At 44.5% G+C, this 129,298-nt stretch overlaps 3 protein-coding genes and 1 long non-coding RNA gene across 8 annotated transcripts; all 4 read left to right on the plus strand.

Moving 5' to 3' along the window:
- Positions 1–5,141: 5,141 nt before the first annotated feature.
- Positions 5,142–34,087, plus strand: SLC39A14 (solute carrier family 39 member 14). 2 transcript variants are annotated; one of them, XM_081843916.1, is made up of 9 exons: positions 5,142–5,272; positions 14,871–15,147; positions 16,512–16,698; positions 19,624–19,793; positions 23,967–24,089; positions 26,574–26,756; positions 27,372–27,579; positions 28,958–29,142; positions 30,212–34,087. In XM_081843916.1, the coding sequence occupies exons 2-9, from the start codon at positions 14,881–14,883 to the stop codon at positions 30,356–30,358; spliced, it is 1,470 nt and encodes a 489-aa protein (XP_081700042.1). In that variant the 5' UTR covers positions 5,142–5,272; positions 14,871–14,880; the 3' UTR covers positions 30,359–34,087. The 2 variants fall into 2 exon arrangements, with proteins under 2 accessions (XP_081700042.1, XP_081700041.1); XM_081843915.1 differs by lacking the exon at positions 19,624–19,793 and adding an exon at positions 22,223–22,392.
- Positions 34,088–40,050: 5,963 nt separating this feature from the next.
- LOC309331624 lies at positions 40,051–44,744 on the plus strand. The gene is made up of 3 exons (XR_014151910.1): positions 40,051–40,393; positions 43,773–44,243; positions 44,648–44,744. It is a non-coding gene; the product is annotated as an uncharacterized lncRNA (long non-coding RNA).
- Positions 44,745–45,291: 547 nt separating this feature from the next.
- On the plus strand, positions 45,292–114,958 carry PPP3CC (protein phosphatase 3 catalytic subunit gamma). Of its 4 annotated transcripts, XM_081843914.1 has the most exons (15): positions 45,300–45,456; positions 78,975–79,172; positions 79,472–79,596; positions 91,567–91,678; positions 94,225–94,370; positions 96,569–96,708; positions 98,014–98,091; positions 98,188–98,282; positions 100,886–101,011; positions 102,631–102,708; positions 104,096–104,122; positions 105,080–105,161; positions 106,480–106,577; positions 112,175–112,204; positions 114,243–114,958. In XM_081843914.1, exons 1-15 carry the CDS (start codon positions 45,402–45,404, stop codon positions 114,416–114,418), a joined length of 1,566 nt encoding a protein of 521 aa, XP_081700040.1. In that variant the 5' UTR covers positions 45,300–45,401; the 3' UTR covers positions 114,419–114,958. The 4 variants fall into 4 exon arrangements, with proteins under 4 accessions (XP_081700038.1, XP_081700037.1, XP_081700039.1 ...); XM_081843912.1 differs by lacking the exon at positions 112,175–112,204 and having other exon boundaries at positions 45,292–45,456; XM_081843911.1 differs by lacking the exon at positions 104,096–104,122 and having other exon boundaries at positions 45,299–45,456.
- Positions 61,121–61,557, plus strand: LOC309331479 (CDGSH iron-sulfur domain-containing protein 1-like). Its single transcript, XM_081843689.1, has one exon. The coding sequence runs from the start codon at positions 61,162–61,164 to the stop codon at positions 61,357–61,359; it is 198 nt and encodes a 65-aa protein (XP_081699815.1). The 5' UTR covers positions 61,121–61,161; the 3' UTR covers positions 61,360–61,557.
- Positions 114,959–129,298: the final 14,340 nt, after the last annotated feature.

Consider the following 129,298-nt stretch of genomic DNA (forward strand, 5'->3'; position numbering starts at 1 on the left):
GCCGGCGCCACAAGCGTCCGTCTTCGAGTGCCACCTGGTACGAGCGAGGTCCAGTGACTCCCACTACTGTGGCTGGCACCCAAGAAATGTCCCCCACATAGTTCCGGGCAAAGACCTGGTTTCCTGGGACAAATGACCGTGGCGCGTTGGCACAGCCTGGGGGTTCAGCCACGGCAAAGTCCGGGTGTAGCCGGTCGAGCGGTGACCTGAGGCGGCGGCCCATAAGCAGTTCAGCAGGACTCCTCCCTGTGGCCGCATGAGGGTTGATTTGTTGCATGAACAAGTATTCGGCGACCCGCTCGTGCCAGTCTCCCCGGTCCAGGCGCGCCAGTGCCTCTTTTGCCGAGCGCACCATTCTTTCCGCTTGCCCGTTGCTGGATGGATGAAAGGGTGCCGTTAGGGCATGGCGGATGCCCAGTCCCAAAAGATACCGCTCAAACGTGCCTGACGTGAACTGCGGTCCGTTGTCAGAGACAAGGACATCAGGACACCCATGCGTTGCAAACAGGCCTCGCAGCACCTGGATGACAGCTTCGGTAGTGGTGGAGGGTATCAGGGCGACCTCCAGCCATTTGGAATAGGCGTCCACCACTACCATAAAGGTCCGGCCGTGAAAGGGGCCAGCCAGATCGATGTGCACCCTCGACCAGGGTGTCTTTGGCGTCTCCCAGGTGTGTCCCTTAGCTGCCGGTGGTGCAGGTCTCGACTCTTGGCACGCTTGACAGGCGGACGCCCAGGCAGTGATGGCATCGTCCATATTAGGCCACCAGACGTAACACCGAGCCAACGCCTTCATTTTGACAATTCCCGGGTGGTCAACGTGCAGAGCCTCCAGGACGCGCTGACGGAGTCCCTGGGGAATCACGACGCGGTCTCCCCACAGCAGACAGCCGCGATGAGCTGAGAGTTCATGTTGTCTGGTTGCGAAGGGCTGGAACTCCGATGCAAAAGGCCCTTGTGGCCACCCCCTCCACACCCAGTTGAGCACCCGGCTGATGGTGCGATCCTGGGCAGACGCGGAGGCCACAGTGGCAGCCGATACAGGCGCTGCCGGAAGATCCTCAATCAGAAGGAGCGATGAAGCTGGAGCCGGGTCTTCCACAAATGCTGGAAGAGGGCAACTGCTGAGGGTGTCGGCATGGCCCATCGATTTCCCCAGGCGATGGATGAGCCGGTAGTGGTAGGCAGCCAGGAAAACAGTCCATCGCAGCATGCGTGGTGAGAGGACCGGTGGAGTTGGACGATCACCGGCGAGGAGGCCCAGGAGTGGCTTGTGGTCAGTGATGAGGTCAAAAGTCCTGCCATAGAGGTATTCATGGAACCTCTTCACTCCAGCCACAAGTGCCAGTGCCTCCTTGTCGAGCTGGCTGTAATTCCATTCCGTCAGAGATAGCGTCCTGGAAAAGTAGGCGAGCGGTGCTTCTCTTCCGTCTGGAAAACGGTGACTAAGGGCAGCACCGATGCCAAAAGGTGAGGCGTCGCAGGCAAGGACCAGCAGCCTGGATTCACTGTACTGTACCAGCACACTGTCTGATGAAAGGAGAGCCTTGACCGCGTTGAAGGCCGCCGTCTCCCGATGACCCCAGGCCCAAGGCGTCTTAGTGCTAAGGAGTCGGTGAAGAGGCTCAGCCACTGTGGCTTTGTGGGGCAGGAACATGTTATAAAGTTCAGCAGCCCCAGGAACGCCTGCAACTCCGTCTTGTTCTTTGGGGTGGGGGCCTGCTGGATAGCGTGGATCTTGGATGTGGTCGGGTGAAGGCCGGAGGCATCGATAAGATAGCCCAGGAACTCTACCTGTGGAACGGCGATCTGGCACTTCTCCCTCTTTACCTTGAGCCCGGCCTCTTGGAACCTGGTCAGCACGGCACGGAGGCGCTCGAACAGCTGCTGGTGTGAGTCTGCAGACACCAAGACGTCATCAAAATATGGTACCATATGGTACCATAAGGCTTTGGAAGATGCCAGGAGCCACACTCACCCCGAACTGCAACCGGCGGCAACGGAATGCCCCCCGGTGGGTGACGATCATCTGGGCTTCAGCAGTGGCATCATCGACTGGCAGTTGTTGATAGGCTTGGGCAAGGTCCAGCTTAGCGAAGACCTTACCCTCACCCAGGGAATGCAGCAGGTGTTGGACAACAGGAACCGGATAAGCGTGCTGCTGAAGTGCCTTGTTGATCGTGCACTTGTAGTCAGCGCAGATTCTCACCGACCCATCTGGCTTGACAGGCGTGACGATGGGGGTTTCCCACTTGGCGTGGTCAACCGGCTCCAAAACTCCTTGGGCGATCAGTTTGCCCAGTTGTTCGTCCACCTTAGCCTTGAGAGCAAAGGGAACCCGGCGTGGCTTTAGCTTGATGGGGGCGACTTGTGGATCAAGGCTAAAGGAGATGGGCGTACCTGTATATTGCCCCAAGGTGCCGTCAAAAACCTCGGCAAAGTCTTTGACCAGACCCTCAGTCTCTGCGTTAGAGATGCAGTTGATGCCGGTGACTTCCAGGCCGAGGGCATCAAACCAGTCTAGCCCTAGGAGGCTTGGCCGCTGACCTTCGACCACCACCAACCGGAGCAGGCCCGAAAAATCCTTGAAGGCAATCCGGAACCGGCCAACGCCTACCACGGGAATGTCGTTTCCCTGGTAGTCTCTCAGGTGTACGCGGTGAGAGTCGAGTTGCCTTTTGGACACTCTGGGTACCAGTCTTTTGATGGTGCTCCATGACACGATGGACACGGCAGACCCGGTGTCGATCTCCATGTCACATGGAGCTCCTTCAATGAGCACCGTGACGTTCAGCTTGCGTCGCGTAGGCGAGTCGGTTTGGCCAATCGTGGTTCCAGACGGGCAGCGGCAGTTGGTGAGAGCGAAACAACTTTCCTTGGCAGACTGGAGTGAAGACTTGGACTTGCGAGTCGATGAAGGGGGGGTGTCAGACGGAGCCGATCGGCAGACCTTAGCGATGTGGCCCCTTCTGGAACACTTCCTACAGATGGCGTCTCTGAATCGACACTTGGCACGGGAATGGTTGCCTCCGCAGCCGGCACATTCCGGTTGGCCCTTGGACTTCTGTTGGAACTTCCTGCGCTCCCGCTTTGTCTGGTGCACGTCATTGTCTTCACTGGAGGATGCCTCATCACTGCTGGCCTCTTCATGATGCACCAGAACTGGCTCCCTAGCAAGACGCGGGCTGCTGGACTTGCGGATCTCCTGGGTGGAGCGTTCAGCAGCTTCTGAGGCCACAGCCTCCTCAGTGGCTTCCTGTAGCGTGAGGTCTGGCTTGGCGAGGAGACGCCGTTGCAGATGGATGTCCCAGACCCCGCAGACGATTCGATCCATCAGGGCATCGTCTAAGTCTCGGAACTCACAGTGCATCCCATCCTCGTCGCCAGTGTTAAGTTGTGGGTTGACATAGCAGACGACACAGCAATTTCTCCAAGTAGCTCTTTATTTTGTAAGCTGGAATAGAACTGACTGCAAACAGCTCAGCCGGCCTGCTTTTATAGGCAGCCGGCTGTCAACATTGTAGCAACAACAACCCAGAGTTTTCCCGCCTAAAATAACTGACGTGGACCTGAGTGAAAACTATCTACAGACCTGAGTGAAAACTATATACAGTATCCCCCTGCTGGCCCAGGGTGAAACTTCACTACATAACAGTTGGGTAGCTCAGCTGGCAAAGAAGGATACTCTTAATCTCAGGGTCATGGGTTTGAGCCCCAGGTTGGGTAAGGAGATGCATTTTCCAGATAAACTAAGTATTTCACAGGCTTAAACACAGTAGTACAGGCACAGCTCCTGTTAAACTTCCTTTACTCAAAATCAGTTGTTACACTTCAGTTTCTGTTGCTCCTTTCAGTGGTAAAGCTGCATGCTCCGGCACGGGGGTGGGGTGGGGTGGGGGTGGGGGGCAGGTGGGAGCGTGGCTGGCATGCGCCCCGGGGCGTGGCATGTGTCCTGGGGGCGTGGTGTGCTGCTTGCAGGGGGTGGCGCTTGGTGCAGTGGGGGTGTGCCACACCCCCAGGATGCATGCCATGCCCCCACGGGGTGTGTGGCTGCGATGGTACCCCCCTCCCCGTTGGTGCTGGGGGGGTTGAGCTCCCCCCGCCCCTCCGCCAGTGACTCCTTTCTAGGTCCTCACTCTTAGGTCAGGCAGATGCTTCAAGTCAATGCTTCTAACAAAGATGAAATTCCACTCCTGAGGTGCCCCAGTTGGTATAAGACCCAGGGGTTGCCCTCGCCCAAAGGGGTCTTCTGTACCTAGAAGCACTCTCCCCTCCTGGCTAGACTGAGAGTCAGGGGTCCTATATTCCCACAACTTCTCCCTCTCCCACTTTCTCCTTTTGTTAGTCACTTTGTGTTGGACATTATTATTATGGGATAGCTTGGTCAGTAGAGGGTCGTGGGTTTGAGTCCCACACTGGCCAAAAGATTCCTGCTTTGCAGGGGGCTGGACTAGATGACCCCTCCTGGTCCCTTCCACCTCTACAATTCGGTTATTCTATATTTAATTATTTACAGCCCACCTTTCCCCAGACCTGGACTCAAGGTGTATTATAACATAAATAAAATACAAAAACCAAAAACCATGTAAAATGGTTTAAAAAGCAATTAGTAGGATTTCAGCAACATAAAATCAGATCTACTAAAATGCACAGCACTGTGAAATGCGCTTTTTTTCTTTTCTTTTCTTTTCTTAAAAGGCGTGACGACAAGAGCAGCCTCTCCGCCAGGCGCCCCCTCCGCCCCGGGGGACAAGCCCGGCGCTTGCGGGAGGCCAGGGCTGCTGCGGCCCCGGGATAGATGGGGGGCGCGGGGCGAGGCAGGCCTTGGCATCGGGGGGGGGTCCTGGGAGGCGCCCCCCCCCGCAGCCTGCCAAGGGACCAAAGTCCAGCGCCTTTGTTGGGTAAAGCAAAGTGCCGCAAAAGATGATGGTGATGATGATGATGATCATTATCATTATCATAAAAAGCGGCCCCCCCGCGGCCCCGCCTCCCCTGGAGGCGCCACGCGGGACCGGCTCTCCGAGTGGGCGGGGCCCATGCAAATCAGAGCCCGAGTTCCCGAGCCGACGAATAGGAGCGGGGGGGGGGGGCAGCGGAGGCGGGGCGCCCTCCTCCCTCGAAAGGCGCATGCGCGCCGGCGGCCCGTCAGTCTCTCCTCCGGCCCGTCAGGCGCCGCTTCTTCTCCGCGCGGCCTTCGCTGAGGGAGCCGAGCGGCCGGCGGGACACGCGTCGAGGGCTGGCCGTGCTGCGGGGACGTGACACGCGTCGTGAGGTAGAGCGGGGCGGGCGGGCCAGGGCCGAGGGGAGGCCGGGCGGGGCCCTTCGCCTGGGCTCTTCAGACATGCCCGCATCCATACACGTGTCATGCTGCCCCCGGGGCCTTCCCTCGGGGTCGCGCGCTCCGGGTCCCTTGGGCGAAAGGTTTCCCCAGAGTGCCAGGTCAGCCCCCTCCCCCCCCCCGAGGCAGGAGCCCCAGAGCCCGCCCCCCGCCCCCCCCCGCTCTGCCCCCCCCCAAGATCTTCCTGCCCGGTCCCCTCCCGACCCCCTTCTCTCTCTCCCTGGTCTTGCCCCAAAGACTCCCCCCTCCATTCATCCTCAGGTGCACCGAGGAGACCCCCCCCCCGTCTGCTCCACACAAATGTCCTTCCATCCCGGCTACTCGACCCGCGTCCAGGGAGCATCTCCTTTCCCACGGCCCCTCCACGAAGGCGGAGTGAAGGATCCCGCCCCAAAGGGCAGCCACGCACGGGGGGTGACATATTCAGACAGGAGCCACCACCCAGGCTGCTAAGAACATATTCTCCAACCCTAAGGCTGCTTATTTAAATGTACTGCCTGCTCCGTGGTCACTGAATACACTGCCATACATGCTGCCTGTAGGAGATTCCTGCCCCCCCCCCCCCGTGCACACTGGTCTGCCGCTTTTTGAGATCCCCTGCTCTTGTTGCACAAGGACTTCATTTCAGCATCTCATCTTCTCCGCTTCCTCTCAGGACTCTTCATGCTCCTAGTGCCCAAACTTCTTTCAAAGAGGGCCAGATCTGATGAAGTGAACACGTGTTCACTTCAAAGTTGTTGAGCTTTTTTTACAATTTTACCCCAAAGTTGTTGACCATGTATGTGTCTGACTTTCCCATCCATTGTTATCTCCAAAGATTCCACAAGCCTTGTATACTTACACGCTGCTTCATTTTTGTACCATAACCCAGGCCCTGGGCAGGCAAACTGAGCCCCGGGGGCCGGATCTGACCCAATTGCCTTCTAAATCTGGCCCACAGATGGTCCGGGAATCAGCGTGTTTTTACATGGCTAGAATGTGTGCTTTTATTTAAAATGCATCTCTGGGTTATTTGTGGGGCATAGGAACTCGTTCATTTCCCCCCCCCAAATATAGTCCGGCCCCCTGCTGAAAAAGTTTGCTGACCCCTGGCCTAGGCAATCTCTTCCTAACATACCCAGATCCCCCTTAATCACCTCAGCAATTATTCCCAGCAATTTAAGGTGTTCCCAGATGCTAGATGTGAATGCACTGCTGCTCCCTATCTTGCTGCCTGCTTGAGCCTTCACTTGCTGGACAGGATTGAATAGTGCATAACTCGCATGAAAGATGTGGGAAATGTTGTCACGTCATGGAGGTTTGCCTCTGAGACAGAGTTCTGATTTGTGGGAGGGAATCTGTATACTCTACCAGCTGCAGTGTCAAAACAAAATAAAAAAATTCCTTCCAGTAGCACCTTAAAGACCAACTGAGTTAGTTCTAGGTATGAGCTTTCGTGTGCATGCACACTTCTTCAGATACACTGAAACAGTGTGCATGCACACGAAAGAAGTGTGCATGCACACGAAAGCTCATACCTAGAACTAACTCAGTTGGTCTTTAAGGTGCTACTGGAAGGAATTTTTTTATTTTGTTTTGACCATGGCAGACCAACACGGCTACCTATCTGTAGCTGCAGTGTATTCATCAATCGCTCTCTTGTAAGGGTAGCCAACCGTTGTGGTTCCATAGGCACAGTTGCAATTTGGGTAAACTGCTGTGTGCACCATGCACACACATGTGCACTCATCACAATCACATACATGCATATTCATTATCCCCCTGGCAACAATTGCACTTGAAAAAAGCCTTCTGTGGGCTAAAGTGGAAGGGCTCTTTCAAATATTATTTTTGAGGAGGAGGAGGAGGGGGCAGAAATGAGACGCTGCAAAACACAAGGGAAGGCCTCTGAGGGCACTGTGTTGGTAATGCATGTGTTAGCGGCTAACTGCACATTACACAATAAAAGCAGCTTTGGAAAAATGGGTTTTAGAGGAGAGAATCATGGCAGAAGCATTCCTCATCCAATGTTTCTCTGCTGCAAACTGCTCCACTGCAGCTGTTCATGACTCCAAAAGCATTTTTGCTAGGGCAAAAGTACTTTTCAGCTTTGAAGGGGAGGGGAAAGTCACTTGTAGAAGCAGATACAAATAGTACAGGGAAAGGAGTCCTCTGCAGAAGCTAGTTTTGATTCACCTTACCTTTCCCATATTTTATTTATTAAAATGTTTAAAGCACACAGTGTCAAGTGTTTCTGCATTTCAAAACATAGAGCAACAATGTCCTGAATCAAAATAATAAATAAAAATCGAATAATAAAAGGTAAATAAAGTTAAATGGACAGTTAAGTCCAGTCATCGGCAACTATGGGGTGCAGTGCTCATCTCGCTTCAGGCCAAGGGAGCCAGTGTTTGTCCGCAGACAGCTTTCCAGGTCATGTAGCCAGCATGACTAAACCACTTCTGGCACAACAGGTCACCATGATGAGTGCCAGAGCGCACAGAAATGCCGTTTACCTTTCTGCTGCAGTGGGACCTATTTATCTACTTGCACTAGTGTACTTTTGAACTGCTACGTTGGCAGGAACTGGGACAAAGCAACAGGAGCTCACCTCGTCGTACAGATTCAAACCACCAACTTTCTGATTGGCAAGCCCAAGTGGCTCAGTGGTTTATACCATAGTGCCACCCGCTCCCTATCAAAATAATACTGTAAGTCAGTGCAGTGGTACCTCGGGTTACAAACGCTTCAGGTTACACACCCCGCTAACCCAGAAATAGTGCTTCAGCTTAAGAACTTTGCCTCAGGATAAGGACAGAAATTGGGCTCCGGTGGCAGCAGGAAGCCCCATTAGCTAAAGTGATGCTTCAGGTTAAGAACAGTTTCAGGTTAAGAACGGACCTCTGGAACGAATTAAGTACTTAACCCGAGGTATCACTGTAAATGCACATCCAACATAGATGCTGTTTAGATTGTTTGGAAGTCTGGTTCATATACGTGCAACAGAGAAAGAAAATTGTGTGACAATTTCAAAATGAAACAAAACACCCATATACTTTTTAACTTTTTATGTGATTTTATTATTGCCAAAAAATGAAATTCTCTGTCTTTTCCCTAATTAAGGAGAAGTATAAGTAGTGCTAGTTTTCTGTAACTAGAAGACAGAAGTTTAGCAGCACCTTTTATAGGCAGTCATAATATGCTAAATGTATACTATGGAATTTTTCATCCATATCATGCCAAATATTTTGCTAAACATCTGTATTCTACTGGTTGTTAGATCCATCTGTCTCAGGAGACAACGGAAGAGTGCACCTTCAAGGGTAAAGTCAAACCATTTTGGAGAGTGAAGTGTCTCTTCTGTGGCTTTAGGTTAATGGAAGGATGTATACAGAATTGTGATATTGCCTCAGGTGAATTCTCCATTCTGTCATCTGATGGTCTCTGTGGCGTCTCACTTAAGTGTCTGGATGATGCAATGCAGAGTAGTTTATTGGGTGGGACAGGGTTCAGTATAGGAAGCCTTGTGACCTGATGGAGGCTGATGCTGAGTTGCTGATGGCAGCTTCTTGGCAAAGCAAGTGGTGTGAAGAGGGTGATGCTTATTAGCAGCTTAGTCTTAACTTCGTGGATGCATCATGAATAACTCATTTCAGTGTGTGGACAGGAAATTCTTCTGTGTGTTGTGAAGAATCTGGAGAGACTCATCTAGCTAAATTGTTAAGGTCTGTTGCTTTCTTACTTCATTGCTAGTGGCAAAGTAAAACGAAAATGCTTAATGAAACATTGCCTCCTTTTATGCTTATCAGAGGTTGTGTCAGGAGTTCTTATATAAATACTCCTTTCTTATGATCCTTATAGGGTGGTTGTAAGGAGTGTGCTGAGCATTTTTAAATAGGAAAGTGGGATAGAAATAGTTTAAATAAATAAGATAATGTATGCAGTTTTTTAAACACTTGAAGTGCTGTACAAATGTCAAATATTATTTTCACACCTTTGGTGTCTCTTGTAGCAACCATGACATGATAGTGGTAGAAAGTTTTTAGCCTTCCTAATGCAGGGATCATTTCACATTGAACTGCTTTACTGTAGCTTTCCTGGGTCTTAAACGGCTGTAATCTGGGGAGAGGGGCAGAGCTGATCTTCTAATATTACATTGTTATAGCAACACTTTACCTTGAAGTGCACAGAATGCTATTGACCCTTTATCTAAGGTCAGCACTTCTCATTTCAGTTTTATCTCTTCCTTCTCATGGAATTTTAAGCTCCGGTTGTTAAAAAACACCTTTATAAACTCTGAATTTGTGCAGGTGCCTATGCACAGCTGTGACAGGCGGCAACACCTTGTTCCAGTGCCAACCCAGGAAGGTACCCCACTGGCAACAGGTGCACTGTTGTGCTACACTCCTCTTGCCACCAGCTGCTTATTTGTCCCCCAGGGCAAAAAGTATAGAATTTCCACTGCTTCATGGTGATCTACTTGGGAGTAGGGCTGAATTCCAAGTCTTCTGCCTGGCAGCTTTGGCCTGTCACCTCTCCTGACCACCCAGGTGCTTTAACCCAGCAGCTTAGCTCAAGCAATCCACCCTTGAGTGTGTTCAGCAAGCAGCCCAGTCCAGAAATCCCGTAAAGCAGTGTATTTAAACAGACTATTAAAAGAAAGGGAAAGGTGGAGAAACAGTAAGCCACATTCAGATGGGAAATAAAACACCAAACCAGTTACAGATAGGTAGCCGTGTTGGTCTGCCATGGTCAAAACAAAATAAAAAAATTCCTTCCAGTAGCACCTTAAAGACCAACTGAGTTAGTTCTAGGTATGAGCTTTCGTGTGCATGCACACTTCTTCAGATACCTGAAGAAGTGTGCATGCACACGAAAGCTCATACCTAGAACTAACTCAGTTGGTCTTTAAGGTGCTACTGGAAGGAATTTTTTTATTTTGTTTTGACCATGGCAGACCAACACGGCTACCTATCTGTAACTGGAACTATGGAAGGCACCACATTGAGCCGCATGAAATGGAAGTACACCAAACCAGAATAGGGATGTAGCTAATCCAATACTAGGCAAGCTTATACAACAACATTGACACTTTCGGTAGCCTTTGGAGTTGGTTGAGGGGGGGGGGCAAAGTATACAGGCATGATGCCATGTCCTATGCTCTTTGATTGGGTTGATCAAGGATACCTCACAGAAAGCATCATGATATGGAGTCTGCTATTCTAACCAACTCTAGGAATTTTTTAAAAAATAACCACCTGGGCAATTTTGAGGGTCTTTGGCACATTTCAGGTATGCTACCTGTAGTATGTCAGGAAAAGGAGGTGAAGGATGTATTCTTCTTTTTACTGTTAGTGCATACTGCCCTTTATCTATAGATCACAACATAAAAATACAAAATGAAAACACAAAATACTTTCAAAAAAACCCCAAGCAAACCAGTAACCCCCATCCCACAAAACATTTAAAAGGCCATATTTTTATTATTGTATGGTGAACCTTGATATGAGGTTATGACATCATGGGTAGGTTTTATGAAGCTGTGAAGTAGATTTGGCTCCCCTTGAAAAAAATTGATATAGTGTCTGTGACTGAAAAGGTGCACAGGTATAAGCCTGCAAATTTCCATTGAAGGAAAGGGCTCTGGTGTTTTGCGTGTTTTATACTGTTTTTATACGTATTTGTGGCTACATTTTGTTCACTTCTTTGACATTTTAAAATATGGCTTATATATTTTCTAAATGTGAATGTTTATTCATAAAATCTGTTTAAAAGTGAGTTATAAAGTTTGATGGATCACAAGAGTACGTCATCCTTCTGTGTACATAATTGTCTGGAGCAATTTGACCCTAATTTAATCTTGTGGCAATCTAGGTTAGGCTGCCATGTGGCCATCTGTTTGCACTCCTCTGATGCTGTAGCCCCCACGCAAAAGTTATTGCTATAACAGTGATAAAAATGGTTTGGATAGTGTGCCTTGTGACTGTACTTGACAATGTCATTTCCTAGGTTTTGGACCTGAGCCAAAGCTATGGGGCAGGATTTCGCCCAGTTGTTAGGCAAGAGACCACCTGTCCTCCTTCCTTGTTAATATGCACATGCATGCCTGTATCCAGCTGGTGCTGCGTTTTCTTGTGGACTTTGGAACTTTTATCAGGCGTGTTCCTGGTCTCTGGACTGCCTGATCTGATAGGGCCTAATCTGCACTTGACCAATTAAAGTGTCCCCTTAAAGGTGCTAGTAACTGAGGTCTTTAGCACAGTGTCTGCCATAAGAGCAGCAAATAACTGGTTGTTTCTCTACTTGTAAGAGGATAGTTGTTTTCCACATCCTCTGTCTATGGGCTGTGTGTATCAATACACACGTCTACCATTTCAGTGTGCTGTACATTCTGAAAGTTGCATATTGTTGAAAGGTTGACAGGAAGAAGAGAGAACGTATTTTGTGTGCCACTTGTGTGCCCCTCTTGGATTGGCCTTTTTCATTTAAATATAGTTCTAGTGGGATAATGACTTGTGTGCCACTGAGAGCACAGATTGTGATTTTTCACTTATGCAGCACTATAGACATACAAGGCTCTTCACCATATAATGCAAGGTAAAAAGATATGGTCCTGCCCTAGAGGCCTTACAGTGTAAATGACCAAATATCACACCACCCCAGATCAGCAAGACATTTACATTTTCACTAGCAGCTGGTAAATGTACTTCATGTCTCCTTCAAATTCCTTCAAAGGATGAGTCTTAAGGATTTGAAATGGGGTGTTGATTGGCAAGGATGTGGTGTTACTTTTTTTTAAAAAAAGACACTGAAGTGCATTCCTTGCTAAGAAGACATTTTGGTTCTATTAAAGTTAATGTTAAAGATAGCTGAGCTAATGGGAATCTTGAGTTGGTGACTCTAGGGTGAGAATCTGCCTGTCATTTCCTCAGAACCAGCAAGTATCCTAATGAGATAATTGTACAGTTGCCGGGTGGCCCATAATAATTTGAACAAATGCATGCTATACAGCAGAGAAACAAGAGTAACTGTTTCTCTCATACAATACCAGAGTTTATATGAGCGCAGCTGGAAAAAGATGGAAGTTCTTGAAAAATCCCTGTTCTGTTGAAATAACTAACTTGTTTACTCTAGCAGTGGTCTTCACTTAGATGCAGTGTTGGTGAGTGCCCTGACTATCCACTCGTTGTCTCTCTACGCACCTATCAATTAATCCTCTCATCTAGTGGGACCATTGTCTCTTTCTCTGTCTTCCTAGAGTAGTGATTCTCAAGTCCAGGCAACTCCCCATTTACGCATGATTGGCATGCATGTGCTGTTTTTGGCACCACAAGGGGGCGGGTGGGGTGGGTTTGCGCTTGTCCTGCTGATGCATGCAGTGCCTCAGAACAATGCCTCCCCCTCTGTGGGGAGTTGCCTGCACACTCCTCTCCAGCCCCCCTACCACTTCTGCAGTGTTATCCTTCAAAGGCTGCTGTCTCCACTCCAAAAGTTTAAACTGTAGACCTGCTCACAGCCAAATCCCATTCCATTGAGAGAAGGAGAAAATATCCATCCAAACGAATATAGTAGCAGAGGAAGATACCTTTTACCAGATCTGCCTAGTTATTGATCTAGCCCAGTTTTGCTTATTTTGATTGGCAGCAGAGGTCCTTCCCATAACCTGATATGCCTGTTTTTTTAACTGGAGGTGCCTGGGATTGAATCGGGGGCTTCCTGTACTGCTGATCTATGGTCCCTCCCCCATAAATCTGAGCTGGCTTCCCATCTACAGCGTGGCAGGAAGTGTGTGTGATTCTGTTTCTGGTCAAATATTGGAATTAAAAGAAAATCTAGTTTAGCTTTTGAAAGTATGGAGACAGACCACTCGTTCACTTGTTCATACTGGCTGAGAATTTTTCTTATCCTTCCATTGTTATAATCATCAGCTACTGAGCCAAGTTTAAGGTTTTGTTGCTGATATTTAAAGCCCTAAACAACTTGGGACCAGAATACCGTATTTTTTCGCTCTATAGGACGCACCGGACCATTTCAAGACTTTTTCCTGCATTGTTTTCAGACGTGTGTGTGTGTGTGTGTGTGTGTGTGTGTGTGTGTATATATATATATATATATATATATATATATATATATATATGACCTTAAAATTATTATAACAGTTTCTTAGTATGTTTCCACTGAACATTTGGAAAAGCAGGTCTCCCCATTCATACTTCATGCGCTCACTGCAAAACCTGCCAGTGTATCTGTGGCGCAAACAGTCTGAGGAAGAGCCAAGAATAGAATGTGGCTTTAACCCAAGCCTCTCGCTTGGTATTGTAGCCTCCTTTGGAATTTGGTCCTCCTCTTGGAGCTACAGAAAAGAGGAGCATATCACTATGTACATCGTTATGGAGCTAATAGTGTATTCCGAAATGCTTCACTAGGTTCAGCCACCTTGCCTAAAAAAAAGAAAATGGCCAGAGGCAATTTAGGAATACAGGAATTTAAACTGACCCATCATTCCACCTAAGGTCTTGTTTGTACAAAGAACTTAACTCCTCCCACCCCCCCCCCAGCTGACTTCATTTCTTAAGGAATTCCTGACACTTTTGTGAAACAAAGATCTTGGAGTTGAACTAAGCTCTTAAGACTATGAGAATGTCTATCCCCTTTTAATAAGAAAGCAGTGAACAGTTGTGCCACAGCACAGGGAGTGGGAGCCCCTGCTCAGTTTTTCAGGATTGTGTTGGGAGAGGTGACTCCTAACCCCTTCCTTTCCTGTCTTGCTGTGCTGCGGGGGAAGATGAGGTCTCCCTGGTGGCCAGATCAGTCCTGGTGGGCATTGCCACTTCAGGGATAGCTTTGACCACAATCTGTCTGGCTGTGGTACAATGCTGCTCTGGGTCAGACTCCAGGAGACTAAAGTCTGCTGCATATCAGCAGATATGTTCAATATGGCCATGAGCCTAGTGAATGGGTGTGGAAATATTACTCTTCTCTAGTTCAGAGGCAGTGTGTTTTGCAAAGCGCACAAACTTCCAACAGACACACATGTCTCATGAATTTAGCATTTGATTCATCTCATCAGATGGTGTCCTGTTAAGTTTTGTATCCAGTTTTGTGTTGCTTCCTCTAAGTGAAATTCTGTGACACTATTTCTCTTTTTGCTCATTTCTAATGCCTTCACCATTCAGAGGAATATACGAAGCTGCACTTTGCTGAATTAGAACATGGTCCATCTAGCTCATTGGTCTTCATCTGGCGTTCTGGGATGCACTGCAGGGGGTCTAAGATGGGTTGAAACAAATATGTGGTAAAAATTAAGATATGAGTCTCCAAATGAAGGTTTGGGTTAAAGATTGGTCCAAAGTCTGCATGATTCTGGCACTCTATAATCAAGGGGACTTGATAGTTGTTGCAAGTAGGATTTGCTGGAACTGGGTTGCTTGCAATTAGGATATCTAATTATTAATTTGGTAGCAGGAGATAAGAGATTAGTGTGGCTGGAATTGGCTTGTATATTGCACTGACTGATACGTACTGATCCAAGTGCACGTGTCTCTCTTTTCAGAATTTTTGCCATGTTTTGGAATGTGGGTCCTTGGAAATGTGTCTTGCCCCTACAGCTTTGCCTGCTGGGTTTTGCATGCTCTGTGTGGGCCAGCTCAGGAGACTTGCAACAGACTTCTATCACAGCAGATTCCTTCCTGCAAGACCTCTTCCTCCGGTATGGCAAACATGACAAGCTCACTTTGCAGCAGCTCAAATCCCTGTTGAATCGCCTTGATGTGGGAGTTGGAAGGAACAACATTAGTCGCACAGAGCAGCAGCGTAGAAACATCTCCTGGGTAATGTATTGTATTTATATAAGCTATTTCTCTCCTGCTTTTGAAGGTAGTGAATGGGTCCACAAATCACCCTACTAATGCTAAAAACCTGGCTGTTATAAATGCATTCCACTGAAAAATATTAAAATGATAAAACCTAAAGGGTCTATAGTGGGGCACCTTTAATTAAGTCCACTCAATTGATCTTGAAAGCTTTCTGAAATAAAACTGTCTTGAACTGACACCTAAAAGTTAACAGAGAAGAGGCAAAAAAGATGAACCTCTCTGGGGAGCAAGTTCTGCAATGTTGGTGCTGCCCCTGAGAAGGCCCTGTTCAGCATCACTACCCTCCTTGCTTCTTTCTAGTGGAGGAGGGGCAGGGTCTCCCTCTTATAGGTAGGTTTATATAGGGAAAGATGGTCTATGACATGCCCAGGTCTGGACCATTTAGAGTGTTAATGGTCAAAATCAGCACCCAATTATGGTTTAGTAGTAGTAGTATCCATATTACTTTATTATTCATTGCAGCTGCTATCTTAGAAATTATTATTATTATTATTATTATTATTATTATTATTATTATTATTATTAATTTGTGCTTTTATCTTGTATTTTTATCTCGTGAACTTCCCTGAGATCATTAGATGAAGGGGGTGTGGGGGTGTATACCATATTTTTTCGTGTACAAGATGATGTCTCTCCCTCCCCCCCCCCATTTTTCAGTCAAAAATTGGGGGTCGTCTTATACACAGATTTATATCTTAAGTCTTGGGTCAGCTGGCAGCTCCTGGCATCTCCTGTGTGGAGTGCGCTGTATTCAGGGCGCTGGCTGGAGAGGTGACGCAGTTCCCAGGTGAGGAGGGAGCTCAGCCGCAGTGCCACCAGCTCTCACCTGCGGAGGCGAGGCAACGCCAGATGCAGGCTGGAGAGGTGAGGCAAGGTGAGGCTGTGCCGAGATGTGGGGTATCGCCCCCCCCCCAAAAAAGCAATTTCCCTCAAAAGCAGAACAACTTTAACAAACTGATTTCTTAATTTTGGGCTCCCAAAAGTAGGGGTCATCTTATACATGGGGTCGTGTGTATTGCAGTTTTAGTAGTATTAGGACATATTCACCCTACCCTCCAGCTGAAAAGCCTCCTGGAATGGTTATATAAGATCTATACAAACAAGTCCTTGCCCTCAAGCATCATAAAACTGCTTGAATAAAAACAGTTCAGGGAGTGCAGGAGCCAAAGGGAGCTAGAATGGTGACAGGAGGCAGTGCATAATTTGTGGTCTTCAGCAAGTATGGGTCAGTCAAGCTCACTGGGAAGCCTTCAGGATGTGAATGCTAACAAAAGGCACAGCTCTGGGATTTTCACCACGCCTTGCTCTCTGTCCTATAGTGCTTCAGTTCCTCAGAGCTCTTTTCAACCCACAATCTGAGTGAAGACTCCAGCCTTGGCAAGAGTGAATTCCGAGAGTTCTGCCCAACCATCCTGCAGCAGCTGGAGTCAAGGGCATGCACGTCTGAGAACCTGGAAAATGAGGAAGATGAGAGGACAGAGGAGGGAAAGCCCAGTTCCTCAGAAGGTGTGTGTGCAGTAATAAGCCAGCCAGCTAGGCTAGCAAAAGTTCAACAGCTAGTCTTTTAAAGCAAAAGCTTCCTGAGAAATGCCTTCAAATCCTGACCATCCTTGTTCTCCTGCAAGTTGCTGTAGAAATGGAATGCCAACCAGAACTGTAAGCTATTGTTCTTAATGGGGTTTCCTTTTCCAGGTACAGGTTGACATAATGCCCCATACAGCCTACCCTTCTTGTGTCCTTGCCTAGGAAAAGTCAGTTGATCCACCCCCCTGGTATGATTTCATTGTGCTCCAGATTGAGCTGTCAGTGCTGTCAAGGCAGCTCCATGCATATGCTGGCTGCTGCATACTTACAGGTGAAAGTGGGCCTTTGGAAGTACAGGTATTGCTCTCAATGAAAGACAAAATTAGAATTGTTTAGGCTGTGGAGAAAAAAGCATGAGGTTGTATTCAGTGTTAGTCGTGCTCAGAGCAGACCTATTGAAGCTTAAGGGTATGACTAACTTAGATCTATTAATTTTAGTGGATATTCTAAGTAGAACTTAGCTTGATACCACCCATGGTGTTTACACCTTTACACACAATGGAACAGCCTATAGGCTGACTCTCAATTTTACTCCTGTCATTCACAAATTTGTGAATTCACAAATCTTCCTGTTTGTGGACAGGAAATGTGGGTCCACAATTAATGAACCATATATAACACACTTTCCCCTAGTTAAGGAACTATGCCAACCACCAGGTCCTATACTTGCTTACCTGAGAATAAGTCCCTTTAAACTCAGTGGAATTACTTCTGAGTAGACACATACAGGATTGCACTGTATGACAAAATAGAGAACTTGGAAATAGTATCTATTGAGAAGAAAAAGCTCAGTATATAAATAAGAGGTCGTCCCTGCTGGTGGGTATTTGCAGAAGAGCCAGTGATTACAACCGCTTTTGTAGATCTTAAGATGGGTATGAGTCAGCATTGAGGTGTTACAGGAATATTAAACAAAAAGGCAACAGGATAAGAAACAGACCCAGGCCAACACTATTTTCAGTTGCAAATACAGGCAAAGATGAAATAGTGTTTGTAGTCCCTTCTGAATCTACTTGGTGCTTTGTATTCACTTTGGAGTCACCCATTTTTAAAAGGCACAAATAAATTTGCACAAGTTTCAGTACAGAAAAGGCGAATGGATGGTTGCCTTAGTTGCTCCTTCACAGCAGATCCTGACCTAGTGTTTCACTTCCAGGTTTGATCCACGGAATGCCAGTTTCTTGATGGAGAGATTTGCTTTTCTGGGGTGTTTTGTGCAACACATGTTATGGGAACAGGTGGACCTTTGCCTGTGGATCTACTCATGAGTAAGCACTCCAACCTTGACTCCTCATGCAAGAGTCAGATCTGCATGTGTGAAGGATTCAAGTGCGCCATTTCAAGAAGCAGGCTGGATCCTTCATAGTCAGGTTCCAGTAGATCTAATTATGATGAAACACTTCAGTCTTGCTCCTGAGTAGTATTTTTTTTCTTAGTGGATGTAAATGTTACAGCTGCAAAGAATAGCAGGAGAACATTGCATCCCAAGGACAGGTGTCTCGCCTCTCCTGCTCTTAGAAGAACATATTTTGCCAAGACATGATATAATTTTTTCAAATCCCTACAAGAGCAAAACAGGTTTAGGCAATATAACCAGAAATGTCAATAGAACAGGTGCAACTGTTATGGAGGCTCTTCAGAATAAGACGGGTTGGAATCAGGTAAGGTATCTGGGAGGCTGCTGCATTGAAGGTGATGCCTTGATGACCTCTGAGGTCTCATCCAGCTCTGATTCCAGCTGGGTGTACTTTAAATATGTATGTGTGTGTTTGTTTGAAAAAAGGATTTGCTTAGCGCATACATTTTCACTGTTAAGTTTCCACTTTTATTTCACAGACTTTTTGAATTTGGGAGGAGGGGTTCCTTCTACACTTCCTCTGCCTGCTGTGGCTCCTCAACCCAGCACTGGCAATGTGTCTCACAGGCAAATATGCAGAAATCCAGACATTCGGTTGTTTACATACAAACTGCTGCTGCATATAAGGATCTGTGGATTGGGGAAGTAATTCTGCACTATGGTTAGAAGAGGAAAAGAGTTGGATGTCTCAGACCCTCTCAAAGCCCTCCATGAAGAAACATGATAAGAAAGCTTCACCTGCCTCAAGATCACCTCCCTTGCTGGAATCTGGTGCACAAACCTTCCAGATATGGCCTGTCACAGATTCTGAGTAACCTCGTAGATGTATACACACAAAAGGAGGTCAAAAATGACCCTAAAGAGTCTATTGTTGACATTCCAGAAATAAGGAAGTGAGATTAATGTAATATGATTATTCTTTTCAGCTTTCTGCGTTGCCTGAAGCCAGAAAATTTGGGTCTGCAGTTAATGAGCAACATAGATTGCACACGTTTTATCCAAGGAGCTTTAAAAATGGTTAATCTAAATCTCTTATTGCCAGTCAGTGAGTGATGGCAAATTTCAACTGGCAACATCCTGGGTAATCTAAGCAAATTCCTCACTGATGTAACCTGCATGGCAGCATACTCTGATCAGTTTTTGTCTTATGAACTTTGTTTTGTATCAAATTGTGATATTTTTAAGCTACCTGAAATCCTAAATCACAATTCCTGCTGCCTCTACATCATGTTTTCAGTTTCTTAATAGATCCTGATACTGAGTTGGTATTGAGTATAGCTCTCAGTACCAAATTTGAGAAGAACTCAGAGGCTGCGCTTCTGTCTTCTGGCTATCCTGGTGCTGTACATCTTAAACTCCTAGAGAATTGCAATAAAACCTTATTTCCAGTGAGATCAACTTCAGCCTTCGCAGCTTTGGCTGTCTATAGAGGCCCCTTCCTGTTTTCAATTATTTGGGTAAACTGGCCCTCCTTTCTATTTGTTTCACAGTCTGGGGCTTTGGATTTCTCAGTGTTTCACTGATTAACCTGGCCTCCCTACTTGGCGTCTTCATCGTGCCCTGCACCAAGAAGGTCTTTTTCGCCCGAATCCTAACGTATTTCATCGCGCTCTCCATCGGGACATTGTTCTCTAACGCACTGTTCCAGCTGATCCCAGAGGTGCAGTAAGACACAGACACATGGACTGAGTCACAATCTACTTTTCCTGTCACTAAGTTCTCTGCTGATAGGCTGCTCACAGTTTAGAGCAGGCATCCCCAACCTGCGGCTCTCCAGATGTTTTGGCCTACAACTCCCATGATCCCTAGCTAACAGGACTAGTGGTCAGGGATGATGGGAATTGTAGTCCAAAACATCTGGAGGGCTGAAGGTTGGGGATGCCTGCTCTAGAGAGGGGGAAGCTTGCCCTGCCCAGTGATTCCTTTTGAGGATGACATTTTCTCCTCTGAGCATCAGGAAGCTTCCTAAGATCAGCTGAGAGAAAAAGAGCAAATTCTCCTGCATGGTCCCTGTGTAGGCACATACATGAGTTCTGTGCTTGCTCAGAGCACATCTTGGGAATTTGCTTGAGCCATAATTCATGTTTCCTCATTTCAAGGGCAGAAGCTTAGCACCACTCTCCTAGTCCTTGTTTCTTGCCATTCACAGTCCAAAGCAGCAGTGTGACTTTAAAGTGCACCTTGTGGGTGTTGCCAGCGCTGGGAGGATTTTGCCTCTTGACTTCCATTCCACCATTGATGGAAAGGGGTTGATTGTGCTTTTAGTGAGAGGTTTCTTCAGTTGTGCAAAAGTGTGAAAAGGAATGTTGGTTTTTTTGGTCATTTCTGCTAACTAGCACAATATTTCTTTGGGAACGTTGTGAGGGCAACTTCACTGAAACAATGGAAAATAGTACCTTTTACCTAAACCTAGATGTTGCCTAGAGTGACCTGGAGGAAGAGGTATACATTAATCTGGATCTATGTGTGGACTGTTTCTGTAGGCTGAGTCTTTCCAGTAGTCAAGTTCATTCACTGGCCTGATGAATGAGAGTAGGTAGGGGGGAAAGTGTGGCTGTCAGCTTCAGAGACTGTTTTGCAAAGAAACACCAATATTCTGGAGAAAGATCTTTTATGTTTTTTCTTGGCTTCTCTTTCAATAATTGATCTGATTTTACCAACAACAAAAAAAGAGGTTTCTTGAGCAGTGTTGAACTTTGCCAGATTTAATCTTGACATAATTTTGTTTGAATTGCATGTTCTGGGGCTGCCTAAATACAAACAAGAACACTCTACTTCCTGATTTTGGAGTTTGTAACTCTTGTCTCCTTCACTTGCTCTGTTTTTGTCTTCCATTTTGACTTTGCATATTGTGGTAAACATTTGGGGGACAGTGTTTGCATTTCCGCAAACTTCTAAAATTGTGGGCTGAAATAAGACATTGGTTTTGTCCATGGTATGAAAGAGCCACCCTTTGAACCCAGGACCACCTTTGCTGTCTGTCCTGGCCACCTCACCAACTGGCTTCTTCCATTGAAAAAGGCTAAGGTCACAAATCTTAGCAATACTATCCAGAATTTTTGAAGCTCCTATGTTGTATAGCTAATTTACTGCCTGTTCAAGGCATGACGTACTGTATTCCCTCTTGAATTTATGGTATTTTCAGCTCCAAAACTGTGCATCTGATGAAGGGGGAGGAATTTGTTGCTTGAAAACAAAACTATATTTGTGATCAAACTGTAACAGAAATTACTGTATATGCTTCACCTCCATGGTTAAGTTGCCTGCCCTGGAAGAACAACTGGTGTGCAATTGCATCACTCACTTAGTTGGATTTTGGGGACTTTCTGTAGTTGGGCAGCAGAGACTCTGTACAGATGCCCATCTGCTAGGTAGGTATGGCCACATGCGTATCATATGTACAGGCAAGTAACTGTTCACTCTGGCCAGGCAACAGACCATGATGGTAGGGGGTGTAGGGTGCTGAGAGTAAAACAGGTGCTCTTCATGACACTGGAACTCTGGCATTGTCCCTGTGCTAGAAAAAAGAGGGAAAATGTGACTGGACAGCCCCACCAACAGCCTGGAGAGCTAGGGACGTTAAATGCTCTCGTCAGCTATGGTATGGACGTCTTACAGTTGTGATCTGAAGCATCACTTAGGGACGGCTTGAATGGAATTACAAACTTATGCACAAACTAATGTGCATTTATAGAGGCCATTTGTAGCAGGACTGTCTACAGAATACATGAGATATGGAGAGATCCCACTCTATAGAAAGCGGAAGTCTCCACCTTGCTTGTGAAGGGACTGGTCTCCTCCATATCTCATATGGGTGCAAATGTCCCATGATGAAACTACCACCTATTGGAAGTGCACAATTGTCTTTGCTGGAGTTCCAGAGCCAGAGTACACCAGGTACTCCCAGCATGCTTAAAGCCATATCCAATTAAACATCAATCACTAATGAAAGTCTCCTCTCTCCCTCCCACCCTCTCTCCTCTCTCTGTGATTTAAATTCATTTCTGCGTATTCCTGTGTCCTGACTTCCATGGCATTCATCCCACCTGTGATTTCACGGGGGGCGGGGGGCTGGCATTCACACCGCAGTCTGGGGTTATGGTTTCCTCTGTGTGACTGTCATCTCCCTCTGCTCCCTGGTTGGAGCCAGTGTGGTGCCTTTCATGAAGAAGACCTTTTACAAGCGACTGCTCCTCTACTTCATAGCTCTGGCGATTGGTACTCTCTACTCCAATGCCCTCTTCCAGCTCATTCCTGAGGTATGACTAGGGCCTCTTGGCCTTCCTTGTGTGGCTGTTTTTGTGTCATCTGTGGTGAGAGGAATTCTAGTAGAAGAGTGATATTGTGCTGGTGGTATTAGTCTCGGATGAGTTGTGAACTATTTGGCATTTCCCTGGGTTTTCACTCTTTAGAGTAGTGGTAGCCAGCGTGCTGCTCTCCAGAGAATGTTGAAATCTAACTCCCATTATCCCTGACCTGCTTCAGAAGTTAAAAACGGCTTGGAAGCTAACTCACACCTGACTGTAACAGTCTGAAAGCAAGGGCCAGTTATAAGATAATGACAGAGTCCCATGCGGAGAGGTCTTTGTCAATCTCATGCCTTTAAAGACAAGGCTCCTGGGCTAGTACATAAGGCTGCACAGATGACACCTGCTGTCAGGAGCATGTGGAGATTGCAGCTGTCCTCTGTGCTGCTTCCTGAGTGGTGCCATCCAATGCAGGGGGAGGCAGGCTAGAAACGAAGCTGTGGGGGAAGCCATGGGGTTTGGAGCCTCACAGTGCTTCCATAGCCAATATAAAGAGCTGGGTGCTGGTCCCTGGCTTGCACGCTGGGAGGCAGAGAATAGAAGGGTGAGCAGAGCAAGCAAGGTAAAAACAGAATAAAGGGAGGGGGAAATAGGAGAAGAGCAGGTTGCATTGTCCTAAGGAAACTGAGGCTGAAGGAAAAGACAATATGAAGAATGGAAAACGGAAAAGGACTGCTCATCCTAATCCTAAACCAAAATAAGGGGTGGGTGATGGTCGAAGAAGGTAGTTGTGTGTGAGGGTCTAGTTATGGTTTAGGAGCTAGACAGGAAAGGGAGAAGCCATTGGTGGTTGCACGGTGTCTTTGTGGTGCTCGTTTCCTCCTCATAAAATACTTGACTAACTTCAACATTCAATGGCATGTTCTTGGGATGTTTTCCTTTGTAATGAAAGTGTTTGAGACAAAGGAGCATATCTTATCTAGAAAGGGGAGGGAAAGTGGCCTTCACACAATAAGAAAAAAACTGTATAAGATAGTCTGAGTCATAGGAGGCAAGTCAATGAATCAATGGGTCATAGTGGAATCCCTCTTGTTCTTACACCAGGTGAGATACAAATGAGCTCTGGTCAGATGATCTTCTGCTTTAGGAAGTGGTAAAACCTATGCACCACTTTGCGGATGTGGATTTACATGGCTGAATACTACTACATTTTTTTTAATGCACCACATATAGAAAACTAGCCAATCAAACAGCAAGTTTCTAGCCTTGCTGACTTCTGTCAGACATGGTTTCTGTATGAAAGGAGCATGTGCCTGTGGAGAAGCATTCAACAGTGTGAACCCACATCTCACTTGGCACAGCCACGACACAGGTTTATTGCTGTCATAATGTGAATTCAGGGAGCAGCCAGCTGCCATCAAGATATACTTCTGTAGGTCAAGTGATAAATTCCTGTGCTCTGCAGCTTTTTACTTCCTCTTAGGCCTTCTCTTAGATTGAAACAGGTGGGAGGCAATGTAAACTGCATAAATGTGCTGTTATTTAAGTATACTTTTCACTTACCTTTTCCTGCCCCTACTCCACAGGCCTTTGGATTCAATCCTCGGGAAGATGATTATGTCTCCAAATCGGCTGTTGTCTTTGGGGGCTTTTACTTGTTCTTTTTCACAGAGAAAATATTGAAGATGCTTCTCAAGCAGAAAGACACGGTGAGGGAGGAACCAAAACACTTGCTGATGAGAACTACTTCTGGTGCAAATCTCCCATTACTTTTCTTTTAAACAAATATTTGAATATTGTTTGGCATCAGATGTAACAATGTCATAATTTTGAGGGACAGAAAGCTAAAGAAAATAAGACAGTAGTTTTCCCTTTAAATATATTAGAAGCAGAATTCTTTCCAGAGAATCAGCAGTTTAAGATGGTAGTTTGCAAACTTTTATATGCAGTGAAACTCTTTTCCACATTGACCTGCCTGTTGAAGAGCCCTGATGGATCCAGTACCAACCCTGCACCTCCAACTATTTGGCGATGCATTTTTGAGAGTACCCTGGTTTTGTGTGTGCCAGAATATATCCAGTACTCTCTCACGGCTACATATTTCAGGGCACTGTTTGCAGCCAGCTGTTTTTCAGGGAAGCTTATTTGCCAATGCTGATTCCTCCAGAGCATTTGCAGATAATGTGAACCCACACCCAAACTAGTAGGATGCCATGCTTCTCTCTGCTTCTGACCAATAGCAGACAGCAGGGTGAGGCAGCGGCACTCACCTTACAGTTGCCTGCATCAGGGCTGGATGCCAAGAGAGGCAAGACGACAGCAAGGTCAGCACAATACGCATGCGCTAGCAGAGCCTATCGAGCGCTCCTGCCACCGTGTGAGCTCGCCAGCCCCTCAGCAGCGGCAACCAGGTCAGGTGAGAGTCTCTGCCTCATCCTGCCATCGTCCACTGACTCTCATCTCTAGCTCTCAAGGGATCTAGATTGGAGAATAAATGTTACTGCTTCTTAGTCTCAGAAGCCCAGAGTCCATCCTGCAATCTGTCTTGCATCTGTTGAGGCTATTCCAGCTAAATCTGCTCTTCCTTTCCATCTTTAGAGTGCTAAAAAAACCCTGCAGACTTTGTGGCGCCATCATAATGCCTAGCCTTTTCTCCTCCCCTTGCCCCCAGCACTTTGTTTAACATCAAGCTTGATATAGAGTTCCAAGGGACTTGCAAGCTTGCTCACAGTGTTCTGACATTTTGGTTGATGCTAAGAAAAAAACATTACCATACCATTACTATTCTGGATTTTATTTTATTTTGACCTAATGGACCAACATGGCCAGCTACAATTTTAAATGTTAAATAGTAAGTCACCAGGACAGAGCTCTGAAATAATACAAAATAGGATTTTGCTGAACCCATGACATTAGCATATATAGCATCCCTCTGCCATCCTCGCTAATGGCAGTAATAGCAATCTTTACAAAAGCCCCCAAAGGTATTCCAGAGAGGCTTCCTTTTAGTACCATTCAAGTCTGTCAAAACGATAGTGTAAAATAAAACACTATAAACGGTTTAGAGACAATCCAGTTCCTAACCACTTCCCTTCCTGTTCACTTCCTTCTCATGCACGCAGCCTTGTTTAGTGGTCTTCCAGGCCTTTCGGTTCAGTCCTTGGACTTTCAAACATTTGGTGCCAATAATAGCAGATTCAAAACAACTGTATAACATTTGAGTTAGGGTAGTTTGCTCAGCTGCTTTAATGTTAACTGATAATGTATGGAACAGTCAACAAGGATATTGCAGTGAGAAAGCATATCTCATAAACAGGGTCATGTCATTGAATATAGACGCAAATTAAAGTTGATACAACTGATTCCAGTTGAAAAAAGGCTTTTTATAGCCTACATAGCTAACATACTAAATAGAAAGCTCTTTTATGAATCAGTAGGCACAGAGTTACTTTTCATGATAGAGAAGTCAGCAGTGAACTACCCTAAAATTACTATATTGTGGTGTCTGTGAACTGTGAGATCATAAAACTTGCAGATGTGTCGTGGAATTCAGAAAGTTACTAAAGAATTATAAAGAAGTGTGGTGTGTAGTGCCTTACTGGTGAAAAGCCAGTAAAATTTAATGAGAGGAACTGAAGCAGCTGACAGTGGGGAGTATACCCTAAGCCGTGTTGGTGCAGTGTGGGGTGAAAGGTTACTTGCTGATCTGGCTGGCTTGCCCCAGCCATTCTGGGTGGCTTCCAACACAACAACATCAAACATTAATAGTAACAATCTCATCCGTTTAATAACGTACATCAAACAAAGCAACATTCAACAATGCATCAGAATCTTATAGTAAACAGTAAAATTAAACACCAGCAAATAATAATTAAACAGTTCACACTTATCAACTCCAATAAAGAATTACCAATCTATAATCAATAAAAATAACAGCAATTCACATTGCATAAAATACCACAAAACATACAAGACCATCTAAAAGGATCAGACTGAGAAACAAAGACACGCAACTTATAAAACTATTTTTTAAAAATATCCCTGAACTCCTCTCTTCTCAGCTGCTGTCCTCAAAGTCATAGCCTGGGAAGGGCTGGGTGGGGGGTCAAGGCAGGTGGAAACGCCATTGCCTGATAAGGAACAGAAAGTCTCTCTCCCCCCCCCTTCAGTTCTTCCATCTTTGTATCCCCCAGAGTCATCATGGGCACAGCCACTACAGCACTGAGACCCTTCCTTCCAAGAAAGACCAAGAGGAGGGGGTCACTGAAAAACTGCAGAATGGTGACTTGGATCACATCATCCCTAACAAGAATAGTGACCTGGAATGCAAGAATCCATCTGTTGATGAGAAGATTGTTGGCTCCTTGTCTGTTCAGGTACCTACCTATACTACTAATGTATTGCTTCCAGCCCAGCTGGAGATAAGTTGTCTTACTTTGCAAGAAATAGACTTAATGGGAAGACTGATCCAAGGTAAAGCACCTCGTATGTATCTTAGTCTGCTTTTGTTGGGAAAGGGTAGAGGGAGTCTGCCTTTGGCCCATGCAGACATAACATCTTCTGCTTTCATAACCAGTTAGGAGATTGGCAGTGTGCTGTGACAGCTCCTGACATCTGATGACTTATTTCTGCAGAAGCAGATGGATATTGGCACAATCATAGGTGGGTGGTTTGCACTGATGTACTGGCAGAACATGGAAAATAGCAGCAAACCTGATGCCACAAAATTGCCAGGCAAACAGCTTGCTTGGGTAGAGTGGGGAGGTGAGATGAGGCAACGTTGGAAGTCTGTTTTGTTGGTTAGGACATTGCTACTTTAAATTCCTTGCTCTGCTCCACATTTCCCAAAGCATCAGTGTGCTTTTGTATCTCCAGTTGTAGGCACTAGGTGGCAGTGTGTGCACATTGTATGATGCAGGCTCCATGCAAGTGTGCTCTTGTACTGCAGGAGTTGATGAGAGAACTCAAGCACTGATCTGCTGCCTTTTCAGGACCTGCAGGCTTCTCAAAGCACTTGCTATTGGCTGAAGGGCGTGCGCTACTCTGACATTGGCACCTTGGCTTGGATGATCACCCTGAGTGATGGCCTCCACAATTTCATTGACGGCTTGGCCATTGGTGCCTCCTTCACTGTGTCCGTCTTTCAGGGGATCAGCACTTCTGTGGCCATTCTCTGTGAAGAATTTCCTCATGAGCTAGGTATGTGCTCCTCAAACTCTGAGATAGGACTGAAGCAAATGCCAGGCGTGTGGTGTCTGGAAATTCTCTTGATGTCTACAGGACAGAACCATGTATACAGCCTTTTCTAAACAGAGGTGCAAGTGGGAGCACTTTCCCCATGCTTCAGAGGGATGGCTGGGCCCAGTCCTGTGAGACTCCCTCCCTCCCTCCCTCCCTCCCTGCTGAACTTCAGGCTCTTGACAATGACTTTCCGGCTTCAGGTGGCATTTTAAGGTAGCTTTCTGATTCTGGGATAACTTTCAATTGTTCTTATTCTTTGTATTTTTTAAATACACCTTATTCTGAGTATTAAACAGGATATAAATACCTGAAGTAAATTAATAAGGAGGTTGCAGAGTAGGGCTATTGAGGGTTGTGACCCAGGAATCACTTAATTTAGTGTTGGGTGGGGGAAGTCCCTTGAACAGTTAGTTAGTAGCTTAATATCTGTAGCAGATGGGTCAGAGGGGGCAGGGGAACAAAAGATACAGACGTGTGGGCCAGATTCAGTCAACAAGTCACACAAGCGGAAGCCCACACTTGTCTCAGAATAAGGGTAGTTGAAACAAGTCACTACTCTCAGGCACAAATGGCTTTGTGGGCAGATTATTTGGGTGGAGGGCGCAGTGAAATTCTGTGTGCTGTCAAAGGATGCTGGAGCTCCTATTAACCATGTGTCAGAATACCATGGGGAAGCAGGCTTAACCCACCACAACACTGCAGGAACCTTGTTATTTTCTCCAAGTGTAGAGAAAACGAATGTGGCCCTTCAGGCATCTCCTTTCTCTGGCGGTCACAAGGAATTCATGGTAGTGTTTGAGCAGCCTTCACCCACCTGGCACCTGCCACTCCCATCAGCATGGGCCACGTTTGTGAAGGCTTTGCTAGAAACTAGTTTTATGTACTTGTGTCCCACTGTGAACCGATCCCTTGAAAGGAGGATTAAACCAGACCAGTCAGGTGCTTGGAGGATTGTTAGAGTGGTCAGCAATGCTTCTGTTGGCCATGTAAGCACTGAGTTGTAATGGGACTTGAGAGACTACAGCTCTCTTTGCAAGCCTTCCAGGTAGTTACCCCCCCCCCCAGGTTATCTGGTGATCTAGTTGAAGGAGGTGGTTGAAGTGCTTTAGTGAATTTGAGGTGTCTGAACTGTATATCGTATATAGAGTCATTAGGGTTTAATGCTTAACCAACACTTTTGTGCATCACCATAAACCTGAGAAAGTATATCAAACAAATATTTTTGATTTGCATAATGCTATTGTTGATTGAACAGGAATCTGATTAAACTTTGATCCCACTGACCTGATGCAATCTCTCCTTTTTCACTTCCTCCCCATTGCCCTTGGTCGCGCAGGTGACTTTGTCATTCTGCTGAATTCTGGAATGTCCATCCAGCAAGCGCTGTTCTTCAACTTCATCTCTGCTTGCTGCTGCTATGTGGGACTAGCCTTTGGGATATTGGCGGGCAGCCACTTCTCTGCCAACTGGATCTTTGCTTTAGCTGGTGGAATGTTTCTCTACATTGCATTGGCTGATATGGTAAGTCCTCAGTTTGGTACTTTCCTGTTCAAAGGAATCTTGATTCATCCCTGATCAAATACTGTGTGGTCTTCCACCACAGTTGGACCAAATGTGCCTGCAGTTTCAAAAAAATTGGTGAGTCCTTGTCTAACCATTGCACAACATTGTTATATCCCATAATTAAAGAAATAGAGGCATTGCACATAGCATCTGGTAGATGCTTCCTCTGCAGACTTTGTAGTCCTAGCAGGTGCCCAATACTGAAGGAAGGCCCTGGCTAGCTGACACAGGTAGGGGCTGTTAACAGAGGGGGCATGATCCCTCGGCTGAGTTAGAATACTGTGGGTCAAACCTCAGCTGCCTTTGTGGTGGGGGGGGGGCAGGGAGGGAGTTGTAATCAAATCTGGCCCTATCTGACCCATGTGAAGGGCTGCCCTGCCTTCAGGGGGCCTCAGCTGGGTGGGCAAAATAGAAGGGGACATTGTGTAGGGGAGGGGGCTAAAGCGGCACAATCCCACCATAGGAAAATGGCTGGAAAAGCGGTGTCCCAGTTCCCATACCTACTCTTTCCTTTTTTATTATTATTTTATTTTATTTTATTTTACTTCTTTATTTCATGAGAGGGCATTTATGTGATTTTCGCTTATTCCTGGAACGTAACACCTGCCTAAGTCGGGAGTCACCTGTATCTATTTCACATTCCCATGTTGTGTGCTTCCCTTCAGATGGCAGGCAGACAAGCATAGGAGCTCTAGCTGTGTTATGAATTAAATGGCATGTGGGTGTCCACATTTTCTGTAATACATCTCTCTGACTAATTTTGAAACTACCAGAATGCAGAGTTGTATCTTGTTGGTGGTGAGCCTCAATCCAGCTAAATTTGTGGCTAGGTTGAATTCAAACCAGATTAGTCATGGGTAATTGTCACAATAAAAGTTGGATAGATTGGAGCTCTCTGTCTTGAAAAGACTTGGTCCTGCATAAAATTAAGTTTTTATATCTGGTAGGAAATACTGTATAGTCTCTTGGAAGATATGGCTTTGTGTTTGCTACAGAACTAAATGTAATTTCTTTCTTCTCCCTATAGTTCCCAGAGATGAATGAAGTCAGCCGAGAGGATGAAAGGAGTGGTGGTGCTCTGATTGCCTTTGCCATCCAGAACGCAGGACTGCTGACAGGATTCACCATCATGGTGCTGCTTACCATGTACTCGGGTCAAATCCAGCTTGGATAGAGACATGCATCTTACTAATGGAAGGTGTATGGACTGTGTAAAGCACAGAATCTTCTCCAAAAATTACAAAAAGAGGCACTTTGATTAAGCCTGCTTCATGGATTCCTTCCTGGCTGACTTGCAGTGACTGATGAAACTTCCCACTGTTGGGTTAAGTGACCTAAGGGCCACTTTATCGTGCCGCAACAGCATTCCCTCCTTCATCTTCTGAAGAACTCTGGAGGTGGAGGAAAGCTTCTAGCTTCTTTTTACCTCCTTAGGGGACTCAACCAGAGGGGTTCAAATACCCCATCATTCTTGGGCTGACAATAGACTGCTGCGTACACAGGTCTGTGGCAGTGTGGTTTTCAGAGCAGAGACCTCTTCCCACCTCCACATGCCCAAATTGCTTGAAGTTAGTAGATTAGAGTTTTAAATGGAGTATTGATGCTTAGTCAATTGGTTAGTTGGTTAGGTTTAAAAGATGGCTCAATTTTAAAAAGGGTAATATGGCTCCAGACTTCAGATAAAATAAATAATACAAGAACTTACAAAAATAATGGGTGACAGGTATCTTCTTAGAGAAGGCATTTGAGAGGGAGGGAGAGAATGTGCTTGCCATGGAGCGTGCATGTATGATCTAAACATGTAAGAATATTTTTATTCTAAAATGCTATGCTTCATACAAATTATGCAATATGAGTAAGGTTTGTATGACTGACCTTAGATTTCTTTAATCAGGTAGCAGTGTTAGTTGTAAACTGTTAGGGACATATGAATGACTGTCCCCCTGGTTTAGGAGTCCTTCTTAACTCCCTCCGCTATGTTTTTAAGAGTGCCCCTTTTCCTTGGACACTGTGGGGCAAGATCAACCTTCCTCTTAATCTATTCTGTCTTCCTTTTGTTAGCCCACTGAGTTGCTTCTCTTGAAGGTGAGCTTCTGCAGGGCAAATGTGGCCGGGGTGAGTGCATTTATGCCCAGCAATGACTGAGACATAAAGCAGTTGTTTTGCATCCTCTGGTTTATGTGAAGGCCTTGGAGCAGTCTATGAAGTGAACCCCAGATTTGGAGAGGGGGTCTTAGGAGCTTTCCTCCATGATTAGACTTTCCCAGAGTCACTAGGTGAACCAAAGTATGATTATCATATTGATAATATCAAGTCCTTCAGCTTAAGTGTAGTAAATTTTCCACCTCACAAATTCTCTTTGAGAATTTGTGAGTGTGTCTTATCACCAAAAGGAAAGCCTAGTTCTTTAGCAGAGCACAGCCATTCCTTGGTATGACTCCTAGAGTTTTTAATCTTTTGGGGCAATGCCTCTGTATCACCCTGTCTTGATGCGTAACGGAATGAATGTTGTCCTCTCTCTTTTCCTCTGAAAGGGGTTTGAGATGCAGAAAACAGTTGGATCACTTCCAATATGTTCCCCTATTATGGAAAGACTGTATTGGGGCTGGATTCCACACCCACCAGGCCCAATATATTGTGGTGCTTGAGGTGGCAAATCCAAATTCCTCTTCCCTGGCAGCCACAGGAATGTCCTTCTGCACAAATGATTGGAAGCTTCCCAAGAGCCCTTAATATGATGCTCAGATTTGCTTACATGCTTTCTTTCATTGTAAGGCTACCTCTCCCTTCTTACCCATGAATCAAGAAACTGAAACACCTTTATACTATTCTGAGGTCTAACAAACGCCTCCTCTTTCCAAGTAGAATGCGAATTGATTAGAAGATAGTAAGCGTTACCAATAGTCATGCAAGATTGGGACAGGATCCATGGGTAGAATATAGCTTTTGCATTTCCAGTAAGGGGTGGGTTTACTATGCCAACCAGGCTTGGCAGTTCTAACCGGCAGGCAGAATCATTTGCACTGTCATTGGGCAGAGGCGGGAAGTGACTACTGAGGATGTCTCTCTCCCCACCCCCGGCCTTTTGAACGCTCGGCTGTGATGACGGCTCAAACACCCACCATGTTTTGAAGGCTGCTTCTCAGGGCTTAATAGCTCTTGGTTTGTTGTTTGTGCCAATGAGCTTGGAGAAGAGGAGTCGATTCCCTCTTTCTGTTATAGGGCTCTTAAGGCCCACATGGGTGGGGCAGGGGGAAAATGGGACTGATGTTAGAAACACCATAAGCAAGCTTGGCCCCCCTGAAAACATTTTAATACTATGGATTTTGATGTTTTTGCAGTACTTTTTTGTGATTCTGCAAATGTAACTATTGATTAAAATTGCTGTTCAAACTTGGAGCATGCCTAAAAGTTGAGGCCCATGATAGCACAATATGGAGAGCATTTGCTGGGGCATTGCTTATTGTCATAGTTAGGGGGACACCAATTTGAGTTTTCCCATGGAGTTCTATTGCATAATGCTGCATTAGCTTTTAGAGGCATTGTGTATTCATTTTTTTATTAGGACAACTCACCGTAATATAATAATGAGTTACAGTTTCCTGCACAAAGAAAGTAATGTTTACTACTCTGCTGTGACCCTTGTGGTTATTTTGAAAAAACAGATGTAGAACAGAACTTTACAATATACCTGCATGATCAAATAGTCATTATGTCTTGAACCATCTTGCGTTGCTAAAAGGCATTAGCAACATTTCATTCAACAATCCATTAGTTCCATTTAATTCAATAATACTATTTCCCCCTTATTGCTGCCACATTATTATTTCTAAGGCACCTTATATATATTTATGATTGTTATAGGATAAAATATTTTTGATCATCACTTTTTAGTTTTGACTTGTCTGTGTGTGAGTCACTGTGAACAGGGAAATGCTCATTCAGACCTCCTGGTGGGGTTTGACTCCTCCCCTCCGTGGTACATTAAAAAAAAATCAGACCAAAATGAAGGTCCCCCTTTGTTCCTTAAAAAGTCAGAAATGAATTGCCCAGTACCCACTTTACAGTTCTCTATTTTTTTCTTGACAGCAAATTTATGAGGTCTGAAGTGATCATTCCAACATCTTTCTTCATGGTTTTCATCCAGGAATTAACTGCTTTGAACAAATACAAAAAAAAATTTCAGACTAGTAGCAGGGAGGTGATTTTCTAGCCATTAAGATAGTTTTGGCATCCCTAAATGCAATAGTATGCATGTTAAGGTTCCTCCCGAGATCAGTCCAGTATTTAATCTGGATAGGATCTCTGTCCAGTATCTTCATCTCAACAATAATAGATTCCCCTTTGCAGCAGCTTTTCACTGTTTAATTCAGTTGTTTCTGTAGCCTCTAGCCTACTTTCTGTGTGAAGCTAATTAAATTCATTTTGTAGCAAAGGGGTGTTGGTCTGCTCTTGACAGCTGGAACAGTATATGAAAGTAATTATGAGATCATGTGCAGCTGGATCCTCAGAAGTTGGTCCTCCTGAGTTCAGTAGGGCCTGCTCTCAGGGAAGTGTGTGTAGAACTGCAGCCTTAACTCCTACGGACCTTAAGGAGGCTGTGGATGCCATTATTGTACATGTAATTTTGAAGAATGGAAAGAGAAGGTACCCTGTCTGTAGGTTATGCCAGAATGATTTGACCTTTGAGGGGAAAGGTTTTGAGAGGAGAGAAAGCAAAACTGACCAAACTTCAATTTGTATTTGTTTCTTTAATGTGCTTGGTTTTCTAACATAATTTTCCCATCTCAGTATTTGAATAACTCAGGAGTTGTAAGAAAGTTTGTGGAAACAAAGAACATAACTTATGACACATGACTTGTAAAGTTATTTGTAAATTCCATAAATAAACTATATTCTGTAATGATATTGTGAAGTGTGTCCCGTCCTCCCAGATAATAATAATAATAATAAATTTTATTTATATCCTGCCCTCCCCAGCCGAAGCCGGGCTCAGGGCGGCTAACAACAATAAAACAGTACAACAGTACAACACAACACGACACTCTAAAATCATTCATTATAAAATTAATTCAAATCAAACCAATGGCGATGGCAACCATTGGGCCAGAGCTCCACGCAGATTGCCGAAGGAGGGAGTCAGGCTGTGCCCTGGCCAAAGGCCTGGTGGAACAGCTCTGTCTTGCCGTCCCTGCGGAAAGATGTCAAGTCCCGCAGGGCCCTAGTCTCATGTGACAGAGTCTTCCACCAGATTGGAGCCACAGCCGAAAAAGCCCTGGCTCTAGTTGAGGCCAGCCTAACCTCTCTGTGGCCTGGGACCTTCAAGATGTTTTTATTTGAAGATCGTAAGTTTCTCTGTGGGACATACCAGGAGAGGCGGTCCTGTAGGTACGAGGGTCCTAGGCCGTATAGGGCTATGAAGGTTAAAACCAGCACCTTAAACCTGATCCTGTACTCCACCGGGAGCCAGTGCAGCTGGTATAGCACTGGGTGAATGTGATCTCGCAGCGAAGACCCCGTAAGGAGTCTCGCTGCAGCATTCTGCACCCACTGGAGTTTCTGGGTCAGTCTCAAGGGCAGCCCCACGTAGAGCGAGTTACAATAATCCAGTCTGGAGGTGACCATCGCATGGATCACAGTGGCTAGGTCAGGGCGAGAGAGGTAAGGAGCCAACTGCTTAGCTTGGCGGAGATAGAAAAATGCCACCTTTGTTATAGCTGCAATCTCCGCCTCCATGGAAAGGGAGGTGTCGAAGATTACACCCAAACTCTTAACGGACGGTGCTGGCACTAATTGCGCTCCTGCAAGAGATGGGAGTTGCCCCCTCAATCCCATATCGTCCCATCCCAGCCAAAGGACCTCTGTCTTCGAAGGATTTAGCTTCAACCGGCTCCCACGTAACCACCCAGCCACAGCTTCGAAACATCTACTCAGAGGAGAAGCCTGGAAGAAAGTCATTGGTGCTTTGTTACCTAGACACTTAAAAATGATGATTCTGGTCCCTGTAAATGTAAAATATTTTCCCAGCTTTGTTACTGAACAATGAGAAAAATATTCCTGTAGATACCCACTTGAGAGAATAGATTTAGAAAGTTGCATTTGGTGATGAACAAGTTCCCTGAAGGGTTTCTTTAATTTCACATTTATTTATTTTTGGCACAAACATTCTCAGGAAGGCTAATAATAAAATAAAATCATTTAATAAAATGGCAGAAGACAGGCAGGAAGAGCAGAAAATGTTACAGTGATTTTAAAGGGCAAAATAAGATCTTAAAAGTCTGGGAGAATAAAAAGGTGTCTGAATGGTACTGAAGAAGAGGTAGAGCCTCTTTGGGGAGGGTATTCCAAAAGTAGGACATCAAATGGAAAAAGCTGTCTCCCCTGCTGCTTCTTGCTTCAGAAGGTAGGAGATGGTGACCGTGGTGGGCATGCAGATTGCTGCTGGGAGTATTATCCAACTACAGTACTGAATTGTGGATGGGACCATAGCTGATGCCATGTATATCACATGTACCAGGCTCAACACTTCAAAACTCCAGTCAAAATGGTCCGATGACAAAGACCTTTGCCTAGAGGGGCTTAAGGAATTCAGTCTTTGTAAATTCTAGTATTAACTGATTTTCATAGAATCATATAATCTTCGAGTTGGAAGGGACCCCAAGGGTCATCTAGTCCAACCCACAGCAATGCAGGAAAGACTTTGACCTGTGCCTCCTAATGTGTAGGCCAAAACATAGTTATCTTTCAGATTTCTTACTTCTCTAAATCTTGCAATGCAGTTTTCAGCTCAAAGAATGTGTCAAAATGCATGTTTTGAGATAAAATAAGTTCACAAATGCATTTTTGGGGATAGATTTTTTTAAAAAAACTGCATATTAATGTGGAAATAGGGCTGAATGGACTTATGAGCACATTCAGAACTGCAATTAACTGAAAATAGATTGTTCCACGCATCACTACCCTTGCCTCAGGCCGTGTAGAGTCACTGCCAATCAGTGTAGACAATACTAGGATAGATGGACTACTTTATAAGACCTGTTGTAAGTCGGCTTTCAATGTTCCTAACCACCAGTGTTTTGAACTGAGCTCAGAAACTGACAGGGAACCAGTGTGCTGAAGCAAGCAGTCTTGCATTACCTGAGTGTACAAAGTGGTAGAACTTTAATAGTCCATTTCTGCAGCCTTTATTATTAGTTATTTACTGCCCATAAGGAAATTGGCTTTGGTTGTAATACTATGGTTTAAACAAAAGATGGCAGCAATGGCTGTGTCTTAAAATCCATGTCCTTAGAGCATGAATTGCTGTTTACGTGCACACTTGTGTCATGTATTTTATATATTGAACAGATGGTAGAGTATTACATTGAATACCAATTGCTTGTTCTAAGGATGCTTCCAGATTTTCAGGTAACTGCTACATCAACATAGTGGAATCAGCAAATACTGTCCAGCATTTCAGATAGTAAGAGGAATGCTCTTTTGTACTAGTATTGCCCCTGTTCTTACAAATGGACATGGGGCCTGGTCTAAACATGCTCTTGTTTCCACCTCAGAGAGTGAAAGACTAGAGTGGTATCAGTAGTTCCAGGAACCCAGTTTGTTGTGAGATTTCAGGGCGGTGTGTGTGTGTGTGTGTGTGTGTGTGTGTGTGTGAGAGAGAGAGAGAGAGAGAGAGAGAGAGAGAGAGAAAGAGAGAGAGATCTGTGAATTTGTTTGGGACCTGGGTTGAAGCCAGGCTGGATGGGTAATATGTAAAAGGGAAATACGTCAGAAGAAGGAATTTATATCAGCATTTATTACTTATTAATTTGTATTAATAGTTGTGTATAGTTGTAACATTTGTTGTTGCTTTCAGTTTGCTGTATACCACTTTTATAGATTAAGCAGAACAGAAACTGTCTAAATAAAGAAGACTCCCATCACTCCTGGAGAGGTCAAATGGGCCTTAGAAAGCACTGCTAATAACAAGGCCAGTGGAAGTGATGGTATTCCAGCTGGACTATTTAAAATTTTAAAAGATGATGCTGTTAAGGTGCTACACTCAATATGCCAGCAAGTTTGGAAAACTCAACAGTGGCCAGAGGATTGGAGAAGATCAGTCTACATCCCAATCCCCAAGAAGGGCAGTGTCAAAGAATGCTCCAACTACCACATAATTGCGCTCATTTCACACGCTAGCAAAGTTATGCTTAAAATTCTACAAGGCAGGCTTAAGCAGTATGTGCTTAAGTTCTGGAGAACTCCCAGAAGTGCAAGCTGGATTTCAAAGGGGCAGAGGAACCAGAGACCAAATTGCAAACACGCACTGGATTATGGAGAAAGCTAGAGTGTTCCAAAAAACATCTACTTCTGCTTCATTGACTATGCAAAAGCCTTTGACTGTGTCGACCACAGCAAACTATGGCAAGTTCTTAAAGAAATGGGAGTGCCTGATCACTTCATCTGTATCCTGAGAAATCTCTATGTGGGACAAGAAGCTACAGTTAGAACTGGATATGGAACAACTGATTGGTTCAAAATTGTGACAGGAGTACAACAAGGCTGTATATTGTCTCCCTGCTTATTTAACTTATATGCAGAATTCATTATGCGAAAGGCTGGGCTGGATGAATCCCAAGCCGGAATTAAGATTGCTGGAAGAAATATCAACAACCTCAGATATGCAGATGACACAACCTTGATGGCAGAAAGTGAGGAGGGATTAAAGAACCTTTTAATAAGGGTGAAAGAAGAGAGCGCAAAATATGGTTTGAAGCTCAACATCAAAAAAGTAAGATCATGGCTACAGGTCCTATCACCTCCTGGCAAATAGACGGAGAAGAAATTGAAGCAGTGAGAAATTTTACTTTCTTGGGCTCCATGATCACTGCAGATGGTGACAGCAGCCACGAAATTAAAAGATGCGTGCTTCTTGGGAGAAAAGCGATGACAAACCTAGACAGCATCTTAAAAAGCAGAGACATCACCTTGCTGACAAAGGTCTGTACAGTTAAAGCTATGGTTTTCCCAGAAGTGATGTATGGAAGTGAGAGCTGGACCATAAAGAAGGCTGGTTGCCAAAGAATTGATGCTTTTGAATTATGGTGCTGGAGGAGAGTCCCATGCAAGAAGATCCAACCTCTCCATTCTGAAGGAAATCAGCCCTGAGTGCTCACTGGGAGGACAGATCCTGAAGCTAAGGCTCCAATACTTTGGCCACCTCATGAGAAGAGAAGACTCCCTGGAAAAGACCCTGATGTTGGGAAGGATTGAGGGTACAAGGAGAAGGGGACGACAGAGGACAACATGGTTGGACAGTGTTCTCGAAGCTACTACTGCGGGAGGCAGTGGAAGACAGGAGTGCCTGGTGTGCTCTGGTCCATGGGGTCATGAAGAGTCGGACACGACTAAACACCACCACCCTATGCCATGCTACTCTGGTGCTGATTGGAGTTGGAGGCACACAACATCTTAAGATCTTCTGGGATGTTTTGGAGGAACATTTCAGAGCCAGGTATTGATTCATCTCAGCAATGTCTACATTAACTGGCAGTGGCTTTCCAGGAATTCAGGCAGGAGTCCTTTCCAGCCCTACCTGGGGATGCTAAGGACTAAACATGGCACCTGTTGCATGCAAAGCGCGTGCTCTACGACCAGCAGAGTGCCCTAGGCCATGTTGCCAAAAACTCAAAATGAACCTTGCTAGCTGCAATATATGAAATGCACTACATGGGCCCATAGTATCACATACAAGCATGTGCGTTAGAAATAAAATGTCTGTCACTCCATACTTTCCATCCCAATATATAATTCCTTGGGAACTAAGTGTGGAGACTGCTATCTTCAGGTTTAAATCTAATTATTTTTAAAGGGCTTATTTCAAAGGCAAACAAAGGAGCGAGAATAAGGCTGTGTACACACTATACATTTTAAAGCACATGTGAAACATATTCTTTTCCTCAAAGAATTATGGGGACCTACTCTTACAATTCCCAGCAACATTAACAAACTACAGTACCCAGAATTATTTGAGGGAATGTTATTTGAATGTGTTTTAAATGTAGTGTGTGTACACAACAAAAAAGAAAGGGGGAAGGGCCAAAACAAACAAGATGAATTTTAACAGGGAGAAATGTAAAGTATTGCACTTGGGCAAAAAAAATTGAGAGGCACAAATACAAGATGGGTGACACCTGGCTGGAGAGCAGTACATGTGAAAAGGATCTAGGAGTCTTGGTTGACCACAAACTTGACATGAGCCAACAGTGTGACGCGGCAGCTAAAAAAGTCAATGCAATTCTGGGCTGCATCAATAGGAGTATTGCATCTAGATCAAGGGAAGTAATAGTGCCACTGTATTCTGCTCTGGTCAGACCTCACCTGGAGTACTGTGTCCAGTTCTGGGCACCACAGTTCAAGAAGGACACTGACAAACTGGAACGTGTCCAGAGGAGGGCAACCAAAATGGTCAAAGGCCTGGAAACGATGCCTTATGAGGAACGGCTAAGGGAGCTGGGCATGTTTAGCCTGGAGAAGAGGAGGTTAAGGGGTGATATGATAGCCATGTTCAAATATATAAAGGGATGTCACATAGAGGAGGGAGAAAGGTTGTTTTCTGCTGCTCCAGAGAAGCGGACACGGAGCAATGGTTCCAAACTACAAGAAAAAAGATTCCACCTAAACATTAGGAAGAACTTCCTGACAGTGGAATTTGCTGCCAAGGAGTGTGGTGGAGTCTTTGGAGGTCTTTAAGCAGAGGCTTGACAACCATATGTGAGGAGTGCTCTGATGGTGTTTCCTGCTTGGCAGGGGGTTGGACTCGATGGCCCTTGTGGTCTCTTCCAACTCTAGGATTCTATGATTCTATGATTCTAAGGGATCAAGCCCAGGACAGCATGACTATTAGATGTTGGGATTTATTTTTATTTATTAATTTATCTGCCATCTCACTTTTCATACAGATATTATGATTCCCAGAGCAGCTCATATTTCTTTATTTAGAGAGAGGCTGTGTCCTAAGGCTGACAAGCTAAAAAGCCAAAAAACACAACAGATCGGAAATGGAAGGAAAAGGTAGAAGAGGAGTTTGAATAAACTATTCCTATCAGGCAAGAACATAATTTCAGAATAAGGCACATAGAAAGCTGAAGGTTTCCCCGCTGCAACAACAAAATGAATTTTGTTAAATGAAACCGATACTGGGTTTTTTCCTCCAATGTGTTTTAAACGTGTTTTTATTGTTTATTTTGTTGAACCACCGTGAATGGTGGTTTTTATCTATGTAATTTTGTTTTGTTTCATCTTGTTTTGTTTTGGGGTGGGATATTGAGTGGGGTGGGGATTGGTTTTTGTTTGGGCATAATTGTTTTTTGGTTGTTTTGCTTTTCTATTTTTTAAATGGAGGTTATTATGAGGCTTGGGATTGCTACCGTGGAGGGGCGAGGGAGGTATGGCGGTGGGGGCAGATGTTATAGGCGAAGGGGATCGAGATACGGATATGCTCGTACCCCTTCCAATCTGCGCCCCATCCCAAGAGACGAGGGTAGGGTGAGCAAGGATTACTCACCTCCTTCACTGGTGTTGTGCAATGCCAGGTCTATAGGCAACAAAACCGCCACCCTGCGAGATTTCTTTACCTCGCAGGGGGTCGACCTGGCTTGTGTGACGGAGACCTGGCTGCGCGAAGGGGTAACTGTTACCTTACGAGAGATGGCGCCCCCGGGTTTCTCTGTCCTCCACCAGTCACGGACTGTGGGCCGGGGGGGGGAGGGGTGGCATTATTAATCCGGGAAGATTGTTCTTTCAGGGCTCTACCATCGCCATCGATCCCCGGCATTGAATGTGTTGGCCTAGTGTGGGGCTCCGAGGAGAGCTTGGCTGTCTGGCTGGTGTACCGGCCACCTAGCGCACCAGCAGCCACCAGCAGCCACCCTGTCAGGTCTGCTGGAGGCGGTGGCCGGCTGGGCCTTGGAGTTCCCTAACCTATTGGTATTGGGAGACTTCAACTTCCATGCTGATGCCGCTCCCTCCTCACAGGCTCTGGACCTGGTGTCTTCCATGGCAACACTAGGGCTCTCCCAGTTTGTTTCGGGCCCCACACATCAAGCAGGCCACACGCTGGATTTGATCTTTGGTGCCGGTATAGATGTGATCATGTCTCCTTCGATGAAGGTGCCATGGTCTGATCACTACGCTCTGAAAGCCAGGATTGACTTTCCACCCCCACCCTGCTTAGGTGGCGAGCCGATTTGGGCTCGCCCGCAGAGGCTGATGGACCCTGATAGATTCCGTCAAGCCTTGCGGGACCTTGCTCCCCCTAGCGACTCATTGACTGAGCTTGTTGAGGGCTGGAATACCCAGCTCCTGGCAGCCATCGATGAGATCGCACCTAAGCGCCCTCTGCGACCCCGCAGAAACCGGGCTCCCTGGTTTACCGAGGAGCTTCGGAAAATGAAGCGGGACCTCAGACGGCTAGAGCGAGTATGGCGGGGTGCCCGTGACGGAGCCTCAAGAACATCTTATAGGGTTTTTATGAAAACCTATGAGATGGCTGTGAAGGCCGCTAAGAAGTCTTACTTCTCGGCCTCCATTGCATCCGCTAGCTCTCGCCCGGCGCAATTATTTAGTATAATTCGGTCTTTAACGTCCCTTGAAGGAGGGCCAAATTTAAATAACAATCTGACACACAGCTGTGAGGCATTTGCGAGCTTTTTTGCGGAGAAGGTCCTGTTGCTCCGCCATGACCTCCCTGCCAATTTGGATACAATAAAGGAACTGGAGGCCCCTCGACTGTCCTCCGGTCCAGTATTGGACCATTTTGACCGGATATCTCCAGCCGATGTGGACAGACTCCTCCAAGCTGGAAAGCCCACCACCTGTCCTCTTGACCCGTGCCCGTCATGGCTGATTAGAGCGTGTCCAGACGAGGTGCGGGCCCCCCTGGGGGATATCATCAATTTGTCCCTTGGCACCGGGATATTCCCAGGGGAACTGAAGGAGGCAGTGGTGCGTCCGCTCTTAAAGAAAACATCATTAGATCCCTTAGATCTATCCAATTACCGCCCGGTCTCGAATCTTCCATTCCTGGGTAAGGTGATTGAGAGAGCGGTTGCTGAACAGCTTGGTAGGTTTCTGGATGAAACATCTGCTCTGGATCCATTCCAGTCCGGCTTCCGTGCTGGTCATGGGACCGAGACGGCTCTGGTCGCCCTAACAGATGATCTCCATAGGCAGCTGGATCGAGGCGGGTCGGGGCTGCTGATTCTTCTAGATCTGTCAGCAGCCTTCGACATGGTCGATCACGAACTCCTGGACCACCGCCTTGCCGACGTGGGGATCCAGGGCACAGTCCTTCAATGGCTGCGCTCGTTTCTCTCTGGTCGGGGACAGAGGGTGGCGCTCGGGGGGGAATTGTCATCGCGCCACTCCTTGGTGTGTGGAGTGCCTCAGGGTGCGATTCTCTCCCCGATGCTTTTTAACATCTTTATGCGCCCCCTCACCCAGCTTGTCCGGAGTTTTGGGCTGGGTTGCCATCAGTATGCCGATGACACCCAACTCTATCTGTTGATGGATGGCCATCCTGACTCGGCCCCGATACACTGGCGAGATGTCTGGAAGCTGTGGCTGGATGGTTACGTGGGAGCCGGTTGAAGTTAAATCCTTCGAAGACAGAGGTCCTCTGGCTGGGGCGGGACGATATGGGATTGAGGGGGCAACTCCCATCTCTTGCGGGGGTGCAATTAGTGCCAGCACCGTCCGTTAAGAGTTTGGGTGTAATCTTTGATACCTCCCTCTCTATGGAGGCGCAGATTACAGCTATAACAAAGGCGACATTTTTTCATCTCCACCAAGCTAAGCAGTTGGCCCCTTATCTCTCTCGCCCTGACCTAGCCACTGTGATCCATGCGACGGTCACCTCCAGACTGGATTATTGTAACTCGCTCTACGTGGGGCTGCCCTTAAGACTGACCCAGAAACTCCAGCGGGTGCAGAATGCCGCGGCGAGACTCCTTATGGGGTCTTCGCTGCGAGATCACATTCATCCGGTACTATACCAGCTGCACTGGCTCCCGGTGGAGTACAGGATCAGGTTTAAGGTGCTGGTTTTAACCTTTAAAGCCCTATACGGCCTAGGACCCTCGTACCTACGGGACCGCCTCTCCTGGTATGCCCCACAGAGAAACCTACGGTCTGCAAATAATAACATCCTCAAGCTCCCAGGCCTCAGAGAGGTTAGGCTGGCCTCAACTAGAGCCAGGGCCTTCTTGGCTGCAGCTCCAATCTGGTGGAACGCTCTGTCACAAGAGACTAGGGCCCTGCGGGACCTGACATCCTTCCGCAGGGCCTGCAAGACAGAGCTGTTCCGCCAGGCCTTTGGTCAGGGCGCAGCCTGACTCCCTCCTCTGGCAACCTGCTTAGAATCTTGCTTAATTAGTTGCCATTAATTTGATTTTAATTGATTTTTATAATGAAATATTTTTAGAATGTGTGAATATCTGATTGTTTGATTGTTGATTGTTGTTAGCCGCCCTGAGCCCGGCTTCGGCTGAGGAGGGCGGGATATAGATAAAATTTATTATTATTATTATTATTAATGTGGCCCATGCCAGAGGGAAATAGGATAGTCTTGTTAGTCTGCTGTAGGGAAAATGGCAGCAGTCTGTGACAGCTCACAGTGTAATATTGCTGGTGTAAGCTTTTGCTAAGCCAGAGCCCATTTGGGCAGATGCCACCTCTGTGGGGTTACAAGGAATTACCACTGATACATGTCAGCAGGAGCAGATAAGTGGAAAGCCATTTTGCAGATGGGTAGCCCTGTTAAGTCTGTTACAGCACAAACACAAAAGGCATCTTCATGGGGCAGCAGCGTTAAGTCTGCGGCAGCAAAAGAAATGAAGTCTCATGGCACTTTAAAGACTTGAATTTATTGTGGCATAAGCTTTGGTGGACTGCAGCCCACTTCACAGCTTAGCAGACTTATTCAGGCACCCATTTGTGGACTAGATCCTGTTTTCTCAGCATTTGATTCTCAATTTGGTGCCTTTGTGTTATGTATCCGGAAGCACTCTCCACCAGTAGCAGTCAGATTCAATCTGATCTGGATGGTGTACCTCACATCCATGGCTGCATCAGCCTATTCAATGAATAAAGCACAAGAAACCAGTAATTTGTAAACTAAACATGCTTCTTTACTGGGGCATCAACTTGAATAAAATATGGGGGGGGGGACTTAACTCCTGCCCCACATAATCGACCACATGACACACATCAAGGGGGGCTCAGCACCCTCAAATATTTTATGGGGGGGCCTGAAGACCCCTAGGAGTCGGCTCCCATGCTTCTTTATATGTGCAATGATATATATATGTAATATAGAAACTCTCTCCCCGAGCGTCTATCAAACAGGATTGCCAGCATCCTCAGCAGCCTCGAACCAAAGTCGAGCAACCATTTGCAGCTCCCCCCCCCCAAGTTCCACGCGCAGTTCTCGCAGACCCACCTCGGGCGGCAGAGCAGGAGCCCGGAGCCCTGCGCGGCTCTGGGAAAGGGGCCTGGAGCGGAACGAGGCCCGGGAGCCCCGCCCTGGCCTGACGGAGGAGCGCCGCGCCGCGCGGGTCCAAAGAAAGAGAGCGGCGCCCGGCTTCTGGCCAGGCCCTCCGAGCGCGGCTTTCCTCGCGGCTCCGGCGGCGCGTCTCCTAGCAACCCTGCTTCCCTTCAAAATGGCGGCCGGAGGGAGGGGAAACCCGGGGCCGCAGCTTCGTCACGTGACCCAAGGAACCCGCTCCGGCCGCCGCGCAGGCGCGAGCGAGGCCAATCGGAACGGGGGCGGCGGGCCCAGGCCGGGGACTGGCAGGGTGGCTGGGCGCATGCGTAACGGCGCTGGGTGCGCGCTGGCGGGGGCGGGCGAGAGAGCGAGCCGGGAAGGAGCGAGGGGGTCTCCTGCGCCTGCGCGCCAGACGCCGAGAGACGGCGGCCTTGACAGCTTGCGCCTTGTGTGCCGTAGAAGGGGCGGGGGAGAGCGAGCGCGCATGCGTGGTAGGGGCAGCTTCGGGGGGCTCGGGTGGAGACAGCCGCCGCCGCCGCCGCCGCGGCACTGAGAGGATTCCCCCGTCCGCGCCTCCCTCCGCCCGCCCGCCTGGGCCTGCTCAGCCGCTGCCGTTGCCGCCGCCGCCGGAGTCCCGGCCCCTCCCGCGGGGAGGCACGAAGGTCCCGGGAGCCGCGACGGGGCAGGCGGGACCATGTCCGGGCGCGCCCAGAGCGGCAAACTGTCCACGACGGAGCGCATCGTGAAGGGTGAGGGGCCGGGGGGGGTTCGGGGGGGGCCGGACTCGCCGCCTCCCCGCTCCGTTTTTGCCGGGGGGCATTTGAGGGAATGGGAATAATAAGCCGGGATTAATCACAATAATCGTTCGTGAGGAGCTGCAGGATCCTGTGGCGATGGGGGCGGAAGGGCGGCCCTGGGCCTGCGCTGTGGGGCAGCGGGGAAGGGGGCGGGCGGCGGCGGCAGCAGCAGCAGCAGCTGCCAGACCCCCCCCCCCTAGCGATGGGGCGGAAGGGCAGCCGGTCCCTCGCCCCACAGAGCTGCAGTTTCCCCATTGCTCAGGGTGGGGGATAATGGGGCAGCTTATTGATCCTGGATGGGGCTGCTCTGTCGAAGCCACAAAGCAAAGAGGTGCGGGGGTGGGAGGTCTCGGGTGTCCTTCCGCTCTCAGGCAAGGGAGCTGCAAGGGGGGCCGAGGAATGGGCTGGCTGGAGGGAAAAGACTGCCCGCCTCCCTGCCTCCCTCTGGGGAGTCCGGAGCGGTCCCCTGCGAGGATGCGTGGAGGAACAAGGAGGTGGAGCTGTGACATAAATTAGGGGGGCAGGAAGGGCTGATGCAGAACTAGGGAGCTGCATAGAGACCGGACTGAGGGCTGGTGGTGACACCCTTGTGTGACAGTGACATTTCAAAGCCCTGTGCTACTTACAGCAACCTTTTTCTTTTTCATGTGCTTGTGGGGTGTTTGTGCAGCTGTTAAATGGGTACATAGGAGCAAAATGTGAAAACAATCTGTGTGGCAGATAACAGCTGGGATGGGTGGGTGGGTGGGTGTGCGCTCAGGTGGGGTCATCAGGTCCCCTTTACCAGTTGACTATGGTGCTTACAGGCATACTGCAACCTTTCTTTGCTGTTACTCTTTAAACCTTCCAGCTTTTCTTCAGCATGCTTGTTAATTTAATGGTCAGTGACCACCTAAACCCCCCTCCCCCATTTGTGTGCCTGAAACAGCACATACTGTTTTAAAATAGCCAGTGATACTGGAAACAGTTAATAAGCAGGAGGGCAAAATGTTAATCGAGAAGCTGTTGGATTAGTGGAAGGCTTTTACAATGTAGATTTAGCTGTCCTAATTAATCTAATGCCAGCTATCATACCCCACGTATTGGGAAAAGATCTTTCATACACTTATTTGTTTAAATGTGCACGCTGCACCCTGCTAGCTGTTCAAGATAAACAACTTCAGCAATGCAGGTACTAGGAGAACTTGGACATCAGAAATTGTTATGATCAGTCAGTTTAGCTTTGATCTCTTCTGTTGCAGGTGTTAACTAGATCTCTGCCATGTTGTCTTGTAAGTGTTGTGGTTCATTATTCCAAGACTCCTATTGTTATCTGTTTTTCAAGTCCCAGTTTGAATGCTTGTATTGTATACAAGGTGTTCACCTCTGGTAAACAGTATTTTGAAAGATAGTTGATTGTTGTTGAGCTGATGGGGTCTTGCAGTAATGCTGTAGTTGGCCAATAGGTGCAGAATTCCAGATAAAGGACCCCCCCATTCCACTTTTATTTCTGATCCCCAGTCTCCCCTCCTTCCCCCCTTCCTATCATATGCTTATGAAGATTTTTTTACACTTTTTTTACACTTTACTTTTTGTGCTGCTGATGAGTGAGTAGTAGAAATTCAAGACTAATTTTGAGTATGTTCATTTGTTCTTACCATAGAATTTGGAGCTCTCACTTCAACATTGATTGAAAGAATTTAGAGGTGGGGAGAAAGAGAAATATGCCATTGAGCCTTGTTGTATTCACCTTGCTTGTGTAAACAGAGGATGGCTTAAGAGTGGCAAGAACTAACTACCGTACTTTTCCGTCTATCAGGCACCCCCATGTATAAGACGCCCCTATTTGGGGGGACTCAAATTTAAGAAAATGGGGGGAGATGGCACAGAGTTGTTGAACTTTCTTGTAGAGGATTGCCCAGAGTTGTTGAGCTTTTTTAAGGGGGGATTGCCGAAAATCGCTCACCCGCACACGTTGCTAAATCCGCCTCCTATCTGTCCCTGACGCAGCAACCAATAACACGCACAATAGCCGCTGACAGCCGTGGCAGCAACCAATCAAACGTCCACCCTATGCATCATCCATGTATAAGACAACCCCCACTTTTTAGCATGATTTTTAAAGAATAAAACATAGTCTTATACACGGAAAAGTACGGTAATTGCTTTGATGTGACTCTGAGAGCTGTTTTGTGTAAGACCATAGGAGAATATAATACCTGATAGACTTGTCCTATGCATTCATGTTTGGAAATAAGTGTCAGTGAATGCAATAGAGGTTACTTCAAAGTTAGCATGCACAGGATTGAGCTCTAAGGATGTGAACTTGGAGCTGGGAAGCCTCTTGTGTGGTGTTGGGGAGACAGAATTTTGGACTTGGACCAGAGATATAAGTGTTCAAATCCCCACCCACTTACCCGCTTGGTGGTCTGGGGTAGTCGACAACTCTTGGCCTAACTGCTTGTAAAAGGAAAATGGAGAGGGAAATAGACTGCAGTATAATTAACTTTAGTCAATAAGTTTATGACCAGTTGTGGCCTGATATATGTCTAATGCAGGGGTCAGCAAACGTTTTCAGCAGGGGGCTGGACTATATTTTTGGGGGGAGGGGAATGAACGGCTGAGGCTAAGGAGAGATGGCGGCTCCGGAGAAGCGGCACCAGGTGTGTGTGACTGGACTTTGGCGCTGGGTAAGCCCTGAGCCGCCACCACCAACACAGGTGCCTTCTTGCAAAAAGGGAGGCAGACTCGCAAGTCCCCCAGAGACTCCTTTGACCATATCCACCCCTGACCTTTACACACTCAGAAAAAGGAAGAAAAAAACTAGGACTTCTTTAAAGCTGCTGCAACATGGGACTGCACGGCTCCTTCTGCAAAAAGTAGATGAGGGTGAGAGAGCGGCCAGGTGAAGCTTGAGGCACACATGGGAAGGTGCTTTTTAAAAAGCCCCAGTAGAGAGATCCCCACCCCCTCCTGCTTGCACACAAGTAGGAATGTGATTGGGGCTGCTCTGATAGGCAGCGCGAAGCCTCCCTTCCCAGCTGAGGGATCCCAACCTGAGAAGCCATACGCACATCTCCGCCTCCTGAGACGCCAACAGCTAGAGCGGCGGTGCCTGCGATGTTTCCTGCGACGGAAAGGGACTTGGGGTCTCTGGCGCCCACCTGCGCGCAGCCCCTCCCAGGAAAGGCCCTCCCCGCCCTGAGTAATTCCTGACTTCGAGTAATTCCTGACTCCTCAGCGAGGCTGCATACCACATAGAGCCGCCTGAGCCAAAACGATTGCACCCCCGCTGCTCACTCCTCTGTAGCACCTGGGCAATTGCCGGGCGCCAGATTTAGAACCCTGCTGGGCCTGATCCAGCCCGGGGACCATAGTTTGCCGACCCGATATAGTATATTAAGTAGTTCCAGAATTCAGTGAGAAAAAAATCACTATACAAGTGTACAGTGCGGAATGAGTGAAGCAGCATTTGAGAGATAGAAGCATCTTAATGTTTTTTCTGTCTTCATCATGAGTTCCAATGTGATGAGTGTTTTGGTTCACACTCCTTCCTTCCAGTGTTGGCAGCAGACCCTATTTGAAGTAATTTTGGATGCCTGGGGCTCTATTTCTTTTAAGGCAAAATGATTGCAAGGTAATTTACTGTATCTGCTAAACTTATATTTGAGTTCTGGGGAGAAATCCAGACTTTGATCACTTTCTGGACTGAAAATTCCAGTTACAGATAGGTAGCCGTGTTGGTCTGCCATAGTCAAAACAAAACAAATTCCTTCCAGTAGCACCTTAAAGACCAACTAAGTCAGTTCTTGGTATGAGCTTTCGTGTGCATGCACACGAAGAAGTGTGCATGCACACGAAAGCTCATACCAAGAACTGACTTAGTTGGTCTTTAAGGTGCTACTGGAAGGAATTTGTTTTGTTTGGACTGAAAATGTCCGTCTTATTAAATATACAAGACTGTATTTGCTCCATATATTAATTTTTGCAAGTGACTTTGCAAACATTAGATCTTCTTTAAGCTATGCTATTTCTATCCTTTATGAAAACCAACACTTCCCCCATCAATTTACTTGGGCCCCTTTTCACATTTCTCATTCCAAGCACTGACCTTAGAAAATTCCATGCTGAGGGTCAGTATCTTGTTTTACCATTGTCTTTATTTTAAAAAATGTGAAGGAATATCTCTGAGGAGGTTTTTGGGATCTGACTCTTACAGAACTGATTCTACAACCTTGATGTAATTCTTGCAAACTTGACACTAAAAATATCTGACTTGCTGAACACTGAATAGAAGAAAGCAGCTCAATAAGAAACTTAATGCTGATTTCTCCCTTCCCACCATTAGTCCTGTGGACACCTAAATCTATTTATACATCCAAATCATTTGTGAAATTTGGTGGAACCTTAGCACAGTTGCAGAAACTTGCAAATGCAAAGGACTAGCAACATATGTAAGCCAAGTTAAAATAAGTTTAGTAATGCCAGATGATAAAGCCACTGTCTTCATTCATCCGTTCATTCATTTCAAACATGGGGCTTAAAAACTGAATAGACCATGAGTATGGAGTTTCCTCCCCAGTTGATAACTGCCCTCCTCCAGGTGAGAAAAGAACATCTCCTTATGGATTGTCTTATGACAATCTCAGTGTATGATAGCCATGGTTTTAGGTTAGTGTGTGCTGAATTCCAGCCACATTGGTGCACAGCAAAACTGTCTGAAAGGGCAGGGTTTAATCCGTTTGACTTTTCATGTGTTTCTACAGGCATTGTCCTTGACCCAACTGTCTGCAAATCAGAGATGATTGCATGAGGAGACATTTACATACAAGGTGGACAAGAGCACAAGATAGAGCAATAAGCATTACATCCAACCTGGGAATTGTGGTTTGTTGCACTGAAACCACAGTTGAAAACCCCAGAACAACCCCTGGCTTTGCATAATGGTTTGTTTAGAAGGAAAGAAACCACGATCTTCATTTCAGATGTACTGTAATACTAAGTTAGGAATTGTGGTCTGTTAGGGGAGGAGCAAAGCAGGAGCCATCTTGGCACTAACTATGGTTTACAGTGACATGCAAACATAGTCACTGGTTCGCCAGAAGTGGATTAGTCATGCTGGCCACATGACCTGGAAGCTGTACATCAGCTTCCTCGGCCAGTAAAGCGAGCTGAGCACAATCCCAGAGTCGTCCACGACTGGACCTAATGGTCAGGGGTCCCTTTACCCTTTACCGTAAAAGGGCACTTTTGTGTATAACTCCTTCGCTTATAAAACATGAGATATATTCTGCAAATTAGATTACTCATGGTATTGGTTTTCATATGCAATTGTGCAAAAGCAGATGAGAGAAGATTGAAATTCCATCCATGCTGCAACATCTCAAAGCAGTTTTACTTGTAAGTTTTGTAAACTTGCAAAAGTATTGTGTTTTGCTTGGTCATAGCTTAATTATCAAAATATGAAAGGCTTGATTCTTTATCAGTTATAGTAGGCTTCCAGTAATTCATTGTAAAACACTGGGATTTGGCTGCTATAGGCAAATGCTGTATCATAAATTGATGTTATAAGACATCTACTGTAACAATTACGTTTGAAACCAAAATTATTCCAAGTACCACTGCTTAGCTAGTGAGTTTTAGTTTTTAAGCTATTCTGACGGCCTTTTTCTGTAATACAGCAGACCTTTAGTGAGCAAATTGGTCACCTAAAATATAGTTCCATATTACAATGGAGCTTAAAAATGGCTTTTTTGGAGCATACTTGATTGAGCAATAACACCAAGTTTCCATTTGCTGTCATTTCAAATAACCCGTGAGGGGCTCTTGATTGAGTTGGGAGAGGGTTGGGAGTCCCAGATATTAGAACCAATCAAAGAATCATAGTCAGAAGAGATATTGGAGATCATCTAGTCACCCAGCTGCTCAGCACAGAGCTGGAATCTTTTTATTGTTTGATTTATTTGAAGTATATATACACAGGTCTTCAGTCCAAAAAGAGCCTTAACAATGATCAATAAATAGACGTATGGTCTTGAGTGTATAATCTAGGCACAACACAAAGGGATTTACAGAGGTAGCAGGTACAGTGGTACCTTGGGTTACAGATGCTTCAGGTTACAGACGTTTCAGGTTACAGACTCCGCTAACCCAGAAATAGTACCTCGGGTTAAGAACTTTGCTTCAAGATGAGAACAGAAATCGTGCTCTGGGGGCGTGGCGGCAGCGGGAGGCCCCATTAGCTAAAGTGGTACCTCAGATTAAGAACAGTTTCAGGTTAAGAACAGACCTCCAGAACGAATCAAGTTCTTAACCCGAGGTACCACTGTATAAATCAGATTTAGACTCTAATTCTACTCTACTTTTGCTTCATAATTTAGAATGCTATAGTGCTAGACCACCCTTTCTAGGAACATTGTGGCAAAACTGAAACATTTTGTGATACCGGTTAGTGGTGCCAAACTGAGGGTCATTGAAAATCAAAAGGGATGCCCAAAGGCCCATTTCCTGCCTTTTCACCTGACAGGGACTCAAGGTGGCTTACAGAAAAAAATAGGAATAGCTATGACAGCCTTTTGGAACAAGAAAGTCTTCACCTGCTAGTGGAAGGACAACAAGAAGGGAGCCTATCAAACTTCTCTATGGAGGGAACTCCAAAGTCCAGGAGCAGCCACCGAGAAGGCCCTCTCCTGCATTCCTACCGAGTGTGCCTGTGAGAGTGGTGGGACTGAGAGAAGGGCCTCCCTGGAAGATCTCAGAGCCCAGGCAGGATCATATGAGGAAATAAGCTCTTTCAAATAGCCTGGGCCTACGCTGTATTCTTCTTTTTCTTTGGTGATCACTTGTAGCCGAGTAAGATTGTCTTCTATGAACACAGTCTTAACGGTGTGTCCGCAAGTGACTGTGGAGGCCAATTCTGGATCCACATGTCCTTCCACAGTGGGGACAGAGGTGCCTTCATCTCAGCTCCTTTCTTCCTTTTGTCCTGAATTTGTGCTTCTTCAAAGTCCATGATGCCTTTGGTAGAGGCTGTTCTCCAGTTGGAGCACTCACAGGCCAGTGTTTCCCACCCAATTATCTGTGCTTATACTTCAATTTTAAAGATTTATTTTTATTTAAAGACACTTGGGAGTGTCTTTAAACCTCTTTTGCTGTCCACCAGCATTTCACTTTCCATTCTTAAGTTCAGAACAGAATGCAGTTGTACCCAGGAGCTTCCTTCAGCCACTCAGAAGCTGCGCTTTGGTTTTCGAACGTTTTGGAAGTTGAACTGACTTCCGGAATGGATTCTGTTTGCCTTCCAAGGTATGACTGTAGTTGCTTTGGAAGGCGATAATCAGGCATCCGAACAACATGAGCAGTCCAACAAAGTTGATGTTGAAGAATCATTGCTTCAACACTGGTGTTCTTTGCTTTTTCCAGTACACTGACATTAGTTTGCCTGTCTTCCCAAGTGATATATAATTTTTTCCAGAGACCCCGTGGATGGAATTTTTTGAGGAGTTGGAGATGGCATTTATAAGTGGTCAGTGTCATAACCAGCACTTTAAATTGTTCCTGGAAGCAGACCAGTAGCCAGGGGAGCTGCTGTACTGAGTGACTGGGATGCTGCCTACAGCCAGCCCTGGCTAACAATCTGGCTGCAGTTTTTTGAGCCACTTGAAGTTTCTGAGCACTTTTCTAAGGCAGCCCCAGGTAGAGTGTGTTTCAGTAATTCTAACGGGATATAACTAAGGCATGTGTCACTGTGGCCAAACTGTTTCTATAGCAGTGTTTTTACATCACATTGTTAACCATTCACCCTGGTGCAGATCTTAGACCCTAGATTTATAGCTAGAAATGAGGACAGAATTGCGATTATATATGACTAAATTAATAACAAGCAGTACTTTTAGGGCTTGAGGTTGGAAAATTACATATAAATGTTGCAAAATACAGAACAACTTTGTGTATTTGGTCCCGTCAGACAATGGCTCACTTGCAATGGCAAGGATATAACCAACATGCTACCCTGCTGTCGAAAGAATTGCATTGGCTACCAGTTAGTTCAAGGTATTGGTTTTGGTGTATAAAGCCCTACACATCTTGGCACCAGATACCTGAAATGTTGTTTCATTCACCCCGAACATACTCAGTTGATCACTGCATTTTAAAATAAAGGCCTCTTGCAGGTGCCATCTTATAAGGAGGTCTGTTCTGCACAAGGTTAGAATCAGTCCATTAGTGTTGTGGCATCTACCCTTTGGGATTCCTTCGCCTTGAATATTAGTCATGTTCCATCTGTGTTGTCTTTTTAGTGCCTACTAAAGACCTTCCTCTTTCAACAAGCCTTTTAAGCTGTGATCTTTTCCCAGTCTGCATCTGTACTGAATTATTCTTAAGATTTTTTGTGTTTGTTTGTTTTTTATTGCTTACAGTGGTGCCCAGCAAGACAAATGCTTCGCAAGACGGAAAACTCGCTAGACGAAAGAGTTTTCCGTTTTGGAGGTGCTTCGCAAAACGAATTTCCTATGGGCTTGCTTTGCAAGTCGAAAATGTCTTGCGAGTTCCTGCGGGTTTTTCCCCCCTTTCCCCCCCTTTTTCTAAGCCGCTTATCCGCTAAACCGATAAGCCGCTAAAAGCCGCTAAACCGCTAATAGCGCTAATCCGCTAAGCCGTCAATGGGCTTGCTTTGCAAGACGAAAAGACCGCTAGACGAAGAGACTCGCAGAACGGATTCTTTTCATCTTGCGAGGCACCACTGTATAACAAAATCCTTTTGGAGGAATGGGAAATCCTTTTGGAGGAATGGGAAATAAATAATCTGTCACTCTCTCTCAGCCCAAACTAGAATGCTTATGAAAATAAAATGATAATGGAGAGAACCACAAGTTATTGACAGAGGAGCAAGATAAATATATTTGTGACAATGAACAGAATAAAAAAGTTTTGGCGATGATTGATCATATGTAATGAGATGGATTGGGATATAAATAAAAAACGGCTTCAGGATACACTATTTTGTCTAGTTAATGACATTTGCTGTGTATGATTATCTAGTATTGAAGAGGTCAGTGGTGATAAAACTTAACCAAATATCCATGGATATATTGCTACTCAATTGCATGAAAACCTTGTTTATTTCTGGGGGTTTTCTGTTTCCATTAAATAATGTTGAGGGTACTGAAAATCCAAAAAGCTGCTTTAGTTCTGATTTCTTTTTTATGTTTTACAAATTCCTTGGGATACAAGTTCCTGTGCCATATGACATAATGCTTTTAGAACTTTTTTGAAACCAAGAAGTTCTATAAGCAAAATGCCGTATGGCAACTCAGGTGGAGGGCAGCGATTGAGGAGATGGAGGAGACAACTCACTTTAAAAAACCCCCACTAGACTTCCTTAACTGTGAAGGACTATTTCTGTGATGCTTTGAATTCTGGATAATAAAACTTTCCTTTTGTTTGCTATCTTAAAAGATGACAATAGAAACCATCTTTCCCCCTCTATTTTCCCAGCTGGCAAAAACAAAGGCATCATTGGATTATCTTTAAACCACAGCAGTTTGCAGCTCTGTCTCTAACACTGGGTATATATTTAGTCATTATTTGAATGTAGTTTTACTTTTAAATTTCATAAATATACCACACAGTACAATTTTATTTGCTACCTCAGTTACTACTTAAAGTAGTAGTTGTGGTTTGATAAGAAAGTTTTGCTTACACTTCAGTTTTTAACAAAATGTCTGTGTTGGGTCCCCCCCCCTTATTATTATTATTTTGATATTTGATATATTTATGTGTAGTACATTAAAACTCCTCATCACCACCACCTCTGACTACTTGACATGCTTCCCAGTGTGCTTCAGATTATTATCCTGGGTCCAGAAAAGAGATTTTTTACTTGCACTGTGAAGCCAAAGTAAGAAAGAATTTCTGCATGATGCCTTGAATTTAGCATTTCCTGGAAAACGTATCGGGTAGAAATGGGAAGCTTCTAACATAGCCTTCCCAAACCTGATGCCCTCCAAGTGTGTTGGAATGCCATCCCTAATCATTGGATGTGTTGGCTAGGGTGGTGGGAGTTGGAATACAAAACACCAGGAGATGCCAGGCTTGGGAAGGCTGTTCTAAACCGTATCTAGTGATGCTTGGTGGGCTGAAAAGAAAATGCCAAAAGGGCAAGCAGCTCTAATCTTTCATTAGCTGAAGGAAAAGGGAAGTCCAAGTAACCCACTTCAGCTGCTGAGAAGAAAAGGAGTAGGAAATGCCCCCAGGGGAAACTGAAAGCCGCCGTTTTTTTGTTTGCAGATAACACTGATTTTGAAGTCTATAAGAATTCCACAAACATGGTGTAATAAAGGCAGAGTATAAACTTAAAAATATTCCAGTAATAAAGGGCTATGGGCTTACCCAATATTTGCACCGATCATCAGACGGCAAGGCTGGTACCCTGTCAGAATGGTGTAGAACAGGCTGATGTTGGAACAAAAACAGTCTGAGATTATACTGTGCTATCAAAAGGAGAAAAAAGGTTGGATAGATTTATTAATTAAATTAGGTTTTATCCTACTCTTCCACTGAAGGACCCGAAGGCAGCAACAAAAGAACAATAAAAGCAATACAAAATTTAAGAACAAACCAAAAATATTCACAACTATTATGTCAAAGTTGTTGGAAACAGTATATTCAGCCCTAAATACTGAATAAACTGGAATCTTTGTAGAACAGTTGTTTCAAAGACTTGGAATGTTAGGGTGAGCCCAGAATACCCCTTCTCTATTCAGGAGTGAAATAAATAAATTTCCTGGATGATACTGCCATGTAGGAAGAAGTCTATTTATAGAGTATTATTATTAACAACAGTAAGTAGTAATAAATAATAAAGAAAGTGCAGGGGAAATTAAATGTAATGCTTGCTTCATTTTTGTTGAGGCTAAAGCACTGTGTAAATGTGAAAGGTATGGGCAAGGACAATCCAGGGGAAAAACTTTGAGGAACTGGAAGGTTAGCTGAAAAGGGTTTAGAAAATCTACAGCTTTGGTAAAAACATGAATCAGGATTTGGATTAATGTTCACAAATTAATGTATGAAAGAGAAGTTTAATCTTACTAGAGTTTTAATGTTAAACAAGGGATATAAAAAGAAAGTCCTGAAATTGGGATATATTCCTGGATAGGTAACTTGATGTGATTTTGTAACTAAACATATCATAAATTCAAAACAGGCAGTAGAAGACACTGATACTCAGTTTTCTAACAAATTTAACTGGTATAAAAAGACAGTTTCATGTTTGTTGAAAACTGGAAAGCATCAGCACAGAATAGGAAACAAGATTATTGTTGCAGTGGTGAAGCTAACAGATTAGATAGAAAAATAAGAAGAAACACAAAAGCAGACAGATTTGTGTGAGCTTCGTGTATCAAAATAATTGAGTGCCATTTAATGATGGCCTTAAACATTTGTAATAACTTTTTATCATATCTATATGCAGTATATTAATTAGTGTACCACAAGTGTAGTATAGAACTGGTGACTGGCTTGATTTTTAGTTTTTGGGAATGTTGGAGTAACGAGCCAAGCTCTGTAAATATTAAATTTATCTATACTGGATTAATATTTGTATATTTACTGTTCCGTTTGTGAAACAGAGAACCAAGTTGTATGGTCAGTTTCAGTGGTAGTGAAATGAGATATGGTTTGCTTGAATTGGTGCTACTTGAACAAGAAGGCTGGTGTATTGGCGGGACTCTGATAGCTGTGTGAACACAAACGTGATTTTTTTCAACTACAGTCGTATCTTGGAAGTCAAACGGGATCCATTCCAGAAGTCCGTTCGACTTCCAAAATGTTCGAAAACCAAAGCATGGCTTCTGATTGGCTGCAGGAAGTTTCTGCAGCCAATTGGAAGCCCCATTGGACGTTCGGCTTCCAAAAATAGCAAACTGGAACAGTCACTTCCGGGTTAGCGACGTTTGGGAGCCAAAACGTTCAGGACCTAAGCTGTTTGACTTCCAAGGTACAACTGTACCTTTGAGAGCCAGTGTGGTGTAGCGGTTAAGAGTGGTAGTCTCGTAATCTGGGGAACCGGGTTGGCGTCTCCGCTCCTTCACCTGCAGCTGCTGGGTGACCTTGGGCCAGTCACACTTCTCTGAAGTCTCTCAGCCCCACTCACCTCACAGAGTGTTCATTGTGGGGGTGGAAGGGAAAGGAGAATGTGAGCCGCTTTGAGACTCCTTAAAGGGAGTGAAAGGCGGGATATCAAATCCAAACTACTACTCTTCTTACTCTTCTTCTTCTTCTTCTTCTTCTTCTTCTTCTGTACAACATAGAATGCCAGCATGAATAATGATAGATCTGGATGTAAATGTGTACAACAGATTTCTTCAAAGTGGAACTTTTCAGATGTTTTGAACTCCCAACTCCCCACCAGTCCCAGTTAGCATAGCTATTGGTCAGGGATGGTGGAGTTGTAATCCAGCTGTCTTTGGAGGACACCATGTAGGCAGAGGCTAGCTAACAGGGCTGATACCAAGGCCTGGGGTGAGAAAGAAAGTAGTTAGACTGATTTACAGACCAAGAGAGTGTCTGTTCTTAATACATTAGTTGCCAGTAGGGCATCTGGAAGGCACATGTGTGGCCTTCCCTAAATCCTGAAGGGTCAGCTCCCTGCCCCCCCTCCCAGCTGAAGAGAGGCTTGAAAGTAGTACAGCATTCAGTGTTAGCGCAGTGTGTGCATGGTGCCCACAATAGTAAACTGTGTTTTAACAGCCAGCTTGTTTTAGCTAGTGCCATAGCTGTCAACGTTTTCCTTTTTTTAAGGGAAATTCCCTTATTCTGAATAGGATTCCTCGCAAGAAAAGGGAAAAGTTAACAGCTATGGCTAGTGCTTGTGCCCATGCTTGATGAGACCATTGAAGAAGTCAGGCTGTCCGCTGCCATGTTTTAAGCCAGCTGGAAGTGCTTCCTAAGACCCATGCAGTAGTTTTTTGTAATAGCTAGCATCTTTCACAAACTGCTCTTGCACAATATAATCAGTGGCTGATTATCAAGACATTTTTCATGATGGAGAAAAGAAAACTGTTGGTGGTTTGAAGGAGATATGCATTTTAATGCATTTAAAATCCACTATGTCAGAGACCATAAGATTTAGTTGGGGAATCTCCTAGGCTATTTAACTGTATGTAGTAACAGCAACAACAACAACAACAACAACAATTTATTATTTCTACCCCGCCCATCTGGCTGGATTTCCTCAGCCACTCTGGTCTGCTTCCAACAGAATATTAAAATACAATAGTCTATTAAACATTAAAAGCTTCCCTAAACAGGGCTGGCTTCAGATGTCATCTAAAAGTCTGGTAGTTATTTTTCTCTTTGACATCTGGTGGGAGGGTGTTCCACAGGGCAGGTGCCACTACCGAGAAGGCCCTCTGCCTGGTTCCCTGTAACTTGGCTTCTCACAGTGAGGGAACCGCCAGAAGGCCCTCGGCACTGGACCTCAGTGTCTGGGCAGAACGATGGAGGTGGAGACGCTCCTTCAGGAATACTGGACCAAGGCCATTCAGGGCTTTAAAGGTCAGCACCAACACTTTGAATTGTGCTCGGAAACGTACTGGGAGCCAGTGTAGGTCTTTCAAGTCTGGTGTTATGTGGTCTCGGTGGCCGCTCCCAGTCACCAGTCTAGCTGCTGCTTTCTGGATTAGTTGTAGTTTCCGGATCACTTTCAAAGGTAGCCCCACATAGAGCGCATTGCAGTAGTCCAAGCGAGAGATAACTAGAGCATGCACCACTCTGGTGAGGCAGTCTGTGCCTCCATGGACAGCTGTGAGTCCAAAATGACTCCCAGGCTGCGCACCTGGTCCTTCAGGGCCACAGTTACCCCATTCAGGACCAGGGAGGTTTTTTTTACATTGTTTTTATTACATTTATATCCTGCCTTTCTTTCAAGGAGCCCAAAGCAGCATATGCTTCCTTCTCCCCATATTTACCCTCAGAGCAACCCTGTGATGTAGGTTAGGTTGAGAGGTATTGACTGGTCCAAGGTCTTCCAATTCACTTTATGGCTTAGTGAAGACTTGAACCTAAGTCTCCCCCATTCTAGTTTGACACACTAACATTACACCACACTGGCTGTTTTAGTGAGCTAGGACTGTGTGAATGCTCAGGCTCTTCACACATAGAAGGAAAGAGGGCCGGGCACCATTCATGTCATGTATTGGCACGTGGTTTGGCCAAGACAGGTATGGAATCCCGGAGTCCTGGTCTGCAGAGCAGGATCTTCTGACGGCTCCAGCTCAAGCCCTCAGTTCAGTGGCTGATGGGAGGGACTTTGATTGCGCTCTGACATGGTCTTTCACTTCTGAGGAAGACAAGGCATCCCTTAACAGTTGTTTGGCAGCTAAAGGGCAAACTTCTTACATGTTCTGCATGGCCCCAAAGTGTTTGAAGAGTCCTTCCTAGTGCTGCCAATAATTTTAAGAAGCTCCTTTCTCGCTCTTCTTACAGTATTGTGAAAAAAATTGGCCAAAAAATTAAAATGCATTCCGCAGAAGCAATAAGGTCACATGATAGCCAGTGTATTCTAAAGGGTCACGTATTGGAATAGATATATGCTGCATAGCTAGTGCCAACTGCATATATAGGTGGAGTTGTAAAAATCCAAAGTGACCAAGAGGGATGATGTGTGTGTCCAAACTGGTTTCTGGCTTGAGAAAAGAGGAAATACAGTGGCAGTAAAATACATAAAACATAAAACAGAACATAAACATAAAACATAGAACATAGAACATAGAACATAAAAATCAGTATATAATTTTTCTGTAAGTGTGTGACTTCTATATCTTGTGTATCAGCTATAAATTAATTGATGTTTCTTGAAAACAAAATGATGAAATATTTTTTCCACTTTATAGCTAGAAAGGCCTTCATGAGTGAAATTGCAGTACAGTTTCTAATGTTTTAGTTCACACAAATGGGGTGCTTGCAGATAAGAAGCAAAAATATTTGTTTGTTTTGTGAATTTATACCCCACCAGTATTGCTCCCAAAATCTCTCAGGATAACCTACAGAATATAGCATTCATATGAAGTTTGCAGTAGTAAAATACAATATATCTAGGTAAAACATATACCTTGTATACATGGTTGTAAAAGTCCCCGGCAGCAGCAATTTCCCACTGAAACCTTAATAAATTATTATTATTATTATTATTATTATTATTATTATTATTATTAATTTCTATACCACCCTAAGGTATCTTTGAGGTATATGTCTTAAAAAGAAGATATAACCTTCTTCTAAATGCTCATGGAAACTAGACTGACTTTGTAAAGACCAACAACAAACAGGCCTGATAAATCTTTCAAGGCAGGGACTTGTTGAATAAAGGTTCCACCCAGTGCTATTTTTATAGAAAAAGAGGTTCCAGAACTCCCCATGAACACCTCCCTTGTTCTCTTATAATGGCAATGGCGCCCACTTGAGAGGTGCTGGAACTGAGTTCTGATGAGTTCCAGCAGAAAAAAAAGGGCCCGGTTGACCTAACACAGAGCAATCTTGCTTAGAAAGCTCTTGATGAGGGAGCTTGTCGACTGCTACAAAGGATAGAACATTTGAGTGGTGTAACCAGGGCTTTTTTTCTGCTGGAACTCACCAGAACTCAGTTCTAGCACCTCTTAGGTGGGCGCCATTGCCATATCGATGGTAAATCTCCATATCCAGAAAGATAACCCAAAAGTAGTTCATGCATTTGATATGGAAGATTTGGGGGAGAAAGCTGTGTACTGCTGGTGTTGGAGGTCTAAGAAGTTTCCATTGTCCGGTGGGTCTCATACAAACCATAATGATGAAATGGGAGACAATGTGGGACCTCTGATCATCAAGAGAAAAGATGCATAAATGATGAATGATCTGGACACCGCACAAACAACCATATTGCAGTGTTTTCTGCTCACTTGTAATTGGTGTAAAAATGAGGTCTTAAGTCATTTCACTGAAGCTTTTTACATGTGGTATGCTGCAACTGATGTAATTCATGGTGTTTGCCTTGTTTAAACACTACAATGTATGTTAGGAATGAATACTTGTGACCTTGCTCTTTTTGTCTTGTAAAATGTACGTTCTCATTAAGTGTTTTTTTAAAAAAAGACCTTTAGAATGTTCAGCCGCCCAGAGTGGCTGGGGAAACCCAGCCAGATGGGTGGGGTATAAATGATAAATTATTATATTATTATTACAGTGGTACCTCGGGTTACATATGCTTCAGGTTACAGACTCCGCTAACCCAGAAATAGTACCTCGGGTTAAGAACTTTGCTTCAGGATGAGAACAGAAATCGTGCTCCGGGGGCGTGGCGGCAGTGGGAGGCCCCATTAGCTAAAGTGGTACCTCAGGTTAAGAACGGACCTCCGGAACGAATTAAGTTGTTAACCCGAGGTACCACTGTATTATACAACCCAGTGCCAAATCAATCCCACCACCTGTTTTTATGACAAAAGTCACTGTGCATGGGGCAACTAAGTGGAGGTTTATTAGTTTTTAGCTGGTCCATATTTAGCTGCTTCTGTTGAAAGCAAGAAGGAAGGAAGGCTCCTGGCTTAGGAAATGAACCTGTAGGAAGTAGGGCAGGGTGCTGGCTTAAAATAGTCTTGAAGACTGGCCTGTGTTTATGATGAACTGATCTATTTAGGTAAATCCTGGAGTCATTGTGGGGGTAGAGCTGTATGCTAATCTAAAGATATTAGCTAACAGACCAGTACAGTGAAGGCCTGGGTTTATCCCTGGCTTGCTTCCTGTTGAAGAGTTTCCAGTTCACCCAGGAGTGTTGGCTGCTGCCAGCTATGTTTTCTAGTTATCCAGCAAGGTCTCGAATAATAATGACATTAGGTATTGATTAAGCAGCTGAAGCAAAAGGATTAGCCTATGTTAAGGCGGCGGCGGCAGCAGCAGCAGCAGCATTAGTTTATAATGCATTCCCTTTCTGCAGGGCCAGACTGATGGCCCAGTGTTGAAGACTGTGCAGGCAAAGATGGTTGCAGGGGTACCAAAGGGGAGGGGTGTGCACTGCTTGCTTGCACTGCAGTGGAGGCCTCTGGCAGGCAAGCCAAAGCTTGGTGGGATAGCAAGATAAAAAGCACAAGTGGGAGGGAATTTAATGTGGGCAGAAGATCGCAAAGGATGTGGCAGAAGTTGAGGGGAGGAAAGATAAAACACTTCTCTGCTGTTCTTAAATTCTTTAACAAGTGGTGGGCGGGAGCGTTCCTTGTGCCATCTAGATTGCTCTTCTGTTTTCCAGTCACTGAAGGGTAGTAATTCCCTGACGTGTCTAGTAACTTTTTCGTCTCCTACTAGAATGCTAGACTAGAGGTTGCTGTACTCCTCATGGTTCCAGTGGTGAATGTTAGTTATCTTAAATGCTGTCTCGCTTGTTCATTTACCCAGACCTGAGTCTTTTAACTTAGGCCCTGTTTTTCCTTTTATATATTCAAGGTCTTTCTGGAGAGCAAACATCAAATGTACAGTGAAGATCCCTACAATCAGGGGTTCTGCCTCACCCCTTTTCTTTGTCCCAATTACAAATAATTGGTTGTTCAAATATTCACTTAGTCATTATTTCTCATACGTTGTATGCTAGTTCCTTTGGGCAGAGAGCGCAAGCATTCCTTTGGGCAGAGACTGAGTATACCTTGCAACTTCAATGACCTTGGAGTGAGCAGGATGTCACATCTTGTTGTTTGCATCCATCTTTCTTGAGAGACAATGGAAGAGTGCGCCTTCAGGGGTAAAGTCAAACCATTGGAAAGTTACAGCACCTGCTGTGGCTGTAGAGATTGATAAGGAAGAAACATGTTTTCTTGTAGGTGGAGCAGATGAAGGCATCCAGTTTTGCTGCTACAGTTGCACCGTGGCTTTTATTCTCTGTATGGAGTGCTGGCAACAGCTAGGATATTGGTCTTCGTCAGGCTGATGGTGCAGCCTGAGCAAAATGGTTGATGAGTCTATGTAGAGCTTCCTTGGATCTTGTCAGGACTGTGTCATCTGCAAGCAACGTATCTTGAATAAGCACCCGCTACACTTTTGTTTTGGCATGGAGACATGCCAGGGTGAACCAACCCCCGTTGCTCCTTGAATGCTCCTTAGTACACACCGCCTTCAGTCAAGCTGAAGCCATAGGAGAACAACAGAGAGAAGAATATGCCAAAGAGAGATTGAATCATAGAATCATAGAATTGAGTCCCGTTTCACACCACACTTCATAGGGAAGGCATCCGAGGATGAGCTACCATACTGGGCATGTAGAAGAACAACATAAGCTCTCTGCAAGATTGGGCCAAGGGTCCAGCATCCTGCTTGCAAGCAATACCAACCAGATGTTTGTACAAAGGCAACAGCCCCCTTTATTCTGTTCCCAGCTCCCATGTGGAGCTTGTGTAAGCGCATCCTGCCCTGTTCTACCCTACCCCATTCCACTCCGTCCTCATTCTGCCCCCGTTCTTTCCTCTTCTGGGTCCAAAAGAACCACACATTGGCAATCGTGTCAAATATTGGCCTTGTTTGCACATAACACTAAACCCAAATTGTGGCTTTGTGTGAATGAGCAAGTGTGCTGGAACACAGTGAGAAAATTGTGGCAGTATCATTCCTCTCTTCTCTGCTGCTGTCCTGCTAGGAGTAGGTCAGTAATGGTTTGGCTTAGCATTGTGTCTGAATCTGGGTTTGTGGTTTGACTTGGTTCCTATTAACATGGCACCAGCAGGAGCAGGATACGAGTGAAGCAGCCAATATTTTCTCAGTGTTCACCTGCATGCGTATTCAAAATATGTAATACCAAAAGAATACAAGTAGATACTTAAATTATATTACTAGATTTGAAAGGATCTCAAGGAATACCTTGCTTTCAGTGCCAAGAAAATGTGGACAGCTAATTTGAAAACTTCTGAGGTTTTTACAAGCAAGCAGATTTGTCCAGTCTTGCTATTTCACACACTGGCAGCCTCTGTACAAGAGGAAGGGAAATTGGGATGTCTGCCTTGGATATGCTGCATATTCAGAAATGGTTAGTGGAAGCACTCTATGCCACTTGTTCTTCGCAACTCTTCCTTCAAGTCTTGTTGACTGGTCCCTGCCTCCTTGTCTCAGATTTGGCACTGATCTCCGAAGTGCATGCTGTTGACTATTGCTTTGTTTAGGTTTTTTGTACAGAATGGGTCAGTGTATGTCTTCAAGCTGGCTTGGCTTTTATGGCAAGTACATTATGTGCAAAATCATCTTCACTTAAAATACCTTCTTTAAAAAGTGCTCTCTATTTTCCACATCCCCGTCCCTTTCCAACTCAGCTGCTGTGTGAGCCAGAACTGCATTTTTTAGCAGGTGGGGAAACTCATTTAAGGCAACAAAATGTCCCCACTGTTGTTTTAATACATGTCACATATATATTCACACACACAATCTATTATTGGACTAGCAGTCACCTTGCTAACCCTATGATAACAGGTGGTGAGTTTCTCTGCCTGCTGACATCCAGGAATCCCCCACTCCTATCCTTTGGCTAGCTCCCTTTTATAAATTAGGTGCAGCTGTTTGCTGTAAGCATTGGGCACTATACCTCTCCACCTCTTCCTGCACGTGTGCACACACAAACACACGCACGCACCAAGACCAAGGTTAGAAAAGTTAGCTGGGGCAAACATCCAATCTGATCATACTGATGAAAGGAAGATGACGGATCTGACACTGATACTGGTTGGCAGACTGTTGAGTGATTGTTTTAGCGTGAGCAGTATATTTTTAACTGCGAAAAGGTCTTGGCACCTGTGCAGTCTCAAAGATCATTTAAAAGCTACACATCAGGTTTTCCTTGGCTGTTTCTTCAGGGTATGTGGCAGTTTGAGATCACAGTCAAGGCTTTCTGATAACATATTCAGCACGGGCGGAATCTTACCATTTACTAAGAAAGCTTTGTCCAAAAGGTTAGAATGGTATTCTTTAAGCTACTTAGAGTATTAAAAAATATGAGACAAAATAAAGAATAGCACAGTGCAATCTTAGACCCTTTGTGAAAATCAGACAAAAGAAATACAAAAATCTTCTGTATTGATTAATGAAATTTATATTTTGTGTTTTCTTCTAAGGAGCTTAATTTTGTATACACGGTTCTGGTCCAAGGTCACCCAGTGAGTTTCATAGCTGAATGGGGATTTTAACCTAGACCTCTTCAGTCTTCTCATACTCTAAGCACACCAGCACACTGACTCCTTCATGTTTCCCTTTTCCTTTATGACTTCTCCTTGGATTTCTAATGCCAGAACAGCAAGTATCAGCAGGCAGGGGCTTCAAGTGCCTCTATGTCTCCTGCCACACCCTCCTGTGTTGCTTTTTCCTGACCTTGCTGCTCACCTGTCTCCCACTTTCTAGGCTTTTCTTTCCTTCCAGTCTCCCCAGTCCTTGCTAAGCATTTTCTGCTTTCTTCAAACATATGTACTTGTGTTTCTGCCACAAAATGCTGTTGGCCTTTAGGGTGCCTCAAGGCTCTTTTTTGTGTATGTGTTTTTGCTGCAACATACAAAGGAACTAACCCTGTGGAATATATGCTTTTCTGTAGCTGAAGTTTTTCAGATCACCAAAATGGGTTTTCCTGATGGAGAGAATTTTTTTTATTACCAAGTAATAACTGTGTTTCAGGCCCTTTGGAGTCTTCCCTTCATGAGAGAAAGAAGCTTTACATTTTGTGTGTTTTGGGCATGTCCTGACAACCAAGCTTTCATAAATTCAAGAGGTGGACAAGCCAGAGTATGAGGAAGCTATTGGGGAATATTATTTGTTTCCTTTCCCACAAGTGTGGAGAGAGAAGTAGGTGTTTTTCTGGAACTCTCTAGCTTTCTCCATAATCCAGCGCATGTTTGCAATTTGGTCTCTGGTTCCTCTGCCCCTTCGAAATCCAGCTTGCGCTTCTGGGATTTCTCAGTCCACATACTGCTTGAGCCTGCCTTGTAGAATTTTAAGCATAACCTTGCTAGCGTGTGAAATGAGTGCAATTGTGCGGTAGTTGGAGCATTCTTTGGCACTTCCCTTCGTTGGGATTGGGATGTAGTCTGATCTTCTCCAATCCTCTGGCCACTGCTGAGTTTTCCAAACTTGCTGGCATACTAAGTGTATGGTTTTCGTTGCTGCCTCCTGTATAATGTTATGAGCCTTCATCCATAGTTCTTCAGGCACTCTGTCCACCAAATCTAAATCCTTAAAACTGTTCCTCACTTCCACAGTGTATTCATAAGGGATTTGACTTAGATTGTATCTTACTGGCCCAGTGGTTTTCCCTACTTTCTTCAGTTTAAGCTTGAATTTTGCTATAAGAAGCTGATGATCTGAGTCACAGTCAGCTCCAGATCTTGTTTTTGCGGACTTTATAGAGCTTCTCCATCTTTGGCTGCAGAGAAAATTATCAGTCTGATTTCGATGCTGCCTATCTGGTGATGTCCATGTGTAGAGTCATCTCTTGTATTGTTGGAAAAGAGTGTGATGACCAGCTTGTTCTCTTGACAGAACTCTATTAGCCTTTGCCCTGCTTCGTTTTGAACTCCAAAGCCAAACTTGCCAGTTGTTTCTTTTATCTCTTGACTCCCTGCTTTAGCATTCCAATCCCCTATAATGAGAAGAACATCCTTCTTTGGTGTCATTTCTAGAAGGTGTTGTAAGTCTTCATAGAATTGGTCAATTTCAGTTTCTTCAGCACTGGTAGTTGGTGCATAAACTTGGATTACTGTGATGTTAAAAGGTCTGCCTTGGGTTCGTATCGAGATCATTCTGTCCTTTTTGAGATTGCATCCCAGTACAGCTTTTGCCACTCTTTTGTTGACTATAAGGGGCACTCCATTTCTTTTGCGGGTTTCTTGCCCACAGTGGTAGATATGATGGTCATCCGAACTGAATTCACTCATTCCCGTCCATTTTAGTTCACTGATGCCCAGGATGTCAATATTTATTCTTGCCATCTCATTTTTGACCACATCCAATTTACCAAGGTTCATGGTTCTTACATCCCAGTTTCCTATGCAGTATCTTTCTTACAGCATTGTACTTTCCTTTCACTTCCAGGCACATCCGCAACTGAGCTACCTTTTGGCTTTGGCCCAGACGCTTCATCAGCTCTGAATCTACTTGTACTTGTCCTCTGCTCTTCCTCAGTAGCATGTTAGACGCCTTCCGACCTGAGGGGCTCATCTTCCAGTGTCATAACTTTTATATGCCTGTTGTTTTTGTCCATGGAGTTTTCTTGGCAGGGATACTGGAGTGACTTGCCGGTTCCTGCTCCAGGTGGATCACATTTAGTTAAAACTCTCCACTATGACCTGTGTGTCTTGGGTGCCCCTGCACGGCATAGCTCATAGCTTCTCTGAGTTATTCAAGCCCCTTTGCCATGACAAGGCAGTGATCCATGAAGGAGGCTACATACATAGCTTAAGTTTTTTTCTTCTTCTGTGGTGGCTGTGAGAGTCAGTGGAGATATAATTGAGTACAGTATCATGGGGATACAGCACATCTAATCTCAACCAGATGATAGGCAAGTGCTTCCTATATTTCTGCATGATGAGATGGTAATGGAAATTGTTGGTGGGAACTCTTATAGGACCAGATGGGAATGGGATTGTTAGGCTGCAAACTGTAGTCGTACTGCAGTGCTGGTCTAGAGAGCAACTTCCTGGTCTAGAGAGCAACTATCAAGTTGTGTCCAAAGCAATCCCAACAGAAAACAGTTTTGAACATCTGAAGTGTGATGAAGCCGAAAGAAGCACTTTGGGGCACAGTAGGAAGCACTTCTAAATTGAAGGTAAAATACAAAGTAGCATTGGTGTCTGGCAGTACTGAAAGGTTCCTAGAGAAGCAGAAAGCCCATTTGGAAACCTGGAGAAATTGAACAAGAGAATTCAGGACTTCAGAAATAAAACTTAAATATGATAACCCACAGTATTTCAGTGCACACTTTCTGGTTAAACTTTAGCTAAGAATCCTTTTAAGTTTATTCTGTTGATACCTTGCCTTATTCTAGAATAATAAAATTCCTTGAAACTTAACACATACCAATGAATAAGAAAAGCAGTAGAACCAACAGTAAAATCAGCAGTAAAATCAAAGGGCCAGCAATAAAATAAGCCTCACAGCATTTTTGGAGAGTAGGGAGGACTATAGACTCATGCTCTTACTCTTGGACTAATCAAAATGCACGGGAAACTGATCTTGGAGTTCTGTGAAGAGGCTGAATCTTTGCTGTCCAGATAAGGGTAGCCTGCTTTCCACTTCTCAAACTCCACTCCAATTTACTGATCACATTTCTTCTTCTTTTTCTCCCCTCCAATTTGTAATTGGTATTTTGAAGTAGTGTGCCAATTTTTCATTCTAGTCATATTCTTAATTGAATTTTGCAAAAATTGTGAGTATGTATTAACTTTACCACTTAATACTAGATTGGGCTGCTGATGCATTTTACTCACCAAAAAATTGCCTTCTGCTTCACGTGGTTACTGTCAAGTTTACACTGAAATGCAATATATCTGCTGCACATGAGCAATTTATATTTCAGTATATACTTGACATAGCTGTTGTACAGAATTCCTTGGCTTTAGGGGTCTGGGGAGGATCTTAGTGTCACTTAATGTTCTAGGCAGAAGAAAGACTTGGCAAGGGATTAAGACTTTCAACGAAGGTTGTTGCTGCTGGCAGGGATTATTTATACCCAAATAAAGAGTGATGGGAGGATCTGGCTTGTAGGTGGATCTTAACTGCTGCATTACAGCCTACTGGAGGGCAAGTGCCTTGCTTTTATCAGTTTCAGGTGGTTCAAAAGCCATCAGTTGGAGGGCCTCAAAGTGCAAGATTGGCTTAATACTTTTAAAAAGCATGCTTTCTGAATTAATGGCATGCAGTTCCTGTCATTGTCAAGTTACTTTCCACAGTGCAGCCATGAAGATTAAAAACAGATTTGGAAATAGCTGTTTTCTCAGTCACCTGAGGCAAGTAAGAACCTGCTCTAGGCTATCAGGTAAAGAATCTCCCCCCCCACACACACTTTCAGCCCATCAAGTTTCCCTAAATGGCTGCAGACTCTTATGGACCTGTATAGCTACACTTAAGGTTAACAAAAGCTGTGGCCAGGCAGAGTGTCCCTGCATTCCTTCATGGCACATTTTATATGACAAGTCTCTTCCATAATGTGTATCTGAGATTATAGGTTGTACACTGAGGTGAAGAAATCTAGGGTACATGATAGGGGATTATTGCATTAGTTTTCCTGGTTATAATGCTAGTGTCTCTGTTCCAGTTTCTAACATTCCTTTTAATACTGCATTACCTGTTACATTATGGAACTATGGATTTTCCATCAATACACAGGCAACTCCCCATTTGCGTGTGATTGGCACGCGTATGACTTCTGATGTGTGCGCCATTTTCAGCACTGCAAAGGAGTGAGGCGGAATGGAATGGGCTTACACGCGTCCTGCCAACGCATGCAGTGCCTCAGAATGCTAGCCCTGCGTAAATGGGGAGTTGCCTGTATTGCCATGTTGCCCTAAATTTCATTCACACTAGTGGGCTTGGTGTGACACAGCGCGTGCTTCTGCTGCCATGTGGGAATCCCTTGCAGTTGATTGTAGTGCCTGGAGACAGACAGTCAGGTTGTGTATCCACAGCAGGGACCAGAGGAGAAATGACCACTAGGAGGCGCACAGAGAGAAGAAATGCCATGGTGCAACAGCAAAAGCAGACTCCTTCATCTGTCCCAGCTGCAACAAAACATGTCTCTCCCTTATCACTCCACAACCACAGCAGGCGCTGTAGCTGTCCAAAGGTTTGACTTCACTCCCAAAGGCGCACTCCTTCATGGTCTCCTAAGATGGACGGATACCAACAACAACAAGCGTCTTCTGCTTCCCCATGATTCACCCATGAAAACAGGGGGGGGGGGGACGACTGTAGGCCAGAATACGCCCCAAAATCTTACCATGTTTTTCCATGTTAACGGAGTTGCAAACATATTTTTTTCTGGAAGCAGTTAACATGGACATAACTTTCACTAGATTCCACTAGATTTCCATAAGCAGCTTTTACCTCATATGAAACATAAAAGTTACAAGGTAAAGAAACATCAAGAAAAAGGAATAAAGTGCTGCATGTGAAGCTCTAGATTTGCATCTTTACATAATTTATGCATTTAATGCATTTATCAGTCAAACCAACTTACACAATTACAAATACATGTATAGTTCTTGGACTGATGGGCATGTTTTAATAGCGCTATTCTTCAAAGCCCTAGATGAAATGGAAAGCCATTAATGAGTTGGGAAGTGGGTAGAACGCCTTATGACACCATGGACTAACGGTTGCTTCAGAAGGTAAAGTTTATTCTTGGGATAGGGGACTTTAGCTATAAATACAGCAGCAAATTAAACACAGGTTTGAATTTGACCAGCTTAAATGTTCAGGGTCAGACTGGGTTCAAGTCATTCATTCAATCTGGCAGCTCTAAAGAATTTAGCATGGTTTCAAGTTCTGCTTTAGCCTGTAGGCCTTGTCAAGCAATTGTCTGAGAATCAGTTGAAGAACAGCCTGTTAGAAAGCACTTTGTTGCTTTTTTTCCAATCAGCCTGTTACACATAGCTTTTAGGATGTAATCCTATAGTGAACTTCATGGAAATTCTGAGTAGACATGCAAAGAATTGCACTGTTCACCTGTTGCTGTTTTTCCTTTTTTTTTATTTACAGAGTTAAAAATATTACAATATTTAATATTCACAAGTAACAGCTCAAATTAGTAGCTTGAAGTAAGCTACGCTTTCAGTATAAAGAGAATGAAATCCAGCTGGTTTATCTAAGCATGTGTCCTCAGAGTTGCAATAGTCAGAAAGGTTCTGCCTGCTTTTGCTTCTTGTCACTCCCACCCCTGGCATTTGGCTTCCAGGTGGTTGTCCAGAGGGGCATGTGGTGCTTGGACCAAAAAAGGTCCTCCATCATGGCCAAATTGAGCTTGGGTTTAAACCTTTAACTTTTACACTGTATCTGAGGCATGACTTGGGAGTTTCCCCTGGCAAAATCCCACTTGATGTTCCTCGCAGATTTAAAATTCCTGTCTTGTAAATCCTCCTGTGTCCATCTGATTGGCGCATACAGAGAGTGTCAGACTAGGACCTGGGAGACCTGGGTTCAAACCTTCACTCAGCCATGAAGCTCACTGGGTGACCCTGAATCAGTCACTGCCTCTCTGCCTAACCTACCTCACAAGGTAGTTGCCAGGATTAAATGAAAAGGAGGAGAAAAATGTACGCTACCTTGAGTTCTTGGGAGAAACAGTGGGATATTAATTAAATAAAGTGCCAGGAGCATGATTCTCTTTTGGTTCATATGCAGCTTGTTTCTTTTGTATGTGACCAACTTGCCCCAAAACATTCCTCAATGCCTGAGAAATTTTTATCTTTCCCATCCTGCGGTCTAATCCATGCATAGAGAGCCCTCTGCTTCTGCCTGGACGGATAACAGGTAGTCTTTCTGAAAAAGCCACCTTGGAAGTTCTGGATTTCAACTTCCTACCTAGCAATCTTTTGCCAGACCATACATTTCCCCATGTCATTGGTTCCAGTGCAACAGCTTGCTGTTCCTCACCACTGCCTGCACGCCTATCTAGATGAAACTTTTGCACAGGAACAGAAGTTGTCATGCAGCCTACCTGTTAAGCTACAGAAGATGGAGGGAGGTGGCGTAAGCCTTTTTCCATCATAGCTTTCAAGGAACAATCCTCACAACTACAGTTGTTTGGCTGACCGAAGTAGCTAGTCAGATGCCTTCAAGAGAATTACTAGTTGAGTAACAGCCCTCCCTTATTGTTTGTTCCCCAACAACTGCAATTACAAGTATAATGCTTCCAAACAAAGGACAATGAATCGGTGACAGTTACAGTCGTACCTCGGAAGTCGAATGAAATCTGTTCCAGAAGTCCATTTGACTTCCGAAATGTTCGGAAACCAAGCCACGGCTTCTGATTGGTTTCTGATTGCGCAGGCTCACTGGAAACAATAGTGGAAGCTGCACCGGACATTTGGCTTCCAAAAAAAGTTCGAAAACCGGAACACTCCCTTCTGGTTTTCAGTTGTTCAGTAGCTGAAATGTTCAATTCCCAAGGTGTTCGGGAGCCAAGGTATGACTGTACTGGTATTCAGAGAAGTAAGATGGCTAGAAAGTTTTGTTTTAGTAGATATTAAAAAATGGTGGCGTATGAAAATAAGAGAATATATTGTTTATGTATATTTAACAATATACATTGTTTAGCGTTGACTCAGATCCCTGCCTATAAAATGGGCATAAGAGTAAACGGTCTCATGTGGCCGATGAGAGAGTGAAAATCATCGCCACTCTATAAATACAGTGGTGCCTCTGGTTACCAACTTAATTTGTTCCAGAGGTCTGTTCTTAACCTGAAACAGTTCTTAACCTGAGTAGCACTTTAGCTAATGGGGCCGCCGCACTGCCACCACACGATTTCTGTTCTCACCCTGAAGTAAAGTTCTTAACGCGAGGTACTATTTCTGGGTTATTGGAGTCTGTAACCTGAAGTGTTTGTAACCCAAGGTACCACTGTACTCTATAAATACTAACTCGTAATGGAAATGTTAACTCTGTCAAACTGTTGTACCAAAACTTGCCATCAAAGTACTTGTTCAATATTGTGGCTTTGTGTGCTACTAAGACTTTATGCTACTGCCAAAACTGCAAGGGACTTTTGTCATCATTTCAGTGCAAATTGAGGTGTGGGGTTTGGGTTACTATGTTTCAGCAAGTTTAAAAAGATTATTTCAACTGTTGATTGGTGGAATGAAAGCTGGAATGTTTGGAAAAGGAAGAAATCTCAGGATTCAGTTCCTTTTTGATTTGTACTAGCTGTTCTGTGTGATGACTTGCAGTGCTACTTTTCTTGCAGAGAACAGCCATCTGTTCAGGCAAGCAGCTGTAGTTTCCTCACTTGTACAGTCTAGGGAACTGTTTTAGAAAAGCACTAGAAAAAACAGTAGATGTATCTGATAAAGAGGATAGAATGAGGGACAAGCAAATGAATTTGGCACATGTCTTCTAACGCACAACATGTAGCAGATTTTGCCTTTGTATAGTGAGTGAGAATGGAGCAATTAGTCAAGTAAGTTAGTGTGGAGTTTGCATCCATGGTGGGTTCCACACAATAAAGGCATTTTCTAGCTGTTGCTGTTCTTAGTTTTCTGGCTAAACCTAAGTAGCATCTCCAAAATACAGACTCCCTTTCCCTGGGATTGCTCTACCCTCAGACTCAAACTACATGTTCTGTAGAATTTCATGAGTCATGCCTCCATATTTTTCCTTTTAAAATTTGTAGTGACCTGAACAAGATTACCATATTTTTGCATGTATAAGACTAGGTTTTCTTCCTTTAAAATAATGTCAGAAATTAGGGGGTGTCTTATATACGAATACATCTCCCCCCCCCCTCATTTTCTTAAATCTAAGTCCTCAAAAATAGGGGGTGTCTTATACATGGGGGCATCTTATAGATGGAAAAATACGGTACATCTGAACAGAAGGCTGAAAAAGACTGCTTAACTTTTTTACCTGTAAAAGAATATCACACTCTCTAAGCTATTCACATCCTAAGGCTCTTGGTTGATGAGGAAATAGTGTTATTGTATTTTCCCCATTTGTTCCCCATTACTTTTGAAAACCAAGGTACCACTGTACTAATATTAACACATCGTCATGTTTGAAACCTGGTGGGGGAAGCATGATCAGAAGGGTGACTTAGCCAAGTTTTTGTTACATGTGTGCCACACATGTAGGTAGGCCCTTGGTGTGAAAGCTGGCATGTTCCCATTTTGGGTCTTTCTTTCAGGTATGAAATCTTATGTGGCTTTAGATAAACTGCAATATCTCAGCTTTCTCTTTACTCCTTCTGTCCTTCAAAAAGGGGTGATAATACTTAGAGGAGGGATGGAGAACCTGTGCCCTTTCAGAGGTCTGCCCCAGCCAGCATGACTCGATGGTCTGGGATCATATTAGACCTATTTGCATATCTAGCAACCAACTGATTTTTTTAGTTTTATCCCTATAAGTCACTTTGGGTATAATTCATCACTGAAAAGATTTGCTGGTGATAGTCATGATGGGAGTTGAAGGCTAACAACATCTGTGGGCCTACAGGTTCTTTGTCCTTGTCTTACAGTGTTTTAAGAATTTTTGAAACAATGTGTGAAGTGCTTTGGACTTAGCATTGCTCTATGAATACTAGTAAATACCTGTGAAGTGCTTACCTTCCCACCTGAGTTGTAAAATATTCTCCTTAGTAAAAATGCTACAGGAATTCTTGTCAATAAAATGGCTTGTGTAAAATTGGTATCTGAAGAAGTGTGCATGCACACGAAAGCTCATACCAAGAACAAACTTAGTTGGTCCATAAGGTGACTTCATATTGCCGATCCAAATGTAGAGGGAGACGTGTGACCCAGTCCTGCGCAGGCTTTGCCACCTTTAAATTGTAGAGGCGCTACAGTGCCTTGCAGGACTATACTATGAATCAGTACTAACATTTAAATTGGCTCCTGTTTGGTGTCACCAGCATGCTCAGAAATAATAATACTGAAAATGTAAGATAAGCAAGTACCTTCAGGAATAGATATTAGGAGTAACTAAAGTTCTTTAAAGGACGCAGGTGGTGCTGTGGTCTAAACCACTGAGCCTCTTGGGCTTGCCAGTCAGAAGGTTGGCGGTTTGAATCCCTGCGACGGGGTGAGCTCCTGTTGCTGGGTCCCAGCTTCTGCCAACATAGCAGTTCGAAAGCACGCCAGTGCTTCCGGCGGGAAGGTAAATGGTGTTTCTGTGTGCTGCTCTGGTTTTACCAGAAGCAGCTTAGTCATGCTGGCCACATGACCCGGAAAAACTGTCTATAGACAAACACCAGCTTCCTCGGCCTGTAAAGCGAGATGAGCGCTGCAACCCCAGAGTCGTCTGCGACTGGACTTAACTGTCAGAGGCCCTTTACCTTTTAAAGTTCTTTAAGTCTGAAAGTCACCTTTCAAGATCTTAATATGTTCAAGAGTTTCAAGAGGCATCCTGTTGTCTCACTTGTTGATCCTACCTGTCCTTCCACTTAACACCTTTCAACCATAGACACTAACCTTGCATCCTGTCCTGTGATTGCTTGCACATCCTTACTTTGAAACACCCTTGCACATGCTGCCTCCATTGATTCTTGCTCCTCCCACAATCCCTGTGTCCCATCATGTTCATTAACTTCTTCTCTTCACTTTCTTAAACTATTACAGTTGAGTTGATGTTTGAAGAGCTACATTGGGTCATCCTGTGGGTGTATGTAAAAATTTATCTTATATCGATTTATGTTGTCACTTAGTTCCCCTGTGTCTTCTGGTAGATGAAAATATGAGAAGTGCAAATTAAGCTCCAATGTATTAAAGGAGGTTTATGGATTTAGTGGATTCTAGTAAAGGCTAGAATCCTGATGAACAATCTTATGTTCATTCATGCAGTGTTTTGATGCGAAACCTGTAGCCTTAGTCAATATTCTACATAGTGTTCCCAGGGCTGGAAAACTCTTAGTGCCAGGAATTTATTATCCCCAATACATTTCTTTTAGGGTTTGCTTGTTTAAAGCATTTTGTCCCACTATTTTGCCAAAAGGTTACTAGAGCAGCTTAAATTAGTAGTAGGACATAGAATCATATAATCTTAGAGTTGGAAGGGATCCCGAGGGTCATCTAGTCCAACGCTCTGCAATGCAGGAATCTCAACTAAAGCATCCATGACAGATGGCCATCCAAGCTCTGCTTAAAAACCTCCAAGGAAGGAGAGTCCACCACCTCTCATGGGAGTCTGTTCAACTGCTGAACAGGTCTTACTGTCAGAAAGTTTTTTCAAATGTTTAGTTAGAATCTCTTTTCTTGTAACTTGAAACCATTGGTTCAAGTAACTTGTAACTTGAAGCCATTGGTTTAAGCAGGAGAAAACAAGATTGCTTCCTCTTCCATGTGATAGCCCTTAAGATATCTGAAGATGGCTATCATATGTTCTCTCAGGCTCCTCTTTTCCAGGCTAAACATACCCAGCTCCTTCAAGAACTCCTCATAAGGCTTAGTTTCCAGACCCTTTATCATGCTGGTTGCCCTCCTCTACGCATGTTCCAGCTTGTTAACAGTATTCCAGGTGTGGTGTGACCAAGGCAGAATAGAGTAGTGCTGTTACTTCCTTTGATCTGGACACTAGACTTCTGTTGATGCAGCCTAGAATAGTGTTAGCTTTTTTTGCAGCTGTAGCACACTGTTGACTTATGTTAAGCTTGTGGTCCACTAAGACTCCTAGATCCTTTTCACATGTACTGCTAGTAAGCCAGGTGTCCCCCTATCCTATATTTGTGAATCTGGTTCTTCCCGCCTAAGTGCAGAACCTTACATTTGCCCTATTGGAATTTGTTAGCTTGTGCCCAGTTCTCCAAGGTCATTTTGAATTCTGCTTCTGTCTTCTGCGGCATTAGCTACACCTCCCAGTTTGATGTCATCCTGCAAATTTGATGAGCCAGTCTCTGTTCACAGACTTATAATCTAAAAGAAGGAAAAGAGGATGGGGAAAGAAGAAAGAGAGAGACACAAATTCAGGCACCAGCTGGGATGGAAACAGTTCAGAAAGCCTGATAGTATGGCTCTCATTGGGTGACAGTTGAGAGAGGACGAAAGCCAATTGATCTCTCTGCATAGGCAATGGAAATAACCTTGTTTCACTTATCTCCTTCTCTGCAAACAGGTATAAAATTGCAAGCAGGTGTACAGTTAATTCATATCAGGTTTACTACAGAATATATTTGCTGTTACAAATTACAAGAGTCATTATCTCATGCTTATCTCTCTTAAACTGGTGAAAGGAATTACATGCTTTATACAGAGTCAGGCCACTGGTCTTTCGAGCTCAGTATTGTCTACAATGATTGACAGAGGTGCTCTAGCACTTCAGAAAGGATTTTTCTCAGGCCGCCCTGGAGATGCCTAGAATTGAACCTGGAACCTTCTGCAGGCAGCACATGTTTTCTACCACTGAGCTATATAACCGAAAATAAAGCTGATTATACATATCAAGCCAATTGTCTATCATATTTTGACAGAAACCAACCATAACCCTGAATTCTTGCATAAGTCAGCTTGTTTCCTGGCAGCATGGCAAGAGCAGTGAAGAAGTGAAGTGACTGTGATTTCAGCAGTGTGCACCTGTGCACTATGTGTTCACATTAAACACTAGTTTATTTTAATTACTGTATAGCTTTAGGGACGCCGGTGGCGCGACTGGAAGGTTGGCAGTTTGAATCCCCGCGATGGGGTGAGCTCCCATTGCTTGGTCCCTGCTCCTGCCCACCTAGCAGTTTGAAAGCGCATCAAAGTGCAAGTAGATAAATAGGTACTGCTCCGGCGGGAAGGTAAACGGCGTTTCCATGCGCTGCTCTGGCTCGGCAGAAGCGGCTTAGTCATGCTGGCCCCATGACCCGGAAGCTGTACGCCAGCTTCCTCGGCCAGTAAAGCGAGATGAGCGCCGCAACCCCAGAGTCGTCCGCAACTGGACCTAATGGTCAGGGGTCCCTTTATCTTTACCTACCTTATAGTTTTAATGTAATGTGTGAATGAGAAAGATGAGGATTGCTGAAGGGAGAGGCTAAGTTGCTTCCACGGCTAACTTTGAAACATAGCTGTGACACTATCGTGTCCCAAGGCTGAATTAAGCAGTGGGGAACCAATGAAATTACTTGTCCGTAATCTTCAAGAGAGAAAAATTATATAAAAACTATGCATTAGTGCTGAGTTACCCAGGACTTCAAAGCCTGTCAGTTTAGGATAATTAATTGGTTGATGTTCAGTTTTGGATAGGAAATAGAAACCCTATTTGGGGTGCATATGTGTGTCCCACATGGGAAAGATCCATATCTCTGTCACTTTTATATGCTGAATCTTTTATTGGTATTGAATCTCTATTGACTGCATTTTGTCATGTGTTTGTAAAGCCACCATAGCAAATTCTTTTGAAATGCGCGTTGTAAATCCATTCAGTATGTAATTTAAGAAGGATGAGTATTTGATGTGATGAAATGTGATGCTTGCACTAGGAATTTGAAATATTTGTTTAGCTATGTCAAGGGCTGCTGTCTTAAAAATATATATTTAAAAACTCTGATGATGGATTACAGGAATTTGTATCTGGTGCTTGGCATTTGACATTATTTTTTCCTGCCTTGAATATCCTCATGATGCATTTCGTACTTGTATTCAAAATATACTGCATGTTAGGTTTCTTCAAACTCCATCTAGATCTGAGCAATTTTCAGTATGGTCCTTATCTGATCATTCTCTCTCTTGTTGCCCAGGTTAGAGAAACCTTTGCTGAAATCCGATTATAAGATTTATTGGTCTTTGGAGGAACTCCCTTCTTAATGTTTGTGTGTTTCTGTCTCTCTCCAGCTGTCCCTTTCCCTCCTACGCAGCGGTTAACCCTGAAGGAAGTTTTTGAGGATGGGAAACCCAGGCTGGAGGTCTTAAGAAACCACTTGGTGAAAGAAGGGCGTCTGGAGGAGGATGCAGCGCTGAAGATAATCAATGATGGAGCCTCCATTCTGAGGCATGAGAAGACCATGATTGAAGTAGAGGCTCCAATCACAGGTCAGAGAATGCTTTATTTTGTGGCTTGTTGTTTTCTGAGGCTCATCTGGAATGACTGGCTGCTAAAGCCAGCAGGTTTCCTGTTGCATGTTCTTTCCACTGAAGTGTGCTCAAGATCAGAAAGCTTTCTATACCTCCAAGGGAAAGAAGTGTTTTTGTAGATTGGAGATTTGAGTACAGGAGCTCAGTATAATCCAACAATTTAGACTGAAGCAAAACCATGTTCCCTATTGGTTCTGTGACCTTTCTCTTCTTAGCATGTAATCCTGTCCCTCTTTTTGCTGTCCTTCCTCCCCTAGTGTGTGGTGACATTCATGGGCAGTTCTTTGACCTGATGAAGTTGTTTGAAGTTGGAGGATCACCCAATAACACACGCTACCTCTTCCTGGGAGACTACGTGGACAGAGGCTACTTCAGTATAGAGGTGACAATTCAACTGAGCCTTTGGGGATTACACTTTAAAGTTTGGGCTGAGCCTATGGAACCTTTTCTTCTTCCGCTTTGGTAGTTTAGGCAGTCTAGTACAATTACAGAGAGTTAATATGCAACAAGGCTTATCTTTAAATCAGTACAAATTTATTTTTATGTTGGTCAGGAATCATGATGGCGAAGTGGCTAGATTGCAGTGAAGGACATTATGGGTTCAGGTCTGCCAAGCCTCATTCCAAATGCTACCATGTTCCTCCCCCTTCCCACAAATAAAAATAAATTATGATGCACAAGAGCAACTGACCTGTCAGTTTGCTAAGGGCAAATAAAGTAGTCTGTGTTGAAACTTGTTTCTTTCTTTGCATGTTATTTGTATTAAAATATATAGGCCAATTTTCAACCAAAAGGTGTCTCAACTACAGAATACAATAAAAATGATAAGCTGTAGACATCTGAATACCATTATGGACTGCTTCAGTTGTGTAAAAATGTGTGATAGCTAAACAAAATAAAAGTTTACCTCTTCTGTTCTCACCTGGACATCTTTATGAGCTCTAGTTGCCCTAATGCATCTTCAGGTTAATCTGGGCTTAAACACAGTTTATTGATATTTCACTGCCTAAATGTTTCTGTGCTTTTTTGGGGTCCCACAGGCAGACAACATATATTCAGAATTCATAGTTGACTCCAGTCTGCTAAAACAATCCTACAAAAATGGATAATTAGCTAGGGAGGGGTGAGCAGAGGAGGAAACAATCACTTCACCAACTCACTTATCATTCAGATGGAAATCATACTTCTGCTCTTACTACCAGCTGGCATTCTGAAGGGTTGTACAGGAATGGATCCTTAATTGCATTCAGACTGGCTCCTACTGGGTGGGAAATTGTGATAGCCAGGGAACTATGAGGGTGTCCTAATCAACAGAGGATCCCAATGTGCCCAGATGCCTTGATCCACGTTTACAGTTTTTTAGCGTCATCTGAAGTCTGCTGTTTATCAGCTTGAATGCTGGGTCAGCAGTTCAGATGGCTGCTTGCCTTCTTTTAAAGTGGCATGTGTATGTTTGCTTTCATCCTTTGTGTTGTTCTTTTTTAAATTAAAGGGAAACATTTTTTAAAGTTGCAGAACTATTGGGAAGTAGGGGGGGGGGTCAGGTTAGTGAACTCCAGTAGTGCTAGCCATATGACAGCATTTACAGCAAGTGTTTGCAGCAAGCTTGCAGAAACATTTTTTCCCTTCCAAAGCTTGGCCCAGAAGAGGAAAATACATGTTTTGTTTTAAATGTATTGAGGATATTTCCAAACTCCCTCCCACTGCTCTACAATGATATCCCTCTTTTCACCTTAGCAATTGTGAGTGGTAAAATGAGTTAGGGGTATATTTGGGGTATTTGGTGATTGGAAAGAATTGGACTTGACCCTTAATTATTTTGGCTGCTAGCTTTCTGTTAAGTGGAGCCAGTGTGTGGCTATTACCATTGTGTGGGGTATTCCTGTCAGCTAGTATGATTAGTGGATGAGGAATTGTCTCCTACTAGTAAATGTTGCAGATCCCCTAAGTGGTTGTGATCTTTGGGTGAAATGAAGTTGGCAGGTACATGTAGGTCCCCCCCCCCCAATGTTATAGTCTCTGCTGTGACACTTGAAAATTTCCAAAGGGGATACCACATGGCAGGGCTACATAGGCGTTGTTTCACAAAGGTAGAGGAATGGATTTCGGAAGCCATTTCAATTAATGAAAGATGTAAAAGTGAAAGGGCACCAAATGGAACGGAATGGTCAGATCCAGGAAAACTGAGGAACTGGAGTTTCAGTAATCCATAGGAGGACGCAGTAAACTGTTTAACAAGGTAGCATAGTCACCTTTTCTGTTTCCATCCAATGCTTTCTTTGTCACTTCTAGGGCTAGCCATGTTTGACTCTCACAGCACAAAATAGCAAAGTGTCTTGTGGGACTTTAATGCACAACTGGGATGGCAAAAGCTTTGTAGGCCCATGAAATCTGGTCCCTGAGTGTTTGATGGTACAATTAATTTGTTAGGCTGTAACCGTACCACAAGACTCTGAGTTCTATGCATTCTGCATGAGGGAAACAGAGGATGAAGAATTACAAGACATGATCACATGTTAAAGGCCGGGATTCTGAGAATGGACCTAGTGGACCACTGCTGTAGTGTTAATTCAGGAGTTATAGTGTGGAAAAATTGTGAGGATAGAGAGGTTGCTACTTTCAGTTGTTAATAGGCTAATATTCATAATCTATCCCAACAACCTTTTGAGAAAGTTTCTCCTTTGTCGAGGAGGAATTCTGTGGAATCATGGCTCTGTTATGTTTTATGTTAATTTTTAGATTTCAGTTGCATAGTTTGAGCATTGAGGGAACAAGGATTAGCCTCCCTTGGCCGCTTCTGCTATTGATACAGAGCACATCAATGAGCAAAGACAGCCACCTCCATGTGCCATCACTCAGAATAACAGTTGGCAGCATCAAAGGGGGAGTACCAGCCCCCCACTTCCCATTTTGTATCATTTTAGTAATTACTTTATGAGATGTGGGTGGCGCTGTGGGTTAAACCACAGAGCCTAGGACTTGCAGATCAGAAGTTCGGTGGTTTGAATCCCTGCGACGGGGTGAGCTCCCGTTGCTCGGTCCCTGCTCCTGCCAACCTAGCAGTTCGAAAGCACGTCAAAGTGCAAGTAGATAAATACTGTATTTTTCGCTCTGTAGGACGCACCGGACCATAGGAGGGGGAGAACGGGGGGGGGGGGAATCTCCCCCTCTCTGCTCAGCGCCCCTTCAGTGAAGTGGCAGGAGAAATGGAGCCCATTCCATTTCTCCTCCCGCTTCGCAGAAGGGGCGCTGCGCAGAGAGGGAAAACTGTGCAGCGCCTCTCCAGCGAAGTGAAGCCTGGAGAGCAAGAGGGATCGGTGTGCACCGACCCCTCTCATTCTCCAGGCTTCAGGCGGCTATCCGCAAGCCTTCGGAGCGCTCCGAAGGCTTGCGGATAGCTGCCTGAAGCCCCTGGAGCACAGCGGGAGTTCCCTATGCTCCGGGGGCTTCAGGCGGCTTCATTGAAAGCAACGCGAAGCCTCCGGAGCGTGGGGGGAGCTCTCCCTCTGCGCTTCGGAGGCTTCACGTTGCTATCATTGAAGCCAAGGAGCCTGCATTCGCTCCATAGGACGCACACACATTTCCCCTTCATTTTTGGAGGGGGAAAAGTGTGTCCTGTAGAGCGAAAAATATAGTAGGTACTGCTCCGGCAGGAAGGTAAACGGCGTTTCCATGCGCTGCTCTGGTTCACTAGAAGCGGCTTAGTCATGCTGGCCCCATGACCCAGAAGCTGTACACCGGCTCCCTCGGCCAATAAAGCGAGATGAGCGCTGCAACCCCAGAGTCGGTCACGACTGGATCTAATGGTCGGGTCCCTTTACCTTTACCTGGTAATTACTCTATACAACTTTGATGAGGATGGGATTTAGGCTAATTGTTAACTAATGACATGTAATAACACTTAGAAAGCATCTGAAATTTTCTGTGCGATGGTCTTTATGACGCTTTAACTTCACAGGAAGCAAGAAGTTCAGCTGCCTCAAAAGCTTGCTAACTTCTTTATGATCTCATAGTTGCATTTTTTATTTTGCAGCCTGTCTTTAGCATACTAATGGAAAAGTAAGGTGTGCAGTTAATAAATATAAAAAGGTGATTGGTGACAGGCTATAGGCATTTAGCTTTATTCATTTAAATACAGTGGTACCTCAGTTCTCGAACGTACTCTGTTTCGGAAGACCGTTTGACTCCCAAAGCAGTCAAAAACTGAGGCGCAAAGAGCTGGCTGCAAGTTCAATTGGAAAAATGGAAAAACACGCAGTGGAAGCCGTTCAACTTCTGAGGAGCGTTCAAAATGGAAACAATTACTTCCGGCTTTTCGGCATTTGAAAACAGAAACGTTTTGCTTCCAAGATGCTCGAAAACCAAGGTACCACTGTATTTCTACTAGAGTTTTCCTCAATCAGCTCGAAAGGCTAACGAAACAATTTGAAGCAATTAACAATTTAGCAATTTTAAAAGTTACAGTAACAATCAACAACACCACTAAAGTAGTTGTTGGTTTGATATTTTCCTTCACTGAGCAATTAAATGCAGCAGATGTCTGAAAAGTCTGAACACTGATATCGTTGGAGTTTAAGATAAGTTCAAAATATTGGAAGAGCTGCTGTCATGTCCTTGACTCAAGTCACAGGTGGACAGTCTGAAGTTCCTGACCTCATTTGATGGAGCCCCTGAGACAGCCCTGTCCCATCAGAATTCCTACTTTCCTTTAGTTTCTTCCTCATTTTTCTTGGCTTTTTAAATAATCTCCCCTTTCTGTCTAGTTTCAGGATAATTGGAAGAGGCAGTATTATTATTATTATTATTATTATTGTTATTATTATTATTAACCATCTGGCTGGGTTTCCCCAGCCACTCTATTTAATTTGATAAAATATGTGTTGCTTTTTTTAGAACTCTCCCTAGAGCTGTCTGTGAACAAATCAGTAGGCTTCTGCCATGTGTGTGTGCATATATCACACTGATGTCAGAAAGGAATTACTTTTACTTGCTTTCTAGAACCATAGCTGTATTGGTCTGTTGAACTAAAAAAATCCTGGTATATTTGAGAGTAATCCCATATAATACGGTGATACTAACTCCTGAAGAGATCTGCATAGGATTGGGAATTGCAGTCTGAGGTAACTATGGAAAAAATTGAGGCAAGGTGGTCTGTGTATCTCATTTAGTTAATTAGCAACACATTTGCCTCCAACTCCATGAAGAATGCAGCCGTTCACAGAAAAAGATGTCCACTCTGTCGTAACTTTTAGCAACCTATAGTTTTGACTTACAGGTGTCTTCCCACTTACGCATATTCAACTTGTGTGTGATGCTGGGAAATAATTAAATAAATTGATTTAAACTCCAGAAAAGTGTGAAAATAGCAAAAATGGCACAAAAAGAGCAGGAAAACATCTTGCCTTTGTGTTTGCAGTCCCATGAGGTTTGGAGGGAGTTTTAGGAGGATTTTTTGAGATGACACCCAAACGCAAGGCATCATCATCTTCCCAGGCACTGAGAAACCCAAGAAGCAACAAGTGATTTAGAGGGTGTTCACAGGCTATTTAGATCATGTTCCCACTAAGCACGATTTCACATATGTGCACGGTACCTGGGAACGTAACCCCCACCTGTACGCTTGCGCTTTGTTGAAATTAATGTACACTCTTCAGGCATTAGCAATCCAGTGTATGAAGAACATGAAGGAGGCCTTGAGGACAAGCAGGATAGCTCTGCTCTCAAGTCACAGAGGGCAACACCTTGAAGTGAGGAGTGTCTGGTATCCCTTGAGGCTACCTGCATGTTTTGGAACACTGATTTTCCAGAGTTTTAAAATGCACAGGGAACCTCCATGGATGGCAGGAAGCTTTCCTGGTGGCGCTTTCCACAAGTGAAGATTGACAACAGGACAGAGACAGTGCTAGCACACTTGTCCTCACTGACTTTCCTCAGAATTTCTCTCAGATCTCAGATTTTAGAATGTTGTATTATTTTATTGTTGTTAGCAGCCCTGAGCCCGGCTTCGGCTGGGGAGGGTGGGATATAAATAAATTGTTGTTGTTGTTGTTGTTGTTGTTATTAATTTGCCTCAAATTTTGTTTTATGCACAATTTCATTGGCAACACCATTTGTGACTTTTAGAACTTTTTTTTTTTTTAAGAATTGAAAGCTGGAATTCTTAAGATTCAAAGGGAGCTGTAGGCTTCACAAAGGTCCTCTGAGGAAACCTTCATGTTTCTTACCTCTGTATTTAGTGAGAGAAGGTGGCTTTAAGGAGCTGCTAGGAACTTTGGAGGGGTGGTGGTGAGGGAGATAAAATTGTGCTGAGCTGTTGGGATTTGTGGAGGGGGTGGAGATGATTGTGCTGAGATGATTGTTTGAAGTGCCACTTGGAAATTATATGCAGTATGGTACAAGGAAATATTACAGGGACATGCTGCACAAACTAGTATTTGGAATCCTTGGGGGTTGCTTGAAATCGCCATCCTTTGTACGCTGTCAGCATGCGGCCCTTTCATGCTATTCTTGGCCCTCCTCCTCCCCCCCAGCCCAGAATGGAGAGAGAGCTGTGAAAGGCTTGTTCCTTTTCTACCAAGCAGGTATTCATCTTTCACAAAGCAAGGTGGGCTTTGATTAGTACACGCGGGGGCTGCTCCAAATGTCACTTGATAAAATGGAATTGAGAAGCTTTACTTCACTTCTGTGCATGGAGATATGCCTTTTCCTCCTGCATCCTGCAAAATAACTTCTCTCTGCCTTGAATGAAAGATTTTCTGCTTAGGTGTGTTTAGCACTGGCTTCTAATATTGAGATGGAAGCCAGACAGTAGGCTTGGAAGAGAAAAAATGTATTGGTAACATTACCTAAGTATTTACGGTTTTTGTCAAGGCTTGTAATAACAGGACCTAACTGCCTGAAAGAAAGAAAAGAAACTTAGCTGGGGCAATCTCAGATATGGAAGAACCTCATTTTTGTGGACAGGCATGATCTCTTATCACAGGTTTTCAAGAGTTTCTGTTATACTTGGCTCCTGCTGTTGCTTGTTCCACTTTGCAACATGGGTGGTATGTGTGAGAGAGCTTTCATGGGCCTTGGATATCGCAGTTTGAGTTTGTACAACTGGGTTGGGGATATTAGGGAGCATCTGCCTGAGCAGTTGATGTTAATGACCAAACAAAATAAAACAGGATGTAATTTTTATAATTGCACCCTGATGCAGGCAGCCAGGAAGCAGGATGCAGAGCTGGGTGGGAGGGAGGGAGGGAGGGAGGGGCAAGACCAGCGTTGTCAATGCGAAGGAGTTACCTGCACTGCTATGAACATTTATAGTAGAGTATCATGCTCTGATAGTTGGACTTGCACCTGGAGGACTCAGGTTCAAATCCCTCTTGGCCATGAACCTCTCTCGGTGGCCTTGGACCAGTGTCTCTGCCTTTGTTTGGCTTAACAATCAACTCTGTTGACATGTACTGTATATTGTTCTGAACATATATGAGTGTATTAAGTGCTTTATGCTTAGTCAGATCATTGGTCCATATAATCTAGTATTGTCTACTTCATAGCCAGTACTAAACATAGACATACAACTTACAAATGAAGCATCTTACCCAGTGGCCAAGGCAGCTGACTGCAAATATTCTGTTGCAGGTAGTTCAGTGAAACTGGAATGTATTTTTCAGCCTGTTTTGGATTGCCCACCCCTACCCTTCCAAAAGATCAGATTTGCAGCTCTGTCTTTGAATGCCCAAGTGATATCTGTGGCTTTCCATCAATATGACTCCTCCTGGACAGAAATAGTATAGGCACTTCTACCCCTTGCAGTGATCAGTGTCCAGTGGTGCCATCAGCAGAGGGGAGTGGGCAGAGGCCACCTGGTTGGAGCCAGCCAACCTCTGAGGGAGGCAGAAAGAGAAGGGAAAGCATAGAAAGTGGGGGAATAAAATAGGAGGGAGGGGAGGACAAAGGGCTAGTTGATCCTAGAGCAGAACATCTCACAAGCACCTCACAGGAAGGAAACCAAAACCAAACCTAAATAAATAAATAAATAAATAAATAGGAGGAGGAGGAAGCCAGAGAGGGAGGGAGGGAGGCAGGCAGGCAGCAAAGTGGAACAAGGCGAGGGTGTGTGGAAACCTGGATAGGAGTGGCGACAGCAGTCAAGGTTCTCGCAGTGTCCACTGCGCTCTGGCTCAAAAAAGCACTGTGCCCTCATTTCTACTTTTTTGCAGAGCAGGAGGACATGATGCCCCTAAATCGCTGCATCAGTGGAATCCTGCGTTTTATTTTGTCTTCTGTGAGTAGCTGCCAAGGTTACTACTCTAAAGTGAGATCATCAAAGCTTCAAAATTAAACAGGAAATCTGGTCTGTAAACACTGTTGCCCTTTTCCCATTCAAAACATGGCCAAAGAAGGGCCTCTCCACTATTTTGGAGGAAGTGTAAGATACTTTTCCCCTTTCCTGTTTCTGCCTGTGTTTTGTCCTCGAAGGCCCTGGAACCCTAGCTTTCAGAATTCATCTTCTCCATTATTCTGTCTAAAACAGAGCAGCCCCGTGATGTGCATAACCTCCAACAGGGACCTCCTATTCAATTATTATTATTGTTTCATTATTTATACCCCACCCACCTGACTGGGTTGCCCCAACCACTCTGGGTGGCTTCCAACATATATAAAAACACAATAAAACATTAAACATTAAAAATCTTCGCTGCCTTCAGATATCTTCTAAAGGATGTGTAGTTACTTATCTCCTTAGCTCAGGAATCGCATAACTCCATACCCTCCAACATTTCTCCAATGAAAATTGGATTGTCCTAAGGAAAAGCAGGATATCCTGGGATCAAATCAGAAACCAGGATGGCTTCTGTAAATCTGGGACTGTCCCTGGAAAATAGGGACCAATGGAGGGTCTGAATGTGGACTGTAGTCCATACAGAGAGAACTGATTATAAGAGGAGCAAAGTGGCCATTCCTGCTTCCAGTCCTTTAATGAAGCTGCATGCCCTTTTTTTCTTTCTTTCTTTAGAGGGTCTGTTAAACTTGATAATCAGAACCCACCTATCTTTCGTTTACCATTACCCAAAAGTTGCCTGTACTCTTTATCTGCATTGGTGTCTGCATTCTAAGAGTTATGACAGAGAAGAAAAATCTGTGGGTCATTGTTTGCAGCTATGTTTGATTCTAAAGAGATGTTGCTCAAGAATTCCAGGAGCTTTTGTCCATTCCTCTACAAAATTGGGTTTTTACACCTTTACTTCCTAGATGTATAATAGAAGTGAACTTTTGAAGAAGTTTTTGGGTTTTGGTTATAAAATTAAGGAAAAAGAAAATGAGACATCAGCTTTAAATCTGGTAACCTGAATAGTCCCTGTTTGGGAATGGCAGTATCTAGTATCAATCCCATGCCACAAATCTTTAGAAAATCTGGATAAAGGATTTTTTTGCAGATTAGTAAGAACTGAATGTCACCCGCCTGTGAATGTCATTAAATCATTCTAGTTTTTCATCCCAGTCTCCTACCACAGACTGTCAAATTCTCCTTATTCCATGTTTTCCCTATCCTTTCCACCAACACATTTTCAGAGACTTGAGAAATCCTTTCAGAACAGAAACATCCCATGAGCTTGCTGATGTCACTGGAGACTTTGTTTTCAGATTAGAAGAATTTGTTTTTCGTATTTTGCTTATTTCCATAGAATCAAAGAATTGCAGAATTGGGACAGACCCAAGGGTCATCTAGTCCAATCCCCTACAGGAATTTTCTTACTCCCATTCTGTTAGTTTTGAATCAGTCAATGCAACAGAGGTGAAATTTAGTGGAAGGTAATACTCAAAACTATTTTTAAGATATTAACAGATACTTACTTGATCATGAGCTTAATGCTCACTGACATGATCAATTTTCATATAGGTTGTACCACTTCAGATTGAAAATGGGGGCAGACTTGGCTGAATGCTTCTCCTGCCCAGAAAAAGAAAAAGCATTTAAAGCTAGACTAGAGCTTTTCTTCCTAGCCTGCTGATTTTCTTTGTGGTTGAATTTGTGTATGCATGTGCACATGCCTGTACATGTGTGTAGCAGTATTCAGTCATGCTAGTCCCCACCTGCAATCTAAAGTGTTACAGTCCAGACCCAGGTTTACCCTTAGTGAGACTTTTATACTATTCTCATTTGAAAGATCAGAGAAGCCCTGGCCTTGTGAGTCGTTCTCTGTCCATTCCATGGTGTTCATTGTGTTTCAGTCTGTACTTGACCTGAGAGCACTGCAAGTAGAGGAAAAGTGGGGGAAAGAATGAGAACTCTCTGGTATTAAGAAGGTGGGAGAATAAAAACACACTTGACTTTTTCAGATCCCTATTAATGCTCATATCTTTATGTGTGCTGTATCTTTATATTGGAAATGGAACAAGTAAAACAGACACTTAATCTGTATTATACTCTTTGCCTGGTATGTGTATTGGAATGTGTATTGTTCAGTTGAAACCTATGAATGAATCTGCCTTATACCCAGTTACCACTAGGGGTGAGCGCCTGGGTGGGTTGGAGAATGGAGGTGAAAGAAGTTAAGTTGCTCAAAAGTCACAGACGGTTGATCCTGTGAGAGAGAGGGGGGCAGTGGGCAGCCATAGATGAGAAATGGAGGAGGAGCTGTTGCTTGGACAAGCCGATGGTTCATTCCGTGGAAAGTTCCGTTTGTTTTTACCCAGATATTTATTGAAGTGGAAACTTTAATTGTTGTCCTCAGTGTACTTTAGCTTTGTTTGCTTTGTGATGGAGCTGTCAATTTTTTGTTGTTTATTGGACCTGTCTTTATGATGTTGTAATGTTTATGTATATTTTTTCTGTACATCTTTTATAATTCAATCCCCACTCTGGGATTGAAAATGCTCAATCAAGGGCAGGTTATAAATACTTTAAAAAAACCAGTTAGACTGTTGGTTCAACCAGTTCAGTATCGTTGACGCTGATTGGCAGCCACTCACCAGGGCTCCAGGCAGGGGATACTCCCAACTCCACCTGGAGATGCTGTGGATTTAACCTGAAATTTTGTGCATGCAAAGCAGGTGTTCTGCCACTGTTCTACAACCATTCCCCATGAATGAAAGATCTCTGGTTCTCTTGGTTTCCTCCTGGTGCTGAGGAAGGGGCTTATGGGGGTAGGGGCACATCTCCTGGAAATAAATCAGGAGTCTGCTTCTGCTTTGTTATGTTACCAACCTGTACAAAAGGATGCATTTCTTATCCCTTCATGTGAGAACATGGCATGACTAATCTTATCCTGCACAAATTTTTAAAAGTGAGGGAAAGTCAGAACAGTACAGAACTTGAAAAATGTTTGAAAACATTCAGGTAGCTTCTACTGGAGGCTTTTATTTTTTTAGAGGTGGCCATCTCTGTGTTTGCATGGCTACTTTCCTGATTTCTAGTTTCACCTATTGTGCCTTGTTGATCCTGTTTGCCATACTACCACAATTCTATTTTGCTAAAATGTTATACGTTCTTCAGAATAGCCCAGCTGAAATTAACAGTGCCAAATTGAGAAGGTTGCTGCAAATTAAGCAAACTTGCAGGAGTTAAGTGACAGTGAGCATTCTTTGTTTGTTTTGAAAAGTATGTGTTGGATGTCCTCCCTGAAGCATGGAGGCCACAAGTTAGCAGAGGCAGCAAGAGTTTGTGGCCTCCCTAGGGAGGAGGATCGCTGGACTTGGCTTTGGCACAGTTAGATGTACAGTCCTGCTTGCCATTCCTGTGCTGCACTGGTGTGCCTACTTAGTGGCTCAGTGAATCAGGAGGACAGGCCACCCCAGGATATTGGAGGTGGGGGCAAATCTGCATGGGCTGAAGCTAGAGGCAAAGCTGACTTAGGAGGACGCTGTTATAGCTTAGTTGGCAGAACATTAGACTCTGAATCTCAGGGTCAGGGTTTCAAGCCTCACACTGGGCAAAATATTTGTGCATTGCAGGAGGTTGGGCTAGATGACCCTCGTGGTCCTTTCCAACTCTACAATACTGTGATTTTATGATCTCATGTTGGCACACTTGCCAAAAAAGTTGGCCATGCAGTTGGATATTGAAGGTCCTTGTTTCAGTCCCTGGTGTCTCCAGTTAGAAGGATCAGGTAGCCAGTGATATGAAGGACCTATCTCAGAGACACGGGTAAGTCTACCTGGCTAGATGGACAAAATGTCTGACCAGTATAAGGCAGCTTTCTATGTTTCCACTGTGAGCTCTTTGCAGCAGGACCTTGTGGAATCGAGCTTTCTTCCTTTCTGGAAATCCAGCTCCTTGGGCTTATTTCCAGAAAGTTCCAAAGTGCAATTCTCTGCAAATGAATTTTCTAACATGCTGCCTTCAATCACTCTCTTGTAGTGTGTGCTGTATTTATGGAGTTTAAAGATAAACCACCCCAAAACACTTTTCCTGCTCCGAGGGAACCATGAGTGCAGGCACCTCACAGAATACTTCACCTTTAAACAAGAATGTAAGTATGGGATGACTGGGGTAGGCTGTGCATCTGGTTAGGAAAAGCTATGGATGTTGGTGTGAAAGCATCCAGTATGTCCTTGCCCTCCTCTCTTTCAATATGCATGGAAGGGGAGTTTTAAATTCCACAGAGCAGAGAGGCTGTGAGCACTGTTCCTATGGCACTGTCTCCCCAGCAGTCTGACTCCATGCAAGTTGTCCCTCCCACTCCCATCAATTTAGGGATCCAACATGCTGTAATTATAGCCAAGAGCTTTCAGTTCCAAATTGTGCAGCTGGAATCAGAGTTGGATGGAAATTGAGGGCTTTCCCTTTTTAACACAGATTGAGTGAAACCCAATCACCTCATGTAAGTGTGTGTGAAGTTAAATGGGCAGACCTTTGTTAGTTTTTTATAGACTGAATGGTGATGGTGCAAAGGGGAGACTGGTCACTTTGCTTCTCAGTTTCAGAATGTCAGTGCTAAAAGTTAATTTTTCTCCCTTCATTACAGTTCCTCTTCTCATTAAATATGTTGTGCTGGTTCTCTGACTGTCCGTATCAACTTCAAACTCTGAGACTCTACATTTAAGGCCCTCATCCACCCACAACAGTATATCCCTTTTCTCTGTCATCCATTACTTGCCCTGTACCTCCTTATCACATTTGCCCTTTCTGCCTTGGGATACAAGTTCCCCTGTTTCAACTTCCCTGCTCCTTTTGGCACCATGCTTCCATCAGCTCCTGTAAAAGGAAACAGGAAGGGGCAACTGGCAGACAGATCAACAGCTGTTGTGTAGAACTTCTTGTTCATATTTCTTGTACTTGCTTTGTTCTCCCTTCTCTCTCCTAATACCATGCCACATCTGAGGTGCATGTTTGCTTTTAGCTTTTACCCAGTCCATGTACAGTTTGCCTTATTCCAGGAAAAGCTGGAAATACAGTGGCCATATGTGCAAGAGAGCCTCATGTTTTGGAAGTAATTGTAAAGATAGTCCATATTCTTATTTTAATCCTTCAGAAGCTTAATTTTCAAGAAGTAGTGCATTTTCTAAAAGGATGATGCCATAACCAAAAGATACAAGCCCAGGTATCTGGATTTGTATTGTCAGTCATCATTATGCTTCTAGAGTATATACAAACTTTAATATATACATTATGCTGATTAGCCAGGTACTTTATGGGAAGAAATCTTTCTTTGTTTTGAAAGCTGCCCTTGGCTTTAGTTGCCTTTCTGGGTCTTATAGTCTACAGAAGAGAGTAAACAACACTTTTAACACTATTTATGATACCAATGTATATTTCAAACAGTGAAAATCCAGACAAAAAAGTTGTTGAGCTTTTCTGGCAAATTCGCAAAAAAAGAGAGAAGCTTTTGAGCTATCTTCAATCTCCAAAAACGGCACTGCCAACATGGGTTGCCATACGTCTGGATTTTCCCGGACATTTTTGTGATTTCCACATGGACACTGCTTTCGACTGCAGTATTCCAGATGTGTTCAGGAATTTCCAGACGTATGGCAACCCTACCAATATATTGATTTGTGTTATAAGAGCTGTAAGTTGAATAACTGGTGTCTGGACTGACTTTAGTAAGTCACTTGGGAAGCCTCTTTGTCTAAATGTTTTAAATAAATTTGCAGTCTTTGCAAGGGCTGCTTTTCATGACAAATTTTAAAGATACTAATTCACCTAATCAGTTGTATAAAGATAATATAAGATGTATAATACATATCTAACTTAGAGCAGGCCTAGAAAACCCTAACTACTTCCAGAGTCTTGCCATGTATAGTTGCTTTCTGCAGGAAGCCTTGCTCAGGACAGTGGTTTTGAAATTTTTTCTTGGAAGCTCATCAGATGCTCCTCAGTGGGAGAATCAGTCCAGGTAAGCAAGTTTTCCTGGAAGATGGCTTGTCCCATCTTCTCCTGCAATGTGCAGAAGCAGGACTAGAGAGCATAGGAGCTAACACTTAGGGGTCAAGATCCCTTTGCCCACCCAGTAAAATGTTTGAGGGGGCCAGGCACCCCCCCCAAGTTGATGGGCATTGCCATTCAAATGGTGTGTGTGTGCTGTATCATTGATTCATTCATTGATTGATTGATTATGTGGGGCTTACCTGCCCCCCAAATATTCTATTCAAGTTGGTACCCATGCTAGAGAGTACGTTCTGTTGTTCACTCCCAGTTCGGAGTCCGGAATTTCCAGGGCATGCAGTTTCCTGTCTAGATATTCACTGTTTGAAATATAGCAACTCTATGGTGAAGCCTAGCATAGATGGCTACAATTCTATGTGAACTACATGTACACCATAGAACATGTCCAAGAATCTTCTGCAATGGACAAGGAGTCTACAGGCGATGGACTGCAGTTCCTTGGCAGACATGTTGGTGTGGAAAGTCTCTGAAGCAGGAAAGGAGGGAAAGTCCTGGCTTAGAGAGAGGAAGAGGCAAGGCAGTTGTATTTCTTAAGTCCAGATGACTGGCAGTTTTCTGGGAGCCTTTTTATTTTTTATCTTTTATAGTTTGCATAAGTCATTGCAGTTCTCTTGCTTCTGTTTCCTGCAGGTCGAATCAAGTACTCCGAGCGGGTGTATGATGCATGCATGGATACATTTGACTGTCTTCCTCTTGCTGCCCTTTTGAACCAGCAGTTTCTGTGCGTGCATGGAGGGCTGTCTCCTGAAATCACATGTCTAGATGATATTAGGAAAGTAAGTGGTGCCTCTTTCTTTTCCCTCCACACCTCCCCTCCATAAAACAGCACAGGTATCGTAGTTCCAGTTAGGGTCTTCTTGTAGGCTTACCTGTCCCCATTCTGACAAGGTTCCACTCCAGGGTATGTTTCCCCACCACCTTTTCTTTTAAGGCTACCTAAGACTTGTTGAAGGGGCTGCCAGGCATAAAGACATGTACACTTCTCTCTGATCCCAGGCTGAAGTTCTGTAGGGTTGACAGTGGTGGAGGAAGGGGGGCGGTGGGGGCGGGCCGCCCTGGGTGTCACCACTGAGGGGGTGACAAAATGCTGGGTGGCACTCACTGCGGGGCCTGCAGAACGCCTGAGCCACGTATCTCTCCTGGGTGAGATGCGGTGGCTTGGGCGCATGCAGGCTCTGCTCTGCCCAAACGGTCTGCCCGCTGCCTCCCCCCCAGCTGTAGGGCGGCTGAGTGGGAGGAGGCAGGCAGACTCCGGAGGCCCCTTGGTGTGCCCCGCGCCGCCCCATGGGCGGCTCACCCCAGGTGCCCGAGCGGCTTTTTCCGCCACTGGGTCGAAAGAGGAAAGGTTCCAACAGGGAACTTGTGTGCGTTCGCGGCATTCGCCCTCCTTCCTGGTAAGCTGAGGCTTACTCTCTGGTTATTTTTCCTCCATGCACCCTTTTTCGTGCCCTGGTGAGATATATGCAGTTCTGTTATTTTCTGGTGTCTGCCTTATGTCCCGTCCCCGTCCCCCCTTCTATGTATAAAGCAAAGAAGGGTGTTACATAACGGGGAGATTCCTGAAGGTAGCAGAAGGAGACTTGCAGGGACTCAGGAAAGCAAAGTACCAAGCCCTGAATCACTCCACAGGGGTGGAGAAACAGTCAGGGAGGTGGTTTAATTTTCAGGATGAATTAAATAAAATTGCGGTCTTCGTAGAATTATAGAATTGGAAGAGACCCCTAGGGTCATTTAGTCCAACACTCTATTATAGCCAGAATCTCAACTAAAGCATACACACTAATTCAATGTACTGATTTTGGGGGGTGGGGGTGGGAAATAATCACAATAAACACAAACAAACTTTAACAGTCACGGCCTTCCCACCCTTGTTATGCCCAAACCCCACTTCTTTGACAGTGTCTATGAGCGTGACTTTCTCAGATGCTTGTGCATTTTAATTTATGCATTATATATGTCGCCTTTTATTAGCATGGTCAAGGGGGGGGGGCAGACCGCCCAGGGTGTCATCACTGAGGGGGGTGACATTCAGCATGACACATGCCATGACTCCCAAGCCTACCCCGAGCCATCGGTGGTGGTGGTGGGGGGGGGTTGACCAAAAAAAAATTGCACTTGGTACCACCTGACCTTGCTAGGCCTCTGAGGGTTGAACTTCTTTGTGTATGCTGGTTTATGAACATCATAAAGATTTGGATTGGATTGGAACTTCTTTGTTCTCCTTCAAAGACAAATTAAGCAGTTGGAAAAAGAAATATGTGTTGCCTTTAATCCAGAGTTTCTCAAACTTGAGTCTCCAGCTGTTTTTGGACTACAACTCCCATCATCCCTAGCTAGCAGAACCAGTGGCCAGGGATGGTGGGAGTTGTAGTCTGGAAGCAGATGGAGGCCCAAGTTTGAGAAACACTGCTAATCCTTACAGAGACTGAATGATTAAAATTTTCTTATATCTTGAGGGGGGGAGTGGATTCCCTATTCATAAGTCTTCCACACTTAGAAATCTGAAGCAGAGCGCCCCTCGCGCCGGGCATACATCTGCAACGTGGGGAGCCCTGCAGGAGTTCCCCGCAGGGCTCCCCACGCTGTGGATAGCAGCCTGCCGCCCGGCGGGCAGGGCGCCCTGAAGCAGAGCGCCCCTCGCGCCAGGCAGACATCGGCCAGCCCCACAAGCTCAGGGGACAGCAGGGAGGCGCAGCGCCGCCATCCCGCTGTTCCTCGACCTGGTTCGGTTTCCCCGACCTGCTTTTGGGGGGGAAATAAAGGAAAATTTTTTTTCCTTTATTCCCCCCCCCCAAAAAAAAACTAGGTGCGTCCTATGGGATGAAAAATACGGTATGTTTATCTAGCACAGATGAATTGAGGTTTTTTTCTCATGCGCTGTATTTTGGCATGCTCTTAATAATGAGTTCCCTTAATTCTGTATGTTTATATCAATTATCTTTTGGGGGGGCTTTTCTGTGTGTGTGCCTTTCAGTTAGACAGGTTTAAGGAGCCTCCAGCCTTTGGTCCAATGTGTGACCTGCTGTGGTCTGATCCATCAGAGGATTATGGCAATGAGAAGACACTGGAACATTTTACCCACAACACTGTTCGAGGTTGCTCCTATTTCTACAGGTAGGAAACATTTCAAACATAACCCTTGGTTAAGTGAAAAGGTAGTAGTGTGAAGTCCCAGTTGCTGTGCTCAAACCACTCTGTTCCAGGGCTTTGAGTGGGACTCTGTCCCACTTGTGATTGTTGCTGTCTTAAAAATACAACTTGTATTGCTACTGAATTCCCTATGAATTTTCCCTCTTGTAAAACCGAAAAGCCATTCGTTTATGGCTTTCTGAGTTGTTTACAAGGTGAAAGATGTGCCTGAAGGATTTCAGAAATACTAGAACAAGTTTGTGTGGACTTATCAGAACTTTAAAACTTGCCAAGCAAGTTTTATTTAGCAAAGCAATATATCTTAAATCTGAATGTTATTTGCTTCACAAGTCCCTCTGAATGTTTATTTGGATGGCCTCAGGATCACCACAAATTCCCAGTTTCCATAAATGTTAGTTTGATTTCTAGGTGCTTAGCAGCCCTAACAATAGTCAAGTTTTGTTGTAGCCCTAATTTTTTCAATACAAACATCTACCGCAAAAGACACATACACCAAAAACCATAATAACAATAATAACACAATTTGACAATTCAGATTTGAATACACTGATATACCTATGACTACCCCTTTTTAAACAATATTTTCCCACCTCTCTCTCCTTCCCCTACTTCCCACCACTATCTGCCTTATTGCTTAAATATTTGTTCCAGATTTCTTCATATTTATCCATTCTTATTTTGCGACGACATGCAATTTGTTCGTCTGTCCATATTATCAATCCATGTGCTCAATGGAATCTTTTTGTGGCTCTTCCATTTCATCAAAACAAGTTTTTTTTGCTTCTAATATAGCACAGTACATCCATTTTTTTGACCCCTTGAAATCTCCCATGTTTCTGGAATATAATTTAGAATTAAATTCAGTTCCCCTAAATAACAATTTATTTTTATTACTCTTGCTATAAAAATCCTCGCCTCGCACCAAAATCATTTTATCGGGCAGTTAATCAGAATATGTACTAAGTTCGCATCTCCAGCATTAAATTTTATTTTTTAAAAAAGTTTTGTTGTAGCCCTCATCCTCCCTCAGAAAGTTGGAGCTGGGCTGTGCAGATGTAGGTTCAAATCCCTATTGAGCCACAATGGGGCAAGTCAACCTATCTTCAATTCTTTCAACCTAACCTATCTTTGCAAGGTGATTAGAATAATTTGGGACAAAAGTGGAATATTCCTAACTTGTATATCCTCATCCCTCTTGGGGAAAAAACAAATGTGATGATGACTGCCTTCAGCATGTGTTAATATTGCTTTTTAAAACTTCTTTTTCAGTTACCCTGCAATTTGTGAATTTTTGCAAAATAATAATTTGTTATCTGTGATTCGAGCACATGAAGCCCAGGATGCTGGGTAAGTTCAGAGTCACTATTCTGGTGCTGTGTTCAACAGCTTTGTTGTCTTTATGTATTTTGCAAAAGCCTGCCTATCTTCTGCTCACTTTTCCAGGTACCGAATGTACAGAAAGAGCCAGACTACGGGCTTTCCATCCCTAATCACAATCTTTTCTGCACCAAATTATCTAGATGTCTATAACAACAAGGGTAAGATTTTGACTGTGCCCAGGATGCCAATGTGAGGTTATTATGAATTCTTTCCTGATGTCTTGATGTGTCCACTTTTAATAGAATCTCTAGCTCTTGCTTACCTTGTCTTTTGCTTCTTAATACTTGGTTTCTTAAAATGGACGTGGTTTGTGCTTGGGCATTCTGCCAGAAATGTTGGGTCCCCACAGATTTGCAGGAACAATTCCATGTAAATGGGGTACAGAAGAGGTGTCATCTGAGAGGGATGGTTGGGATTTGGAGCAGCGGTGTCTGCATTCAAATCATTGCTCATTCAGAGGTTTACTGTGTGGCTCAACCTTACCTAGCTATCTTACTATCTTTTTTTTCCAAATAATTTTTATTAAGTTTCCATATACCATACCAATCAAATCATATTAATTATTCCAAATCATACCAATACAAATCATAAAATCCAAATCCAATTATTTTGCCAAATTATAAATTTTTGTGGGGGGTACCCATGCTTCGAGATCAGTAGGAGTCCAATCATCTTACATTTTCTGCTGCTTTGATGTTCATAGTCCCATCCTCTCATCTCCTTGTTGTTACCCTTTTTCTTCTCAGTCACCTCCGAGTTATCTCCACAAGTGAATTGAAAGAAACAGTCTTGTTTATATTTCTCTGTGAACTTTGTAATGCTTTCCCGTAATTCATCTCACATAGATCCAATAGTCCAAGAGTCCCATTCGAGCAGCCGTCGCCATCTTATTCAGTTCCGATGAAAGACAGTCTAAATGTCTGCTCGTTAATTTTCTCAGACCCATTGTATCATAAATCAGTCTTTCCAGGAAGGTGATCGCCCTTTTGAATTTACGATCCAAACCTGACACCAAAACAGCGGCTCATCCTCCCTAAGACTACAAATCTTACAACGATGTCTGCCTCTCAATGGTGGATCACTTTTGTAACTACGCCACAAAGAAAGCCTCTCTTCTTTCCAGATCTTTTCACGAAGTAAAACCTTTTATATTTTTTTCTTTCCCACACAGTTTACTCACTTGCAATTAGTTGTTGTGATGGTTCTTCTAAGGGGGAGGGTTGTTAGGTAATCATATTAAAAAAGAAGAAAGTTTTTCCCTCCTTTCCGTTCCGTTCAACATACCGAAATGTCTGTAGTTCTTTGATGCTGTCTTCTGTTCCTTCCGTCCCATCATTCATCGTCTCAGTGGTAGAATTATTTAGCAGATAATACCCTCCTGACCTCGCTCGAAGCATGTGCGTTTACTTCTCCAATTTTTTTTCCTTTTAAGCAACGCAACCAGTTTCACTCTTGAAAGCAGCATCCAGGAGCTCTGAGCCCGCATGAGAGCTATCCGCCCAGTGCCCCCACCTCCTGCTTCTTTCGAACTTGGGGGTGATTTATGGGCAACCGTGGGCGAGGCAGCATCTTCCCACCCCCTGGGAAGACGAGGGAGACTGATTTTACTCCCCATAATCAGCCTCTAATTACCTCGTGCGAGCTGGGTAGATGATATTGTCGGCCATCTTCCAAGGTGCCCCCAGCGGCCCCCCTACTTAGCTATCTTACTATCAATGAGGAAACAATTCATGTAACCCTCAGCTCTTTGGAAGAAGAGTGGGTGTAAATGTGATAAATACAATCTTGGAAGGACTGAACCAGAATCAATTAAATGCAATTCCTCTGAAGCTTGTATGTTAGAAATAGTGTTTGTTCTAAAGTAGTTACTGACCTAGTTTGGATTTAACACTAACCCATAGTTTAGTGTAAAGTGCACAAGGCTGCTCCCCACTCCTCCAGTGGCCATGGGGAGGAGATAGGAAGCACCTGCTTCCATTTTCAGCTAACTGCGGTTTGTCATCCAATAACTGCAGTTAGTTTAACATACCGTGGCCCCCTAGAGTATAACCTCTATCAACTCTCAACACTGGCTGTGCTGTTCTACAGCATGTGGAAGCCCCAATCTGTCCAAGAAATGCAGACTTGTGGACCGTCATCTGAATTGTGCTTGTTTCAGCAAACCATAGTAATAATAATTATTATTTTCCCCAGCCACTCTGGGCAGCTTATAACATATCAAAAAAACATAATAAAAACATCAAGATCAGACTAAACAGCTTGTCCTGCTTCAGATGAAATTACAAGCAAGCATTTGTTGACTACTGAAGGAAGTACTTCCAATCTATTGATCGCAGCTGTGCTGGAGGGGAAGCGACAGTGTATGAGTCTGAGGCCTTAAAGTCATGTGGCATTAAAGCATATACTAGTGTTAACTTAATAATAAAATAAATTTTATTTATATGATTTCTCCCCATCCTTCAGAAGACTGCAGGATAGGTAACAACATTTAATACACATTCCAAAATTTAAAAACAACATATGAAATTCACTCTTAAAACTTTTATCAGAAGAAAAACAACACTTGTAACAGTAAATTTCACCTGATGTCTGATGGATATTTTGACATTCCTTACTGCCTCTCTCATAGATGGTGTCTGATTTTCATAGGGATTTCTTTACACAGCTGTATAATTGCATTTCCTAAGTTGTGTAACCTTGGAGGGCAAAGATAAAATCAGCACTCTTGTAATTTCTCTTTCTCCTTCTTGTTTTCTTCTAGCTGCTGTGCTGAAATATGAAAACAATGTCATGAACATCAGGCAGTTCAACTGTTCTCCACACCCTTACTGGCTTCCAAACTTCATGGATGTTTTCACATGGTCTTTGCCTTTCGTAGGGGAAAAGGGTAAGAAGGAGATTGCCCAGTAAAATTATTGATAAGCAAAGCAATTATCAAAGGAGCAGGAAAACAGATCCTCCTGATGCAATAGGATTGGCTAGGCTGGATGTAGCCTTGGGCGGTCTGTTGCTGCCATAAAGGAGAGACATTTGTGGATTTTGCTAGCTTGCTCACTCCTGAAGCAAAGAATTTAGAAAATTCTGCAAAATTTGGCCTTCAGGCACTCAACCTTCTATTTATATATATATATATATATATATATATATATATATATATATATATATATATAAAATAAAAAATAAGCATGTTAGTGGCCATTATTGTGTCATAGGAAATTTTCAAAATATATTGTCTCAGGTTCAAAAATCAAGGTACTTGTGTGTTTACAGCATTTATGTACTGTTTACAGCTTTAAAAATCCTTAAATCCCCATTCAGACATGAAGCTGACTAGGTAATCTTAGACCAGTTGTACTATCTCAGGTTGTTGTGAGGATAGCCTTGGTGAAGAATTGACGTTTTTATCCCCCCAAAAGTTTTTGATTTCAGTTTCCACTGAAGGAGACTGCATTTTAATATTTTAATGTTTTAATGTTGTATTTTAATCTTGTTTTTTAAGTTGTATTTCAGTCAATTGTTTTATATCGGGTGTTAGCTGCCCTGAGCCCAGTCTTGGCTGGGGAGGGCAGGGTATAAATAAAATTTATTATTATTATTATTATTAAAATGGAGGGCACATGGTATGTGCTGCATCAGACTCCTTGGAACAAAGATTGAACAAAAATGTAATAAATAGTTTATGGTGGATATTAAAATCAATAATAAAACAACAAAACAACTGCTTGGCTACCTTGGGAGGGAGGGATATAATAAATAAAATATTTGAAAATCAGTTTATAAAATGCAAATAATGGGAGATAAATCTATGTAGTTGTAGTTGTACATGCATAACCTTTGTTTCAGCTGAGAGGAGTAGAAGGATTAAGTAGCTGTTCTAACATTAGCTAGGTTTTATGTAACTGAAATTTAATTTCAGTTGAGTATTTTATATATGTGTGTTATGTGCTCCCCAGCCTGCATTTTTATACACTTAATGTCATATTGGCATGGTTCACACCTAACACCAAACTGTATTGCATTGTTTGCTGTGTAAGCAGTCCTGCTTGTACACTGTCTCTGGTTCTACTGTTCTCCAATAATGAATTGGGAATTGGGAGTTCTGATGGGGAAAATTGTTTGGGGACTTTAGGTTATAGATTGAAGGAGTTTAAGAAGCACCATAACCAGAGAAAATGGCGTTCAGCGATAAAACAGAACTTTTTAAGCGCAAGGCGTAGTTTGCTTTTGGCATCTGAACCAGCAAACAGTGTATGTTTGCCCTCCAATACAGCATTGCAAATAACAGTTTGAAGTTGGTTTCCAATCCTACTTTGGCAGGCATTGAAACAGAGCGCGTTTGAGGAATAGGAAGAATACAAGCACAAGGTTTGTTCACGTAATAATCAATGATGTATCATCATATGTGAACAAGCCCATTCACATGCTGCGGCAGATATAGATACACACATAAAGACGCGCGCACACAAAGTCTCTAATCTCTTGCCCATTTCTCATTATTTCCTGCAGTTACAGAGATGCTGGTTAACATCCTTAACATCTGCTCTGATGATGAGCTCATTTCAGATGGAGATGAAGCGTTGGACGGTAACAAAACCTTTTTACTTTTTCAGGGTGGGTTAGGTTTGGTTGCTTTCAAGCACTTTTGGAAGAAATGACATTCAAAGCTGGATGTGCTGCCTTGTTCTTAGCACCTTTTTGTTGCCATCTTTTTCATTCATAGTTTAAGCTCACTGTCTTTGGCTGTTTTACAGACAATTATTTCTCTAGCGTAATAAGAGCCACTCTGCGCCCTCCCTCCCACCTCCCACTATGGCGGTTTCCTTGATCCAGCAGCAGTAGCTTGGTCTTTGTTCAGATGGAATGAAGGAGGAAAGGAGAGTTAGGAAGAGGAAGCCTGACCAGCGTGAGCAGCTGCCTTGTTCAGTTTTCATTTACATCTGCTGCTGCTCCTTACGCCCCAATACAGATGGATGGATGGATGGATGGATGGATGGAGTTGTGAAATTGGCTTGTCCAGATATAATAATCAACTTCCAGTCCACTCAGTTTCACTTCTGAAAGAAATTGCACATTTTTAACTGCATAAGTACATATGTAGATATGCACCCATCTTTTATAAGATTAAAAAAAATCCCTCAGTTCCAGAAATATTCTGAGCCTGTGGGCACTCTTTCGTATGCATCTGTGACAGTTGCAACAAAATGTACACATGTATTTTTGCAAAACTACTGGTCATGCTTCTGGGGGCTTTTGGCTTTCCCAAGGTTCAGCCTGAAGTGCTCGAGGAACCCACATAACTAGTTAATGCTGCGAGAGGGGGCACAAAGACTGAACAGGCAATGGCATCTCTATGATGCCAACTCTCTGGAAGGCTACCCAACAGTGTGCAGTGTTAAACTAGTGACAACTAAGTATGCAGGAAAACTGAAGACTACTTTTCTGATATTATTACAATTATAGGAATTTTTGCTGTCTTCCTTTGCTGCTTAATGATTTTAAAAATACTGGCATTTTGCACTGCTAGATCAGTTCTTTTGATCATTGGTCATTGGATTGGCCTTTCCATCCTTTTTGCACAATCTGCAGAAATAGATTCAACCTCCTCCTTTTTGGCCCTTGCTAGTAGTTTATAGAATTGTAGAGTCGTAAAGGATCACGAGGGCCGTCTAGTCCAACCCCCTGCAATGCAGGAATCTTCTGCCCAATGTGGGGCTCATACCTATGCCCCGGAGATTAAGAGTCTTATGCATCTGAGAGACAGAAGGAAAATTGATTTGTCCGTCTGGAGTCTGACAGCCAAGTGAGCATGACACAGGTGCAGAAGAGAACTACCAGCTGACCCAGCGCTAACCTTCATGTCCCATTGCACTTAAAAAAGAAATGTTATTCCCTCCCTCCCATGGAAATTTAAATTTGTTTCTTCTATCTCTGTCTTCATCTCCTTGTTACTTGGTGTCTCCTCTCCCTGAAGATAACTACATTTCAAGCTATCCGAAAGGTACCCAGCTAGAATTTGCTAAAAGCTTAATTCTCACTGCCTGTGCCACCAGATTTCCTTGGAGTGGATTTTGAATAGCTGACTAGTTGAACAGTCTCGCCATTTCCCCCTTCTTCCCCATCAGTTTTAACATGAACGTGGTGCATTTGGTTTTTGTTTCTTTTTTCCAACCCTGTTGTGTTCCACCAGGAACCAGAGCGATGGGGGTCACGTTTCTCTTTGACGTTTGAATGCAGCCACCTTGTGCATGGCTGATCCATTGGTGCATGTCAGTTCTCCAGTTTGGCTTGTCCTGTTCTTAATGCATAGTCGGGCAATTAAAAAAGAAGATCTTAGCTTAGAGGAGATGTATTTATCATTCAGTGTACAGTTGAGCTCCCAGAACCTCCATGCTTTTCAGTCCATGTTTGGTCTGTGTAGTAAAAGGGAGTGTACTTATCCCTAGCACATTGTATTTGTTGAGGACTCAAGCAAAACCACAAGATTCCAGCCATTCCTTTGTCTGCATCTATGCCAAAGGTGGTGCTTGTGTGACCGCTCTCCCTTCTGCAAGCACAGCCCAGCATCCTGATGTCTTCACCCTCACTTGGGCTTGTAGTTGTGTTCTTGCCTTGCAAAACTGTGTCTCAATGGCTGAGTCATTCATGTTACATCTCATGTGTACTGTGGTCAAACATGTCTGGGCAGGCAAAGAGGTCTGCTGCTCCGATCAACACTTGTCCTACTACTTCTGGTGCTCCTACTTCCCCCTGTTTGGACTTCCTCTTTGTGTGTCATTCTGTCCATCACTTGCTGCCCCTTTCATTCAGTTCATTACCATTCTATGGAATTTAGCTGTAAAGTTGTAATCGGATTTCTCTTTCCTAGAGCCAAGCAGATGCTTCATACTGGCATTGCCTGAGCCTTAATTGTTTTCCTCCCTCATTATTTTAAACCCTTTTTTATTTTTTTCCTAAGGAGGCACCACTGCCCGTAAAGAGATCATCAGGAATAAGATCAGAGCCATTGGGAAGATGGCACGAGTCTTTTCAGTTCTTCGGTAAGTTTGCTCGCTTTGGTGAATCTCAGCTTGAGAGAGAAGGAATATCATTTTGCCAGATTGCCCTGGCTGCACCAGGGCAGAGAATGAAAGGTCGGCAAGTCTTGGACCAGTGCATGTTAAATGTTTAAAAGTCCACTGCTACAGGACTGATTCGTGTGGGACTATCACCTGGAATTTGCACTCCCCTGGCAGGGAGCCAATTCTGTGGGAAAGACTCTACACAGTGGTGGTCTTGTAAATGTTACAGCCAAGCTGCTCCCATTGCAGGACTGTTAGAGATGTAAAGTGTCAGTAGGGATTGTTCAGGGATTTTTTTCTTAGTACATTCATATTCCACCTTTCTTCTATCATAATTGGGGGGTACAAGACCTTTGTGGACTTTGGATTTTTGTTTTGATCAATAGATTCCAAACCCCCCCCCCAAAAAAAAACCCCAAGATTTGATTCTTAAATGCTGTTTTACACATGATTGGAAGCTGCCTTGAACAGTGTAAAATTGTTTCTCTCTAGCCCAGTATTGTCTGTCCAGAGTCTCAAGGCAAAGGTCTTTCCCATCATGTGAAATTGATTCTTTTAATTCAGAGGTGGGGAATATTTTTGGCCCAGTGGACCAGACTGTTATCTGTCCCTACCCTCATGGGCCAACTTCAACATATTGGTGGGATTAACCCACCTGTCAGTCACCTGATTCAATTATGAAGATATAAGAGCAGACGAAGGACAGGTGGATGTGCCTGCACACCTGTCAAAGGTCCCTTGCCCAGCATCTTCTGAGTGCCTGACAGCCAGCTCATTGTCGCGTGCTTGGGAAGGGCAGTGTGAAGCTGGCGAAGCTGCTTTATGCAGGGATTGACTGCCTGATGGAGCTTCCCACAGAGAACTCAGTCATGGAACCGATTCAGCTGGGTCTCTTCCTGCTCTCCACCTGTTGTCAGGTGTGGGACAGGTGGCTGTGGTTTGAGGAAAAAGGCCTTTGGGGCTAAATTGGGACCCAAGGTGAGCCCAACTTGGTCCACAGCCCAGAGGTTCCTCACTTCTGTTTTTATGGGCGATGCCAGAGATGGAATTGGGGACCTGCATGCAAATCATGCTCTGTTGCTGCCCTGTCTACAGGCCAGCAAATATGTGCTCAACAGGGAGGTGTATCCGATCCCAGCTCTAAATGCAGCTTTATGGCTCACATATTTACAAACGTAACAATTTCACACACATTAAAATGTTTAGCAGTTCCCTAAAAAGATCTTGAGTGTGCAGCTGAGGAAACCTAAGAGGTGGTATCAGATATAATTGGTCACTTTGCCTCTTTTTCTTGCAGGGAGGAGAGTGAGAGTGTTCTGATGCTCAAAGGATTGACTCCTACAGGTACTCTGCCCCTGGGAGTCCTCTCAGGGGGGAAACAGACTCTACAGACGGGTATGTATATGTCATAGGTGCCAACTCCCTGGGGCCCTGGGTGCCCAAGCACCCACAAAATTCCCCATGAAGGGCCTGGGCATCCACACATTTTGGTGCCAGGGCCATGCACGCTGCATGGCACCCACAGCCCTGGGCACTCATGGTTGCGGGGCCAAGCTGGCACTCCTAGTAAATGTGCAGGATAAGACCAGGTGTGACGTGCTAAGAGATCATCTAGGTTTTGTGGGGGAGGCACTGATATTTCCGCTGCTACCTCCCCTTCCCCTTCCCCTTCCCCTTCCCCTTCCCCTTCCCCTTCCCCTTCCCTTCATAGTATCTGCAGTTCTGTCACCAGAAAAGATGGGCTTTAGATGTCCCCATAAGCTTACAGGCCTTTAACTCTGGCACTGAAGGGGGGGGGGAGAGAAGCTCAGTTGGTGGAGCATGGGACTCTTAATCTCAGGGTTGTGTGTTTGAGCCCCACGTTGGGCAAAAGATCCCTGCATTGCAGGGGATTGGACTAGATGACCCTTGTTATCCCTTCCAACTCTACAGTTCTTTTATTCTATTATTCTGTGAATGAAGCTTAGAGGAGAATAATAGGAGAGGCTGAGAACACTTGGACTAATTTAATAGAAACCTGGCAATGGGACTTGAGGGAAGGATTTCGTCCAAGGCATTTGTATGATGTTGTCATAGCTGGTGATCTTGCTGGGAATAGAGACTTGAAACTTGCATAGTGTTCTGGAATCTGTTCTTTGAACAACTATTCAGATTTCATCTCTTTAACAGCAGTTGCCCTTTAGACTTCTGCTGCTGTGTAAGAGCATGTACAAATGCCATCAGCCTGCTTTTTTGTTCCCTCCTGTACTAAGCCCATCTGTTCTCAGTGCTAACATTGAAAACTAACAGCTGTGAGTTTGAGATTCTCTTTCTGGGTAGGTTTTTAATATGGACATTTATGCTGGTGTTTCAACTTGTGTGTCCTTCTCAGACAACTTGGGCTGGGGCACAGGTACCAGTGCTTATGATGTGTGCAGACCACTTTTTCCTTGGCTTTTTATGTCATTTCATTCTTGTCCTTCATGGACTGGAACTAATCTGTGCACAATTGCCAGCTCCATATACACCCATTGCAGTTTTGATGAAGAGAAAACAAAACTTAAGTTTACACTGTTGCACTGAGGCACTCTCATAGCTGTATACCAGATGTTAAAACTATTAAGCTGTTTCTGGTTGTAGGTCATTCTTTCCTACCCTCTAGTATAGTGCCACAGCCAGGTTTAGCATCTACTGAAAGAGATAAACTGATGAAATTAGATGGATGAGTGCAATAGGACAAATCCACAAACAACTATTTAAAAAGAAAGAAAGAATCTAGGCAAGAGGTACGAGCAAATACCAGGAAGAGAAAGACATCACAAGACTTGGGTTGAGATTAATTAGCTCAGCATTTTAGGACTCTAGCACACGCACAGTTGATCTTAAACAGGCAACTTATGAGATGTGAATCTGAGATTCTGCTTGCAAGCAACCAGCCAGCTAGCATTGGCCAAATGTGTCTGCAAGGAAGCCCATGTGCACCATCAGGTCAGTGCAGCTTGAATAGTTCTCCCAAATCCCTATATAGGCTTCCTGGTCAGACTTGCTCACAGGTCTGCCCAGTAGGAGATCCAGCTCTTACTGCTCTCTGTTGGCTTTGGGCTACAACTTCCTTGCTCTTGCTTGGCCTTTGCTTCATCCTGCCCTGAAACTGACATACAAGCTTATTTGTACACAAACACGTGTACAAATAGTGACTCATCATGTTGTGCAGTGTTGGAATTTGTCACTTCCTTTTGTGAATATCAGTAGCAGATCATACAAACAGCAACCCCAAAACCTATCAGTCTGGATGCATCTTTAGGGAGTCTTCTTCATGCATCATTGTTTGCCTGTACACACTTCCCCATAAGAAAAAGTTTTAGAGAAGGCCATTCTTTTTCAATGACATTTAGTATTGTGACTGTCAATAGCTGATACAGTTCTGGGGTTTTTTCACACCTGCCAAAATCAAAGCAATCAAGAGATCCCAGCAAATCTAAAGAACTCAGCTTTCTTAATGTTGAGATAAAATTGCACACCCAAAATCTGAAGTGTTGGGAAATTGTGAATATTTGCAAATATTTTTTCAGCTCCAGTGTATACTTCCTGTTTTGTCACATGCACACTCTTCCAGAACAGCATGCTTGCTTTTTCCTACATTAAGGTGATATTGTGTTAAATTTTGTTAATGTACTGCAGATAGCACTGAAGGTCAAGCTTTGTGGGCAATCATGACTGGTTGTGAGGTCAGCAAATGAGTTATAGCAACATGTCTCTCTAGAGCAGGGGTCAGCAAACTTTTTCAGCAGGGGGGCCGGTCCACTGTCCCTCAGACCTTGTGGGGGGCCGGACTATTTGGGGGGGGGAATGAACGAATTCCTATGCCCCACAAATAACCCAGAGATGCATTTTAAATAAAAGGACACATTCTACTCATGTAAAAACACGCTGATTCCCAGACCGTCCGTGGGCTGGATTTAGAAGGCGATTGGCCCAGGCCTTAGTTTGCCCACCCATTCTCTAGAGGGAACCCTGTGATCTAGCGTTTTAATCCTTTTCTGCTGCCAGCCTTCATGTTTGGCATTGAGCCAGGTGATTTTATTTCTCATCAATTTTGGATGACTTCCTGGTGTACTGGAAAGAGACTTGCTTTGGCACTTGCTAGCCTAGATTTTAAATTTCTCACATGGAATAATATTGTAGCAGAATCTTCCATGGTCAAAGGAGGTGGTGAGTTCCCTTCTTTCTTGCAGGGGAAGGCTAGACTTAATTTTCCATATAGTTGAACATGTTTTTTCTCTCTAATGGAATAGGAAGTTGGCAGATGAAGGTGTAGGTGTCAAGAACTCCCTTTCTTGAGCTCTGCAATAAATCAGGTTGAACCATGTGCTTTAGAGACTGACTAGGTGTCTAATAACTTGGCTGACTGTTTTTAACTATTGCTACATCAGATTTTTAAACTTCATAGAAACCTCCAAACATAAGCATCTAAAAGCTTCCACTGAAGCATCATCACACTGAAATTAAGCATATGCATTTTATGAGCATTGTAACTTTACAGGATCTGTTTTGAGCTTCAGTAAAGAGAACACATTCTCCTGCTCATTTCCTCCTTTTTCTCTGTCACATTTAATCTTCACACATACTTTGTTTTCTGCATGCAGTTTCTCCTTCCTCATCTCCCAACCAATCCCTGACTTTACATTTCCTTGCCTTTGTCCTCATTGCCTGAAAACTCTCCCTTTGTACATCAGAGCATCAGCTCTACTCAGGCCCGTATCCGAGTCAGTTTCATACCTCCATTCATTCCACCTTTTTTAAAAAATAGCTACTTAGCTAATATAAGCCAAATTATCTCCTTCTAGAATTGTCTCTGAGATCAGTGTTCCATCAGTAACAATGTCTTAGCACACCTGTTTTTTAAGGTTCTGCTCTCCCATGCAAGCCTCTGGTAGTCCTGAGGCTGAGAGCTGGCAACTTTACCCAAGGCTGCATAGAGGGATTTGTGGCTGGCTGAGCAGTGGTTTTCACTAAGGTCCAGCACTGTGTTCAGGGAGGCATTCAGTCTCCTTTAATGTGTCATTTGTTGCATGAAAAACAGGACTTGTTTCCTGGATCATGAGATCAGAGATCCTAAACTTTGTCTTGGTCTTCACAAACTTGCATGCTGTAGCTGTCAGGTAATGTTTTAATCCAGCTCCAGCCCAGCACAGAAACCAAGACCTCTTTGTTATGCCCCCCCAAATGAAGAGCCTCAACAGGGATGCTTTATCACCAGCAGTTCCAGCACTGAGGTGCAACTCAGATCAATCCATGTATTTCATATCAGAGAGTTCCAGTATGAATTCTCAACACTTGGAAAAAACGTTTGATGCCATCAAAGCCTTTGAAGATAGTGCCTGGATATGCCAGATCTTGAAAACATGGGAGCTGTGCTCTAGTCATGTATCAGAAAGGTCCCCACCATTACATAGTGCATGTGTGAGCAACAGCCAGCCAGGAAGCATGGCCCTTTTGCCATGGTGTGCTTTCACCAAGGGCCTATTGTCACAGCTGTTGCATCACCCCAAAGCACCATTCTTTTTGAAGCGATACTGTGGCACCACCACAAATCTCTTTCCCAACAAGTTAGGACTTCTGTTTCACATAGATTTCTTAAAGGCCGCATTCAACTGAACTGGATTTTAACCAGTGCTCCATTGTGGTTTCATGATATTGATATATGTGTATGCTGTGGTTATCTGTTGTATGTGTATATGGTTATTTTGTTTAAATGGGAATTTAGTACACACTTTTATACGCAATTTGGTCTTGTTAGTGGATGATCTGGGTTACTGGGACTCTCAGTGTGTTTAGAATTCTATCCATTGGCAATCTGTCATGTACCTTTGGACAGACATAGGCAAACTCGGCCCTCCAACTCCCATCATCCCTAGTTAACAGGACCAGTGGTCAAGGATGATGGGCATTGTAGTCCCAAAACATCTGGAGGGATGAGTTTGCCTATGCCTGCTTTAGAAACTCCCAGGCAAAGTGAAAAGGTAACATGAATATATAGTTAAAGAAACATGAACTGTCATGGCAAAACACACTTTACAGTAGTCATATTATCTCTGGCAGTTTGGAACCACACAGGCCAACATGCAAGAATGGCCCCCTGACATTGCTCAGACATGATCTGTTTTATTTATTTTAAAAGTTAATTTGTTGTATGTTGTGCTAGAATGCTCTGAAAATACAAATCAAAGCTAGAGCATCAAAGCTCAGCAAAATACATGTTGCTAAAGTGCTCCTAAATAAGAATTGTTCTGTATTGTTTCTGAAACAACTGCCACAGATCTCCTTGCAGCTGTCTGAGGGCAGCTGGTTCCAAAGGCAGGGGCCATAACCAAACCAGCTATTTGAAGGGGCATGCAGGAACACTGTGCAGATTAAAGTTTCTATTCTATAGAGAGCTGCTTGCCTTATTGGAAATCCCAGTGCAAAGGTAGAGTGGGTGCTTTTTGATGGCAAAAGCAGAGGATCTTTGTTCATAGGAAATGATATGACATAGTTATAAAACCATTTTGGGAGGTGGGATTGATCTGGTGTTAAACAAAGCAGGTTAAGTCTGGGGCTGAAGCATGGAACAAGCAAGTATCCCTTCTATTATCCTCTTTTCTGAGGAAAATATGTGTTGGTTCCAGCCATGTGCTGTTGATTGCAGCTGTGGCTATTAAATGCAGCTGTGTGCACCAATGGGGATATGTTGCTGCCTGGTCCCATCAGTCATGGAAGAAGCTACTTCCTGGTTTTGAAAAACCAGTCCTGCCATTCTCTGTTCTTTTTCCCCTTGGGGCTTGGGAAGAAAACTATAACTCCCCTCTGTCTCTCTGCCCTATTGCCACCATCCTCTTCCACTGGTTGTCTTCACAATCCTCCTCGGTTGGGACTGGGAGGGTTGTAGATCTCTAACAACCATGGTTATGTTAAAGTTCACTCACTCTTTTCTGTCTTCATTTTTGCATGCCACTGTTCCTTCTGTATTACAGCCACAGTAGAAGCGGTAGAGGCACGGGAAGGTATGGCTAGAATCTTGCAAGAAGCGTGATGGTTTGTGTGTCTGCTGATCCCCACCCCCCTGCCAAGAGCTTTATTCTCAGCAGCAGTACGAACGCTTTTTACTCTTGCATCACCAGAAGGGGGAGAAGGGGAGAGGGACATGGCCTGGCACACCTCCCACCCCTGGGGTCCATCCACATGGGGAGGATGCACAGAGGCATCCGTCAAACTCTCTACCCTGCTTCTATAATCTCTCCTACATGGTCTTCATCATAGCGTTAGAACTGGGTAGGCTCAAACAGCCATGGAGATATAATGCTCCATACTGTGACATTATTTTTATTTTAGATGAACAAAGCCTACCATTCTATGTTGGCTTCAGGGCTACGGTGTGGAATTGGACCCATCCCTTGAGACTTCTAGCTGTGCTGAGTTACAGCAAGAGTATTGCAGCTGGCTCAACCATGGTAGGCAGACTTGGCAGCTGCCTAGAGTGGCACAACTCCAATGGGGCTCCTGCCTTGCCAGAAGCAGCATGCAAGTTGTGTTTTTGGTGTTCCTCTCGAAAGGTTTGTATCAGCGGCTGATGGAAGTTGTAATCTGAAACATCTTGAGAGTAGCCAGTTTGTTGGGCAAGGCTGGCTTATCTGTCCTGCCCCGTCCATCTAGCCCAGTATTACCTTCTCAAACTGACAATGGATCCAGTATATCTCACTCCAGCAATCACCCCAGATCCTTTTCCTTGAGATGCCAGTGATTGAGCCCAGGACCTTTGGGCATGCAAAGCAGGCACTCTCTAGCTGAGCTCTAGGAATGTGGTGCAGAATCCTCTGCACTCTCAAAATGACCACCATGAATAGGGCAGCAAAGTGCTTCCAACTGGTCCTGAACAAAGTCATAGAATGTGCATCTTTGTGACTCTTCTTGCAGAGCATGAAGTTGTTCAGGACATATTGCTGTCCAGTAACCACCTTTGGCCTTCCCTGTGGGTAGGCTTGTCAGAGCTGTAATCGTCAAATGGCTCTGTCTCTTTACTTTCTCATTTACCACAGTCATGTGGCAAGTACCTCTGTGATCTGCAGACACAATTTTTCCCAATCTTTAAAGGAATTTGTGCTTTGCAGAAAAAATAACCATTCTAAATTCCTCTAGCTCTTTGCTTTTTCAGAAACAGTGTGCAAAAGGAAATGTGCTCTGCTCTGGAACTGATGGAGAGAACAAGACTATTCCACATGTGCGCCTTGTCACACTTGAGGCTTTTCTTGGCATTCCCTTCTTGGTCATGCAAGATTTAAAAAATATATCTACTGCTTTTTTTATCCAAAGATTAGTTTCATTCTCCCATTCTTTGTTGTGTTGTGAGTGTGTGGTGTTGTACTGAAGTATGTGACTTTGATTTAGTCCTCACTATTATTTTTGATTTTATGTTTTTCAGTTTTCAAAACTATGCTGCTGTTTCACTGCACTAATGCCTCGATTATTGAGCACATATCTGACTTGATTCTTTGTTTCTTCCAAGATTAGGCCAGGAATTGTACTGAGAAAAAAGCAATACTAATGAAAGTCCCTTACAGGGGTAATTTTGCCTAGGAGTTTAGGCTGGAGAGTCAGTTTTAAGAGCATCGAATGTTGTTTGAGAGGGCATCTGTTCCTACAGTGTATACATGTATATATATTTTTGTCTCATTGTCACATCTACTCAAACAGATGCATCAGGCTTTTGAAGCAGTGCAAAAACCAACTGAATGTGTTTTTGAACAGTGACCAGTGGAATGAATGTACACACTGTGAACAGAAATCCTTCTTTCATAATATCTTCAGCTCTGAGAGGAAAATATTTCCAGCCTTACTTAAAGAGACGTCTTTTCACATCATGGGCATAATAGTTTGTCCTGTCCGGTGTAAAAAAAACCCCATACCACCTCCCCCAAGTCAGACGCATGCTCCATAGTCACAGCTCTGCATAGTAACTGCAGGATGGTATGTGTGCACATTTGAGCAACCAGGCTTGGAAACTTGCTTTGATTCCTTTTTCTCGCTCTTTCTCCTCCACTCTAGCCATCCGTGGATTTTCGCCACAGCACAAGATCCGCAGCTTTGAAGAAGCAAGGGGACTGGACCGTGTCAACGAGCGCATGCCGCCGCGCAAGGATTCCAAGCACCCCGACGGGCCGGTGAACTTAACCTCCACAAACTCTGCGGAAAAGAACGGGATGGGGAAGAAAGCCCAGTAACAGTTCAGGCGCTGCCCACTCTGTCTCACTAAAGGATCCAAAACTTAATGAATTCTATTTATTTATTATGAAGGGGGAGGGCAAGGGGGGGGGGAGAAACCAACTTAGCCTGGAGGCACATCCATAATCCAGTTTGCATCCATTCTGTAAGAGAGGTGACCATTTTGTAAGTTTTTAAAAATTTATGTTCAATATATAAAAAGTCATCTTTTTTTAATTTAGGAATGGGTCTAAATACTAGTACATATATAAAGTGTTGTTTTGTACAGATTGCCTGTCCCTGCCAGGAGGGAAGGAGCCTGTGCGTGTGGCTGGGTGGGGTGGGAGGAAGGGAAGCAGAAACAACCCAGGGCAGCTCTGGGATCTGGGATCTGATTTTATAATGGAACCGTTTCAAGTTATCCTTGTTTTTTAGAAGTGGCAACTTTCATTTGAAAGCAACATTTTTCTCCTCCCAGATTTTGCTGTGTTTCTTCTATTTTACACTGCATCTGATGCTCCAGCAGTTGACTTCCATTAAAGGCATGTTGCATAGGGCAATTGGTAAACTTTCTCCTTTTTGGAATCCTGTGTCACAAGGCAAATGTTGACATGCGCAGATCAGCTCCAGGTGAATGTCTGGAACTGGAGAAAAGGATCTACCTAATCCTGCCTCTGCCCCTTCAGATGTTGCCATTGATTTCCCTTCAGGAATCCAGTTTCAGGAGAGAAATGAATTATCTTGGAATAAACCAGTAGGTGGGCTTTGATGAATGTAATCTTGCAGTCTCCATTCATCTTGAGTTCACCAAGCTGGTTGCTCATGTCGTTCCATGAACATAACCATATTTGACATCACACAGGTGGGATTTATGTGATTTTCTCTGACAGGAAACTAACCTCCACAGATTGTCATGGACTCATATTCTTAATGTAAAAAAACTGTACAAAATTAGTATTTTAGGAGTGAGATACTTTCCCTTCTTCCCACATAATATTCCTCTCCCACGCTCCATGATGTGAGCTCCAGCACAAAATCTTTCTGTGATATGTCCCCCAGGAACCCGCTTCATTTCCAATTCATGGCTTTAGCTCTACCTGGATAGTGTGGGAAACGTGAGGTGTAGGAGGAAAGGTAAAGTTTTTTGCAGAGTTCTGCACATCAGCAGCACTGCTTCCTTTGTCTTTGTGTATCCTATGTGGGACAAGTAGAAAAACCCACAGTGGTTATAATGGGTGCTCACTTGGGAGTCTCCCTTGAGGGGGGAAGGGGCATAAGTAGACCTGTGAAGGCTCCCACGTTTGGCTCCTGCATACAACTGGCAAAGCTCTCCTGGGCTGACTATAAAGGGCTTCTCGGTGATCTCAAGGGCACAGTCAGCAATGGACGGCTGATACTCCGGCCCCTGTAATTAGCGTCAAAGTGATGCTACAGCGTTTTGTGATCAACAGCGTTTTGGACCAAATTTTCACAATCAAAGCATTTCCCATCAGCACTGGCTCATGGTTCTGGGAGTGCCTAATCCCACTATTTTCTGGTCAATGCCAGGCTGTATTCAGTTTAATTCTGCTCAGAATAGACCCACTGAAATTAATGGACCTAAGTTAGTCATGTCCATTAATTTAGGTGGATCTACTCATCGAGTGTGACTAGCTTAGGGTACAACCTCATTGTGCTCCTTTTAAGAGGCAGCATGAGTGAAGAGGCAGGTTGTTTCAGCTTTGTAACAGGAGACACTACTGCTTCCTTCTTCCTTCTTCCTTCTTCCTTCTTCCTTCTTCCTTCTTCCTTCTTCCTTCTTCCTCATTGGCCTTGCAGACAACTTCGTTGTCCAGAAAGTGGGAGAAGCAACAAGAGGAACAGCCATTTTAGATCTGGTCCTAACCAATGTTGATGACCTGGTTAGTGGGGTAGAAGTGGAAGGATCATTAGGCGCAAGTGATCATGCTCTTCTGAAGTTTACTATACAGCGGAAAGGAGCAGCCAAGCATACTAGGACTCAATTTCTTGACTTTAAGAAAGCCGACTTCATAAAACTTAGGGAAGTGCTGGGTGAGATCCCATGGACAGTAATACTAAAAGGAAAGGGAGTTCATGATGGCTGGGAGTTTGTTAAGAGGGAGATAGTAAAAGCACAACTTCAGGCAATACCAATGAGACAGAAACATGGAAGGTGCCTAAAGAAGCCAGGGTGGCTATCTAAAGAACTTTTAACTGAGTTAAGATTAAAAAAGGATGTGTACAAAAAATGGAAAAGGGGGGAAACCACCAAAGAGGAATTCAAACAAATAGCCAGCACGTGTAGACACAAAGTCAGAAAAGCTAAAGCACAGAATGAACTCAGGCTTGCTAGAGAGGTTAAAAGCAACAAAAAAGGCTTTTATGGGTATGTTCGTAGCAAAAGGAAGAACAAAGAAACAGTGGGGTCACTCAGAGGAGAAGATGGTGAAATGCAAACAGGGGACACAGAAAGGGCTGAACTCCTCAATGCCTTCTTTGCCTCAGTCTTCTCCGATAAAGAAAACAATGCCCGACCTGAAGAATTTGGAGCAAATGATTCAGCAGAGGAAACACAGCCCAGAATAACCAAGGAGATAGTACAAGAATACTTGGCTAGTTTAGATGTATTCAAGTCTCCAGGGCCAGATGAACTGCATCCAAGAGTATTAAAAGAACTGGCAGATGTGATCTCAGAACCACTGGCAGTCATCTTTGATAATTCCTGGAGAACAGGCGAAGTCCCGGCAGACTGGAGGAGGGCAAATGTTGTCCCTATTTTCAAAAAGGGGGAAAGAGAGGGCCCAGTCAGTCTGACATCAATACCAGGGAAGATTCTGGAGCAGATCATTAAGCAAACAGTCTGTGAAACCTAGAAAGGAATACTGTGATCACCAATAGTCAGCATGGATTTCTGAAAAATAAGTCATGTCAGACTAACCTGATCTCGTTATTTGACAGAATTACAAGCCCGGTAGATGAAGGGAACGCAGTGGATGTAGCCTACCTTGATTTCAGAAAGGCATTTGACAAGGTGCCCCATGATATTCTTGTAAAGAAGCTGGTAAAATGCAGACTTGACTATGCTACCACTCAGTGGATTTGTAACTGGCTGACTGACCAAACCCAAAGGGTGCTCATCAATGGTTCCTCTTCATCCTGGAGAAGAGTGACTAGTGGGGTGCCACAGGGTTCTGTCTTGGGCCCGGTCTTATTCAACATCTTTATCAACGACTTGGATGATGGACTCAAGGGCATCCTGATCAAATTTGCAGATGACACCAAACTGGGAGGGGTGGCTAACACCCCAGAGGACAGGATCACACTTCAAAACGACCTTGACAGATTAGAGAACTGGGCCAAAAGAAACAAGATGAATTTTAACAGGGAGAAATGTAAAGTATTGCACTTGGGCAAAAAAAATGAGAGGCACAAATACAAGATGGGTGACACCTGGCTTGAGAGCAGCACATGTGAAAAGGATCTAGGAGTCTTGGTTCACCACAAACTTGACATGAGCCAACAGTGTGATGCGGCAGCTAAAAAAGCCAATGCAATTCTGGGCTGCATCAATAGGAGTATAGCATCTAGATCAAGGGAAGTAATAGTGCCACTGTATTGTGCTCTGGTCAGACCTCACCTGGAGTACTGTGTCCAGTTCTGGGCACCACAGTTCAAGAAGGACACTGACAAACTGGAACGTGTCCAGAGGAGGGCAACCAAAATGGTCAAAGGCCTGGAAACGATGCCTTATGAGGAACAGCTAAGGGAGCTGGGCATGTTTAGCCTGGAGAAGAGGAGGTTAAGGGGTGATATGATAGCCATGTTCAAATATATAAAAGGATGTCACATAGAGGAGGGAGAAAGGTTGTTTTCTGCTGCTCCAGAGAAGCAGACACAGAGCAATGGTTCCAAACTACAAGAAAAAAGATTCCACCTAAACATTAGGAAGAACTTCCTGACAGTGAGAGCTGTTCGACAGTGGAATTTGCTGCCAAGGAGTGTGGTGGAGTCTCCTTCTTTGGAGGTCTTTAAGCAGAGGCTTGACAACCATATGTCAGGAGTGCTCAGATGGTGTTTCCTGCTTGGCAGGGGGTTGGACTCGATGGCCCTTGTGGTCTCTTCCAACTCTAGGATTCTATGATTACCCCAAAACCTTAAATGTGACGACCAAGAGTAGCTATATGTGGAAAGGGTGTTTGCAAGGAGGCTCAGGCCGCTAAATGCTCATTCCTGGCCAGGAGCCCTGATGGGCCACAACACATGCTAGGGAGCTTCCCGGTGCCCACCGGCCATCATAACTTTGTGTTTACTATGGAAAATTCTGGCATACTTGTGGCAAGCACTTTTGCCATGTAAAATGTGCAGCTCCCAGGTTTGCATCTGGAAACCCTAAACCTGTAACTTTTGCAAAGGGCAGGAGACCTTTGGGCAGATTCCTTAGCACTTCTCTTGAAGTATAATAATAACATGATTGATTGTTTGACAGAATGCGTCAGTCTTGTTCTCTGCCAAGTGTTGCAAAAACCACTAAGGGCTCTACAGATGTGTGCAAAATGTTTACTGCAAGCTGAATAGGTGACCTGTGAGTATAGGGGTAATGTACTGTGCCCGTTTTGTAATGAAAGCAGTACGTTTTCTCATACTGCCAGAAAGGAAGTGACAGGCAGGTCGGCTTTACAGGTTGGTGAGAGGGACAAATCTTAAGAGAGAAGATGCAATCCTTTTGGCTCTTTTTAGTGTGAGTGAATAGCCAAATTACATTGTATGGAGAAACTTTGGTAGAACTGAATGGGGTTTTTGAGGAGAAACTGTTTAGTCAGCAGCTTGAGAGCCAGTGTGGTATAGTGGTTAAGAGCAGTAGTCTCGTAATCTGGGGAACCGGGTTCGCGTCTCCGCTCCTCCACCTGCAGCTGCTGGGTGCCCTTGGGCCAGTCACACTTCTCTGAAGTCTCTCAGCCCCACTCACCTCACAGAGTGTTTGTTGTGGGGGAGGAAGGGAAAGGAGAATGTTAGCGCTTTGAGACTCCTGAAGGGGAGTGAAAGGTGGGATATCAAATCCAAACTCTTCTTCTTCTTCTTCTTGAGCCTGAGGTCTTCATTCTTTGAGGGATATTTATTCAAGTCAGAGTTGGAAGCAAGGGGATTATGTTCTAATGTGCCAAAGAATAGCAACCAAACAGATGTGCTTGGAAGAAAGGAACCCTGTGTGTAGAATTGAGCCTGTTTAGTTTTTTTTATCCTGACTCTGATGGAAGCCAGGTGTCGGTGGCAATTGTATTATTATTATTTAAGCCAAACTTGGTAATTCATTGGAAAGTGGTGCAGATACCTTCCTCCTGGAGTTCAACCATTACCCTTCCGGGCACTGTTTGGGGTATGTCTGAAGCAGTCTTCCACAGGGCCATTCTTTCTTCTGCCCTCTTGTAACTTAGTGACTTAAGCAAATGACACAATCAGACAGCATAGAGGTGTTGCATAAAAGGATGCCTCTTAATCACAGTGCTGCTGACTATTTTTCACTTTGAACATAGGCTTTCTCCGTTCATAATTATTTCACATCTTGGTTGAGAATTATGAAACGGCTTTGTTTGCATTTTGGAGCAGATGCAACTTTGGGATTATGTACTCATGACTATCCTTTTTAAATGAATGGGTGCTTTGAAACAGTGCAAACATTTGTTCCTCTTGAAGATGAAGGGATTTTATTTATGTTAAAGCTATGCACACCTCTTATGGCTTCTGTTGGAGAAAACCATGGCACTTACTCTTTCAGAACAACACTGATAGCAATCTCTTCTAGAGAGATCTCATGTTTGCTGCTTGGTAGGATGCAGACAATCTGGCTTTAAGTGGAGTGTCTTCAGTTTAAGAACTGCAGATTCTTACGATTCAAAGGGAATTAACACCTTTGCATCTACCTGGCTTGACATGGTTGTTGCTGCTGCTGGCTGCTCTCATGATGTTCCCAGGAACATACAAAAACTTCCACCCATGTGGTTGGGCTTCCTTGCATGTGTGCATAACATGCATATGATAGACCTTCCAAGCAAGGTGGGCATTACATACATGTTGAGTGAATATGCAAGCAAGCCCAGCTATGTGAACAGAAGTCTCTATATAGCCCAGGGAGCCACGTGGAAGGCACCGCTGGGAGCTCTGGTGTCACAGGACAATTTCTGGGCCCTTTGGTGTAACAAGAATAAAGCTTGGCCATCATGCTTCTCCCATTCATCAGCTTTGGGAAGTTTAAATTCATGGCAACAATACATGGCCCCTCTTCTCTCACTAGACACAGTTGAAATGTTGCGCTTGGACTGCTGATTTGTTAAAGCGAGAAATATTTGGGCCCTTCTCTTGGCTGATTCTTGCAAAATAGCCAGGTATGTCCTTCCTTCACCTCCTCCTGCATCTCTTTGTTCCCTGTTTTGATTTTTCTCCTCTCAGGTGAAATAGTAGTCTTAGAAATATGTCCATTTGGTGCCCCTTATGCCCCCAGAGTTCTGCCAGGATTCCATTTGCTCTTGGAGGAAAGGGAGGCTGCTGAAACAGCCAGGCTGGGCAACTGTCCCAAGAAGGGGCAACTCTGAGGCAGGAGGGCCCACTTGGGGTCTTTCCTGTTCCTTCAGGGTTGCTTTGACACTAAAGAAAAATGTATTCCCTGTTCCATGTACAAAGACATGACTCGCTGGCTGTCAGGCCAAGCCTATGCTCTGGTTGCCAAGGGAACGCTGGCTCTGGGGCCTCTTTGCTTCCTCCTCACAGCATGCAGCGTTCAGGGGTGGGGAGCTGGAGGGGAGAGTGGGTGTTAATTTACCCCCCCCCCCCATTAGCTCATGCGCCTTCTGTAACATGCTCTCAGCTAGCTTCCCCAAGTTTTCATGGAAAGAGTGAGCTAAATTCCTGGTACCCTGAAGACACAGACAAGCAAGCTGCCAGCCAAGGCTACCACCCCTTTCTGGCATGGACGTAGCACCAGCTTCTCTAAGGCCCAGTGCCAAGGAGACATTCCTTGATTTCAGCCAGGGCTCCCTCTTAACCAAAAATGTGAAGTTGATGAGAACCCAGATGAGAACCATAATAAACGCTGGAGACCCACTTAACCCTTAAACCAAATGTTCTTGGACCCCAGCTCCCATCAGCCCGTGGTAAGGAACGATAGGGCTTTTAAAATCCTAACATCATCAGGAGGGGCACAGGTTCTTCACCCCTGCCTTGAACTATGCATGTGAGATGGCAAGTGGTTGAGAGGTAGGGAATGTTGCACCCACAGCACCCTTGGAGGTATCCGTGGTCAGAAGATGACAACCTAAGAAGCCATACTCTGAAAGGAGCAGCCATTAACCACATGAAAACCTGACGTCCCAGCAGGCAATTCCAGCTGGGGATTACTGACCAGAGCAGTGGTGGGTTGCAGGGCAGGAGGGGGGCTTAGATATGAGATGGCCCTCTCTAATTCCCCCCCCCCAAAAAAAATACTGGGGAAATGCTCCTGGGCCAGCTGAAAAACCAGCAGCGAATCTGTCTTAGAGCCGTGAATGCCTCAGGAGGCCTTGCCTCTGCTCATCATCCCACCCATTCTCCACCACTCCGCTGTCGTCGTTGTTTTGCTTTTTAATTTCAGGGACAATCATGAGCAACGAAAGCAGAAAAAGAAACATTTTAAAAGCCAAGAAAGCCCGCCAGCCCATGGGACTTCAGTGTATTAAAGGCTGTGTGTGCTACCCCCTTACTGTGAGGTTGCCTATAAGCACCCTTTTTTAAAAAAAATAAAAATTGTCTTGCATGATTTAAAAAAGCAAGGTGCATGTAACAAGGAGGGGAGTCAACAGTGGGTCTTCCAAACTTCAGGACAAAGGTGCTTTCACCTTATTGAAGAGAACCTGCCCTGTCATGGTGCCGCAGCCTGCTTGCACCTCCCCAGTTTAGTTAATCTTGATTCTGCTACCAGAGCCTCGTGCCAGCTTGGCTCCATCCCAGAAAAGGTGGAATCACAAACCCCAGGAAAGGTGTGGGTGAGGACTGAGGTTCTTGATTCTGAAGTCGTGTTTGCCCATTGTCTGGAGGCTGACTCCTTTCTTTTCTTGCTCTTTTTTTAGTTGCGTTTAAAGAAGAATGGTGAAAAAATGTTATTTATTGGCAGAAATTATTAAATATAATTTCTCTTTTGTGAACAAGGAATGAATTTGTTAGAACTGTCTTACTGTAAATTGGAAAGTCATCTTTAAGGGGGGGGGAGTTAAAAATTAAATGACAGTTGTTTGGCTCCGGTGTCCTTTTTGGGAGTTCTTTAGTGGCAGCGCACTTCAGACATTTGCAAAGAAGGCTCTGAACCCTTTTTATATTTCTGACTTCTTCAGGGGTAGCAGGAATATCCTTTGATGGTACATGGCAGACTGCACTTCCTGCCTTGTTTTGAAGTTCTCTTTGTCTGGGTCACATAGTTAAAGTAGTAGTGGACCAGTTGAGAAATGAGGCACTAATTACCAAAACATAAAAAGTTCTACCCTCAGTCCACTTTGTAAAAATTGCAAATGCAGTTGGCACACCTGCTGAATAGATACCCAAACCGTGGCTTGGTTTGTTTTGATGTCTTCTCAATGGAACACCCCTGCAAGAATTAGTAGGAACTCAGTACAAACCATGCTAAATTGATTCCCTTCTCCTCCCTCAAGACAGTCTACACCAGTCAGGGCTGAAAGGTGGATAGCAAATAGAATGTCTGGATGCAGCAGAATGCCTCCTTCTCGCCTGGGTGCCCATTTGATTTCTCTGCTGAAGAACGCCTGTGCATTGCAAAGTGTTCTGGGGTATAATTCCAAGGGGGGCTGGCCTCACCACAGTCCTGTACAAATTAAAGTTGATGCCCTATGCATGTCTATTTGAGAATGTGTCTGGGTTTCACAAATTGCCCACAATTATTGAGAAAGGGTCACCATTTTATTATTATTTTTTCTTCTCATTGCGCCAGGAGTGCCAAACTGTCTTGGTTCGGCCCTGCTGGCCAGTAGAAGAGATTAAGCTTGATTGGCAGGCTTGAGATGTAAAATGGTGGTAATTGGTTAGGCCTGGGGTGGAGGTGAGAGCAGGTGAAAGGGTGAGACCTGTGACTTTTTAATGGATATTCATTTTAGATGAGAGAGTTTTTTCTTTTTCTTTTTTTAAGTAGCTGGGGTGGGGAATGGAAACTGACCTTGCTTTTCTAGATGCAGGACAGCTAGCTAGGCTTTTTTGCTCTAGTAGTTGATTGACAGCCATAGACTCATGTCTTGGATAAAGATTATCTCCATCTTCCAGCAGTGGACAGCAATGGTCTGATTTGCTCTGGACTAATGACCGCATCTGAAACTATATGTTCCAAAGAAGTAGCCAGGTTAGGCGGCGGCGGCGGCGGCGGCGGCGGCTGCAAAAGATGCCTTTGAGGATGCTGCATTTCTTACCATCCAACCTAGCCAGTTCCTAAGAAGTTCCATGCTGCAGGTTGTCTTGCAGCAGTTTCTCAAGGGTTCCTGTCTGAAACCACAATTCAAATTCATTGCAGGGCTCCATAAAGACTAGGCATAGATGATGAATGCTCAGTAAAGAGCCCCAAGAAGAGGGAGGGAGGCTGAATTGTTCTTGAAGGGCACTGCATGGTTAATTCACTGTGCCTGAAGGCAACAGATACCTTTGGAGCCCACAGCAGCAATACTAAAATATCACCAGCAGGTGGCGGTGATGCCTTGAAGATGAAGTGTGAGAAGAGCCAATCAATTGAGTGCATTTAAGGAAACAGAAGACAGAACAGGTGAGAGAAGGAAAGCCACTACCTGTTGGAGTGGGCTGCGCTAGGCTAGGCTACATGCTCAAAAAGGCAATCCCATAATAGAATCCGAGAGTAGGAAGGGACCCAACGGTCATCTAGTCCAACCTCCTGCAATGCAGGCATATGCAGGTGGCCCATATGGGGATTGAACCCACAACCTTGGTGTTCTCAGTCCCACACACTAACCAACTGAGCTAACTGTCCATCCTGGCAGTGCTTCTCAGAACAAGTGGAAGACTTCTTCTTAGACCACGCAACCTGAGTGCTGGGCGCTTTTGCTTCTGAATTGCAGGTGCTGAGTAGCGGGGGGCGGGGGGGGCAGGGCCCCTCACCAGTATTTCTGATGAAATGGATGAGCATCCCCAAAGTTCTACAGCGGCAAGCCACGGGGCGTCCACACGTCAGCATGCCTTGCACCGTGCGCAAGTGATGTCAGCACACCGTGGAGCATGCTGGTGTCATGTGTGCCTGCTGAAGTTGCGTGGCTCTGGGCCCCCTCAATTGGGGGGGGGCAAGGAGGCACACATGCTCTTAATAGTATAAAATGTTGGTGGCATCCATCTGCCTCGGGAGACCATGGAGGAGTGCGCCATTCAGGATGAAGTCTATTGGAAGGAGACAGGTTTTGCCTCACCTGGGGCAAAGGACCGTGGCCGCTTGTGCTGCTGCAGAGGCACCTGCTGTTTCTTCTCTCTGCGCTCATTCCTCTCCTGGTCACTGCAATGGAGACACATCCTGATGGTCTGTCTCCAGGAATGCAGTTGTCTGCAGGGGATTCCACAAGGCGCATTGATGGCGAGCTGGACAAGCCTAGTGGCAAGGCAGCTCCGGCAATGGCTGGCCTCTCCAGAAGGATCTGGGAGAATGGGATGCTAGGTCTAATCCCCAAAAGGAGGTCTACCAGGCGTGCATGATGGGCACGCTGCTTTGTGGAAGTGAGTCATGGGCAACTTACAACCATCAGGAGTGACACCTCCGTGCCTTCTACATGTGCTGCGTCAGAAAGATTTTGGGTATCACATGGCAGGACAGCAAGCATGAAACTGCCATTTTAAAATGTTTTGTTGAAATATTTATCTTGGACCATTCACTTCAAAGTGGGGGGATGGTGTTGGCATGTCAGGCCTGCAGAGGAAGATGTGGGAGAGCAGCACGACATGCCCTTGGGGAGGGCACAGTACTTTTCTTTGGGGGGGGGTTGCCTCAAGTGGCAAAATGGCCCAGCACTGAAAAGAGGGGTGTTCGGATTATTCTTTTTGACACTGTTGATAGTTTTTTAAAAACATCAAACTCCACCCTTGTATACAGATTGTTAGCAATGAAGCAGCTTGGTCTGGGACTACTGAGAATACCATTGTATTATGGAACACCCTTGTTAAATACAGAGGGTTCTCACTGGCAAGGGAGGTGCACTCTACATGCCCATTCCCTTTATTGATGAGGCCCATAGTTCCTAATTAATTTTCTTGCACTATTACCTCGTAAACTCCTTTTCTACCCATAGGCCTTTATTTACCACCCCCTGCACAGTCCCATTGACCCCAGGGCCAGGGGGCAACACTGACCACTTTGGGAGACCCTCTTTAGAGTGGAGCCTAGAATGGGGTGACCAGTGTGTTTTCTCAGTAGCTTCTTCTGGTATGAGCAGAGCCTCTGAGCCCACCCCCTTGCTTACTGCCCCCTTTCTCATGAGGAGGTGAGGTTAGTCACCTCATTTCCCCACCAAGAAGGAGAGAGAGCTGAAGGAGTAAGAAGAGCAGCTTTCCTTCTGCTGCTTTCAGTTTTATGTGCTTTTCAAGGCTCTGTGCAGCATCTGAGCAGCTGTGAAGGGAAAGGAGTGGCTGAGAGGGTGGGAGAGGAAGGGGGGCAACCTAGGAGATGGCCGTGGGGAGCCAGCAAAAGAGAGTCTATGTGCCCGTGCATGTGCCTGCGCATGCACACACGCTCCTACACCCCGACATCTGATCCAGTGAAATAAATACAGTGGTACCTCAGGTTAAGTACTTAATTCTTTTCGGAGGTCCGTACTTAACCTGAAACTGTTCTTAACCTAAAGCACCACTTTAGCTAATGGGGCCTCCCGCTGCTGCCGCGCCGCTGGAGCACAATTTCTGTTCTCATCCTGAAGCAAAGTTCTTAACCTGAGGTACTATTTCTGGGTTAGCGGAGTCTGTAACCTGAAGTGTCTGTAACCTGAGGTACCACTGTACTCCTTGACCTGCCTACTCTCCTTAAAAAACTAACTCAGATCACAGATTATATCTATCTCCTTCAAATTAGCAGTAAACAATGACAGATCCTGTGCTTTCTTGCATGGCCGTGCTGTAAAAGCAGAGATCCGAGACATGGATCCTTATTGATCCTCTTAACCTTTACAACGGATTCCCTCACAACCACCATCAAATCATAGAAATCATAGGTCATTCCTGAGCCCACAGGTGTGTTCTGTGATGTATTGGAGGTTTTACTGCCATTGCCTGGGCAAAAATCTTAAAGGTTAAAGTGGATCCTCTATTTGGATCCGTTTTTCTGCTGCTGGCAAGTGCTGCTGCCTCTGGGACACCCCCTCCTTGCAGTCTACCAAGGTATGTTTTAATTTTATTGGGTGTGGGGTGTAAAGATCATACAAATTCAAGCAGATTCTATTTAATTCTATGGAATCTGACTTTTACCCAGATTCCATGGTTAAGAAATGAATATTGGGGGCAGGGGCGGGTATGTGTGTTTTTCTGCACACCTGCCTTCTTTCAGTGACCTCCTCCCCCTCCCTGGGAGAAGGAAGTCACCCGGGTGAACTCCCTTAAAATTAGAAACCTACCCAGGGTCCAAAAAACAATGGCATGGCACCCCCTGCACATTGCAAGGGAATGCTGACATTTTCTCATGGAAGCGCAGGGAGTTCTTCCACAGAAACTCCTGGACTTTTCAAGGAGACAGTTTGAGAAAACCCTGGTTTATCACCAGGCTTCTCAGAGATGACACATTCTCCTCCTTGCATCCCTGGGAAGCCTGTCTGAGGCCCTCTCACAAAGGCAAAGCTTAACCCTGGAACTATTCCTGGCAAGAAGGCTTGACTAGCCAGCTTTTGTTATGCAAAGTCCTTTCCTTTTCCCTTTTCTGCCTGTATTTGGATCAGCCTTACCTAATTGATGCTGGCGTGGTTGGCAGTTTGTGTTTCAGACACAAAGGCTAAAGTCCATGTGAGTCACATTGCAAGTTCTAGGAAGCAAGCAGAAAACAAAAGGTTGCCGTGCCAGTGGAAGGAGGCAGGGATCTGCTTACAAGGTGCATGAAATGAGGACACCACCGTCCGCTGAGGCCGCTGTGCTGCAGGCTTCCTATCAGTTTCAATGGGCCTTGCATCGGAAAGCTCCCCAGTGGATTGTCCTATGTTAAACAGCAATTTCTATTTTTCAACCTGACCAAAAAACCAAAAAGAAAACCTTTAGCCCAAAGGATATGGCAAGTTTTGGGTTAGAGTAACACCTAACTTCTTCTTAACCTCTACGCTTGAAGACCGTATTTTATCCAGATGGTACAGAGGAATTCAAGACAAAATCCATAGTTTGGGCATTGCCCTCGAGAGCCTCAAAGTATGTATGTGACGAAAATCACACATTCCAATTAATCAAGCAGCAGCGCTATGACCACGAAAGACAGCGCTTGTTACCTCATACTCCGAGATCTTGTTCTCCAGAGGCCTTAGGTTACACAACACCCTACGGAACCTGTGCCAATTATCTAAAGGATCTACTACTCCCTTCCCATCGAAGAGCCTTTATGCTTGTGAGACTAAATGCTTTCCCCTCTGCAGTGACCAAAGGCAGATTCTCACACATTCCATTTCAAGCCCGTTTGTGTGCCTGCAATCAAGAAGTACCCGATTCAATGGACCACATTCTCTTAATTGCCCTTTACACAGCAGACCTCGCCAACTGATGCTGAGCAAAATCTTCGACATCTGGCCCACAGCTCCAATAAGAAGCCAAGTAAGGTTTCTCCTGGTAGATCGGGACAAAGATAATACAGTGGTACCTCTAGATGTGAACTCGATCCGTTCCGGAGCAAACATAACCAGTGACTGCACATCTGCGCATGCGCACGTCGCTTTTTGTCGCTTCTGCGCATGATGTCATTTTGACCATCTGCGCATGCGCAGGCCACGAAACCCAGAAGTAACGCGCTCTGTTACTTCCGGGTTGCCTCGGAGCGCAACTTGAACGCGCTCATCCCGAAGCACATTCAACCCGAGGTATGACTGTACTGCTTCCTTTTTAGCCACAATTTTACTCAGCACGGTTCCCAACGAACTATCCTTTCGGGAAATAGACTGGGCATAGCAGAATATCCAAATGCACACGGCCATAGCGTGACCTTATAACCCTTGATAGCTTCACCCTTGTCTTTTTAGTTATTTCAGTTACTTGAAATGTTTTATGCTGTGATGCCAATAAAGGTATTTGATTGATTGAACAGCAATTTCTATTTTTCAACCTGACCAACAAACCAAAAAGAAAACCTTTGGCCCAAAGGATATGGCAAGTTTTGAGTGCTTCCTTGCGTCATCTCCTTAGGTGTGCAAACTCAAAGGGAACTAATGTGGTTTATTTAACCCCTTAATCCAACTCACATCTGCACCCTACATTTAAAGCACCCTGATACCACTTTAACAGTCATGGCATCTCCCCAAAGGATCCTGGGAAATGTAGTTTGTTAAGGGTGCTGGAAAATGTAGCTCTGTGAGAGGAGGGGTCTCTAACAACTCTCAGCATTCTGTCCAAAAGGGGACAAGCCTTGCTTAAGGAGGTGGTGGCAGTTGGGGAGCCTGGGGCCACAGGAGGGCGTTGGACCAGCAGCATTTTATCCTTTTGACCGTCGGCCAGAATTGGGAGGATGTAATGCTCCAGAAGCTAGCTTCTCATGATGAGCATGCGCACAAAGGTGGTGGCTGCATTTGTAACAAAGAGCAGCAAAGTTGCCCCTGGCGGTGGTGACTCTCACAGTTCACCATCTCCTTAGGCTCCCTTCCATGCAGGTAACGGTTAAGCAGCCACTGCAGCCCTAATCAAGCAGACTGGCAGCATGAGAGTGTGGTGCA

This window comes from Podarcis erhardii, assembly GCF_964252035.2.
Source record: "Podarcis erhardii genome assembly, chromosome: 16".
NCBI classification, from domain to species: Eukaryota; Metazoa; Chordata; class Lepidosauria; order Squamata; family Lacertidae; genus Podarcis; species Podarcis erhardii.

What these genes read in the sequence shown, in the direction of transcription:
- LOC309331479 (XM_081843689.1), top strand. Translation starts at nt 61,162, where the DNA reads ATGGTAAATCTCCATATCCAGAAAGATAACCCAAAAGTAGTTCATGCA.
- SLC39A14 (XM_081843916.1), top strand. Translation starts at nt 14,881, where the DNA reads ATGTTTTGGAATGTGGGTCCTTGGAAATGTGTCTTGCCCCTACAGCTT. An exon ending in TTGGCTCCTTGTCTGTTCAG is followed by an intron (nt 26,757 to 27,371) that starts GTACCTACCTAT and finishes CTGCCTTTTCAG; the next exon opens with GACCTGCAGGCTTCTCAAAG. An exon ending in ACATTGCATTGGCTGATATG is followed by an intron (nt 29,143 to 30,211) that starts GTAAGTCCTCAG and finishes TTCTCCCTATAG; the next exon opens with TTCCCAGAGATGAATGAAGT.
- PPP3CC (XM_081843914.1), top strand. Translation starts at nt 45,402, where the DNA reads ATGTCCGGGCGCGCCCAGAGCGGCAAACTGTCCACGACGGAGCGCATC. An exon ending in GGTTGCTCCTATTTCTACAG is followed by an intron (nt 96,709 to 98,013) that starts GTAGGAAACATT and finishes CTTCTTTTTCAG; the next exon opens with TTACCCTGCAATTTGTGAAT. An exon ending in AGCGGTAGAGGCACGGGAAG is followed by an intron (nt 112,205 to 114,242) that starts GTATGGCTAGAA and finishes CCTCCACTCTAG; the next exon opens with CCATCCGTGGATTTTCGCCA.